The sequence below is a fragment of the Staurois parvus genome, unplaced genomic scaffold (assembly GCF_062004578.1).
Source record: "Staurois parvus isolate SC_StPar_1 unplaced genomic scaffold, SC_StPar_1.0 ptg000221l, whole genome shotgun sequence".
Lineage (NCBI taxonomy): Eukaryota > Metazoa > Chordata > Amphibia > Anura > Ranidae > Staurois > Staurois parvus.
This window is the reverse complement of record NW_028318017.1, coordinates 3,849,752-3,981,440: the sequence shown is the minus strand read 5'-3', so window position 1 is coordinate 3,981,440 and position 131,689 is coordinate 3,849,752. Positions and strand designations below refer to the sequence as shown.

The 131,689-nt window shown below is 45.5% G+C and overlaps 3 protein-coding genes across 6 annotated transcripts; 2 read left to right on the top strand and 1 right to left on the bottom strand.

Moving 5' to 3' along the window:
- The first annotated feature begins 17,487 nt into the window (after positions 1 to 17,487).
- Positions 17,488 to 124,706, top strand: LOC149460819 (uncharacterized). Its single transcript, XM_089679255.1, has 11 exons — positions 17,488 to 17,567; positions 37,864 to 37,950; positions 45,351 to 45,452; positions 45,796 to 45,930; positions 46,017 to 46,133; positions 46,262 to 46,354; positions 46,443 to 46,676; positions 46,760 to 46,966; positions 47,861 to 47,996; positions 52,431 to 53,442; positions 123,499 to 124,706. Exons 3-11 carry the CDS (start codon positions 45,363 to 45,365, stop codon positions 124,376 to 124,378), a joined length of 2,904 nt encoding a protein of 967 aa, XP_089535381.1. The 5' UTR covers positions 17,488 to 17,567; positions 37,864 to 37,950; positions 45,351 to 45,362; the 3' UTR covers positions 124,379 to 124,706.
- LOC149460821 (NACHT, LRR and PYD domains-containing protein 3-like) lies at positions 67,452 to 93,555 on the bottom strand. 4 transcript variants are annotated; one of them, XM_089679267.1, is made up of 10 exons: positions 93,312 to 93,553; positions 93,062 to 93,133; positions 89,322 to 89,630; positions 84,990 to 85,028; positions 81,150 to 82,887; positions 79,050 to 79,220; positions 71,413 to 71,583; positions 69,107 to 69,272; positions 68,322 to 68,401; positions 67,452 to 68,215 (listed from the first exon to the last, which is right to left on the bottom strand). In XM_089679267.1, the coding sequence occupies exons 2-9, from the start codon at positions 93,102 to 93,104 to the stop codon at positions 68,351 to 68,353; spliced, it is 2,688 nt and encodes an 895-aa protein (XP_089535393.1). In that variant the 5' UTR covers positions 93,105 to 93,133; positions 93,312 to 93,553; the 3' UTR covers positions 67,452 to 68,215; positions 68,322 to 68,350. The 4 variants fall into 4 exon arrangements, with proteins under 4 accessions (XP_089535393.1, XP_089535391.1, XP_089535394.1 ...); XM_089679265.1 differs by having other exon boundaries at positions 69,093 to 69,272; positions 93,312 to 93,550; XM_089679268.1 differs by lacking the exon at positions 71,413 to 71,583 and having other exon boundaries at positions 69,093 to 69,272; positions 93,312 to 93,555.
- LOC149460820 (uncharacterized) lies at positions 104,076 to 110,920 on the top strand. Its single transcript, XM_089679213.1, has 5 exons — positions 104,076 to 104,458; positions 105,161 to 105,206; positions 109,611 to 109,817; positions 109,907 to 110,110; positions 110,233 to 110,920. The coding sequence occupies exons 1-5, from the start codon at positions 104,076 to 104,078 to the stop codon at positions 110,383 to 110,385; spliced, it is 993 nt and encodes a 330-aa protein (XP_089535339.1). The 3' UTR covers positions 110,386 to 110,920.
- Positions 124,707 to 131,689: the final 6,983 nt, after the last annotated feature.

Here is a 131,689-nt window from a genome sequence, read left to right as displayed (position 1 = left end):
TAGAGACTAGCTGTGTGCTAGTGGCCAGCGGTGTGCAAGAGCCGTGTCTAGAAGAAGTCTGCAGGAGGCAGACATCAAGCTGAGTATAAGCCAGGAGGCTGAATTTTGTTTTGTGTGATGGTGGATACCCCTGCGTGTGTTATTGAACTGTTTAATTTAAATAAAAGTGGGCTAAAAAGGCCCTGAAAAAGAAAGCGAGTAGCTGTGTGCGTTAACAAAGCTCTACCACGTTGAAGCGAGTTCCCACAATATACACACATACATATATATATATATATATATATATATATATATATACACACACACATACATATACATATATATATATATATACACACATACATATATATATATACACACATACATATATATACACACATACATATACATATATATACAGTATATATACACATACTTATACATATATATATATATATATATATATATATATATATATACACATACTGTACATATATATATATACATATATATATATATATATATACACATATATATATACACACAGTTAGGTCCATACATATTTGGACACAGGCACAATTTTAGATTTTTCATGTATTTACCAAAACATTCAAGCTCTAGTTCTATAATGGATATGGGCTGAAAGTGCACACTCTCAGGTGTAATTTGAGGGTATGTACATCCAAATTGGAGGAAGGGTTTAGGAATTACAGCTCTTAAGAGTAGCCATCCCCCTTTTTCAGGAAACCAAAAGTAATTGGACAATTGAACCAAAAAGCTGTTTCATGGCCGGGTGTGGGCTACTCCTTCGTTATTTCTTCATCAATTAAGCAGGTAAAAGGTCTGGAGTTGATTCTAAGTGCGGTATTTGCATTTGGAATCTATTGCTGTGAACTTACATCATGCGTTCAAAAGGAGCTGTCCATGCTAGTGAAACCGGCCATTGTAAGGCTTCAAAAACAAAACAAATCCATCAGAGAGATCGCAGCAACATTAGGACTGACCAAATCATTGTCAAAGTCTACAATCAAGAGAAGACTTCACGAGAGCAGATACAGAGGGTTCACCACAAGGTGCAAACCAGTCATAAGCCTGAAGAATAGAAAAACCAGATTAGACTTTGCCAAAAAACACCTAAAACAGCCAGACCAGTTCTGGAAAAGCATTCTTTGGACGGTTGAAACTAAGATGAAGCTGTACCAGAATGACGGGAAGAGAAAAGTGTGGAGAAGGCTTGGAACAGCTCATGATCCAAAGCACACAATGTCATCTGTAAAACATGGTGGAGGCAGTGTGATGGCATGGGCATGCATGGCTTCCAGTGGCACTGGGTCATTGGTGGTTATTGATGATGTGACAGAAGCAGCCGGATGAATTCTGCAGTGTTTACAGATATACTGTCAGCCAAATGCAGCAAAGTTGATTGGATGGTGCTTCACAGTACAGATGGACAATGATCCAAAACCAGGGGCAGACTGACAACTCATGGGGCCCCCGGGCAATTGGGGATCATGGGGCCAACTGTGTCCTTGCCCACACTCAAAACACACCCAAAAAAGCCTATAAAAGGTACCAGGGGCATTTAATGGGGCCCCCTACTGACCCCGGGCCCTTGGGCAGTGCCCGAGTGCTCGAATGGTAAGTCCACCCCTGTCCAAAACACACTGCAAAAGCAACCCAGGAGCTTTTGAAGGAAAAGAAGTGGAATATTCTGCAATGGCCGAGTCAGTCACCTGATCTCAACCCAATTGAGCATTTCACTTACTGAAGGCAAAACTAAAGGCAGAAAGACCCACAAACAAAGAACAACTGAAGACAGCTGCAGTTAGAGTCTGACAAAGCATCAGAGAAGAGGAAACTCAGTCTTTGGTCATGTCCATGGGTTCCAGACTTCAGGCAACGCATCAGAAAGGAGGAAACCCAGTCTTTGGTCATGTCCATGGGTTCCAGACTTCAGGCAAAGCATCAGAAAGGAAGAACCTCAGTCTTTGGTCATGTCCATGGGTTCCAGACTTCAGGCAAAGCATCAGAAAGGAAGAACCTCAGTCTTTGGTCATGTCCATGGGTTCCAGACTTCAGGCAAAGCATCAGAAAGGAGGAAACTCAGTCTTTGGTCATGTCCATGGGTTCCAGACTTCAGGCAACACATCAGAAAGGAGGAAACCCAGTCTTTGGTCATGTCCATGGGTTCCAGACTTCAGGCAAAGCATCAGAAAGGAGGAAACTCAGTCTTTGGTCATGTCCATGGGTTCCAGACTTCAGGCAAAGCATCAGAAAGGAGGAAACCCAGTCTTTGGTCATGTCCATGGGTTCCAGACTTCAGGCAAAGCATCAGAAAGGAGGAAACCCAGTCTTTGGTCATGTCCATGGGTTCCGGACTTCAGGCAAAGCATCAGAAAGGAGGAAACCCAGTCTTTGCTCATGTCCATGGGTTCCAGACTTCAGGAAGTCATTGCCAGTAAAGGATTCTCAACAAAAGATTACAAATTAACATTTTATTTATGTATATATTCAATTGTCCAATTACATTTGAGCCCCTGAAAATGGAGGGACTGTGTATAAAAATGGCTGCAGTTCCTAAAATCTGTACTTGATATTTATGTTCATCCCCTTGAATTAAAGCTGAGTCTGACAAAGCATCAGAGAAGAGGAAACTCAGTCTTTGGTCATGTCCATGGGTTCCAGACTTCAGGCAACGCATCAGAAAGGAGGAAACCCAGTCTTTGGTCATGTCCATGGGTTCCAAACTTCAGGCAAAGCATCAGAAAGGAAGAACCTCAGTCTTTGGTCATGTCCATGGGTTCCAGACTTCAGGCAAAGCATCAGAAAGGAGGAAACTCAGTCTTTGGTCATGTCCATGGGTTCCAGACTTCAGGCAAAGCATCAGAAAGGAAGAACCTCAGTCTTTGGTCATGTCCATGGGTTCCAGACTTCAGGCAAAGCATCAGAAAGGAGGAAACTCAGTCTTTGGTCATGTCCATGGGTTCCAGACTTCAGGCAAAGCATCAGAAAGGAGGAAACCCAGTCTTTGGTCATGTCCATGGGTTCCAGACTTCAGGCAAAGCATCAGAAAGGAGGAAACCCAGTCTTTGGTCATGTCCATGGGTTCCAGACTTCAGGCAAAGCATCAGAAAGGAGGAAACCCAGTCTTTGCTCATGTCCATGGGTTCCCGACTTCAGGAAGTCATTGCCAGTAAAGGATTCTCAACAAAAGATTACAAATTAACATTTTATTTATGATTATATTCAATTGTCCAATTACATTTGAGCCCCTGAAAATGGAGGGACTGTGTATAAAAATGGCTGCAGTTCCTAAAATCTGTACTTGATATTTATGTTCATCCCCTTGAATTAAAGCTGAAAGTCTGCACTTCAAATTCATTTGGATTGTTTTGTTTTAAATTTATTCTGGTGGCATACAGGGCCAAAAGTATGAAAATTGTGCCATGTCCAAATATATATGGACCTAAGTGTGTGTGTGTGTGTTGAAATATTTTGAATACGGCCATAATTGTAGTACTGTATTTCAAATATATGTCAATATATTTGGGAAGAATATTTTTAAAACATATATTTCAAATATATTTTTCTTCCATGTGGGGTGCTAATAAAAAGCAATGAGTAATGGTGGCGATCAGCGGGACTGCGGCGGGCATTCTGCCACTGGGTGGGAACTGACTAACTGCCACTGACATCCCCAGTGACACCAATACAGTGATCAATCCCACATGGAAGAAAAATATATTTTAAAAATATTCTTCTCAAATATATTGACACATATTTGAAATACTACAATTTTGGCTGTATTCAATATATTTCATTTTTAAAAACACATTTTCAAATATACTGTATGTCTTTAAAAATACTTTTAATCTACATTTTTGGAATGCATTCACAAATATATGGGAATATATATGTTAAAATAACTTTTTTTTATATGTTAAAAGAAATCTGAAGAATATATTTTAAAAAATATATTTTTCATATATTTTGTAATATATTAAAAACGTATTTCAACATACAGTATGTGTGTATATTATTATTATATTATTATACAGGATTTATCAAATCAAAATGGGGACAAGGTGCTTTGGGAGGGGAGCCCCCCTTCCCCAGGGCACCCTTCCATGTTGAAGGCATGTGGCTTGGTATGGTTCATGGGGGCGGCACTTGCTCGCCCTTCCCCCTTTCCTGACCTGTTGGGCTGCATGCTCAGTTAAGGGTCTAGTATGGATTTTGGGGGGATCCCCATGTCATTTTTAAAACATTTTGGCCTGGGGGTTTCCCTCAAAACCCATACCAGACCCGAAGGGCTTGGTATGAATGGGAGGGGGACCCCACGCCATTTTTTTTTTTTTTAATTTTAGTTGTCGGGCAATGCCAACAATTTCTTTTTCCATCCTGCTGTCAGTGGGGAACCCTACATATGGACAACATTTGTGTACATCGTGAAGCAGGAAAGAACTCACAGAAAGACTTTACTGTGTGAAAAGACCCTGATCACGAACCTGAGCCTCATCTCAGCAGTGTATGTACCATGACCAAAAAAAAATACTGGCCGATATACTTTTGCATCATGGCTTGGAGAACAATAAGTGATCTTTACGGCCTTATATGATCGACATGCCATTACAGAAATGCCAACCAAAGATGGACCTATTTTCCTCTTCCAAGAATGGTAGCACCTTAACTAGTTCACAAAGTCTATGCATTTCCTCCTGGCCATTTGATTCACAAGCTCCTGAACAGGTTAGCCCAGCAGTCACTGGCGGCATTTTGGTGGCTTTGATTCTTCCTCTTGTGCCAGATCAGCATCTATGGTCCCTTTTGTCTGCCACAGAGGCATCTAACTTGAATCCAGAAAAGCTACACAACGTACTAGCCTTTCTTCTGAAACTAAGTGAAAGCTTTCGGTGCTGCTCCAAACCAAAGTCTTGTCAGAAGGAAGGTGGACACCGCTCGCTCCTATCCCTGGAGTCCTGTGTTAATTGAATGGCCTCAGCTTTCGATCCCAGCCATACCCTCTAATGCATTTCACCCCACCCTTCAGGGGCTTGGTCATAGAGATCAAGCCCCCAGTGGGCGGGGTGAAATACATCAGAGGGCATGGCTGGGAGCGACGGCTGAGGCCATTCCATCAACACAGAATGCAAGGGATAGGGTCGAGCGGTGTCCACCTTCCTTCTGACAGGACCTAATTTAGAATTGCAGAGAAAAAATAGAAAAGAACAGGAATACAGATTCCCAAGCAGCTACCACTATACACTATATAGACAAAAGTATTGGGCCGCCTGCCTTTCCACGCACATGGACTTTAATGGCCTCCCAGTCTTAGTCCGTAGGGATCAATATGAAGTTGGCCCCGCCCTTTGCAGCTATAACAGCTTCAACTCTTCTGGGAAGGCCGTCCACAAGGTTTAGGAGGGTGTCTATGGGAAGGTTGGACCATTCTTCCAGAAGCACATTTGTCAGGTCAGGCACTGATGTCGGGGGAGGAGGCCTGGCTCACAGTCTGTGCTCTAATTCATCCCAAAGGTTGAGGGGTTGAGGTCAGGACTCTGTGCAGGACAGTCATGTTTCTCCACCCCAAACTGGCTCCTCCATGTCTTTATGGACCTTGCTTTGTGCACTGGTGCGCAGTCATGTTGGAACAGGAAGGGGCTATCCCCAAACTGATGCCACAAAGTTGGGAGCATGAAATTGTCCAAAATGTCTTGGTATGCTGATGCCTTAAGAGTTCCCTTTACTGGAACTAGGGGGCCAGCCCAACCCCTGATAAACAACCCCACACCATAATCCCCCCTCCACCAATCCTTTACACTTGGCACAATAAAGTCAGGCAAGTACCATTCTCCTGGCAACTGCCAAACCCAGACAGAAAAGCGTGATTCATCACTCCAGAGAACACGTCTCCACTGCTCTAGAGTTCAGTGGCAGCATGCTTTACACCATTGCATCAGACTCTTTCAGAGGCTTGGTTGCAGCTGCTCGGCCATGGAAACCCATTCCATGAAGCTCTCTACAAACTGTTGTTGGGCTCATCTGAAGGCCACACCAAATTTGGAGGTCTTTAGCTATTGACTCTGCAGACAGTTGGCGACTTCTACGCACTGTGCGCTTCATCATGCGCAGACACCACTCTGTCATTTTACGTGGCTTACCACTTGGTGGCTGAGTTGCTGTTGTTCCCAGTTGCTTCCACTTTGTTATAATCCCACTAACAGTTGAGCGTGGAATATTTAGTAGCCAGGAAATGTCACGGATGGACTTATTGCACAGATGGCCACCTATCACGGGACCACGCTTGGAGTCACTGAGCTCCTGAGAGCAACCCATTCTTTCACCAATGTTTGTAGAAGCAGTCTGCATGCCTAGGGGCTTGATTTTATACACTTATACACCCAATACTTTTGGTAATATAGTGTAGTTTATTGTATAAAAATCACAAAAAGTAAGCATTGCAAGTTCCACGTCTACCCCCTGCCAATACCAACCCTCTGATACAACCGTCAGCCAGTACCCCAGCGCCACCCCACACATTCAATCCCACAATCATGATGACTGCCACCCTATGGGAGCTGGAGCCCCCCTTCCCCCCACACCAAAATCCCTGACAGAGCTCCCCCCTGCTCCCTACACCCCTCCCATGTTCCACCTGAGCTACAAAAATCTACAGGAGTAGGTACAATGGGCACCCAGATAGTCAGTGTAAATAAACACAATAGGTGATTGTCAACCCCTCATGGACATGTTTCACTCCGGCCACCGGAGCTTCTTCTGAACATATTTGTAATAAATTAGAACTGGTTCTCAGTTCACTAAAAGGTCTCTACCATACAGGCTTCCACAAATACAGCCTGGGCAGTGGATAGATGCAATTCTTCAGAGTGGTTATATGGTTGGGAAAACATCTCTATCCTAAATGGAGCTGCAGATGGTGATGGACTACCTTGTTAAGTTTCCAGTCTGACCCACCTTCCTCCCTTGTCCTGTCTAATCTACCAACCTTCTCCCAGGAAGAAGAGGCACCTTAAAAGGGACCTGCTCTACCACCTACCTACGAGCCCCCTGAAGCTCACTGATCCATTCCTTCAAACAGAGAATTTAAAAAATCCCTCCAAGGCTCCAGACTATTTAACAGCATTCCAGCCACTAACCAGTGTTCACCAAAGCTCCTGATGGTGGCGATGGGTTTGCTGCATGTTGGTACCAAGTCACAGTCCTCACGATTGCCCCACAAGGAAGTGAGAAAGCCAGGGCCCAGTAGTAGATATAGGAGGTTGGGATCAAACAGAAGCATAGTCAGCAAACAAGCCAAAGGTTGGTAAAACATGGTTGCAGTTTAGGATTAGGCAGATGCGTAAATGAGGAACAAGCCAAAGGTCAATAACAAGTGTTAACAGATACTGATGGCAGGAGTGACAAGAGCGAGATATTGACTGGAGAGAGAACAATAATTTGGCAAACAGGAAGTGCCGAGACATGGCTTAAATTAGGAAGTTCATGGGAGTTCAAGGTTCACCACAAAAAAAAAGGCAATGCAAGAAAGTCCAAGCAAACAACAGGTAGCTGTCCAGCATCTCAGGAGGCTCAGCAAGAAGAGACATCACCACATAATGCAGAGGTCATGGGTTCAGACCCGGTGTAACGTAGCTGTGGGATTCAAGTGATTGGACTGAGATGTGATCTGTAGAAATATGTAATTGGAAATTTAGTTATATTCCTTGTCATTAAAGAAATATTCAGTCATAGGTATTCAGAGACATGTGCTCACCCATTAGCATCTGAAAAAACAGAGCAGCTTCCAGGCTCTAAGTGACACCTGGGTGCCAATAAGATTTGTCTATATATTTATATAATCAGACTCTGCCATCTTCCTGAAGTTTAAAAGAGGAACTCAGACATTTCGGCTTCATGACACCAGGGGGGGCTCCGATCTGTCTGGGGAGCTTTAATGTATATACATAGATCAAAGGAATAGGTTTCATCTCTCATAAAAGCTAAAATATTAGTTTCAGAGAGATGAAAATACTTCCTTCTGATTGGGCACTCTTTGGGCTACATCGGCATGTAAAAACCGTATTTGTGGCCTATGTAGAATGCAAGAAAAACACAGGAAATGGTTATGTGGCGCCAGATTGTGACAGCTGTACAGTGATTGGTACTGTTGCGATCGGACTGATGCTCTGGTGTCAGAAATTCAATCCCTGACTTGGTGATTCAAACCGTTCCTGGTCCAATTGACTTTGGGCATTTCAGGACCCAGAGTGTCCTGTGGGCTGGTACAGGAACACCCCCCAGAGTCAATTGGCCAAGGACTAATGTCCAGCCCACGTCCATATTCCCATAAATTGAGGACCCTGAGGTATGGATGTGATGATTAGTATGAAGCCCATTCTATTTGACTGATGGATTGCGGACTTTCTCTGACTATCTCCAGTCGCAGGATAAATCTTGGTAAAAGTTTTATTTCTATTTTATTTCCCTTTTCTTGTCAATAGCCAATTGTGTGTCTTCTTGTATTTCTTAATATTAAATCATAAAATGAATAAGTGACTTTTGGGTACTTAAGCTCGGGCTCATATCTCCGGAGAGATTAGATTGTATTGTTTTGCAGTGTCTTTATACGCTCGGTTAAGCTCATTGCCAATCTGTGTGCAATTGCACTGCGTGTTGGCAGATTGTGTGCAGATTGTAAGGGTGACAGGTCTGCCAGATGGAGATCTGTGTGTGTGTGGTGGCCCAGCAGACCGTTCTGCTGATAAACTGTTGGGTGGTGGCAGGCTACCGTTTGTGATGTGTCTGGTGTGGGGGGGGGGTGTGGACAGTGGAAGAGTGGTTAACACCAGGGTTCTAGCTTGTAGGACCGCTGGAGGAATCCTAGAAGGGTGTGTTGATCGCTAGGCTGCTCCTCAACCCTAATTAGTGCACCAGATTGTATGTAAGATTTGTGTCTACCCATGTGTGGTCAGCCAGCTGGATTGGAGTGGAGTCTCCCTCTAGTGGTGGCCAGAGCTAGTGCGGGCTGTGAAAGTGTATTATGGCCGGTCTTATATAATTAGATATATTCAGATTAAGTCCCCCTTCTTCCCTCCTACCCCAAGTCATGGCCGCACGTGTGCACCTCGGTTAGCTAGTTGCTGTGGGCGTGTGCGTGTGGGTGAACCGTGACACCCGGGTCCTGATACCTGAGTTTAAAAGCTGAATGGGCTATCTTGGCATGGGCTTGATAACTGAGTGGGATAGCAGGGTCTGCGCTTGATAATTGAGTGGGATAAGGGTCTGGGCTTGATAACCGAGTGGGCTAACTGGGTCTGGGCTTGACAATTGAGTGTGCTGAGTCTTCACATGATTGAAAAATGGGCTAGTTGGGCCTGATCTTGACAGCTGAATACACTAGCTTCCTCTGGACATGAAAGCTGAGTGGGTTAGTTGGATTTGAGCTTGAACTCTGGGGAGAGCTAGCTTGGAATGAGAGCATAGTGGGAGTAACCATAACTGGGCTTGACAGCTGAGTGGGATAGCCTAGGCCTGGGCTTGACAGCTGAGTGGGATAGCCTAGGCCTGGTCTTGACAGCTGAATATGTGCACTGAGTCTGGGCTTGATGGTTGGGTGGGCTAGTTGGCTGGCTGGACAGCTCTGGCTGTAAGGCTTGGACTGTGGACCACTAATAAGTCACAGTTGGCATTCTTTTCTACACACAGCCTTATGCCTTGTCTTGTCTTGTCACGGATCACAAGATCGCTGCCACTAACATGCGACAATCCCATGATCGCGATGTCTATTATGTCACGATCGCGGCGTCAGATCCCAGACCTTCTCACCAAAGCTCGTGACCGAAGGGCTAGGTGACCTAAAACCGCGATGTAACGTGCGTAACAATGCCACACCCAGCTGCACCCTGCACAACGATTTTCCAGCTAATGGATACAGATCGACGTGCCAGCAGCCTGGATCGATTGTTACTGGGTCAAGTTAATTAAGCAATCAACCATTCACACTGCCACCACCTCCTTTTTATTCAGAGAAAGAGGAAACTCGACGTTCAGCTATAATGCTATAATGGTTGATATAATCAACTGCATAACCTGGTCATAATACAGGCCTGTTATACAGAGGTTAAAACAAACAGTAGCGTCTCTTTAAAGGCAGGGATTCATAAATTGCAATTAAGAGCTATAGAAACAGTTCAACACTTTCAGAAAGAGAGATTTATTACTAAAAGGGTCAAACAGGTGCAATAAAAATATTTACAGAAAAAAGATGTAACTAAGATATATATATAAATATACAGAGCATAACAGCACAGCAAAGAGATAACAGAGAGAGGTTAAAGGGTTAAGGTACTTGCCATTAAGCCTTGGGTGTAAGCAGATCACGTTTCTGAGCAGAAGGGTGCTTTTTGATCTCCCTATGTTACGATGGTAAAGATGGGAGAATTCTTCAACTCCTACTCTTAAGCTTGACAGCCTGTTTTCCCAGCAGGGGGTGGTTCTGAAGTAAAAGACCAATCCCCTGTTTAGGGAGGGATCGTCAGGCGGAACCCTGAACTGGAGCCCACATCTTTCATAATTCATATTCTGGTCTATAACTTTCCATCTGCACAAGCGACAGTCCACCCGCGTGTATATTATTATGCAAACAAGTCTGAGGATTATTTAGATATGAATTATGACATTATATATTGCATGGTCCACAAGTTCTATGTTTCGGCTTCCCTGATGGTCTGAGATAAGCGAGTGACCCATCAAACTGTTCGCCTGCTCATTGGCCATCTGACGAGATGTCCGGTTTTTATGTAAGTCTTTCATATTCCAAGATATGAGACATAGGGGAGAAATTGATTTGAGAAGTGTTCATCTAATTCTGGCACCTACGATGAGCTAGGTTATTAGCTCAGAGTCCCTTTCAACTCTTGGGAAGGCTTCCTTATCTTGGTACGAGGTGTGAAATTACACAGGTACTTTGGTCAGTGAGACTCCAATTCTCTTAGGAAAGCTGGCCTTATCTCTTCTGAGGTGAGAAAGGATACAGCTTTCACAGACAGCTCGGCACCTAGCTAGAGATGCCTTGGCCTGCCAGTGACCCATAAACAAGACACACACACACACACATGCCACATGTCTCCTCTCAGTAAGAGGGAGGGGTAGGGGAAGGATAAGGGAGAAATGGATACTCTTAGCAAGATGGAGTCTGCATCAGTCTCTGTTGCGCAATCACAGTCAGAGAGAGAGGGGGAGGGGCAAATCCATGGCTCCGTGTGTGAATGGACACATAGAGCAGCATTTCAGGAACATGCCTGCTTGGGTGTCCCCGTAGAAAGCTGCTTGCTATGGGGGCACCCGACAGAAAGGAGGAGACAGGAGTGCCAACGGGGGACCCAAGAAGAGGAGGATCCAGGCTGCTCTGTGCAAAACCATTACACACAGTAGGCAAATATAACGTTTGTTATTTTACAAAAAAAAAAAATGAAACTTTGGTATCGCTTTATAAAAAGCTCAATCATTTGCATCAGTGGGAGTAAAATAAGCCCCATCACTGGTGTCAGTGGGAGTAAAATAAACCCCATCACTGGTGTCAGTGGGAGTAAAATAAACACCATCACTGGTGTCTGTGGTAGTAAAATAAACCCCATCACTGGTGTCAGTGGGAGTAAAATAAACCCCATCACTGGTGTCAGTGGGAGTAAAATAAACCCTATCACTGGTGTTAGTGGGAGTAAAATAAACCCCATCACTGGTGTCAGTGGGAGTAAAATAAACCCTATCACTGGGGTCAGTGGGAGTAAAATAAGCCCCATCACTGGTGTCGGTGGGAGTAAAATAAACCCCATCACTGGTGTCGGTGGGAGTAAAATAAACCACATCACTGGTGTCGGTGGGAGTAAAATAAACCCCATCACTGGTGTCGGTGGGAGTAAAATAAACCCCATCACTGGTGTCGGTGGGAGTAAAATAAACCCCATCACTGGTGTCGGTGGGAGTAAAATAAACCCCATCACTGGTGTCGGTGGGAGTAAAATAAACCCCATCACTGGTGTCAGTGGGAGTAAAATAAACCCCATCACTGGTGTCAGTGGGGGTAAAATAAACCCCATCACTGGTGTCAGTGAGAGAAAAATAAACCCCATCACTGGTGTCTCAGAGTAAACTAAATCCCATCACTGGTGTCGGTGGGAGTAAAATAAGCCCCATCACTGGTGTCGGTGGGAGTAAAATAAACCCCATCACTGGTGTCGGTGGGAGTAAAATAAACCCCATCACTGGTGTCGGTGGGAGTAAAATAAACCCCATCACTGGTGTCGGTGGGAGTAAAATAAACCCCATCACTGGTGTCGGTGGGAGTAAAATAAACCCCATCACTGGTGTCGGTGGGAGTAAAATAAACCCCATCACTGGTGTCGGTGGGAGTAAAATAAACCCCATCACTGGTGTCGGTGGGAGTAAAATAAGCCCCATCACTGGTGTCGGTGGGAGTAAAATAAACCCCATCACTGGTGTCGGTGGGAGTAAAATAAACCACATCACTGGTGTCGGTGGGAGTAAAATAAACCCCATCACTGGTGTCGGTGGGAGTAAAATAAACCCCATCACTGGTGTCGGTGGGAGTAAAATAAACCCCATCACTGGTGTCGGTGGGAGTAAAATAAACCCCATCACTGGTGTCGGTGGGAGTAAAATAAACCCCATCACTGGTGTCGGTGGGAGTAAAATAAACCCCATCACTGGTGTCGGTGGGAGTAAAATAAACCCCATCACTGGTGTCGGTGGGAGTAAAATAAACCCCATCACTGGTGTCGGTGGGAGTAAAATAAACCCCATCACTGGTGTCGGTGGGAGTAAAATAAGCCCCATCACTGGTGTCGGTGGGAGTAAAATAAACCCCATCACTGGTGTCGGTGGGAGTAAAATAAACCACATCACTGGTGTCGGTGGGAGTAAAATAAACCCCATCACTGGTGTCGGTGGGAGTAAAATAAACCCCATCACTGGTGTCGGTGGGAGTAAAATAAACCCCATCACTGGTGTCGGTGGGAGTAAAATAAACCCCATCACTGGTGTCGGTGGGAGTAAAATAAACCCCATCACTGGTGTCAGTGGGAGTAAAATAAGCCCCATCACTGGTGTCAGTGGGAGTAAAATAAACCCCATCACTGGTGTCAGTGAGAGTAAAATAAACCCCATCACTGGTGTCTCAGAGTAAACTAAATCCCATCACTGGTGTCAGTGGGAGTAAAATAAACCCCATCACTGGTGTCAGTGGGAGTAAAATAAACCCCATCACTGGTGTCGGTGTGAGTAAAATAAACCCCATCACTGGTGTCGGTGGGAGTAAAATAAACCCCATCACTGGTGTCAGTGGGAGTAAAATAAACCCCATCACTGGTGTCGGTGTGAGTAAAATAAACCCCATCACTGGTGTCGGTGGGAGTAAAATAAACCCCATCACTGGTGTCGGTGGGAGTAAAATAAACCCCATCACTGGTGTCAGTGTAAGTAAATTAAACCCCATCACTGGTGTCAGTGGGAGTAAAATAAACCCCATCACTGGTGTTAGTGGGAGTAAAATAAACCTCATCACTGGTGTCAGTGGAAGTAAAATAAACCTCATCACTGGTGTCAGTGGAAGTAAAATAAACCCCATCACTGGTGTCAGTGGAAGTAAAATAAACCTCATCACTGGTGTCAGTGGAAGTAAAATAAACCCCATCACTGGTGTCAGTGGAAGTAAAATAAACCCCATCACTGGTGGCAACTGCTGCTCACTGGATATTTTCTCTTTTTTGGACCATTCTCTGTAGAACCTAGAGATGGTTATGTGTTAAAATCCCAGTAGATCAGCAGTTTTGGAACTACTCAGATCAGCCCGTCTGGCACTAACAACCATACCACGTTCAAAGTCACTTAAATCCCCTTTCTTCCCCATTCCGATGCTCAGTTTGAACTTCAGCAAGTCTTCTTCACCATGTCTAGATGCCTAAATGCATTGAGTTGCTGCCATGTGATTGGCTGATTAGCAATTAGTGTCACCAAGCAATCTAACAGGTGGACCTAATAAAGTGGCGGGTGAGTGCATATTATACAGGAGATAATTTGACACAATACCACCGGCGTAGTGTTGACTGATAATGTATATTAAGCCAGTAATTTTAATATATTAGGGATTTCCCACCTCTTATATCTTTACAGGAATGGCTTGTAAGTCAGCATTTCATTGATCCCTGATGGTTGCACTGATGTCAGTGGGACAAAATAAGTCCCATTGTTGGTATCAGTGATAACAAAGTGTAACCCCAGCCCGGCATTGGTGGTCAGTGGTGGTACTTACCTGATCCCACCCTCCGCTGCCTCTCCACTGATGTCGGAGTTCTACTTTCACTGTCAGGAGATCACGGCTCCCAACAGTCTGGTATCATTGCAGTGCCTGGTGATGGAACCCGGAGGGTGTTTCAGCAGTCATCATAGGGTTGCCACCTCATCCCTTTAAACCTGAACACATATTAACCACTTGCCCTCCAGAGGATTTACCCCCCTTAATGACCACGCCTCTTTTTGCTACTCGGCGCTGCACTAATTCAACTGATAATTGCGCAGTCATGCAATGCTGCACCCAAACGAAATTTACGTCCTTTTTTTCACACAAATAGAGTTTTCTTTCGGTGGTATTTGATCATCTGTGCGCTTTTTATTTTTCACGCTATAAACATAAAAAGGCCAAACATTTTGAAGAAAAACAATATTTTTTACTTTCAGCTATAAAAAATATATAGTAAACTCAAAGTTGGTTATAAATTTAGGCCAAAATGTATTCTGCTCCATGTTTGTGGTAAAAAAAATCCCAATAAGTGTATATTGATTGCTTTGTGTGAAGTTATAGCGTCTACAATCTTTGGTATAGATACTGCAACTTACGCCATTTTTCTGCTATACAGCGCTGCGCTAGTTTAACGGACAATTGCACGGTCATGCAATACAGTACATAAATGAAATTTACATCTTTTTTTTCCCCACAAATTGAGCTTTCTTTCGGTGGTATTTGATCACCTGTGCGGTTTTTATTTTTTGCGCTATAAAAAAAAAGGCTGACAATTCTGAGGATAAAAAAAACAATATTTTGGACTTTTTGCTATAAAACATGTCCAGTAAAAAAAAAATGCAAAGATCAAATTTAGTCATAAATTTCTGCCAAAATGCATTCTGTGACATGTCTTTGCTAAGAAAAAAAACAATACGTGTAAAATAATTGGTTTATGTGAAAGTTATAGCGTTTACAAATGGCGGGAAAGATACTGGGATTTTTAGTTTTTTTTCATACTAATAATGGCGGCGATCAGCGACTTATGGCGGCGATCAGGGACTTATGGCAGCGACCAGCGACTTATGGCGGGACTGCGGCGGACATTCTGACATTGGGTGGTACTGACTTGGGGTCACTGACATCCCCAAAAACACTAATACAGTGATCAGTGCAAACAAAAAAAAAAAACTGACACTGTACTAATGGCAATGGGGAGGAAGGGGTTAACTTTATTTTGCAGGGAAGGGTTATAGGAGTGAGGGGAGTGTTTTACTAGGGGGCAGGGGGGTGTACTGGGCGGGACAAGGCTGATCCAGAAAGAGAAACTCTTCTTTCTCGATCAGTTCATCCTTGAGCTGACAGGGAAGTGACAGACAGCACAGCTACTGCAGCTGTGCTGTCTGTTACTGTTTGCCGCCGATCGCCGGAACATAGCCACTAACGAGCGGCTGTGACCCGGCGACTGACATCTGCGGCGGTGATCCGCGGGACAAATAGGGCGGCGGCGCGCCTCGTGCATGCCCCCTATTTGTTTACAAAACACACTTCTTAAAACGTGGTTTTGCCTGTGAGTGCCGCCCTGCCGCCGTATTTCTACAGTGGCTGGGTGGCATGCGGTTAATGACACGGGTTCTGAGGCTGATTTAATGCAGATAAGGCATTAAGTGAGTTTAATGACCACCTCAGTCAGCCACAGAACCCGTGTCATTAGTATGTGTTCAGGTTTAAAGGGATGAGGTGGCAATAGGGTTGTCCTCAGGAATGCCTTGCCTCCAACCCTGGTCCCCTATGTCCACCCTCCAGACATTCATGCCACTAACTTACCTCCTCCATGTAAGCTCAGCCTCATCCTATGCATGTATACTTTGTGGATCTTATATACATTTGTATGTTTGTACATTTGCTTAGTATTTGCTTTATATATGCAGTAGCACTACTCTCCCTCACATTCAGGCTACGGTCCTGAAGAAGCCAAATGCACAGGTGAAACGCGTTGACCGTATTTTGATATATGTATGTTGTCATTATGTGCTTAGTGGTCATTCTGTATTACACATGAGGGGGGCTTTGTGCTTTATTTGATTTGTTTTGTTCATATTCTCTCTTTTGAGAAGTATTTTTGTAACATGGTTCCTATCATGGACATATGACTCTTTTATGTCAATAAATGGCTAGATTTATGTTTCTGTGTGGTCTCTTACTGTGCCCAAAGAATCCAATGCCTTGCCGTACCGAGCAGTTCGCTCCGTTTTTTCTTTAGGTTTGCAGACAAGACACTAATTGAGTTTATTTACCACCATAATCAGCCATAGAACCTGTGTAATTAATATGTGTTCGGGTTTAAAGGGATGAGGCGGCAACCCTAAGTTATCACCTCACTTCCATTCTTTTTTTGCATGTCTTCCGCCATCCTCGGTGGTTGAGGCAACTTCGCAACAAAGTGTCTTAACTGATAATATCTCGTTCATCTATTAACACAAATAACTCTTTTTTGCTCATTAAGTCTTGAAAAGTACCCAACATCCCTACAACCTCTATATCCCCCAAATGTGCATCTACAGCTTTACACCATTTCCCTGAAATATTGTCCTTCCTCGGTGGGAAAAACTTAGTACCCACCAGGGGGATCAACAGTGAATTGTACTTCCAATCCATTTGATTGTGCATTCTATTCCATACTCTTAATACCTCCTGTGTCAATGTACTACTAGCCTCATCCATAGGGCGACACTCTCGTGGTATCCAGATAATCTTCTCTAATCGTGTATTACTCAGGGGCGGACTGACCATTTGGAAACTCGGGCACTGCCCGAGGGCCCGGGGTCAGTAGGGGGCCCCATGAGATTCCCCTGGTACCTTTTTCATAGGCTTTTTTGAGTTTGTCAAGGACACAGGGGCCCCATGATCCCCTATTGCCCGGGGGCCCCATGAGTTGTCAGTTTGCCCCCGGTATTACTTAATATACTTTCTATTTTATCCCAACTCTTCCCCTGTGAATTATATGTCCAATCTCCAATTCACATCACTTCCATTCTGCATCGCATCCTGGAACCTGCAGGATGAAGACGTGATGGAAGAGTAGCCAAAATCCCGGGACTGTCCTGCAAAACCTTCTTGGGGCTGCAGTTCCTCTGAGCTCCTCAAGATGGTGATCTCACATATTCAGAGACTGCAGGACTCTATGATATACAGACAGGAAGTGATGTCAGGTGCAGACAGGAAGTTCTGGGTGAGAGGTGAGCGGGGAGGAAGTAGAGAGGAGACATTGCTGGAAGTGGCAGCAGAGGAGGTAATAAGATGTTATTTCCTATTTACACCCAGTAACCCCCCGTCATGTCCATCCTCTTCCTCCATAGTCATGTCCATCCTCTTCCTCCATAGTCACTGTGACATCTTTTATCTGCAGCAGATGATGACACACACATATATAGTGTGGGGACCCAGATTAACCCCTTCGGGCTTGTGGCAGGAGGAGCCACCAGCAGATGTAGCAGAAGGAAGATTGTTGAGATGGTTCGGCTCTTCCTTTGTTCTCGGGAGGAGGATTGGCAGTGATAAAGAATGGAGGAGAGCGAGTAGATCAGATTGGGGGAGGGTGGACAGCGTTAGAAATACAAATTTCAGGTTAATACCAGGTCTAGGGGTGTCCTGACCCTGCAGGTGAAGTGACTCTTCTGTATGATGTGTACAACCTGCTGCAGCAACACTGACATCTACAGAGGTCAAAGTGGGTTTAAGTTGCCACTAAATGACATTCCTTGGCCTGTTATTTCTGTTTGTAAACAGCTGAGGATTCCCTTAATCTATACTAGAACCTTATCCTAGATCTGATAATAAGGGACCCCATACACATGAAAAATCACATAAGATTCTCCCATACTTTGCAGCAGGTTCTTAAAGGTCTGGTATGGCTTGTGGTTCCTCTATAATTTATATTGGGTCATTCAGGTCTGGTATGGCTTGCGGTTCCTCCATAATTTATATTGGGTCATTCAGGTCTGGTATGGCTTGCGGTTCCTCTATAATTTATATTGGGTCATTCAGGTCTGGTATGGCTTGCGGTTCCTCTATAATTTATATTGGGTCATTCAGGTCTGGTATGACTTGTGGTTCCTCTATAATTTATATTGGGTCATTCAGGTCTGGTATGGCTTGCGGTTCCTCTATAATTTATATTGGGTCATTCAGGTCTGGTATGGCTTGCGGTTCCTCTATAATTTATATTGGGTCATTCAGGTCTGGAATGACTTGCGGTTCCTCTATAATTTATATTGGGTCATTCAGGTCTGGAATGGCTTGCGGTTCCTCTATAATTTATATTGGGTCATTCAGGTCTGGAATGACTTGTGGTTCCTCTATAATTTATATTGGGTCATTCAGGTCTGGAATGGCTTGTGGTTCCTCTATAATTTATATTGGGTCATTCAGGTCTGGTATGGCTTGTGGTTCCTCTATAATTTATATTGGGTCATTCAGGTCTGGTATGGCTTGCGGTTCCTCTATAATTTATATTGGGTCATTCAGGTCTGGTATGGCTTGCGGTTCCTCTATAATTTATATTGGGTCATTCAGGTCTGGTATGACTCGTGGTTCCTCCATAATTTATATTGGGTCATTCAGGTCTGGTATGACTTGTGGTTCCTCTATAATTTATATTGGGTCATTCAGGTCTGGTATGACTTGCGGTTCCTCTATAATTTATATTGGGCCATTCAGGTCTGGTATGGCTTGTGTTTCCTCTATAATTTATATTGGCCATTCAGGTCTGGTATGACTTGTGGTTCCTCTATAATTTATATTGGGTCATTCAGGTCTGGAATGACTTGTGGTTCCTCTATAATTTATATTGGGTCATTCAGGTCTGGTATGGCTTGTGGTTCCTCTATAATTTATATTGGCCATTCAGGTCTGGTATGACTTGTGGTTCCTCTATAATTTATATTGGGTCATTGGTATGGCTTGTGGTTCCTCTATAATTTATATTGGGTCATTCAGGTCTGGTATGGCTTGTGGTTCCTCTATAATTTATATTGGGTCATTCAGGTCTGGTATGGCTTGCGGTTCCTCTATAATTTATATTGGGTCATTCAGGTCTGGTATGGCTTGTGGTTCCTCTATAATTTATATTGGGTCATTCAGGTCTGGTATGGCTTGCGGTTCCTCTATAATTTATATTGGGTCATTCAGGTCTGGTATGGCTTGTGGTTCCTCTATAATTTATATTGGGTCATTCAGGTCTGGTATGGCTTGCGGTTCCTCTATAATTTATATTGGGTCATTCAGGTCTGGTATGGCTTGCGGTTCCTCTATAATTTATATTGGGTCATTCAGGTCTGGAATGACTTGTGGTTCCTCTATAATTTATATTGGGTCATTCAGGTCTGGTATGGCTTGTGGTTCCTCTATAATTTATATTGGGTCATTCAGGTCTGGTATGGCTTGCGGTTCCTCTATAATTTATATTGGGTCATTCAGGTCTGGTATGACTCGTGGTTCCTCCATAATTTATATTGGGTCATTCAGGTCTGGTATGGCTTGCGGTTCCTCTATAATTTATATTGGGCCATTCAGGTCTGGAATGACTTGTGGTTCCTCTATAATTTATATTGGGTCATTCAGGTCTGGTATGACTTGTGGTTCCTCTATAATTTATATTGGGTCATTCAGGTCTGGTATGGCTTGCGGTTCCTCTATAATTTATATTGGGCCATTCAGGTCTGGAATGACTTGTGGTTCCTCTATAATTTATATTGGGTCATTCAGGTCTGGTATGGCTTGTGGTTCCTCTATAATTTATATTGGGTCATTCAGGTCTGGTATGGCTTGCGGTTCCTCTATAATTTATATTGGGCCATTCAGGTCTGGTATGGCTTGTGGTTCCTCTATAATTTATATTGGCCTTTCAGCTCTGGTATGACTTGTGGTTCCTCTATAATTTATATTGGGTCATTCAGGTCTGGTATGGCTTGCGGTTCCTCTATAATTTATATTGGGTCATTCAGGTCTGGTATGACTCGTGGTTCCTCCATAATTTATATTGGGTCATTCAGGTCTGGTATGACTCGTGGTTCCTCCATAATTTATATTGGGTCATTCAGGTCTGGTATGGCTTGCGGTTCCTCTATAATTTATATTGGGCCATTCAGGTCTGGAATGACTTGTGGTTCCTCTATAATTTATATTGGGTCATTCAGGTCTGGTATGACTTGTGGTTCCTCTATAATTTATATTGGGTCATTCAGGTCTGGTATGGCTTGTGGTTCCTCTATAATTTATATTGGGTCATTCAGGTCTGGTATGGCTTGCGGTTCTTCTATAATTTATATTGGGTCATTCAGGTCTGGTATGGCTTGCGGTTCCTCTATAATTTATATTGGGTCATTCAGGTCTGGTATGGCTTGTGGTTCCTCTATAATTTATATTGGGTCATTCAGGTCTGGTATGGCTTGCGGTTCCTCTATAATTTATATTGGGTCATTCAGGTCTGGTATGACTCGTGGTTCCTCCATAATTTATATTGGGTCATTCAGGTCTGGTATGACTCGTGGTTCCTCCATAATTTATATTGGGTCATTCAGGTCTGGTATGGCTTGTGGTTCCTCTATAATTTATATTGGGCCATTCAGGTCTGGAATGACTTGTGGTTCCTCTATAATTTATATTGGGTCATTCAGGTCTGGTATGACTTGTGGTTCCTCTATAATTTATATTGGGTCATTCAGGTCTGGTATGGCTTGTGGTTCCTCTATAATTTATATTGGGTCATTCAGGTCTGGTATGGCTTGCGGTTCCTCTATAATTTATATTGGGTCATTCAGGTCTGGTATGGCTTGTGGTTCCTCTATAATTTATATTGGGTCATTCAGGTCTGGTATGACTCGTGGTTCCTCCATAATTTATATTGGGTCATTCAGGTCTGGTATGGCTTGTGGTTCCTCTATAATTTATATTGGGTCATTCAGGTCTGGTATGGCTTGTGGTTCCTCTATAATTTATATTGGGCCATTCAGGTCTGGAATGGCTTGTGGTTCCTCTATAATTTATATTGGGTCATTCAGGTCTGGTATGACTTGTGGTTCCTTCTATAATTTATATTGGGTCATTCAGGTCTGGTATGGCTTGTGTTTCCTCTATAATTTATATTGGCCATTCAGGTCTGGTATGACTTGTGGTTCCTCTATAATTTATATTGGGTCATTCAGGTCTGGTATGACTTGCGGTTCCTCTATTATTTATATTGGGCCATTCAGGTCTGGAATGACTTGTGGTTCCTCTATAATTTATATTGGGCCATTCAGGTCTGGTATGGCTTGCGGTTGCTCTATAATTTATATTGGGTCATTCAGGTCTGGTATGGCTTGCGGTTCCTCTATTATTTATATTGGGTCATTCAGGTCTGGTATGACTTGCGGTTCCTCTATAATTTATATTGGGCCATTCAGGTCTGGTATGGCTTGTGTTTCCTCTATAATTTATATTGGCCATTCAGGTCTGGTATGGCTTGCGGTTCCTCTATAATTTATATTGGGTCATTCAGGTCTGGAATGACTTGTGGTTCCTCTATAATTTATATTGGGTCATTCAGGTCTGGTATGGCTTGTGGTTCCTCTATAATTTATTTTGGGTCATTCAGGTCTGGTATGGCTTGCGGTTCCTCTATAATTTATATTGGGTCATTCAGGTCTGGTATGACTCGTGGTTCCTCCATAATTTATATTGGGTCATTCAGGTCTGGTATGACTCGTGGTTCCTCCATAATTTATATTGGGTCATTCAGGTCTGGTATGGCTTGCGGTTCCTCTATAATTTATATTGGGCCATTCAGGTCTGGAATGACTTGTGGTTCCTCTATAATTTATATTGGGTCATTCAGGTCTGGTATGACTTGTGGTTCCTCTATAATTTATATTGGGTCATTCAGGTCTGGTATGGCTTGTGGTTCCTCTATAATTTATATTGGGTCATTCAGGTCTGGTATGGCTTGTGGTTCCTCTATAATTTATATTGGGTCATTCAGGTCTGGTATGGCTTGCGGTTCCTCTATTATTTATATTGGGTCATTCAGGTCTGGTATGACTTGCGGTTCCTCTATAATTTATATTGGGCCATTCAGGTCTGGTATGGCTTGTGGTTCCTCTATTATTTATATTGGGTCATTCAGGTCTGGTATGACTTGCGGTTCCTCTATAATTTATATTGGCCATTCAGGTCTGGTATGACTTGTGGTTCCTCTATAATTTATATTGGGTCATTCAGGTCTGGTATGACTTGTGGTTCCTCTATTATTTATATTGGGCCATTCAGGTCTGGAATGACTTGTGGTTCCTCTATAATTCATATTGGGTCATTCAGGTCTGGTATGACTTGCGGTTCCTCTATAATTTATATTGGGCCATTCAGGTCTGGTATGGCTTGCGGTTGCTCTATAATTTATATTGGGTCATTCAGGTCTGGTATGGCTTGCGGTTCCTCTATAATTTATATTGGCCATTCAGGTCTGGTATGGCTTGCGGTTCCTCTATAATTTATATTGGGTCATTCAGGTCTGGTATGGCTTGCGGTTCCTCTATAATTTATATTGGCCATTCAGGTCTGGTATGGCTTGCGGTTCCTCTATAATTTATATTGGGTCATTCAGGTCTGGTATGGCTTGCGGTTCCTCTATAATTTATATTGGTCATTCAGGTCTGGTATGGCTTGCGGTTCCTCTATTATTTATATTGGGCCATTCAGGTCTGGCATGGCTTGTGGTTCCTCTATAATTTATATTGGATCATTCAGGTCTGGTATGACTTGCGGTTCCTCTATAATTTATATTGGGCCATTCAGGTCTGGAATGACTTGCGGTTCCTCTATAATTTATATTGGTCATTCAGGTCTGGTATGACTTGCGGTTCCTCCATATTTTATATTAGGTTAACCAAGTCTGGTATGACATGAGGTTCCCTCATAATTTTATATTGGTTCCTTCATTTCAGGTATAAAATGAGGTTCCCCATAATTTAGATGGGGCCCTTCAGTTCTGATATTACTTGGGGCTCCCCCAAAGTTTATATCAAGCTCTTCAGGTTTGGTATGACATGGGGTTTCCCCATAATTTATATTGAGTTCTTCACGTCAGCTATGACATGAGCTTCCCCCTTAGGTTTTTCACGTCTGGTATGACATGAGCTTCTCCCTTAGGTTTTTCACGTCTGGTATGACATGAGGTTCCCCTTAGGTTTTTCACGTCTGGTATGACGTCTGGTATGGGTCCTTCAAGTTTGGTATGCCATGAGGTTCTCCCATAAAATATTTTGGGTCCTTCAGGTCTGATGTGACATTTAGGTTCCCCCATAATATATATCAGGCTCTTTAGGTCTGTTATGACATGGGGTTCCCTCATAATTTATATCAGGTCTGGTGTGATATGGGACTCCCCCATAATTTTATTGGGTTTTTCAGGTCTGGTTTGACATGCAGTTCCCCCCATAATTTATTTATCTGGTTGTTCAGGTCTGCTATGGCATGGGGTTCTCCTATAATTTATATTAGGCTTTTCAGGTCTGGAATGACATGAGGTTCCCCAGTAATTTATATTGGGTCATTCAGGTCTGGTATGACATGGAGTTCTCCCATAATTTATACTGGGTTCTTTAGGTCTGGTATGACATGGAGTTCCCCCACAATTTATATTGGGTTCTTCAGTTGTGGTATGACAAAGGGTTCCCCCATAATTTATATCAAGCCCTTCAGGTCTCGTATGATATGAGGTTCCCCCATCATTTATATTAGGTTCTCCATGCCTGGTATTACATGGGGTTCCCCATAATTTTATATCAGGTTCTTCAGGTCTTGTATGACATGAGATTCCCCCCATAATTTATATATGGTCCTTTAGGTCTAGTATGACATGAGGTTCATATATTGGGCCCTTCAAGTTTGATATGACATGGGGTTCCCCCGTCATTTATATTGGGCCCTTCGAGTTTGGGCACCATGCAAATAAAAGTAAAAACCGCATAAGGTCATTTCAAACTCTATAGCAGACTCTTTGGGATTTTAAGGAGGAACCCCCCCATAAAAAAAAAAAAAAAAAAAAAAAAAGGCTCCCAAAAATCCATACTAGATCCTTATCTGAGCATGCAGTCTATCAGACAGGGATAAGTGGAAGGGCAAGCCTGCATCTCCCAGTTCCTGAACCATGCCCTCAACAAGGGGGGCACATTGCTGGGAAGGATGTGATGTAGATCCACATTATTCATGAAGGCCGCTGACCTGCCAAAAGGAATAAACACCATCATAATGGGACAAGGTGTTTTTCCAAGGGTCCTATGTTCAAGGCCTGTGGCCTGGTATGGTTTAGAAGGTGGGAAAGCTTGTCCCCTTTTGCTGGCATTCCAGGTTGCATGCTCAGAGACAAATCTGGTATGTAATTTTGGGGTCCTCACACTCTTGTGTTTTGTTCTTTTCTTCTTGATATTTTTAAGTTGGGCTCTCCCCTATACAGTAAATTGATACCACACCCGAAGAGTCTGCTATAAGAACGGGGGGGGGGACCCACACCATTTTTTCTTTTTTTTTTTTGCTCAAGGACAACTTTAAAGGTGGTGGAGGTGATCAGGACGCTGGTATGGAGGTGATCAGGACGCTGGTATGGGGTATGGTGGTGATCAGAACACTGGTATGGGTTATGGCAGTGATCAGGATGCTGGTATGGGGTATGGAGGTGATCAGACCGCTGGTATGGGGCATGGCGGTGATCAGAACACTGGTATGGGGTATGGCAGTGATCAGGATGCTGGTGTGGGGTATAGCAGTGATCAGAACGCTGGTATGGTGATGATCAGGACGCTGGTATGGGGTATAGCAGTGATCAAAACGCTGGTATGGGGTATGGTGGTGATCAGGACGCTGGTATGGGGTATAGCAGTGATCAAAACGCTGGTATGGGGTATAGCAGTGATCAGAACGCTGGTAAGGGGTATGGCAGTGATCAGAACGCTGGTATGGTGGTGATCAGGACGCTGGTATGGGGTATGGCAGTGATCAGGATGCTGGTATGGGGTATGGAGGTGATCAGGACGCTGGTATGGGGTATGGAGGTGATCAGACCGCTGGTATGGGGTATGGTGGTGATCAGGATGCTGGTATGGGGTATAGCAGTGATCAGAACGCTGGTATGGTGATGATCAGGACGCTGGTATGGGGTATAGCAGTGATCAAAATGCTGGTATGGGGTATAGCAGTGATCAGAACGCTGGTATGGGGTATAGTGGTGATCAGGACGCTGGTAAGGGGTATGGCAGTGATCAGGATGCTGGTATGGGGTATGGCAGTGATCAGGATGCTGGTATGGGGTGTGGCAGTGATCAAGATGCTGGTAAGGGGTATACCAGTGATCAGAACGCTGGTATGGTGGTGATCAGGACGCTGGTATGGGGTATGGAGGTGATCAGGATGCTGGTATGGGGTATGGAGGTGATCAGGATGCTGGTATGGAGGTGATCAGGACGCTGGTATGGGGTATAGCAGTGATCAGAATGCTGGTATGGGGTATGGTGGTGATCAGGATGCTGGTATGGGGTATGGTGGTGATCAGGATGCTGGTATGGGGTATGGTGGTGATCAGGACGCTGCTATGGGGTATGAAGATGATCAGGACGCTGGTATGGTGTATGGAGGTGATCAGGACGCTGGTATGGTGTATGGAGGTGATCAGGATGCTGGTATGGTGTATGACGGTGATCAGGATGCTGGTATAGGGTATGGCGGTGATCAGGACTCTGGTATGGGGTATGGCGGTGATCAGGATGCTGGTATGAGGTATGGCGGTGATCAGGATGCTGGTATGGGGTATGGCGGTGATCAGGGCTCTGGTATGGGGTATGGCGGTGATCAGGACACTGGTATGGGGTATGGAGGTGATCAGGATGCTGGTATGGGGTATGGCGGTGATCAGGACACTGGTATGGGGTATGGCGGTGATCAGGACGCTGGTATGGGGTATGGCGGTGATCAGGACACTGGTATGGGGTATGGAGGTGATCAGGACGCTGGTATGGTGTATGGAGGTGATCAGGATGCTGGTATGGTGTATGACGGTGATCAGGATGCTGGTATGGGGTGTGGAGGAGATCAGGATGCTGGTATGGGGTATGGAGGTGATCAGGATGCTGGTATGGGGTATGGCGGTGATCAGGGCTCTGGTATGGGGTATGGCGGTGATCAGGACACTGGTATGGGGTATGGAGGTGATCAGGATGCTGGTATGGGGTATGGCGGTGATCAGGACACTGGTATGGGGTATGGCGGTGATCAGGACACTGGTATGGGGTATGGAGGTGATCAGGATGCTGGTATGGTGTATGGAGGTGATCAGGATGCTGGTATGGTGTATGACGGTGATCAGGATGCTGGTATGGTGTATGACTGTGATCAGGATGCTGGTATGGGGTATGGCGGTGATCAGGATGCTGGTATAGGGTATGGCAGTGATCAGGACACTGTTAAGGGGTTTGGCGGTGATCAGGATGCTGGTATGGGGTATGGCGGTGATCAGGACTCTGGTATGGGGTATGGCGGTGATCAGGACTCTGGTATGGGGTATGGCGGTGATCAGGACGCTGGTATGAGGTATGGCGGTGATCAGGGCTCTGGTATGGGGTATGGCGGTGATCAGGACGCTGGTATGGGGTATGGAGGTGATCAGGACGCTGGTATGGGGTATGGCGGTGATCAGGGCTCTGGTATGGGGTATGGCGGTGATCAGGACGCTGGTATGGGGTATGGAGGTGATCAGGACGCTGGTATGGGGTATGGCGGTGATCAGGACGCTGGTATGGGGTATGGCGGTGATCAAGACGCTGGTATGGGGTATGGCGGTGATCAGGACGCTGGTATGGGGTATGGCGGTGATCAGGACACTGGTATGGGGTATGGAGGTGATCAGGATGCTGGTATGGGGTATGGAGGTGATCAGGATGCTGGTATGGGGTATGGAGGTGATCAGGATGCTGGTATGGGGTATGGCGGTGATCAGGACGCTGGTATGGGGTATGGAGGTGATCAGGACGCTGGTATGGTGTATGGAGGTGATCAGGATGCTGGTATGGTGTATGACGGTGATCAGGATGCTGGTATGGGGTATGGAGGTGATCAGGATGCTGGTATGGGGTGTGGAGGAGATCAGGATGCTGGTATGGGGTATGGAGGTGATCAGGATGCTGGTATGGGGTATGGCGGTGATCAGGGCTCTGGTATGGGGTATGGCGGTGATCAGGACACTGGTATGGGGTATGGAGGTGATCAGGATGCTGGTATGGGGTATGGCGGTGATCAGGACGCTGGTATGGGGTATGGAGGTGATCAGGACGCTGGTATGGGGTATGGAGGTGATCAGGACGCTGGTATGGGGTATGGCGGTGATCAGGACGCTGGTATGGGGTATGGCGGTGATCAGGACGCTGGTATGGGGTATGGCGGTGATCAGGGCTCTGGTATGGGGTATGGCGGTGATCAGGACACTGGTATGGGGTATGGAGGTGATCAGGATGCTGGTATGGGGTATGGAGGTGATCAGGATGCTGGTATGGGGTATGGCGGTGATCAGGACACTGGTATGGGGTATGGCGGTGATCAGGACGCTGGTATGGGGTATGGCGGTGATCAGGACACTGGTATGGGGTATGGAGGTGATCAGGACGCTGGTATGGTGTATGGAGGTGATCAGGATGCTGGTATGGTGTATGACGGTGATCAGGATGCTGGTATGGGGTATGGAGGTGATCAGGATGCTGGTATGGGGTGTGGAGGAGATCAGGATGCTGGTATGGGGTATGGCGGTGATCAGGATGCTGGTATGGGGTATGGCGGTGATCAAGACGCTGGTATGGGGTATGGCGGTGATCAGGACACTGGTATGGGGTATGGCGGTGATCAGGACGCTGGTATGGGGGTGATCAGGACGCTGGTATGTGGTATGGAGGTGATCAGGACGCTGGTATGGGGTATGGAGGTGATCAGGACGCTGGTATGGGGTATGGCGGTGATCAGGACGCTGGTATGGGGTATGGCGGTGATCAGGACGCTGGTATGGGGTATGGCGGTGATCAGGGCTCTGGTATGGGGTATGGCGGTGATCAGGACACTGGTATGGGGTATGGAGGTGATCAGGATGCTGGTATGGGGTATGGAGGTGATCAGGATGCTGGTATGGGGTATGGCGGTGATCAGGACACTGGTATGGGGTATGGCGGTGATCAGGACGCTGGTATGGGGTATGGCGGTGATCAGGACACTGGTATGGGGTATGGAGGTGATCAGGACGCTGGTATGGTGTATGGAGGTGATCAGGATGCTGGTATGGTGTATGACGGTGATCAGGATGCTGGTATGGGGTATGGCGGTGATCAGGACGCTGGTATGGGGTATGGAGGTGATCAGGATGCTGGTATGGGGTGTGGAGGAGATCAGGATGCTGGTATGGTGTATGACGGTGATCAGGATGCTGGTATGGGGTATGGAGGTGATCAGGATGCTGGTATGGTGTATGACGGTGATCAGGATGCTGGTATGGGGTATGGAGGTGATCAGGATGCTGGTATGGGGTGTGGAGGAGATCAGGATGCTGGTATGGGGTATGGCGGTGATCAGGGCTCTGGTATGGGGTATGGCGGTGATCAGGACACTGGTATGGGGTATGGAGGTGATCAGGATGCTGGTATGGGGTATGGCGGTGATCAGGACACTGGTATGGGGTATGGCGGTGATCAGGACGCTGGTATGGGGTATGGCGGTGATCAGGACACTGGTATGGGGTATGGAGGTGATCAGGATGCTGGTATGGTGTATGGAGGTGATCAGGATGCTGGTATGGTGTATGACGGTGATCAGGATGCTGGTATGGTGTATGACGGTGATCAGGATGCTGGTATGGGGTATGGCGGTGATCAGGATGCTGGTATAGGGTATGGCAGTGATCAGGACACTGTTAAGGGGTTTGGCGGTGATCAGGATGCTGGTATGAGGTATGGCGGTGATCAGGATGCTGGTATGGGGTATGGCGGTGATCAGGGCTCTGGTATGGGGTATGGCGGTGATCAGGACGCTGGTATGGGGTATGGAGGTGATCAGGATGCTGGTATGGGGTATGGCGGTGATCAGGACACTGGTATGGGGTATGGCGGTGATCAAGACGCTGGTATGGGGTATGGCGGTGATCAGGACGCTGGTATGGGGTATGGCGGTGATCAGGACGCTGGTATGGGGTATGGCGGTGATCAGGACGCTGGTATGGGGTATGGCGGTGATCAGGACGCTGGTATGGGGTATGGAGGTGATCAGGACGCTGGTATGGGGTATGGAGGTGATCAGGACGCTGGTATGGGGTATGGCGGTGATCAGGACGCTGGTATGGGGTATGGCGGTGATCAGGACGCTGGTATGGGGTATGGCGGTGATCAGGACGCTGGTATGGGGTATGGCGGTGATCAGGACGCTGGTATGGGGTATGGCGGTGATCAGGACGCTGGTATGGGGTATGGCGGTGATCAGGACGCTGGTATGGGGTATGGCGGTGATCAGGACGCTGGTATGGGGTATGGCGGTGATCAGGACGCTGGTATGGGGTATGGCGGTGATCAGGACGCTGGTATGGGGTATGGCGGTGATCAGGACGCCGGTATGGGGTATGGCGGTGATCAGGACGCTGGTATGGGGTATGGAGGTGATCAGGACGCTGGTATGGGGTATGGCGGTGATCAGGACGCTGGTTTGGGGTATGGCGGTGATCAGGGCGCTGTTATGGTGTATGGTGGTGATCAGGGCACTGTTATGGTGTATGGTGGTGAATTTTTTTCTAAATTCCATCTCCCCTGTTTACCAATATACCATTAACCGCTTTCCCGCCACCCTATAGCAGATATACTGCTACAGGGCGGCAGGAGTGTGCAATTTTGCACATTTCTGGGTAGAGGGCACGTGCAAGCCCTACCCAGGCCGCCATTCGCGGCCACGGCTGTCAATCACCGGGTCATGGCCAGTGATTACCCGCTGGTGCCCGGTGATTACCGAGCATCTCCGACGGGGAAGAAGACTGTTTTGTTTACTAATAGTCCTCCTCCCTGTCAGCTCGGGCACACTGCACTGCACAGTCATCCAGAGCAGTGTGATTACAGTGGGGCACACAGACACATAGTAAAACACTCCCAGCACACAGGTTACCCTTCGATCGCTCCTCATGTGAACCCCTTTCTGCCCAGTGCCATTAGTAGTGTCTGCTTTTTTTTTTTTTTTTTTTTTAAGCACTGATCACTGTATTGGTGTCACTGGGGATGTCATTGACACCAAGTCAGTTCCCCCCAGTGTCAGAATGTCCGCCGCAGTCCCACTGTAAGTCGCTGATCACCGCCATTACTAGTAAAAAAAAAAATCCAGTATCTTTCCCGCCATTTGTAAATGCTATAACCTTCACGTAAACCAATTGATTTACACGTAATGGGATTTTTTATAGCAATGGAGCAGAATACATTTTGGCCTAAATTTATGATAAAATTTGATTTTTACAATTTTTTTACTGGACATTTTTAATAGCAAAACGTCAAAAATATTGTGGGTTTTTTTTTTCTCAAAATTATTGGTCTTTTTTTTTTATAGCGCAAAAAATTAAAAAAGCGCACAATCAAATACCACCGAAAGAAAGCTCAATTCATGGGAAAAAAAGGATGTAAATTCCATTGGGTGCAGCGTTTGCATGACTGCGCAGTTGTCAATTAAAGTAACGCAGTGCCGTAACGCAAAAAAATCGCCTGGTCAGGAAGGGCGGGAAATCCTTGGGAGGGAAAGGGATTAATGTACCGCTGCTGCAGAAAAATAAGCTTTCTTTGATTTTTAGAACGAAGACTCGCCTTAGCCCTGCTGTGTTCCATAGAAAGTTCATGGCTTCCTGGTATGTAGATTTGGGACGTGAAAACCAGTAAGACACAGGAAGCAGTTCACTAGCTGACCTCATTAGCACACACCCTGCACTCATCAACTGTTTGCATGGCATCCCTCCAGGCATGCAATTTTTTGGCTTGTTAATGTAGGCTGCCACAGCTCCGATGTTTGCATGTCATCCCCAGTGTCCCTCCCTCTAGATGACCTGAGCCGCGTGTCAAACTCTCGGGGGCTGTGGGTTGACACCCCTGATGTAGTGCAAGGACCTGCCTGATTGGATACAGAGTGAATGGATAGGTGGGTCTTCCTATTCCATAGCTTTGGTACATCTAAAGGAAATTGTACAGAGATTGTACAATCAGATTCTAAAGTGTATGGCTACCTCTATCCAACCTGTGGTCCTTGGGACTCGTGCTGCCCCAGAGAGTTTAGCATGCGGCCCAGGCCTGCCTGGATGGCCGCTGGGGATGATGTGCAAATATAGCAGCTATGGCAGCCTACATTGAAAAGCCAGGCAAATGCATCCCTGGAGGGATAACGGGGATGCTGTGAAAACATAGTTGAAAGATGCAGGGTGTGTGCTAATGAGGTCAGCTGGTGAACTGCTTCCTGTGTCTTACTGGTTCTCACATCCCAAATCTACATACATACCAGGAAGTCAACCTAAGGCAAGTCCTCATGCTAAAAATCAAAGGAGGCTTTTATTTTTCTGCAGTAGAGGTATATTGGTAAATAGGGGAGCTGGAATTTAGAAAAAAAAAGGTAACCCTTTTTGTTCCCCAATAAGTGCCCCCCCCCCCCATACCATTTATCTGCCAATCCCTGGCCTATTAGCCTGGAAAATGTCCAGAACTGATTGTTGGCCTTCAGTTTCACTGACTTCAGTGGGGTTTGGATTCAGCACCCAGACTTCTGTAATTTTTGCTGAACCTGCCTCAAACTCCGGCATGCTCGTCTTGTCACTATCCTCAACCCTGCCCTGGGTGTATAGAGTCACCATAGGCCTGCATCCTTCTCTTCTGGTGGCATCCATGGGGTATGACAGAGTGTGCTGTTTCATGTTTCATACTTGTCTCCAGACGGGGGAAGTTTGGGTTCTAGTGATAATCTGCCAGTGTGCTGGTTGATTTCTATGGACATGCAATGGATGGCAATACCTCACATAACAGCCTCCCTTACCCCTGTACCCTTGTTCACGACACCCCCCTACATTACCCTGGTATAGAATAAAGGACCTCCACTGCATTCATTAAGAGGAAACGTGAGCTCTGTCCTTTTCTACCTCCAGCAGAGAAGAGGAATTTGGAGAATGTGGGGTCATAGTGTGAAGACTACCTCCCATCTGTCCCTCCATTTGTAAACAAATTCCTCTGTCTCTTGTCTCTCCTCTATTGTCATTCTTTTAGTCTGCTGTACAGACCGTTGTCAACCTGAACCTAGCATCAGCATTATGGTTGCCCTCAAAGGGCCAGTTGTATCTGTAAGACTAGATATCCAAAGCACCCCACCCTCGCTCACATCTTAAGTCAAGGATCCCCCATCCTCCCTTACGTCACAGAGTACTACCTTACCCTGAGTTGCTGCCATTAAGAAGCTGAGGGAGGAGCTGGAAAATAGAAGGTGCAGGGTCTAGAGGAGAACCAGAGGAGGGTTGGAGTCTACTGAATGCTAAGACCAGGGGAGGTAGAGGTGGAGGTGAGGGAGTTCTGCAGATGCACACAGAGGTGCAGCATCTGTAGGAGTTCTGTTCTTTTCTATGCTGCCAATTGCTGAGGCAGAGAGGGGGGCAGAGAAGAACCTCTCCACAGCTGCATGGAGAAGCTCCGGATCTTCTGAAGGAGTTCTGTCCTCCTCTCTTCTGTTAACTGCTTAGACAGGGAAGGAGCGGAAAAGAGCCTCTTTATGGCTGCACCGAGAAGCACAGGATCTGGTGGAGAAGTTCTGTCTTCCTGTCTCGGAAAGGGGGGCAGAGAAGAAGCCTCTCCACTGCTGCATGGAGAAGCTCCGGATATTCTGAAGGAGTTCTGTCCTCCTCTCTTCTGTTAACTGCTTAGACAGGGAAGGAGCAGAAAAGAGCCTCTTTATGGCTTCACCGAGAAGCACAGGATCTGGTGGAGAAGATCTGTCTTCCTGTCTCAGGAGGAGGGGGGGGGGGGGGGCGGAGAAGAAGCATCTCCACAGCTGTATTGAGAAACTCTGGATCTTGTGAAGGAGTTCTGTCCTCTCTGCTGTCAACTGCTGAGACGGAAAGAGCAGAGAAGAGCCTCTCCATGGCTTCACCGAGAAGCACAGGATCTGGTGGAGAAGTTCTGTCTTCCTGTCTCGGGGGGGGGGCAGAGAAGAAGCCTCTCCACAGCTGCATGGAGAAACTCTGGATCTTGTGAAGGAGTTCTGTCCTCTCTGCTGTCAACTGCTGAGACAGGGAAAGAGCAGAGAAGAGCCTCACCGTGGCTTCACCGAGAAGCACAGGATCTGGTGGAGACGTTCTGTCTTCCTCTCTGCTGTCAACTGCTGAGACAGGGAAGGAGCAGAGAAGAGCATCTCCATGGCTTCACCGAGAAGCACAGGATCTGGTGGAGACGTTCTGTCTTCCTCTCTGCTTTCAACTGCTGAGACGGGATGGGGGAGCAGAGACTACCTTCTCAGCTGTACGGAGAAGCATACGATCTGGTGGAAATGTTCTGTCCTCCGATACGGAATGGGGGAGGGTGAGATGTGCTTCTCCTCAGCTGCATGGAGAAATGCAGGATCTGGTGGAGGAGTTCTGACCTACGGTATCTGCTGCTAACTGCTAAAACGGGATGGGGGGGGGCAGAGACATGCTTCTCTGTGGATGCACAGCAAAGCACAAGATCTGGTGCAGGAGCTTCATCCTCTCTGCTGCTGAGACAAGGTGTGGGTGGAGATGAAGGGGGGTGCAACAGCTGCAGGACAGGTGTGAGGATCACATGAAATGGCCCGCAGGGCTGGATTCTTCCCACAGGACTTGTGTTTCACACGCGTGCTCTAAATGATTGCCTGTAGTATGTTCCTTCATAGGCATGTCGGGAGATTAGGTAGGAACAGCTCAGTTTGTTTTATTTATTGAAAATGGCTTTACAGTTTGGCTGATGCACATTTGTAGATCTGGTCAGTCTTGGGGCTGGGCTGGAAGACTGTAGAAAAAGAAGAACATGGAATCTTGTAGAAGGCACGATACCCTGTTTAGCCCCAGTTAGCGACATTCTGCAGCCATCGCTGTCTGGACCGGGCAGTGACACTGCAAAGTAAAACAAAAAGCGCACCAACCTTGCGCATTACCTCAATAAACTGTGATTTTATTAAAATGAGATATATACCGTATTTTTCGCTCCATAAGACGCACTTTTTTCCCCCCAAAAAAGGGGGGAAAATGTCAGTGCGTCTTATGGAGTGAATATGGAGTGGCCGGTCCGATATTTCCACCGCCGCCGTGTCAGAATACAGGGCCGGCCGCTCAGCTCTGCAGTGGGACTTTACCTGTTCCTCTATCCAGCGCCGCGCGGTCTTCCCGGCTTCTGTAGTGTGGGCATGACAGCCGGGTGCCAAGTGCGCATGCGCAAGAAGCGGTGCTCTTTGTGAATGGTAAGGTGGTACCTGGGACACATGACAGATCCCAGATGCCGCCAGACCAATCACAAAGCGCAGTGCTTCTCGCTCATGCGTACTGGGCATCCGGCTGTCCGCCGAGCGCCATTACAGAAGCCGGGTAGACAGTGCGCCGCTGGATAGAGGAACAGGTAAGATCAAAGGACAACTCCACGGAAGTAAGAGCGGGAGAGGTACCCGCTCCCCACCTCCCCAAAGGTCAGCAGTCATCTCCTGTACTGTCCGCAGTCTCTGGTCATCTCCTGTACTGTGTCCGCAGTCTCTGGTCATCTCCTGTACTATGTCTGCAGTCTCTGGTCATCTCCTGTACTATGTCCGCAGTCTCTGGTCATCTCCTGTACTATGTCTGCAGTCTCTGGTCATCTCCTGTACTGTCCGCAGTCTCTGGTCATCTCCTGTACTGTGTCCGCAGTCTCTGGTCATCTCCTGTACTATGTCTGCAGTCTCTGGTCATCTCCTGTACTATGTCCGCAGTCTCTGGTCATCTCCTGTACTATGTCTGCAGTCTCTGGTCATCTCCTGTACTGTGTCCGCAGTCTCTGGTCATCTCCTGTACTGTGTCCGCAGTCTCTGGTCATCTCCTGTACTGTGTCCGCAGTCTCTGGTCATCTCCTGTACTGTGTCCGCAGTCTCTGGTCATCTCCTGTACTGTGTCCGCAGTCTCTGGTCATCTCCTGTACTATGTCCGCAGTCTCTGGTCATCTCCTGTACTTTGTCCGCAGTCTCTGGTCATCTCCTGTACTGTGTCCGCAGTCTCTGGTCATCTCCTGTACTGTCCGCAGTCTCTGGTCATCTCCTGTACTGTCCGCAGTCTCTGATCATCTCCTGTACTGTCCGCAGTCTCTCTTCATCTCCTGTACTATGTCCACAGTCTCTGATCATCTCCTGTACTGTGTCCGCAGTCTCTGATCATCTCCTGTACTGTCCGCAGTCTCTGATCATCTCCTGTACTGTCCGCAGTCTCTGATCATCTCCTGTACTGTCCGCAGTCTCTCTTCATCTCCTGTACTATGTCCGCAGTCTCTCTTCATCTCCTGTACTATGTCCACAGTCTCTGGTCATCTCCTGTACTATGTCCGCAGTCTCTGGTCATCTCCTGTACTGTGTCCGCAGTCTCTGGTCATCTCCTGTACTGTGTCCGCAGTCTCTGGTCATCTCCTGTACTGTGTCCGCAGTCTCTGGTCATCTCCTGTACTGTGTCCGCAGTCTCTGGTCATCTCCTGTACTATGTCTGCAGTCTCTGGTCATCTCCTGTACTGTGTCTGCAGTCTCTGGTCATCTCCTGTACTATGTCTGCAGTCTCTGGTCATCTCCTGTACTATGTCTGCAGTCTCTGGTCATCTCCTGTACTATGTCTGCAGTCTCTGGTCATCTCCTGTACTATGTCTGCAGTCTCTGGTCATCTCCTGTACTATGTCTGCAGTCTCTGGTCATCTCCTGTACTGTGTCTGCAGTCTCTGGTCATCTCCTGTACTGTGTCTGCAGTCTCTGGTCATCTCCTGTACTATGTCTGCAGTCTCTGGTCATCTCCTGTACTATGTCTGCAGTCTCTGGTCATCTCCTGTACTGTGTCTGCAGTCTCTGGTCATCTCCTGTACTGTGTCCGCAGTCTCTGGTCATCTCCTGTACTGTGTCCGCAGTCTCTGGTCATCTCCTGTACTATGTCCACAGTCTCTGGTCATCTCCTGTACTATGTCTGCAGTCCATTAGTTCAGAATTTTTTTTTTTTCCTGTTTTCTGCCGCTAAAAAGTAGGTGCGTCTTATGGTCAGGTGCGTCTTATGGAGCGAAAAATACGGTACTCACAAAGAAGTAAAACAAGCATATACGATCCTCAAAGGAACATTGAAGTGCAAAACCAGTGTGAGTCACATCAAGAGGGGAGACTCTCAAAGTTCTGCTGACACGTTTCGAAGGGGGTCCGTTCTTCCTTGCTTTTACTTTGCAGTACTGGTCAGGTTTCCCCAGCCTTGTTAAGAGCTGCACAACCTTTGATCTATTGGTAGAGGAACGTCCACAAGTGGTCTTCCCACCCATCCACCCTTGATCTGGGTCCCTGAGCACAGTAGGTGTTTCTGTTTCTCCGGGCAGTGACACTTCACAAAGCGGCTGTCATCTCTTGCTGATCTCCAGTGAAGGGAGAGAAGGGAAGTAGACTCCAGCCTGACCGCTGTACAGGGATACCCTGGTGCTAACGGGGAAGAGACTGTTTTTAGATGTGAGGGAGACAAACAAGACAGAGCTGGCCTGAGGACACAGGCACTGTGCTAGCCACAGTCACTGGAGGAGAACCGTGCCCAGTATACAAAATAAACTGATTGGCTGCAGGACATGACAGCTGGGAGCCTCTTTGAACTGGTGGAGATGTCCTTCCCAGAAGACAGCCTTTATTAAGTAGAGAAATGTATGGGACTACAAATCCCAGAAGGACAGTGCACTGCAGAAAGGAGGAAAAAGGAAGGCTCTGGACAGTCCCATGGGGAGTGAGAAGTGACTGTTGGAGGGTGTCGCTGAGTTGGAGACACTGCTATTGGCAGAGTTCACCACAGTGAGGCCACAGTCATCGCCAAAATCCAGTGGGTTGGAGGAAAGGGATGTCACTGGTTTGGCGAGAGATTGCCGCTACAGTGCCCAGTCAACGCCAAAGCATCCTGTCATCCGAGAGCAGGAGGAGGCTTCTTAACAGACTGCATTGAGGTGAACAGTCGCTGGCTTCAATCGCCCTAATCTTTTCCTAAAGGGACAGTGCCATCCTACCTTTTCTGTTGGTTACAAATAGATCTAAGTGCTCCAGCGCAGCAGCATGGGCCCCAACAATTAATAACACACTGACCAGTTAGAGGGGTTTTGCAGAGACTTGAGGACCTTATAGCTTCAAGCACCAAATGTAGTCAGGCCCCACCTAGATATAGGGCTCAGGTACAGAAATATTTACTCCTCTCATTGTTTGTTGCATTGTACAGATTTGTTTAATTTATTGCTATTTTCTTAACGTTCTCTTGTTGGCTGTGTTGCTGAAATAAATAAATCCTTCTTTTCCAGCCTTGGTGTGTCAGAGGGCACGGCATTGCCAGAACAGACATTGACAACTGGAATCAGGGGACCCATATATCAGTGTTTCCTTCAGAGGTAAGCAATATATGGGACTGTTAAGGGGTTTGGCCATCGTGTGAGCAGAGAAGAAAGGAAATGTTGGGCATGCTGTAAAGCGTGTGTTAGGGATCCGGGTGTGACCAGAAATGTGTGGACTGACACAGGGAAGTAGCAGGCTTCAAGAACACAGGTGTAGTCAGGGCTGGAGAGGTGGAATGGTCAGGCAGGCCGTTTGGTACTGTTAAGCCGCCTGGCAGAGTCTCTAGCAGCCCACCGCACGGACGCCCTCAGGGCGCGGGGGCCAAGTCCCAGCCTGCTGTTCACCAGGGCCCCTGATGGTGGGGATGGACTTGGTGCAGACTGGAACCAGGTCGCGACCCCCGAGTGCGACCTGCGGTGGTAGAGAGTACTGACAGGGGAGTGCAGGAACGGAATCTAATTTGGAAGAGGCAGACAGATACACTGGTCTGATCCGAGCCGGATGGATGGATGGAAGGTCGGGTACAGTATGCGTGGTCAGACAGGCCGGGTCGGTATTATGCGGGCAGCGAGGTACAAGAGGAGAGAGCTAAGAATGGTCAGGTCACAAGCCAGGTTCAGCAGGGTGCTAGCAAATACAGTACCAGGGATCAGACGGAAGAGTAGTCAGGCAAGCCAGGGGTTAAACAGGAGAAGAGCAGGATCAGTAACAAGCAGAGGTCGGCAACGGAGTATACAGCAACACAGGATACAAGGGCTCATGGGAAACATTTACACCAAGGCACAGATCACAGGCCTGGTCATTCCTTAAATACACCTCCTGCAATCAGCCCCAGGTGTTGGCTGACTGCAGAAGTGAGCTTCTGGCTGCTGAGAGCACCCGCTGGTCAGCCCTGGTACTGCAGCCCACACGGCAGGTGAGTCCCACCACCAGTGCTGAGTCCATTCCTGACAGCGTGCTGAGAAATAAGCTGCTGGAGGCCTGGAGATTGCAGGCAGAGAAAGGACAAAGAGAGTGAGCAGAGAAAAATGGGACCTTGAGTGCATTTTTCAGGCTTGAATGTTTTACATTAGCCAGTGGAATAATACATTCATAGGAGAAGGAGATGAGGAATTAACTAAGTTCATTGGAGATACTGCGCTACCGTTGAACCCAATGGGGTGAAAAATGCACAACTCTGCCCAAGAAGCTGTATTGTAGCCATCACACCTCATGGTTTGTGCAGGGTGTTGTAGTGAATTGGTGGATGATGCCACCATACCATCATAGCGAAATAAGGAACTTCACCAGCACACATTGGTATAGTGGTAGTCTTGTCCTTTGTTCACATAAGGCAAACGACATTTTAATATGGGGTTCCCCCTTAAAATAGACTCTGGGGAACCCCATGGCTTTTTGTAATCATCCTTGTGCTTTCTGTGATTAAAGGACAAGATTATCACTACACCAAGGTGTTGTGGTGAAGATCCATATTTTATTCCCTCAAGAAGTTCATGTACTTTATCGAGCATCGAACAACAATAATCAAGCAATTCAAAGCTAATGTCAGAACAGGCACCATACGATACAGTAGGAATCTTCTTGTTGAGCATTGAAGGGCTCCTAGAAGAATGTTTAGAATTTTTTAGGTGCAAACTAAGCCTAACAGAACATCTACTGGATGGAAGGTGTTGGAACTTCAGGCTGAGAGTTGAAGGGACGTTATCAGACAGACTGAACCTAAGTTCTTATCTTCTCACCTTTTAAGTGTCTGATGTGTTTGTATGTGATAAGGCTGGACCAACAGAGGCAGGACTTGGTTCTGTTGGATACTCAATGGAGTGTGTCCTCCTTCAAAGGAGCTGGTACTCAATGAAGGTACAGTGTAGAAGGACCATGTTTCAGTCCCAGGCTGGTACCTCACTGATAACGATAAAAAGAGCGCTCAGCAGATGACAAACTCTGGGGTGAATGTTGAGGAGCACCCAGTACAAAAGTTCATAACACTCAGGGGTCTATTTGAAATGTTTGTTAAGAGCATTTGGTAAATCCAATATATTTTGAGGAAAAGTCCTTCCTCTTGCTCAGGGCTTCTCTCTTGGTGGGAACTGTGTCTGAGAAGTCTATCTCAGAAAACAATAGCCTGTGTCCGGGAAGTCTCTCTTGGGGAACAGTGGCCTGTGCCCAGAAGTCTCTTGGGGAAAAGTGGCTTGTTTCTTGGAAGTATCTCCCGGGGAACAGCTACCTGTGTTTGGGAAGTTTCTCTTGGGGAACAGTGGCCCGTGTCTGGGAAGTCTCTCTTGGGGAACAGCGACCTGTCTTTTGGAAGTTTCTCTTGGGGAACAGTGGCCCGTGTCTGGGAAGTTTCTCTCGGGGAACAGTGGCCCGTGTCTGGGAAGTTTCTCTTGGGGAACAGCAGCTTGTGTCTGGGAAGTCTCCTTTCGGGGAACAGCGGACCGTGTCCGGGAAGTCTCTCTTGGGGAACAGTGGCCTGTGTCCTGAAGTCTTTTGGGGAAAGCGGCCTGTTTCTTGGAAGTCTCTCGGAGAACAGCGGCCTGTGTCCAGGATGTCTCTCTTGGGGAACAGCGGCCTGTGTCCAGGATGTCTCTCTTGGGGAACAGTGGCCTGTGTCCAGGATGTCTCTCTTGGGGAACAGCGGCCTGTGTCTGGGTATTTTTTCTCAAGGAACAGTGGCCTGTGTCTGGGATGTTTCTCTTGAGGAACAGCGGCCCGTGTCTGGGATGTCTCTCTTGGGGAACAGCGGCCCGTGTCTGGGATGTCTCTCTTGGGGAACAGCTACTTGTGTTCGGGAAGCTTCTTTCGGGGAACAGTGGCCTGTGTCGGGGGAAGTCTCTCACAGGGAACAGCGGCCTGTATCCGGGAAGTTTCTCTTGGGGAACAGCAGCCTGTTCCCGGAACATTTCTCTTTAGGAACAGCGGCCCATGTCTGGGAAGTTTTTCTCGGGGAACAGTGGCCTGTTTCCAGGAAGTCTCTTGAGGAACAGTGGTCTGTGTCTGGGAAGTCTCTCTTGGGGAACAGCAACCCGTGTCTGGGAAGTTTCTCAGGGAAAAGCGACCTGTGTTTGGGAAGTTTCTCTCGGGGAACAGCGGCCCATGTCTGGGAAGTCTCTCTCAGGGAACAGCGACCGGTGTTTGGGAAGTTTCTCTCGGGGAACAGCGGCCCGTGTCTGGGAAGTCTCTCTTGGGGAACAGCGACCTGTGTTCGGAAAGTTCCTCTCAGGGAACAGCGGCCCATATCTGGGAAGTTTCTCTCGGGGAACAGCAGCTCGTGTCTGGGGAGTCTCCTCTTGGGGAACATCAGCCCATGTCCAGGAAGTTTCTCTCGGGGAACAGCAGCCCATGTTCGGGAAGTTTCTCTTGGGTAACAGCGACCCGTGTCCGCAAAGTTTCTCTTGGGGAACAATGGCCCGTGTCTGGTAATTCTCAGCTCCTCTCTTGTCAGAGCTGCTACAACCTGCAGAAGGCACAGACTTTCCAGGCACAGGCCACTGTTTCCACCAGAAGAGAGGCCCCGAGGAGGAAGGAGGCCTTTCCCCACAATGTGTTGGCTTTACTTGATGCTCCTAACTAATAAATATTTCAAACAGACCCATAAGTGTTTTGAACTTTTGGATGCATTTTGTTTATATTTAGGCTTGTTGGCTTGGAAAATGTCATCTCTGATCAGGAAGGACAGAATATACCAGGTTTGCAGGGTGAAAGAAATGCAGCAAACCCTAAGGCCCCATTAATATAGAAAAAAAAAAAAAGACCTAGAATCTTCTGATAGGCAGAAACTCCTGTATAAGGGGCATGGCCCCAGTCTATGGAATTCTCTAGCCACAACCACCTGGATCAGGCTGTGACACTTCACACCTCAGCTGTCACATCTCCTTCACCATCAATGAAGGGAGGAGCAGCCATTTGGAGGAAAGGGGTGGGGGAGATTCCAGCCTGACAGCTGTATAAAGATATCTTCAAGCAATGAGTTGTTAAGAGGGAAGAGATGGGTTATACAGTTGTGCTCAAAAGTTTGCACCCCCTGGCAGAAATTGTGAAATGTTGGCATTGATATTGAAAATATGTCTGATCATGCCAAAAAATACTCTTTTATTGAAGGATGATGATCATATGAAGCCATTTATTATCAAATAGTTGTTTGGCTCTTTTTTAAATCAGATTGATAACAGAAATCTCCCAAATGGCCCGGATCAGAAGTCTCCGCCCCCTAGAATGTTTGGCCTTGGTACGGACACACAAGGTGACACACACGGGTTAAAATGCCAATTAGAGGTTAATTTCCCACATCTGTGGCTTTTTAAATTGCAATTAGTGTCAGTGTATAAATAGTCAATGAGTTTGTTAGCTCTTACATGGAAGCACTGACTAGGCTAGATACTGAGCCATGGGGAGCAGAAAATAACTGTCAAAAGTCCTGCGTAACAAGGTAATGGAACTTTATAAAGATGGAAAAGGACATAAAAAGATGTCCAAAGCCTTGAATATGGGTTTCCCTTTGTATCCTGGACAATTGTTCTGTCAGTTATGGCTGCAATCTTTCTTGGTCTACTTGACCTTGGCTTGGTATCAAGAGATCCCCAAACTTTCCACTTCTTAATAGGTGATTGAACAGTGCTGATTGGCACATTCAAGGCTTTGGACATCTTTTTATGTCCTTTTCCATCTTTATAAAGTTCCATTACCTTGTTACGCAGGACTTTTGACAGTTCTTTTCTGATCCCCATGGCTCAGTATCTAGCCTAGTCCGTGCATCCATGTGAGAGCTAATAAACTCATTGACTATTTATGCACAGACACTAGTTGCAAATTTAAAAAGCCACAGATGTGGAAATTAGCCTCTAATTGGCATTGTAACCTATGTGTCAACTTGTGTGTCTGTACCAAGGCCAAACATTTCAGGGGGCGGAGACTTCTGATCTGGGCCATTTGGGTGATATCTGTTGTCATCATGATTTAAAAAGGAGCCAAACAACTATGTGATAATAAATGGCTTCATATGATCATCATCCTTCAATAAAAGAGCATTTTTTGGCATGATCAGTCAGATTTTCAATATCAATGCCAAAATTTCACAATTTCTGCCAGGGGATGTAAAATTGTGAGCTCAACTGTATGTGAGGGTGACAGGAACAAACAAGGGAAAGCTGTAGACACTGATTATGTGGTAGGGCTGCAATTGCAACCCTACTGAGGAGAGCCTACCTACCTCCCAGTATACAGAAAAAGACTGCTAGGAGCCTCCTGGAACTGTGGAGGATGTAGTGCCCAGGAGACGGCATCTTCTAAGTGGAGAACTGTATGGTGTAACAAACTTGCTCATCAGACTTGGACGCGGAGTTCCCCTTTTTTATTAGAAGTATGCCTCAATCCTTTATTCTCCTTCCCCCTCCCTTCCTGAGAGGCACAGGGACAGATGTGTAAGTGTTAAAAGTTGCTGGCAGGCTGGAGCAGCAGAGCTACAAAGCCCCCCGATGGAGGCAGAGCCTCTCAGTCTAAGAACCCGTGTAGGCTCACACATCCAAAAACAGATAAGGCAGCTTCTCCCAGGAATTGAAAGAGATTGTAACCTCATAAAACCTAACAGTTAAAGGTGACAGAATGAAATGAACATTCCTCAAGTCAGGTTTTTCCCCTATGTTTCATGTCATGGATTATGACAGATGTTGGTTCTAATTCAGAGTTTGCCCGACTGACCCCTCCCAAAACAACGTATTGGCCAGTATTCAGAGCCACCCCCCCCCCCCTGCAGGGGGACTTTAAAAGACAGGCTGGCAAGCCTAAAGAGTTAAGCTAAAGAGATCTCCTAATTTTAACATCGTAACAGCAAGAGATCAAAGACCCTTTCCGCTCTGCAACTTGGATCTGCTTACCTTAAGGCTGAACATGGCAAGTAACTTAACCTTTTAACTTCTCCCTGTTATCTCTGTGCTGAGCTGTTTTCTATGCATATATATATATATATATATATATATATCTAGTTACATTTTCTTTGTACATATTTTATTGCACCTGTTTGACTTTTTTAGTAATAAATCTTTCTTTCTGAAAGTGTTAAACTGTTTCTAAGCGCTTACTTGCAATTCACGAATTCCTGCCTTTTGAAGAGACGCTACTGTGTTTGTTTAATCCTCTGCCCAATCGGCCTGCAGTGACCGTATTGGACAGGCGACTTTTCAACCATTACAGTGTATATTTGATAAAGAGAGTTTCCCCTTTCTCTGTACAAAAAGGGGTGGTGGCAGTGAAGGGTTAGTTGCGTAATTAACCTGACCCAGTAACAAGCGCATTCAGGCTGCCGGTGCGTCGATTGCATTCCATTAGCTGGACAATCGTCATGCAGGTCGCAGCTGAGTGTGGCATTGTTACGCACGTCACATTGCGGTTTTAGATCGGCCGGTCCTTTGGTCACGAGTTTGGTGAGAAGGTCTGGGGTCTGATGCCGCGGGCATGACGTATTATTGTTGGTCGCGGTCGTGCGATTGTCGCATGTTGAGGGTGGCGATTGAGCGACCGTGACATATGGGACTACAAGTCCCGGGAGGAAGGTGTGCTGCAGAAAGTAGGAAAAGGAAGAAGCACGGGCTTGGGGCAGTCTCATGTGCAGAGTGAGTGGTGACTGTTGGAGGGTGCCAGGAAGTCAGAGATGCTTCTTTTGTCAGAGTGAGACTGTGCTGCTGCATTCACATAGAGACCACAGCTGTTGGAGAGATCCTGCAGGCTGGATGAAAGGGACATCATTGGTGTCATGAGAGATCGCCGCTACAGAGTCCAAAGTCGCTACCAATACTATAGGTTCTGATCAACAGAAAGCAGGAGGAGGATTCTCAAAAGACTGCATGGTGGTGAGAGACCACTGGTCTCAACCTCCCTAATCTCTTAAAGGAATAGCGCCACCCTTAGGACAGAGTGAGCACTAACACCCTTTACCATGAGATGCAAATAGAGTGCAACAACATAGCACTGTGGGCCCTGTTCTAAGATCAAAGTTCCAATCCAATCAATAACCAAAATGTCTTGCCTTTAAACTGTGCCTGTTCCCATATGAACGCTCAGGTGCCTGTAGCTCGATGGTTGCAGCTCTAAGTACATGAGCTACTTTTGAAGCAGAAAAGGGTGTTTTTGGCCCCATAGGCTTCAATGGAAATGCCTAAAAATGCTTGAAATAAGCTTTTTGCAACCCTAAAATAGATAGCTTCCTCCTTGAAATGTACTTTCTATTAAATAAAACCAACACGTTTAAACTTAAATACACCTGAATATGCCTTCAGGGAAAAAAAAAAAAAAAGATCCAAAATTGCCTGCAAAATATCACACTCAGGTATAACTGCAGCAGTCATAACCCAACTTACCTGTGCCAATTCCCACTGGGAGCAGCCTGCCTACTAATCTCTTATATTCCAATCCTAATATTATGAAACCAGTATAGTCCAGATAATTCTCCACTATCTGTCTACAGAAAAACCTGACCATGTCTATGAGGATGGAGGAGGACCAAAGTCACATGACTGAGCAGATACTAAACCTCACTCTGGAGATTATCTACTTGCTGATTGGAGAGGTGAGGATTCTGGGAGGTCACATGACATCACTCTTATCGCTATTAATAAAACACAGACCTGACTGGAGAGGTGAGGAGGATTCTGGGAGGTCACATGACATCACTCTCATCTCTCTTAATAAAACACAGACCTGACCGGAGAGGTGAGGAGGATTCTGGGAGGTCACATGACATCACTCTTATCTCTATTAATAAAACACAGATCTGACCGGAGAGGTGAGGAGGATTCTGGGAGATCACATGACATCGCTCTTATCTCTATTAATAAAACACAGACCTGACCGGAGAGGTGAGGAGGATTCTGGGAGTCTATCATGATATTCTTATTGGTTCCTCAATACAGAGATTTCCTCTTCTGAAGTCAGGTGATCATATGACCATCACAGTGCCTCCATGTGACTCCCTAAAACCTGAGAGACAGAACATGCAGAAGATTCTAGAAGTCACCAAGAAGATGATGGAGCTGCTGACAGGAGAGGTAAGCGGTGCCGGGAATTCTGGGACATTCTCCAGTAACAGACAAGGGATGTGTCTGGATGGTGACTGTATCATTGTGTGTGTCAGGTTCCTATAAGGTGTCAGGGTGTCACTGTCTATTTCTCCATGGAGGAGTGGGAGTATTTAGAAGGACACAAGGATCTCTACAAGGACGTCATGATGGACAATCAGCCGCCCCTCACATCACCGGGTAAGAGGAGACTTTATTGTAAAGGAGAGAGCAGTACGGAGGATCCACCTAGATCCCCCATCATCTGATAAACACATAGAAACAATGGATTCAGTCAGTGTGTGTGTTTCCTACAGATGGATCCAGTCATGGGAACCCACCAGAGAGATGTCCCCGTCCTCTGTATTCCCGGGATTCCACACAGGAAGGTCACACCATCCCTCATCATCATCAGGTAGATGAGGAACAATCACTGATAGTATCATTAGGATCTGTACATTATCTGCATTGTTACAATTGATGTCATTTTATTATATATTCAGAGTGGAAACCTGAGAGATCCTAAAGTTGATGTTGAAGAAGAGATAAAAGAGGAGGATGATGAGGATGATGGGGTGATAGAGGTGTCAAAATTTCCAAAAGAACACAAAGATCTGTACCCAAACAACAACATGGTGGAGTCATCCAGCTACAGGAACCCACCAGAGAGCTGTCCTCGTCCTCTGTATTCCCGGGATTCCAAACAGGAAGAACACACCATCCCTCACCATCATCAGGTAAATAAATAATGATTGACTATTGGTAGTTATACTTTATACACAGTATGTTTGTCACAATAAATGTGTGATTATTTATCCAGAATGTAAACAGTGGAGATAATCATATTGGTATTAAAGAGGAGTATAAAGAGGAGGATGAGGAGTATGGTGTGTTGGAGGAGTGTTCAGAAGGACACAAGGATATGATGGAGCCACCCAATGCCAGGAACCCACCAGAAAGATGTCCCCGTCCTCTGTGTTCCAGGGATTCCACACAAGAAGATCACACTATCCCTCCTAATGATCAGGTAGGTGGAGTTGAGGGTCTGGAACATAAAGTCATTGAACACTCTGACATGTGGAGACAATGTGTGGACTCTACTAGGTATGATCTTTGGGTTCAGGTTGACCATGAGTTTGACCCAAACCCAAGTTATTTGCAACTTGCAAATTTGGCCAGTTTGCCTGCCTGTCTAATTTCCAACTGCTGAAGTCCAAAGTAATTCAATTAATGGTGTTATAGCTGTCAACAATAAATGTTCACTTCCCTCTCAGGGTTATGGTTGCCAGGATTCTAGCAGCCTCTGGCGTCCTCAATGATGCCGTGCAAACCAGCCTCCGACATCTCAGTAATCGATGCTGCGTGAACCACACAGACTCTTTGGTTGCTAAGACACAGTCGCCTAACATCATTGGTTATGGTGAATGCGCTGTCCAGGATTCTAGCAACTAATAATGGGGTAACCCATTTGTTATGGAGTAGCAACAGAAGATCACATGTCAAAAGGAGAAGAGGAACACACACCAGGAGAAAGCCGGATCTAGTGTATGATGAATAGGCTTCAGTTTGTCTTCTCCTAAGCAATGCCCCTCTAACATGTTTCGCCCTCTCAAAGGCTTAATCATTGGGCTCTCAGCCCTTTAGAACCTAGCACCTGGCAGTGTCTGGAGTCATCAGATAGATACACTGGGGCTTAGATCTGCGTTTTTTTTATGTGGGTCACAAGGAGAAGTCCACTGTTGCGTGAGTTGAGATGTTTATCACAGCAAATCATCGGGGTGTCATTCATTGTGATTGACTTGGATCTTCTTCATTAGATGATATTATTAGAGTTAGATTTACTTTGTGGGACTTTTTTGGGGTGATGGGGTGCTATGTACAATAATCAGAGATGTTATTTTCTGCCATTCTGTTGGTTTAGGGTGAAGATCTGATAAAGATGAAAGTTGAGGGTGAAGTTCAAGAGATGTATGTGAGGGATGATCAGCAATATACGGAGGAGGCTTGGATGACCAGGATATTTAAAGAGGAGGACACTCCTACAGAGATCAGCACAGGTGAGCCACAATATATTCTTCTGTTATCTCTGTCCTTTAATGGGCCAGTAAGAGGTCCTGCTGGTTGTAGCTCCACCCCAGGTTGATGCCCAGTTTGTGGGCTTTCCTTTAGCACTGAAACCACCTCCCTTCCATTCTGCAGCCCTGTACCTGCTCAATCTTTCCTCTGCTGCCTTATTTGTATTGATCAGGAGAGAAGAGAGGAAGAGGAGGCGCTTCCAGTTCCTCTCTTCTCCCCTGATCTATTCACACAGAGCTGGTCCTGCTCCTAAGGATGGCTGTCACCACCATCATGCCTACCCCAGAGACCTTGTTATCAGACTTTGATTCCATTTATACTATATGATATATGTATTAATCATGTGCTGTTGCCATATGCACCCGAGCCATTATCCATCATAGACTTGTATATTTGTGAAATTTATACTCCATTAACTATTCCCCCCCCCCCCCCTTTTTTGAATTGGAGTTTATATACCCCTGTATAGGGAGAGAGTATCAGTGAGTGCTACCTTAAAATGCAATAGACTGAAGGTATATATATGTATATATATACATATATATAGCCAATTATACTATAAAGCTGCTGATACACCAGAAAAGGTAACCAAGAAAAACCTCCAGCAATACATGTATATCAGGAAAAAAATTGGTGCAGCGCTAAATCATAGCACACGTTAATACACACAATATCGTACTGCTTCAAACATATGTGGATACGTGATATACCCTAAAAGGTGATTATTAGTGATAGGATTAGTTCAATATGGTTGTGTGGATCATAGAAAGATCACAATTCCAAGTGAGTGGACGTTCTGATCCGGGAGTGACAGCTGGTGCAAATCAAACAAATGGGTGAAAAACGCACTCACCAGAAGTGCGTTTAAAAAACACAATATTTAATCCTGCGTCACCAGGCCATAGATAGGTCATCAGATCTCGGTTCAGGTACACTCACGAATCACCATCCAAGCTCCACAGAAAAAGGTCACCAGGGTCTGCTACCAGGTATCCTCATCAGGGTCATCTTTTCTCCAGATGGGCACTGCGAATGATAGCACTCACACGGAGTGCCCAATAAGAGACCACATGGCATGATACTGCTTAAGGTACCTTTATTCAAGGACAGTGGGTACCATAGCGAATTTTCAAAAAATTCCAAAAAAGTTACTGACCATGTACAGCTGTATAGCCCTTATCCCTATGACTACGTGCATCGCACGAAACGCGTCAGGGGGGGGGGGCTGCAGCAACTGGACATCCAATCACCGCTGGTGACTATCCTGAATACATGGTCAGTAACTTTTTGGGAATTTTTTGAAAATTCGCTATTGTACCCACTGTCCTTGAATAAAGGTACCTTAAGCAGTATCACGCTATGTGGTCTCTTATTGGGCACTCCATGTGAGTGCTATCATTCGCAGTGCCCATCCGGAGAAAAGATGACCCTGATGGTGATACCTGGTAGCAGACCCTGGTGACCTTTTTCTGTGGAGCTTGGATGGTGATTCGTGAGTGTACCTGACCCGAGATCTGATGACCTATCTATGGCCTGGTGACGCAGGATTAATTAATGCATATTTTAAACGCACTTCTGGTGAGTGCGTTTTTCACCCATTTGTTTGATTTGCACCAGCTGTCACTCCCGGATCAGAACGTCCACTCACTTGGAATTGTGATCTTTCTATGATCCACACAACCATATTGAACTAATCCTATCACTAATAATCACCTTTTAGGTGATATCACGTATCCACATATGTTTGAAGCAGTACGATATTGTGTGTATTAACGCGTGTTATGATTTAGCGCTGCACCAATTTTTTTCCTTATATACCCGTGAACCAGAACTTCTCTCCCATGCCTTCTTTGTATTGCAAAACCTTTCCAGTAGAAGAACTGTAATAGGATTGAGACCAGACCCAGCCGCCAGCTATTCCAGGGAGAGAAACTAGTCTAGCAGCTGTCGACTTATGTTGTTTTGAATGTTGACATATGGAGACTATTAGTCTTCACAAAATCACAAGCCAGCGACTACACTAGTCTCCCTTGGAAAACTGAGCCCAGACCTGACTACCAGCTCTATCTGTTAGAGAGACTAGTGTAGTAGCTGGCATGTGTTTTGTCAGCTTGTGTTTTTTGTAAATGACAGCGATCTTGGCCAGCTGCTGTCATTTTACAACAATACAAGCTGACAGTTGCTACTCCGCTCCACCTTCCATGAAGCAGTAGGATGAGTCTTGGCTTATTCTCAGGTCTTAAATAGGAAATAGTTGAGGATGAACTGGAACAGTGAAAAATACCTTGTGCTTTGTGTCTCTTGGGGAATTTAACCACTTGACCTCCAGAGGATTTACCCCCCTTAATGACCAGGCCTAGTTTTGCTACTCGGCGCTGCACTAATTCAACTGATAATTGCGCGGTCATGCAATGCTGCACCCAAACAAAATTTACGTCCTTTTTTTAACACAAATAGAGCTTTCTTTCGGTGGTATTTGATCACCTGTGCGCTTTTTATTTTTCACGCTATAAACAAAAAAAGGCCAAAAATTTTGAGGAAAAACAATATTTTTTACTTTCAGCTATAAAAAATATATAGTAAACTCAAAGTTGGTTATAAATTTAGGCCAAAATGTATTCTGCTCCATGTTTTTGGTAAAAAAAATCCCAATAAGTGTATATTGATTGCTTTGTGTGAAAGTTATAGCGTCTACAAACTATGGGATAGATACTGCAATTTACAAAAAAATTTTTGCTATAGAGCGCTGCGCTAGTTTAACGGACAATTGCGCGGTCATGCAATACGGTACATAAATGGAATTTGCATCCTTTTTTTACCACAAATTGAGCTTTCTTTCGATGGTATTTGATCGCTGTGCGGTTTTTATTTTTTGCGCTATAAAAAAAAAGGCTGACAATTTTGAGGAAAAAAACAATATTTTGGACTCGCCGCCGATCGCCGGGACATAGCCAGTAAGGACCGGCTGTGACCCGGCGACTGACATCCGTGGCTGTGATCAGCGGGACAGGTAGGGCGGCGGCGCGCCCCCTACCTGTTTTCAAAACACACGTTTTAAAACGTGCTTTTGCCCAGCCGTGCCGCCCTGCCGCCGTATTTCTACAGTGGCTGGGCGGCATGTGGTTAACAAGCTTTAATATCTCTGATAACACTGTTCAACAAATTTTTATTTTTTGCCAGTTTTGGAAACAAAAGGATCCATTTCTTAATGAATTTCACATTCTGAGTTCAAATATAACAATGAAATTTGTCAATTGGCTCTAGTTTTTCTGTAAACGGAAAGTTTTCTACTATAGGCGTAATGACTACATAATGCACAATAATTATATAGATAGATGTCTTTCCACAAATATAAAGCAAGTGATATTGACTACATAACAAAGCCTAAATGGCATAATATATTGCATAGGATTACCAAGAAAAATTATAGCCATAAACTAAGTTGAATCATTTTAATACTTAGGATTCTCACTAGTTTTGTCTTCAGTTTGTGTTGGTTTTGCTTCTCTTGGCTTTTCTCTTGTATTCGAGGAAAGGGCTATCTCTTACAACTGTCCAGCAATAGTCAGCAAGCATTGATGGGCTCCATTTACCTTGATATCTTCTTTCCATAGCTGCAATGTCTTGATGGAAGCGCTCTCCGTGTTCATCACTCACTGCTCCACAGTTTGGTGGGAAAAAATCCAGATGCGAATGTAGAAAATGAATTTTTAGAGACATGTTTTTAGAGAATTTTTAGAGACATTTTTAGAGACTCTCCAAATCATTGGCACAGCGAAAGGCATAGATGCCTTTTTTCCATTCAACCATTGCTCCAGTGCCGTCCCACAAGAATTGCAGCATATATGTGGTGCCCAGCTCTTGTCCTGGTCTCCTATCTTGCAGCCAAAATACAAGTTGTAGGCTTTCTTAATCATTCCTGTTATCCTCCTTTTTTCTGAGATAAAAGTTATGTCACCGCAGATATAGCAGAAATTATCTGCTTTATTCACACAAGTTCGAGGCATTACTGAGTAGCCTATATAAGCATAAAACGAAATGTAAAGACGCTGTCGAACTACAAACAGCTACAGATACTGCAGCTTCTATGCAGTGAAGTGATGCAATTAAAGGCTAATATTGCATCATCTCAGTATACATGCAATTTTCTATTGGTCACCAGTATCAATTGTACAATATGCAGCTGAAGTTGCATCATAATTTTGAATGGCTTACGTCATTAGATGGGTGAATATATCATGGAAACTAGAGCCAATCAACATTTTTTAGGGTCATTTTTGTTTTCAGCACCCCAAAATTATGTAAGATTAGCTAATTTTATGCCCAAAACTTTTTACCTGTTGAACAGTGTAATACTTCTTTTAGGTGAACTCACCCTCTCATGTTGATTGTTTATGGTTTTGTATTTTTTCCAGGATCTGCCATCGAGATACTCTCCAAGGATCATCTCCCTTTATCTCCAGGGTGTAAAATGGAAGAGGAGGACATCACCCCAGATTGTCTTTTCTCCTACCCAATGACTTCAAAGATCAATGATGGCTTTCACAGTGCGGATAGACCATTGAACCCCTCTGACTCCGAGCAGCTTAATCTCATGAGGGATGGTGCCAGAATCAAGAGCGAAAATAATTTTTCTTATCCTGAATATGAGGAAAGTGTTAGTTCTGAATTAAGTCGCCAGCAAAGCTCAGACGAGCTCTATACCTGTTCTGAGTGTGGGCATTGTTCACAGAAATCAGGACTCGCTCTTCATTACAATTCTCTTACAAAGGAGAGGTCCTATTCCTGCCCCGAGTGTGGGAAAGATTTTTCAGAGACCTCCCATTTTCACACAGAGAGGTTTCAAATAGGTGACAAGCCGTTTTCCTGCCCTGAGTGTGGGAAATGTTTTTCAGGGAAGGCCTACCTTATGGTACATCTGAGGTCTCACACAGGGGAGAGGCCTTTTTCCTGCCCTGAGTGTGGGAAAGGGTTTTCACGGAAGTCCATTCTCAACATGCATCGCAGGTCTCACACGGGGGACAGGCCTTACGCCTGCCCTGAGTGCGGGAAATGTTTTTTACAGAAAAAACATCTTAACACACATCAGAAGTCTCACACGGGTGAAAAGCCACATTCCTGCCTTGAGTGCGGGAAATGTTTTTCAGAGAAGTCACCTCTCCGTAGACATCAGAGGATTCACACAGGGGAGAGGCCATATTCCTGCCCTGAGTGCTGGAAATGTTTTGCACAGAAATCAGACCTTGATAGACATCAAAGATCTCACCGAGGGGAGAAGCCGTATTCCTGCTCTGAGTGCGGGAAATGTTTTTCAGAGAAGTCCAGCCTTAACAAACATCAGAGAACACACTTGGGTGAGAAGCCCTATTCCTGCCCCGAGTGCGGGAAATGTTTTGCACAGAAATCAGATGTGGGTAGACATCAAAGGTCTCACAGAGGGGAGAAGCCGTTTTCCTGCCCTGTGTGCTGGAAATGTTTTTCACAGAAGGCCAATCTTTACAAACATCAGCGATCTCACATAGCGGCGAAGTTGTAGTTCAGTTGTGCGGGAAATGTTTTAAACAGAAGTTTTACTGTCCCTTTCCGAATATCAGAGATTTTTACACAGGGAAAAATCCACATTCCTGCCCTGTGTGCAGGAAATTTCTTTCCCACAAACTCCATCCTTTTTTAGTTATTAAAAATCCCGTACAAGTCATGAGGTTTCCTGAGTGCGGGAAATGTTTTCTTTATGAGTCCTATTTTGCTGTACATCAGAGATCTCACACTGGGAGGGAGCACAGCTTCGTATACACCTCAGAAAACTCTGATCTTTCTATTGTAAGCAGCGCTTCATAGGCTCACCGGCAAAGTTCTGTCTTGCATATTCTGCGAGGAATGTGGAACAGGGGAAATGTTACTACTAGATAAGTTCCTCCTGCAGTGTATTCTGATCTCCCCTGCTCTTCATTAGAACCATCAAAGGCTAAGATATTGCTTCTGGATGAAGAGGAAGGGAGACCATGCCAAACAACAGAATGGACAATTTCAGTGCTGGAGTTGTGCTAATAGTCTGTATATACTTGGAGTGCCACCTGCTGGCTGAAAATGGGTTATATGACATTTTCAGATGTAACTCTTCCTATTTACATACAATTAAAAAATAATGATTAAAGTCCTTCAGGGTGCAACACAAACTTACTGAATTGCAATAATCAGAATTCCATGTCTAGGTTTGTCTTTTTCCTGGCCATTGCTACCTACGAAGGAATATTGCTGCATTGTACCAGTACTTCATTCACAAAGACCCGATTCGCACTAATGCGGTGCGGGAAATGCAGCGAATCCTGTGTGTTTCCTGCACCACAATGCGATCTGGTACAGGTGTCATTGTTAAACTAACGACACCCCGAAACATCGCAACACGTAGTGCGATTACCAGAATTCGCATCGCATGGATGTGAATGCCCATGCGAAGCGAAGCAGGTGCGGGGAAAAAAAGGGTCCTGCACCTTTTTTGGTGTGGATGCAATGCGATTTGAGACATACAAAATGTATGCCTCAAATCGCACCGCACAAACATCGCATGCGATGCGATTCCTGTGTGAATTACATGCGTTGTTTTACAAGTGTGAACTTAGGCTACGGGTCACCAGCTTACAATCTGATATCCCATATCCATAAAATGAGTCTGTAGATGCAGTAAAGCATGCATGTTATACTCCCTTTTGGAACCTAAGGGGTTAATCCTCCACACTGTGTAAAATGGCTGTTTGATCCTGTCTTCTCTGATTCTCCCCTTCTTCCAGTGCCCCCTCTTATCTCCTGATGAGATATAGCATGTGAAGTCACTCTGCACATGCTACGTTTGGTGTGTATTGCTAGAGACATTTTTTGTTTTCTTAGGAGAGTGCATGTGATCAGCACAGGGCCAACTAGCACTGTCCAGACAGAGGTCAGGGGTTCTGTATCTTCCTAGAGCAGAATGAAAACTCCTCTTACAAGCTTTAACCAGTGCTCTGCTGGACACTGATATTGCATTTCCATGTTCTGTGTACTGTGGGAGACCAGATGTGTATACTGCAAATGGGAATTCTTGGCTTTCTCCAACAATGGCTTTCTTCTTGCCACTCTTCCATACAGGCAGATTTCTGCAGCGCACGACTAATAGCTGTCCTGTGGACAGATTCTCCCCCCTGAGCTGTGGATCTCTGCAGCTCCTCCAGAGTTCCCATGGGCCTCTTGGCTGCTTCTCTGATGAATGCTCTCCTTGCCCAGCCTGTCAGTATAGGTGGTCGGCCATGTCTTGGTAGGTTTGCAGTTGTGCCGTACTCTTTCCATTTTCAGATGATGGATTGAACAGTCCTCTGTGAGATGGTCAAAGCTTGGGAGAGGTTTTTTTTATAACCTAACCCTGCTTTAACCACTTGCCTACCGGGCACTTCTACCCCCTTCCTGCCTACCGGGCACTTCTACCCCCTTCCTGCCTACAGGACACTTCTACCCCCTTCCTGCCTACAGGGCGCTTCTACACCCTTCCTGCCTACCGGGCGCTTCTACCCCCTTCCTGCCTACAGGGCACTTCTACCCCCTTCCTGCCTACCGGACACTTCTACCCCCTTCCTGCCTACCGGGCGCTTCTACCCCCTTCCTGCCTACAGGGCACTTCTACCCCCTACCTGCCTACCGGGCACTTCTACCCCCTTCCTGCCTACCGGACACTTCTACCCCCTTCCTGCCTACAGGACACTTCTACCCCCTACCTGCCTACAGGCACTTCTACCCCCTTCCTGCCTACAGGGCACTTCTACCCCCTTCCTGCCTACCGGGCACTTCTACCCCCTTCCTGCCTACCGGGCACTTCTACCCCCTTCCTGCCTACAGGACACTTCTACCCCCTTCCTGCCTACAGGGCACTTCTACACCCTTCCTGCCTACCGGGCACTTCTACCCCCTTCCTGCCTACAGGGCACTTCTACCCCCTTCCTGCCTACCAGGCACTTCTACACCCTTCCTGCCTACAGGACACTTATACCCCCTTCCTGCCTACAGGACACTTCTACCCCCTTCCTGCCTACAGGGCACTTCTACCCCCTTCCTGCCTACCAGGCACTTCTACCCCCTTCCTGCCTACAGGACACTTCTACCCCCTTCCTGCCTACAGGACACTTCTACCCCCTTCCTGCCTACAGGACACTTCTACCCCCTTCCCGCCTACAGGGCGCTTCTACCCCCTTCCCGCCTACCGGACACTTCTACCCCCTTCCCGCCTACCGGACACTTCTACCCCCTTCCCGCCTACCGGACACTTCTACCCCCTTCCCGCCTACAGGGCACTTCTACCCCCTTCCTGCCTACAGGACACTTCTACCCCCTTCCTGCCTACAGGACACTTCTACCCCCTTCCTGCCTACAGGGCACCTCTACCCCCTTCCTGCCTACAGGACACTTCTACCCCCTTCCTGCCTACAGGGCACTTCTACCCCCTTCCTGCCTACAGGGCACTTCTACCCCCTTCCTGCCTACAGGGCACTTCTACCCCCTTCCCGCCTACAGGGCACTTGTACCCCCTTCCTGCCCAGGCCAATTTTCAGCTTTTAGCGCTGTTGCACTTTGAATGACAATTGCGCGGTCATGCAACACTATATATAAAAAAAAAGTTTTTGGACAAAATGTGATTGATTATACTCGTGAGCCAAAATGTGATACTCCCCTTAACGTGATGAGTAAATAACTAGAATCATATATAACTAATGGTGCATCAGCACTTTACACACTACTCATTATCTGTGCCAAAACATAAGCATAAAACATGATATGTATCTACTTATACATATACGTGCCGCGCTCCATAATAAACTGAACAACTCATATACTAGTGATAATACAAACAATAACGTGAACAAAATAAATGTGCTTCAAGCAAGTGCAACATATAGTGCATATCAAAAAATAATGTTCATCCAATCTTTAAACCGGTTTTATAAACAGTCCTCTTTATACTTCTATAATATTTCAGTGACAAGTGAGGTGTATTGTGCCACACTCCCCGTGCTCTGTGGATAGGTGTGCGCTCACCTCCTTGTTAGCCAGACAAGCTGGCTAAACACACTTTTTTGTCCTCACAGGACAAGGTGGGGGTCTTTACTTTATATGCGTGTCTCCATCCATATTATGGGTTGCCTTATTTCTGCCACCAGAGGTCTCCTTCCTTCCACACTTTAGCCTCAATAGGTTTCTTTAGGGGTGGTTAAGATGATCTTTCCTCCTCCAGCACTAGTCCTCGCACGCCCGTCCTATAACGGGCTATAAGCGGGAGAGGGAGCAACCAGAGGCCGGAGGACATGAGTGGTTCGGGCCGTACCAGGACTTCGCTTACCTAGTCAGAAGACAGCTGAGGACGGGCGTGCGAGGACTAGTGCTGGAGGAGGAAAGATCATCTTGTCTGGCTAACAAGGAGGTGAGCGCACACCTATCCACAGAGCACGGGGAGTGTGGCACAATACACCTCACTTGTCACTGAAATATTATAGAAGTATAAAGAGGACTGTTTATAAAACCGGTTTAAAGATTGGATGAACATTATTTTTTGATATGCACTATATGTTGCACTTGCTTGAAGCACATTTATTTTGTTCACGTTATTGTTTGTATTATCACTAGTATATGAGTTGTTCAGTTCATTATGGAGCGCAGCACGTATATGTATAAGTAGATACATATCATGTTTTAAAAAAAAGTTTTTATTGTTTTTGTGAGACAGTTTTCTTTTGGTGGTATTTAATCACCACTGGGGGGGGGGGGGGTTATTTTTGCTACAACTAAAAAAGACAGAAAATTTTGAAAAAAAAAGGTTTTTCTTAGTTTCTCTTATAAAATGTTGTAAATAAGTATTTTTTCTCTTTCACTGATGTGCGCTAATGAGCCTACACTGATAGGTGGCACTGAGGAGGAGGCACTGATGGGCATTGACAGGTATCACTGAAAGGCAGCATTCATATATGGCACTGATAGGCAGCACTGAATGGTACTGTTAGGGCACTGATAGGTGGTACTAATTGGAACTGTTACTGCACTGATAGGCAGCACTCACTGGCACTGATAGGCAGCACTGACGGCATTGATAGTTGGCACTGAAAGGCAGCTCTAATGGGCACTGGTATGTGCCAATTATGGGCACTGACAGGTGACACTGATGGGGCTACACTGATGATCAGTGCCCTTGACGATCAGCGTACATGTCTTCTCTGAGGAAAGAAGCTTACTGGCTCTATTCTCCCCACGCGCTGTCAGCATGAGGAGAGGACTGCTGATAACCAGCATTTGACGTCATATGACGTCCTCCTAAAACAAGAGAACCGCCACCCTTCCGTCATTTCCTTATATGGCAGATGGGAGGTAGTTAAACTTCTCCACAACTTTATCCCTGACCTGTCTGATGTGTTCCTTGGCCATCATGATGCTGCTTGTTCTCTAACAAACCTCTGAGGGCTTCCCAGAACAGCTGGATTTATACTGCGATTACATGACACACAGGTGCACTCTATTTACTAATTAGGTAACTTCTGAAGGCAGTTGGTTCCACTAGATTTTAGTTAGGGGTATCAGAGTAAAGGGGGCTGAATACAAATGCACGCCACACTTTTCACAGATTTACTTGTAAAAAATGTGGAAAACTATTTCTCATTTTCCTTCCACCTCACAATTATGTGCCGCTTTGTGTTGGTCTTTCACATCAAAACCCCGTAAAAAAAACATTGAGGGTTTTGGTTGTCACATGACAACATGGGGGACATTTCAAGGTGGAGGAAGACTTTTTCAAGGCACTGTAGATGTAAGCGTTCACTACAACTACCACTTGAAGACAAGCATTACAAATTAATCTCTGCTACAAAATGGCGTGAAGAATCCTGTCATTTCACATGTGATGGATGATTCCTGCAGACCTATTGCGGTTTATTAGGGCTCTTTCACACTGACAGCTGGAAAGCAGTAAAAACAGGTGGCTTAGCTATGGTTTTACTGCCTACCAGATTCCTAGCATTACAGCCTGATGGGGCTGTACACGTGCTGCAATGCTATTGCTGAAACAATTTGAACTGGGGTTGTAGAATTCGACAGATGGCACCACCTGTCAAACTCACCCATTGAGGTCAATGGGGCCATACAGCAACCATGAGCCAAATGTTTGGTGAACAGTTATGCTACAGTCCCACAAATAAAAAAAAGTTGAAAGAAAACCTAATAAACAGGCAGAAATAACACATCGTGAATGCCTGCCGGCTACTGCTAAACCACCCTCTGAAAGGTGATCTGCCTCAGATCACTCTTCAGAAGGCCTTAAAGTGGTGATAAGCCTCAGACATTAAATCTGAACAAAACAGGATTTTTCTTTTTTACTCAACCTAAAATCCCTTTCTCCGAGTTCCTTGATGGACACAGTCGCTCTTCTTTATTCATGGCCAAACAGGGTTTTACAGTACCACCTACAGGAGTAGGACACTAGACAGAAAACAACTGGGCACCTCCTATGGGTAGTCCTCTCTGGGCAATACACCCCCCTCTCTGCTATAGGCAAGCCAGTTAGTCACAAGGAAAAAAACTTCCAACAGAGGGGTGGGTGCTGTGTCCATCAATGAACTCGGAGAAAGGGATTTTACGGAGATTAACAAAAAATCCCGTTTTCTCTTGCGTTCATTGATGAACACAGCCTCTCTTCTTTATTTATGACCAAACAAGGACGTCCCCAAGCAGTGCCCCAATAAGGGGTGGGCAAACCAACCAAATGAGAAAACCCAGAGCAACATACCAACTCTCCAAACCACCATAAAGGAGCGCCCGAGAGTCCTAAACAGCTGCCTGCAAAACCTTGGCCAAAACTAGCATCTGAAGGCACCAACACATCGACTATAAAATGTAGTAAACGTGTGCACAGACAACCAGTCACCACCTTGAAACCTGAGAAGCAGACGCTTGATGTTGGAGGTGCTGACCACCCTGATGGAGTGCACCAAGGTGGTTAGCACCTCCTTATGCACTCTACCAGGGTGGTTAGCACCTCCTGTTGCACTCTACCAGGGTGGTTAGCACCTCCTGTTGCACTCTACCAGGGTGGTTAGCACCTCCTGTTGCACTCTACCAGGGTGGTTAGCACCTCCTGTTGCACTCTACCAGGGTGGTTAGCACCTCCTGTTGCACTCTACCAGGTTGGTTAGCACCCTGATGGAGTGCACCTTAACAAGGAAGGGAGGTTCCCACCCCTTAATGGCATAAGCCTGTACTATCATCTGCCAAATCCGACAGGATATTTTGGCAGAAGAGGCCACCATGCCTTTCCTCAGACCATCTGTGAGCACAAAGAGAGAATCGGACCAATGGAAGGTGGCTGCCGCAGAGAGGTACACTCAAATGACCCATATCCAGAGAGTGCAGAGCCACCGCCTTCGGGTGTGACAGCCAGACATTCAGGTGCAGGTCAGACACCACCTTCAGAAGAAAAGAAGGGGACAGCCGAAGCACCACCTTATCCCTGTGCAAAATCAAATAAGAAGCCTTACAAGACAAAGCTACCGATTCTGACACCTGCCAAGCAGAAGTAATTGAGGCTAGGAAGGCAACTTTCTGGGAGAGCGTAAACAAGGGAGTATCCCAAATGCTCTTGAAAGGAGGTTTCTGAAGAACCGACAACACTAGATTCAATTCCCATGGTAGCAATGGAGAGCGCATGGGGGGCACCATGTGACAAACCCCTGGATAAAGGTGTGAGTCAAGGAATGCATGGCCAAGGGAAACAGACTTGAAAGCATGGTTTGCCGACCAACACTTGGACCCTCTGAAGCACCACAGCTGAGATGGGAATTTTTGGAGAAAAGTGGAGCTGCATCAAGGGACACATCACAAATGTACTTTAATCCCTGGACCAACTTGTCCCCAAGTTCCACATGCACCTGGGGCACCTAACTAGAAGTCAAGGCTTATCCCAGACCCTTGGCCCATTCCGTCAGTGTCTAGGACACCAAGGCTGTTGCCTACACAGACCGAAGTGCAGGCCCTGCAATGGTGAATATAGAACGGGCCACTGCCTTAGCCCTGTGGTTCACAGGATCTTTAAAAGAGGGAGATTACTCCACCAGGATAATCATGACCTTGTTAGTTCTGGAAATGTGGGTTCCACCGCAGGAGGAGCAGAAGAAAACCCATTCAAAGGGGTAACGTACAGTGAAGCATTTAGGAAGTACAAACAGTTGCTTTGGATGACCCCAGTCCTTGTAGACAAATTTGTCAAAATATGTGGAGTAAGGGAAAACCTTAGTGGCCTGACTTCAGGTGGAGGTCTGACATCACCTTCAGAAGAAAAGAAGGGGACAGCCGAAACACCACCTTATCCCTGTGCAAAATCAAATAAGAAGCCTTACAAGACAAAGCTACCGATTCTGACACCAGCCAAGCAGAAGTAATTGAGGCTAGGAATGCAACTTTCTGAGAGAGCTTAAACAAGGGAGTATCCCAAATGCTCTTGAAAGGAGGCTTCTGAAGAACCAACAACACTAGATTCAATTCCCATGGTAGCAATGGAGAGCGCATGGGAGGCACCATGTGACAAACCCCTGGATAAAGGTGTGAGTCAAGGAATGCATGGCCAAGGGAAACAGACTTGAAAGTCTGGTTCGCTGACCAACACTTGGACCCACTGAAGCACCACAGCTGAGATGGGAATTTTTGGAGAGAAGTGGAGCTGCATCAAGGGACACATCACAAATGTACTGTAATCCCTAGACCAACTGGTCCCCAAGTTCCACATACACCTTGGGCACCTAACTAGAAGTCAAGGCTTGTCCCAGAACCTTGGCCCATTCCATCAGTCTCTGGGACACCAAGGGCATTGACAACACAGACCGAAGCACTGGCCCGCAATGATGAATATAGAACAGGCCACTGCCTTAGCCCTGTGGTTCACAGGATCCTTAAAAGAGGAGATTACTCCACCAGGATCACCATGACCTTGTTAGTTCTGGAAATGGGACTTCCATCACAGGAGGAGCAGAAGAAAACCCATTCAAAGGGGTAATGTACAGTGAAGCATTTAGGAAGTACAAACAATTGCTTTGGATGACCCCAGTCCTTGTAGACAAATTTGTCAAAATATGTGGAGTAAGGGAAAACTTTAGTGGCCTGAGCCGGTTTATAAATACTAAAAGGGACGGGGACCTCAGATGTCCCAGCAGGGTGCTCAATTTTAGGGTTTCATGTACATAATAAATAAGCACAGCAGCTAACGCTTTTTGCTGTGCAACTACAGAGGCAGAGGACCCGTCTTCTTCATCCCAGGAATTAGGAGACGCATCATCAGGATCCACAGCAAACGCAGAGCCTGCAGAAGCAGAGTTTGACCTAGGCTCAGAACAGTTAGAGGATAAGGGTGATGGCAGGGGGGCTCTTCTTGCTTGCTTTGTGCCTGACCACCACCTCCATTCAAGAGACGAATGACTCCAGGACAGCTGTCAGTGCATCTACAGGAACTGAGGTGCCCGCTACCTGCAGGAGGGGCTCTGGAGGGGCAACATGCTCTTTAGACTCCATATGGACCAGTGCAACCAGGTGGGCACTGCTGCAAAAGGATCCCCTAAAAAGGGTATCATGCCAGAAGAGACCACCCCAAGCTACCCTAATAGGGATATAGAAAGAGAACCCCCAGGAAGCACTTGCCACCAGAATATCAAGCTGCAGAGGTTGCGTGCATGTCGCTGCCCACCATGTCCCTGCACAGAGCCATGCCAGGAGTTCCTGAGACCATCCTCACACCCTCAGATCCTGAGGGAAGTAATATGGCCACCGTCATTGGCTAAAGCGGCAGATCTCCCCTAAGCAGCACTACAATGTCCCTTAGCCCAGGAGTCCCCCAGATGCCCAAAGGCCAAACCGGGATGAAGGAAGGGGGGACAAGCTCAGAGGAAACAACAGGAAGGGGATCAGACACTACCAAGCCCTTACCTGCATACATGCAGAACACCGCCCTGAGCCTTCGACCCCCAACTGTGGCTGGCAGTGTCCTCACCACCGAGCCACCTGTGATGCTGCTATGAGGGGTAGGTTGGGGTGGAGGGTGGGTGAGAAGGGACCCCACAGGACCGACTACCCCAGGGATCAACCATGCCCCACACTGTGTCTGGGGAAGGAAGGGGGATGTAGCTATTTACTGATCCAGTGGTGCATGCAGGTTAGGCTCCCATGATAGATCCTCCCCTCCACTGAAGTGGGGGGCTCTCAGCCAGGGTAACATTGTGACTGGGACTATAGGCACCCAGTCATATGTGTCCATGAGATGTTTAACTCCCTGGTCCAGGATGGGGCTGTGCTGCGGCTGACCCAGTGTTGAGCTTGTTGGCCAGACTGGGGTGACCACTAGATCTAGATTATCCAACCCACTGCTCAGCCCAGGAAAAAAGAAAAGCTATGGAGCCACAGGTTCCGGCAGGGGACTAGGTCCATACTCCTGATGACACTAGGCAGAAAAACTGGCCTATAGCAGAAAGGGGGTTTTATGCCCAGAAAAGTCTATCCAAAGAAGATGCCAAGTTTTTTTTCTTCCTAGTGTCCTCCACCTGTAGATGGCACTATAAAGCCATTTGGTCATGAATAAGAAGAGAGGTGGTGTCTGTCAATGAACGCAAGAGTGAGAACATATTTCTGTAGTGTTTACTTGCCTCTCCTGAAAGCGCTTAGGGGTTGATTCATTAAAACTGGAGCACTCAGAACCTGCTGCAGCTGTGTAGCCAATCAGCTTCTAACTTCAGCTTTTTCAATTAGGCTTTGACAATAAAACCTGGAAGCTGATTGGTTTCTATGCGGAGTTATACCAGATTTTGCACACTCCAGCATTAGTAAATAAGCCCCTAAGTGTCATCTCTCTCTCTGCTGTCTAGTTCCTCTGTTATCAGCATGAGTCACTTCTGACAAGTTTTCCTGACACCAAGAGAAATAAGGTGACGGGATTGAGCTGCAGCACACAGCCTGTAACTGACAGTCTCAGCCTGTTGCTTTTTTAAAGTGTATGTATGTGGGGGAGGGTCTTATGTACATCACTAATATCTCCATGTGTCATCACAGAGCACTATGTATACCACTAATATCCCCACGTGTCATGACAGAGCACTATGTACACCACCGATATCTCCATGTGTCACCACAGAGCACTATGTACACCACCAATATCTCCATGTGTCACCACAGAGCACTATGTACACCACCAATATCTCCATGTGTCACCAGAGCACTATGTACACCAACAATATCACCATGTGTCACCACAGAGCACTATGTACACCACTTATATCACCATGTGTCATCACAGAGCACTATGTACACCACTTATATCACCATGTGTCACCACAGAGCACTATGTACACCACTTGTATCACCATGTGTCATCACAGAGCACTATGTACACCACTTATATCACCATGTGTCACCACAGAGCACTATGTACACCACTTATATCACCATGTGTCATCACAGAGCACTATGTACACCTCTTATATCACCATGTGTCATTACAGAGCACTATGTACACCACTTGTATCACCATGTGTCACCACAGAGCACTATGTACACCACTTGTGTCACCACAGAGCACTATGTACACCACCAATATCTCCATGTGTCACCACAGAGCACTATGTACACCACCAATATCACCATGTGTCACCACAGAGCACTATGTACACCACTTATATCACCATGTGTCATCACAGAGCACTATGTACACCAACATTATCACCATGTGTCATCACAGAGCACTATGTACACCACTAATATCACCATGTGTCACCACAGAGCACTATGTACACCACCAATATCACCATGTGTCCTCACAGAGCCTTATGTCCACCACTAATATCACCATGTGTCATCACAGAGCACTATGTACACCACTAATATCACCATGTGTCATCACAGAGCACTATGTACACCACTAATATCACCATGTGTCATCACAGAGCACTATGTACACCACTTATATCAGCATGTGTCATCACAGAGCACTATGTACACCACCGATATCGCCATGTGTCACCACAGAGCACTATGTACACCACCGATATCTACATGTGTCACCACAGAGCATTATGTACACCACCGATATCTCCATGTGTCACCACAGAGCACTATGTACACCACCGATATCACCATGTGTCATCACAGAGCACTATGTACACCAACAATATCACCATGTGTCATCACAGAGCACTATGTACACCACCAATATCTCCATGTGTCACCACAGAGCACTATGTACACCACCAATATCTCCATGTGTCACCACAGCGCACTGTGTACACCACCAATATCACCATGTGTCATCACAGAGCACTATGTACACCACTTATATCCTAACATGTCATCACAGAGCACTATGTACAACACTAATATCCCAATGTGACATCACAGAGCACTATGTACACCACTATTAAACCCATAAGTTTTTTTTCACTGCCATACTTATGTATACCCTACCCCTAGGGACATTGCCAATGCTCAGACTTCCACCCCACCTAGCCTCCCTCCCATGATAACCCCCTCAACACTCCCCTCCTCTGACCTCACAACTGCCCAGACCCCCACCCCACTCAACATCCCGCACACTAAAACCCCCCAACACTCCACTCCTTCGACCTTGCTACCACTGAAGAGGTCACTAAGGTCTTCTCCGAAGCCCGCCTCACCACCTGCCCCCTTGACCCTGTCCCCACACAACTATTACGGTCACCCTCCTCCTCCATCCTACGCTCCCTCACCCACATCTTCAATCTCTCCCTCTCTACTGGTGCATTCCCCTCCCCCCTAAAGCACACGCACATCACCCCCATACTCAAAAAACCCTCCCTGGACCCCACCAACCTGAACCTTAGACCCATCTCCTTGCTGCCATTTACATCCAAACCCCTCGAGCGCTTAGTCTATAATCGCCTAAACTCCCACCTCAACGATAACAACCTCCTTGATCCACTACAGTCTGCCTTCCGTTCCCTACACTCCACCGAAACCGCCCTACTCAAACTCACCAACGACCTGCTAACCACCAAAGCGAATGGCCACTACTCAGTCCTCCTACTCCTCGACCTCTCCACGGCCTTCGACACAGTTGACCACCCCCTCCTCCTTAAAAAACTACACTCCCTCGGCATCAGAGACTCCGCTCTCTCCTGGCTCTCCTCCTATCTATCCCAACGCTCCTTCAGCATTACCTATAACGCTGCCACCTCCCCCTCTCTCCCCCTTTCTGTTGGGGTCCCCCAAGGCTCTGTTCTCAGGTCCCTTCTCTTCTCCATCTACACCTCCTCCCTTGGCCAACTGATACACTCCCACGGCTTCAACTACCACCTCTACGCCGATGACACACAAATCTACCTCTCTACCCCTCGCCTCACCCCTTTAGTCTCCACCCGAATCACCTGCCTACTGAACGACATATCAGACTGGATGTCACTCCACTTCCTCAAATTAAACCTTTCCAAAACTGAGCTCCTAGTTTTCCCCCCAGCCCGTGCCCCCCCAACCTCTCCATCACGACCAACAACGCCTCCATCAGTCCCACCCCACAAGCCAAAGTTCTAGGTGTCACTCTAGACTTCAATCTATCCTTCCAGCCCCAGGTCCAATCACTGACAAACTCATGCAGGCTCCACCTCCGCAACATCTCCAAAATACGTTCGTTCCTAACCCCAGACACTACTAAACAACTTGTTCACTCCCTTATTATCTCACTACTCGACTACTGCAATTCCCTCCTCACCGGCCTACCTCACCACAGACTATCCCCGCTTCAGTCTATCCTGAACTCAGCAGCCAGACTCATCCACCTTACCAACCGCTCCGTATCCTCCACCCCCCTCTGTCATTCCCTCCATTGGCTCCCGATTGCCCAACACAAAAAATTCAAACTACTAACATTGATGTACAAAGCTATTCATAATACTGCCCCAAACTACCTCACCAACCTGATATCCATCTACCACCCAACACGTACTCTTCGCTCTTCACAAGACCTCCTACTCTCCAGTTCCCTGGTCTCCTCCTCCCATGCCCGACTCCAGGACTTCTCCAGGTCTTCCCCCAACCTCTGGAACTCACTAACCCAATCCATCAGACTGTCATCTACCCTCCTCACCTTTAGGCGCACCCTGAAAACCCACCTCTTCAGGGCAGCCTATTCCGCCCTCACCTAACAGCTGATCTCCTCCTACCACTCCATCCCCCACAGCCATTTCCTCCTGTACCACTACCCCCTCCCTCCTAGATTGTAAGCTCCAAGGAGCAGGGCCCTCAAACCCCTCGTGTATTGTATTGTTACTGTATTGTCTCATGTACTGTCCCCCACTATAATGTACAGCTCTGAGCAAACTTTTTGGCGCTAAATAAATACTGTATAATAATACACAATATTTTGCTAAGAAACATTTTCACTATCTCCATTTTCCATTTATTTTCTGACCATTTTTAGCATTTTTTTTATTTCACACTTATTACTGAACACCATTTTGGTGTATAGAGGTGAGAGGAGTTGATAAAAAAAATAATCATTACAATCCAAGTATAAACTTCCAGTATAATTCTATGTATGGAGGAGATATCCAAAACAAGAACAAGTTTGTGAAAGGTACATGAAATATGCCATGGGGATGATTTACTAAAACTGGAGAGTTCAAAAATCTGGTGCAGCTCTGCATAGAAACCAATCAGCTTCCAGGTTTTTTGTCAAAGCTTAATTGAAGAAGATGAAGTTAGAAGCTGATTGGCTACCATGCACAGCTGCATCATATGTTGCACTCTCTGTTTTTAGAAAATCATCCTCCATATGTCACATGGTACAAAGCTTGTAAAAATCCAGAGACGGATGGTCAGAGCTCCATCGGATCCAAGGATAGAGTCTGGTGTGTCCTCATTCGTCCACAGAAGAGATTTGGGATGAAGGATGGAGAGCGTCCCCCACTGTCCTCACCGCACAGTCACTGTGTATTTAGTGTCTTCTACTTGCGTAGGAGGAATCTTCATGACATGAATAGGAATTTCCCAGCATGCTGGTCTCATTGGTGGTGGCAGTTTTGTGTGAAAATCCAAAAATCATAACAATACAATATAAAATGGTGGAATTGGAAGGACAGATCACCGCTCAGATCATTTCAGAAGATCTGTAGATCTCAGAGAATAGAACACCTTGCATCTGAATGTGAAGAAAAGGAAAATGATGAATAGTCAGTTTCAAGAACAGGTTAATCTGATATATTTCCATTCTGGACATTCTCCTGATATCAGGATCCGTGTATTACCTGAAGCGGAATTGACATATTCCCAAGGACTATTTATTAAACGTCTTTTGCATGCAAATACTGTCCAGCCTCCTCCATCCCTTCATAGAAAAATAAAATGAGAGTGTTAGAGCAGGAAACGTTCCTGTGATGATGGAAATGGGGGAGCTGGTACTGTACTCTGTGGGAAATGATGGTCATTTTTATACACGCTAATGGGAAGTATTTTCTGTCTTCCTGGAAATGTGTGCGATGTGTAATGTATAAATCTGCAGCCGTACAATGTACGTCAGTGGTCTCCTATGCTGGGAGGAGATCTGATGTAGATTGTACGTAGATGGTGGAATGTGTGATCCCATTTCTTCATAACTGACCCCAGTATGCAAATACACCAAACCATCCCCACTGTCCTCACACTTTAGGGGTTTGAGAAGTGTCCCTCATTTATAGGGCCTCCACCACCTTGTGAATCACCTACCTAATACTTAAGGCCCATCACCAAGTTTGGAGCCCCCACACTCATGGCCATCCAACCATTGGGAAACCACGGGAAATCCTAATGATCTCTCTCATTATCTGTATAACTACAGAGATCTCCAATGGGTTCTACAGCAATTTCATAGAATTTTTGTCACTCCGTTCTTTTTTCATTACAGTGCAGCCCAGGTGTCAGAAGACCTCCCAATAAAGTCCCCCCTTCTGTCATCTCATCACCATCCAATGTTGTCTACATTTTCCTATTCACATTCCAAGGCTTAGTATGTGTGATACCCCAAATAGATCAATTCTTACTGTGCTCTATTCACCATGAAGCTCGCATTCTGGAGGACCTCAGAAAAATGTTCCACTTCTGAGACTGACATTTTCTCATCGTCATCCAATGTTGCCCACAGTATGGTCAGAGTTCGGTTTGTGGTGATAACTGAGCAAAGATCATCACAGCACGATAATGTCAGTTGACAGTCACATAAACTAGAGGGAGAAACAGGAGAAGAGAGGTGAAATGTTCTTCCAGTAACTGACAGAAGTAGACACATTCCAATGAATAATCAGTGGGCAGGGTCTTAGAGAATGAAATGTTGGGACATTTGGATGGATGATTTCATGGAATATTGGTTGGACCTCACCTGTGAAATGGAGGTGAATTGTCACCCACCTGAAAAGTCTTAGTCTGGATTTACACTGGTGCTGGTGCAGCGTACGTGGTGATGTACACATTGGAGGGGTGAATGGCTCCATATAGATTCCCCTTCACACTAAACTGCGGCACATAGATGGGAACTGGCCACACAGGAAATAATGGGATTTCTACTTGACATGTGACTCCATGAAAACAAACAAGTGTGACTAGGACCTTAAGGCTGATATCACATGTATAAAGGAGACTCATCCAACCAACACTGAACTCCTTACCGTAGCCCCTTGCCCTCCTAAGGTCCCCCCCCCCCCCCCCCACTTCCTGATCAGGCCATTTTTTTTTCGTTACCGCACTACATTACTTTAACTGACAATTGTGCGGTCATGCAACGCTGCACCCAAATTAAGTTTACATCCTTTGTTTCCCATGATTAGAGCTTTCTTTTGGTGGTATTTGAGCATTTTTTTTATTTTTTGTGCTATCAAAAAAACAAAACACAATTTTGAGATAAAAACAATATTTTTGACTTTTTGCTATTAAACATGTCCAGTAAAAAATCAAATTCCATCATAAATTTAGGCCAAAATGTATTCTGCTCCATGTCTTCACTAAAAAAAATCCCAATACGTGTAAATTAATTGGTTTACATGAAAGTTATAATGTTTACAAATGGCGGTAAAGATTTTTTAAATTTTGTTCAATTTTTACTAGTGATGGCGGAGATAATCGACTTATAGCTGGACTGCAGCAGATATTCTAACACTGGGGGGAACTGACTTGGTGTCACTGACATCCCCAGTGACACCAATACAGTGATCAAAACTAATAAAAAGCACTAACACTATACTAATGGCACTGGGCAGGAAGGGGTTAACATAAGGGGTGATCAAAGGGTTAACTGTGTGCTGTTTTACTTTGGCCTGTGTGTCTGTGCTTCACTGTAATCACACTGCTTTGCATGGCCGTGCACAGCCATCCCAAGTAGTGTGCAGGAGCTGACAAAGAGGAGAACTGTATTGTTTACATACAGTTATCCTCCCCTCCGGAGATCCTCGGCAATCACCAGGCGCTGGTGAGTAATCACCAGCCGGGACCGGGTGATACAGCTGCGGCCGCAAATGGCGGCGTGGGTAGGACACCCCATATATACTGTATATACATGATTTTGCGCACCCGTGCCGCCTTGTAGCAGTATATCTGCTATAGGGAGGACGGGAAGCGGTTAAACACTGATTGGGTAAGCCCACTGTTATCATTCTCTTAACTGAATGAAACCCTCCTGTCCTTTACAGCGATGGAAAGTGCCATCTTACCCTCTGATTAGATCTGCAGTTGCTATGCACGTGCATATATGATCATCTATGGGAGCAGCTGTTTGAGGGCTCGAAAGTTTGGTTTAGAGGTAACAACCACAATGGTCAAGTATGACAGTTTTCTCTAGCAATTAATCGAACATATATGGGTTCTATTCAGAGTAGGTTTGGAGAGCATTACTAAAGTTATGGTGGTGAATCCAAGCTCCATCAAAGTCACAAAAAAAAAGTATTGAACATTAACTAAGGCTAGGCCACTGGTCTCCAAACCTTTGCTTGCCTTTCTCCGGCCCTTGGGGCACTATTCCTTCCACTGACATCATCAACGGGGAGTAATTTCTGTCACTGATACCAACAATGGGGCAATATCCCTCCACTAATACCTATGATGGGGCACTATCATCACTTAATAAAAATAAATCATGTGTTGCTATGAAAATACCTGTAGGATTTTTTTTATTTACTTGAAATAAATCAAATTGGAATGTTTCAACTGTATGACAGCCAAGCTAAATGTGAAAGAATAAAAAAAAAAACGCCACAGCCAAATATGCTGTGCCGATGTATGTAGCCATTGGCCTGTCCATGAAATCAAAATCCTATGTACATTGGTAAATCATCCCCAAAGTCTGCTTTTTAAAGGATTTTTGTTTTTGCTAACCTCAACTTCTGCAGTGTACATCTCGGGTGTTTAAGTCCTTCGCACAAAAGTTTTATTCCAGAGTCTTGAAGATTATTATTTGATAAATGCAGTGTGGTGAGAAATCGATTAGTGATAAGAATGGAACGGAGATCGGCACAGCATGAGGACGTCACGCCACACTGATCCAAACTGCAGTGACAAATACAGACAGATGATATTAAATTTCAAGATGAAGAGAAGGACTTATTTCCATTTACAGAGAAGAAAAATAACAATGCTTTGTATCTACTGAATGGTTAATGCAATCAAATGGCTACTGCTGAGACTCCCCTGTGGACAATGCGACTTAAGTATAAAGGGTCTTAACAACTGGAGATGGTAGTTCTGGCCACCATGTGTACATATTGCCAATAGAAAGACTTTATGGTAATGTTACCTGGGAAAAATATACAACTAAACCTCTACAAATGGGGAAGAGACTGCTGGGTAATATCATGTTCTACATAACAGACCTGTAAATTAATGTGGCGGTTGGGTCACTTGGACTTTGTCGAGCCAGAACACATAATAAACATGGACAGTCACTTTTCATAAACAAATTATATTTTTTTATATCACCCAAAAAATCCAAAAATTTTAAATAGGCATTAGAAGTAGATGAGGGGAGTCCGGGGAGATCCTATTCTGAAGACATGCGGTACATTAATAGACAGTATTAGTAGGCGAGGAGAGTCCGGGGAGATCCTATTCTGAAGACACGCGGTACATTAATAGACGGTAATAGTAGGTGAGGAGAGTCCGGGGAGATCCTATTCTGAAGACATGCGGTACATTAATAGACAGTATTAGTAGGCGAGGAGAGTCCGGTGAGATCCTATTCTGAAGACATGCGGTACATTAATAGACAGTATTAGTAGGCGAGGAGAGTCCGGGGAGATCCTATTCTGAAGATACGCGGTACATTAATAGACGGTAATAGTAGGTGAGGAGAGTCCGGGGAGATCCTATTCTGAACACACGCGGTACATTAATAGTAATAGTAGGTGAGGAGAGTCCGGTGAGATTCTATTCTGAAGACACGCGGTACATTAATAGACGGTAATAGTAGGCGAGGAGAGTCCGGTGAGATCCTATTCTGAAGACACGCGGTACATTAATAGACGGTAATAGTAGGCGAGGGGAGTCCGGGGAGATCCTATTCTGAAGACATGCGGTACATTAATAGACAGTATTAGTAGGCGAGGAGAGTCCGGGGAGATCCTATTCTGAAGACACGCGGTACATTAATAGACGGTAATAGTAGGCGAGGGGAGTCCGGGGAGATCCTATTCTGAACACACGCGGTACATTAATAGTAATAGTAGGTGAGGAGAGTCCGGTGAGATCCTATTCTGAACACACGCGGTACATTAATAGACAGTAATAGTAGGCGAGGAGAGTCCGGTGAGATCCTATTCTGAAGACACGCGGTACATTAATAGACAGTAATAGTAGGCGAGGAGAGTCCGGTGAGATCCTATTCTGAACACACGCGGTACATTAATAGACAGTAATAGTAGGCGAGGAGAGTCCGGGGAGATCCTATTCTGAAGACACGCGGTACATTAATAGACGGTAATAGTAGGTGAGGAGAGTCCGGGGAGATCTTATTCTGAAGACGCGCGGTACATTAATAGACGGTAATAGTAGGTGAGGAGAGTCCGGGGAGATCCTATTCTGAAGACGCGCGGTACATTTATAGACGGTAATAGTAGGCGAGGAGAGTCCGGGGAGATCCTATTCTGAAGACACGCGGTACATTAATAGTAATAGTAGGTGAGGAGAGTCCGGTGAGATCCTATTCTGAAGACACGCGGTACATTAATAGACGGTAATAGTAGGCGAGGAGAGTCCGGGGAGATCCTATTCTGAAGACACGCGGTACATTAATAGACGGTAATAGTAGGCGAGGAGAGTCCGGGGAGATCCTATTCTGAAGACACGCGGTACATTAATATTAATAGTAGGCGAGGAGAGTCCAGTGAGATCCTATTCTGAAGACACGCGGTACATTAATAGACAGTAATAGTAGGTGAGGAGAGTCCGGGGAGATCCTAATCTGAAGACATGTGGTACATTAATAGTAATAGTAGGCGAGGAGAGTCCGGTGAGATCCTATTCTGAACACACGCGGTACATTAATAGACAGTAATAGTAGGCGAGGAGAGTCCGGTGAGATCCTATTCTGAAGACACGCGGTACATTAATAGACAGTAATAGCAGGTGAGGAGAGTCCGGGGAGATCCTTTTCTGAAGACACGCGGTACATTAATAGACGGTAATAGTAGGCGAGGAGAGTCCGGGGAGATCCTATTCTGAAGACACGCGGTACATTAATAGACGGTAATAGTAGGCGAGGAGAGTCCGGTGAGATCCTATTCTGAAGACACGCGGTACATTAATAGACAGTAATAGTAGGCGAGGAGAGTCCGGTGAGATCCTATTCTGAACACACGCGGTACATTAATAGACAGTAATAGTAGGCGAGGAGAGTCCGGGGAGATCCTATTCTGAAGACACGCGGTACATTAATAGACAGTAATAGTAGGCGAGGAGAGTCCGGGGAGATCCTATTCTGAAGACACGCGGTACATTAATAGTAATAGTAGGTGAGGAGAGTCCGGTGAGATCCTATTCTGAAGACACGCGGTACATTAATAGACGGTAATAGTAGGCGAGGAGAGTCCGGGGAGATCCTATTCTGAAGACACGCGGTACATTAATAGACAGTAATAGTAGGCGAGGAGAGTCCGGGGAGATCCTATTCTGAAGACACGCGGTACATTAATATTAATAGTAGGCGAGGAGAGTCCGGTGAGATCCTATTCTGAAGACACGCGGTACATTAATAGACAGTAATAGTAGGTGAGGAGAGTCCGGGGAGATCCTAATCTGAAGACATGTGGTACATTAATAGTAATAGTAGGCGAGGAGAGTCCGGTGAGATCCTATTCTGAACACACGCGGTACATTAATAGACAGTAATAGTAGGCGAGGAGAGTCCGGTGAGATCCTATTCTGAAGACACGCGGTACATTAATAGACAGTAATAGCAGGTGAGGAGAGTCCGGGGAGATCCTTTTCTGAAGACACGCGGTACATTAATAGACGGTAATAGTAGGCGAGGAGAGTCCGGGGAGATCCTATTCTGAAGACACGCGGTACATTAATAGACGGTAATAGTAGGCGAGGAGAGTCCGGTGAGATCCTATTCTGAACACACGCGGTACATTAATAGACAGTAATAGTAGGCGAGGAGAGTCCGGGGAGATCCTATTCTGAAGACACGCGGTACATTAATAGACAGTAATAGTAGGCGAGGAGAGTCCGGGGAGATCCTATTCTGAAGACACGCGGTACATTAATAGTAATAGTAGGTGAGGAGAGTCCGGTGAGATCCTATTCTGAAGACACGCGGTACATTAATAGACGGTAATAGTAGGCGAGGAGAGTCCGGGGAGATCCTATTCTGAAGACACGCGGTACATTAATAGACAGTAATAGTAGGCGAGGAGAGTCCGGGGAGATCCTATTCTGAAGACACGCGGTACATTAATATTAATAGTAGGCGAGGAGAGTCCGGTGAGATCCTATTCTGAAGACACGCGGTACATTAATAGACAGTAATAGTAGGTGAGGAGAGTCCGGGGAGATCCTAATCTGAAGACATGCGGTACATTAATAGTAATAGTAGGCGAGGAGAGTCCGGTGAGATCCTATTCTGAACACACGCGGTACATTAATAGACAGTAATAGTAGGCGAGGAGAGTCCGGTGAGATCCTATTCTGAAGACACGCGGTACATTAATAGACAGTAATAGCAGGTGAGGAGAGTTCGGGGAGATCCTATTCTGAAGACACGCGGTACATTAATAGACCGTAAGAGTAGGCGAGGAGAGTCCGGGGAGATCCTTTTCTGAAGACACGCGGTACATTAATAGACGGTAATAGTAGGCGAGGAGAGTCCGGGGAGATCCTATTCTGAAGACACGCGGTACATTAATAGACGGTAATAGTAGGCGAGGAGAGTCCGTGGAGATCCTATTGTGAAGACACGCGGTACATTAATAGACAGTAATAGTAGGCGAGGAGAGTCCGGGGAGATCCTATTCTGAAGACACACGGTACATTAATAGACAGTAATAGTAGGTGAGGAGAGTCCGGTGGCCAATGACCACTACTCTGTACTCTTACTACTTGACCTCTCTGTGGCTTTTGATACTGTTGGCCATCCCCTCCTCCTCAAAAAACTCCACTCTCTTGGCCTCCAAGACTCTGCTCTTGCCTGGTTCTCCTCCTACCTATCGCAGCGCTCCTTCAGTGTTACCTATAACACTGCCTCCTCCTCTACACCCCCTCTTTCTGTAGGGGTCCCTCAAGGTTCTGTCCTTGGACCCCTTCTCTTCTCCATCTACACCTCCTCTCTTGGTCACTTGATAAACTCCCACGGCTTCAACTACCATCTCTATGCTGATGACACACAAATCTCTCTTTCTACACCTCACCCCTTCAGTCTCCTCTCGCATTACTAACCTACTAAGCGACATATCGGCATGGATGTCACTCCACTTCCTCAAACTCAATCTTTCCAAAACTGAGCTCTTAGTATTCCCCCCAGCCCGTGCCCCCTCCCCTGATGTCTCCATCAAGATCAATAACACAACCATCAGTCCCTCCCCTCATGCCAGGGTACTAGGTGTAACCCTAGACTCCCATCTGTCCTTTCACCCCCAAATCCAATCACTGTCCAAATCTTGTAGACTTCACCTCCGCAACATCTCCAAGATACAAGATGGGGTGGGGGTTGTGGATTGTTTGGTGTTATGTGATTGCATCCCATTGTTCTATTGTGTGTCTTGCTTGGGAGCAAACTATTATGGGATGTATGTGTTTGTGTATTGGCTTGGTGGGGGGTGCCTGCTGATGTGTTTCTTGTTGCTAGACTTGGTTTGACCCACCCTGTGACCTTATGCAGGGAGGAGAGATTTGTTCCCTTGAATGTGTATATCTTGTGTCTGTAGTAAAATAAAGCAGTCTATTTCCTGGTTTCCTTCAAGTCTGGTTGTCTAGTCTTGTATGGCCAGCGGTGGGGTCCGTGGTGGGTGTTTGGACAGGGAAGCGGGAGTCTAACGGAAATACCCTAGTGCAGTCGGGGTCCAGTTCCGTTACAATGGTGGTAAGCGGTGGGATTGTGCTTCCAAGCTGTGAACACGTCCAAACCACCACCGGGATTCAAGATAAGGAAAGAAGACGTCAGTCACACCAGTGGAGATATAGACCTGGCATCAGAGTTCCGAGGGCTGCTGCGGATCGCTCTTGCAGCATACCCTAGGACTGTGTCTGTGGACGAGTACCTGGAGTTCAGGCAGTGGATTCAGGTGTTGCTGTGGAGTGGATCCCTCTAGGTTGCTGGTATATACAAGGGCAAGTGCTATCCAACCCCAGGGGAATGGGCCAGGGACCATCGGATGTTACGGATGCCATTCCTGCGAGAGAGACCCAAGGAGCAATGGGTGACTGAGTTGGACAGGCTGGTCCAGCAGGAGATAGAGCTGGACAACAGATATCGGGCTCTGCAATGGTATGCAGAGCAGAAATATTTAGGGGTGACAACAGAATGCTCTCCAGAGGGATATGACTTTGGTGGCCCTGGATTGCTGTGTTTTTTGTGTTTAGTGATGAAGAAGAACCTACCCTTGAGGACCTGTGAGAAAACAGAGAGGCTATGTTCGGTCTCACAGGGGTCTCAGAGCTTGAACCAGATATGGAATACCTGCTGATGAAAGAACAGCATCTGGAAAGGGCATACAGGCAACTGCTAAAACATGTTCAGCAGTATGCCCAAGAATCAGCAGTGGAAACTCCAGCAGAAGAGCTGGCATCAGGGCATGGTGTTGTTGACCTCTGCCCACAACAATCAGCACCGCAGGAGCTACAGGAAGAGGATGCAATCGGCACCTCACAATGGCAGCTTGAGCTGATGTCTGTGGATGGGACTTCGATCTCCACTGACACAACCCCAGAAAAGGGTCTGGCATTGGGACAAGAAAATGTCAGCCTTACTTTGCAAACACTGGGGGATGTCCATCAGGTCAAAGTGGATGAGATTACAGTCACCACCTGGATACCCCAGGGATGCTGGGCAGTCGGCCCAGATCCCCAACAGCATGATGGAGTCGGCCCAGCCACCCTGTCTTCTCTCCAGCAGCTGAGAGGACTTCAGGGAGAAGGACCAGTCCGTACTTCTCCCCAGTGGTGGGTATGTTCTACGGGAGAGGCAGAGGTTGGCTGGGTGAGTAATGCTTTGTGTGGGACAATTTGTTTGGGGTACTGTGTGGGTGCTGGCATTGGGGGACTGAAAGTACAGACTAACTTTGGAGTCCACCCATCTGGGGTTTACTCCTGCGTTAGTCTCCTGCCGAAAGGGGAGATATGTGACGGGAGTGACTTTGGGTGGGGGGCCCATGGAACACAGCTCACGTTGGAGGGGTGGGGAGACCCCTGTCTCAGCTCCCCATATCCTTCTTATGTGTAAGTTACCCTGTGCCTTTTAGGGGTGCAGGGTGAATGTCCTGATATTGTGTAGACATGTCTAGGAGATAGGTGGGGGTTGTGGATTGTTTGGTGTTATGTGATTGCATCCCATTGTTCTATTGTGTGTCTTGCTTGGGAGCAAACTATTATGGGATGTATGTGTTTGTGTATTGGCTTGGTGGGGGGTGTCTGCTGATGTGTTTCTTGTTGCTAGATTTGGTTTGCCCCACCCTGTGTCCTTATGCAGGGAGGGGAGAATTGTTCCCTTGAATGTGTATATCTTGTGTCTGTGTTAAAATAAAGCAGTCTATTTCCTGGTTTCCTTCAAGTCTGGTTGTCTAGTCTTGTATGGCCAGCGGTGGGGTCCGTGGACGGTGTTTGGACAGGTAAGTGGGAGTCTAACGGAAATACCGTAGTGCGATCGGGGTCCGGTTCCCTTACAACGCGGTACATTAATAGACAGTAATAGTAGGCAAGGAGAGTCTGGTGAGATCCAATTCTGAAGACACATGGTACATTGATAGACAGTAATAGGTGCAGAGACATCCTCGCTCAATGGGGTAACACCCACGAGAAAGAGAATATAAGGAGGACGATCCTCACCAGAGGGGTGCTCCACTCATTTTAAGGATAAATAGTTTGTAATGAGAAAATCAAACAGAAAGGATCAAAATAGAATAAGATGAACCTGATGGCACAACTCTACATAGTATAATATGTGGTTGTGGAAGGACTCCAGAGGGGGTTATGTCCATAGGATATGACCTTCATACCTGTACAGAACACCCGCCAGAGCAGAGAGGGGGAGATAAGCACTCACTGCCCAGAGCCAGGACAGAGGAAGCCTGGGGACTTTTTATGGCAGACAAAAGAGAATGTGAGTTAGGGATGTTCAACCTTTATTTTAGTGATGAGGGATGGGTAAATTTTCAATATTTAACAGCTACTCTCCTGCAGAAGTGAGTCAATGACAGATACAATTTCTGGGGTATGAGTTGTATTGGTTATGGTATGGCCTCCCATGGATGAGATTAAAAAAGGGGGGGGGGGGATTTCTGTAGAGAATCACAGATTTCTCTTACTCTATTTTCCGAATTTTACTCTCTGGGTTAATCAGCCAGGAAAGATTAGCAGACTCCATTTTATCTTCTGAAGCGGACTCATCTTCATCTTCTGCAGAGGAGGACTCATCTGCATCTTCTGCTCTGTCCTCTTTTGAACAATCTTTACTGGAAATATTACAAGTCTGAAAACTAAAACACAGTAATGAGATAATAACCACCAAGAATGTATTACCACTGACAACAAGAACAAAAATGTAACAACCAACAGTTTCCATTGGTGGCTATGAGCAGTCTTTGAAGTCACACTCCAGACAAAACTTAAAGGAAGCCCCTGATGTATGTACAGGGTCTCCAGTCTACTCACAATGGGGTTTACATTCATCAACAGTTTCTGGAAGATCCTGGAACACCAAATATTAAATGCAGTCCCAACATTCTTATCTCTACCCACTTTTGCAGACTAATGGCCCTTTCCAATGATGAGAAGATGATATCACATCCCTAGTATTATTTCCATCCCCAGATCTCTGAACACTAAGCTTTCCCTCCATTGGCAGGACACACCCATTCCTTCTTGCCAGTGAATGACTGGCAGATGGTGGGTGAATGGGTGTTGGTGATGGGGTGCTGCTGGTGGGGGGGTGCCCAATTCTTGTATTGCCTGGACAACACAAGAAATGAATACACCACTGGTCCCACTTCTTTATTTGCCAGAATCTAAGTGTACAATTATGTATTTTAGCTATGTCATTACATTGTGGTACCTTTCTTGTTTACTCATTGTTTTATCTCTGTATTGTTAAACTTTAATAAATAGATTGGAAAAGAAAAATGTCCAAAAAAAAGCATGAGATCCCCCAAAAGATCTATACCTGACCTTAATTTGAGTATGTGTCCTGGTTGGCAAGAACATTGGGGCTGTCCCTCTCCTGAACCATACCAGGCTTTGTTTGGCAAAGCACCTTGTCCCCATGTTGATGGGGACACCTCTTCCCCAGAAACCTTGGCCTTTGATTTTGGGGCTCTGCCTATGGGGGGGCTTAACAATATCTAGAAGCCTCTAGTGATAAGGGGCCCCCAGACACTATCCCCGAAATGTGAATGAGTGTGGGGTATTAATTAAAATCCCCCCAAAAAGTGTCTCATTGTAAATCCATCATCAAACACATTGCCCATCACCCAATGACTTGCCAAAAAAAAGATGAATCAGCACACACAACTGATTGCTGATGATGGCATGTTTTTAAAAGGTTAAAAAAAATCTGAAGAATATATTTAAAAAAAATATATATTTTGAAAAATATATTTTTTAAATATATTTTTCAGATTTTTTTAAACGTATAAAAAAGTCATTTTAACATATATGTTTACCTATATTTGTAAATGCATTCCAAAAATGTAGATTTGTATTTTTAAAGATATACAGTATATTTGAAATGTATTTTTAAAAATATTTTTCAGATATTTTGCAATAAAAACACATTTCAACATGCAGTGTGTATATATTTTTAAATATATTGAATATGGCCAAAATTGGAGCATTTCAAATATATGGCAATATATTTGGGAAGAATATTTGTTAAATATATTTAAAATATATTTTCTTCCATATAGGAACATAAAAATGCAAAGACCATCTTTTCATTTTCCAGATCCTGTGCTTCAAGAAAATGCTTTAGGGGGGTTTTAGTAAATTTTGATCAGATTTTAGAAGTTGTGTGATAAATGGTACAATTGGTCAGCAGCAGGGGCGGACTGACAACTCATGGGGCCCCCGGGCAATAGGGGATCATGGGGCCCCTCAGTCCTTGCCCAAACTCAAAAAAGCCTATGAAAAAGGTTCCAAGGGCATCTCATGGGGTCCCCTACTGACCCCGGGCCCTCGGGCAGTGCCCGAGTTTCCAAATGGTCAGTCCGCCCCTGGTCAGCAGTGAAAGAGTTAGTATATTGATGTGATTTTTTACCAGACATTGTGTATAAAGTGAAATGTTGGGAACCACCATTTAGGGTTGAGGAAAGCATGAGTCCCCAGGAGATCATATCTGATAATTACCGTTTTGCTGTATGCAGGTTCCTGCCCATTCTCTGAATCAGCTGTATATCCTCACACTCACTTACCTGACCTTCTGACACCTGTGTATGAATGGAGAGAGATCCTTCTGGCACTCTGGACCCATAGTAAGGCTAAAAAAATATAAAGACTGAAAACTTTCATTCTTCAATGTCTTCAAGCAATAGCTCAGCTGCTTGGAATAATTATTATTTTTATTTAGCAAGCGACCAGTTTGTAGATCGTACAGCTTCAATCTTGAAAGACGAGACATGACACTCCTAATGAGGTCCTCATCCTGAGTCTCATACAGATAGAAGATGCCAAGCATATGGAAACTCTGGCCAATGTTCTTCATAGCAGAACTTTTAACTGCAGATAGGACTTGGGGTGAAATGTTGATGCCTGTGATCTCTGAGAATGTCCTAACCAACTTTTCATTAAAGAAACCAAACAGGAATTGTATAGCTAATGCTAAATGGAAGTAATCTGATTCAGGGTCATCCTGCAGGAGCCCTTTACAAATCTTTGAGAGTAAACTACGTTTCATAAATCCAGCACCGTCATCCAGCACATAATGCAGGGCAGCAAGGAACTCCTGTACACTCAGGTGGATGAAGCTGTAGCAGGCCTGGGTGCGGACATCCCAGTGAAAGATGTTCTTATTCAGAAATACAGACTCCACCTCATCCAGAGAAAGTCCATGTCTGTCTAGATCTTTCTTCTCAAATAGGATTTGTAGTTTCAAAGCTCCCTCGTTGGCTAGAGCACACAGCTTCTTCAGACAGGTTTGCTTCCTGTGTACAGACTGGTCCTTCTTGCTGTGATGGGTTATTAGAACCTCCAGATAGAGAAGGTAAATTGAAGTCATCGTATTACACCGGATTAAACCCAAATCTTTTTTTATTTCTTGTTTCATTACAGTGCAGACAATCCAGCATGTGATGGGGATGGCACACATGGTGTACAGATTTACATTGTCTTTTATTATACTGAGAACCTTGGTTGCATCTTCTTTATTTCCAAAGAATTTATGGACATATTCTTCTCGATTGTCCCCTGTGAATCCATGGATTTTAACATTACGAGAATCCTCAATGAATGTGTTAAGTTTCTCCATGGCCAGTGACCTCGTGGTGATGATCAGAGAAGATTGTGGGAGAACCTGTTTCCTGAGCAATCTTTGGAGAATTATTTCTTTGTGGGTTTCCTTAGAAATGTCAAGACAGACCTCAGATTCCTCCTCCAGAGTCCACCTGAGTTCATCAAACCCATCAACTAGAAAGAGAAGTTTTCTATGACTTTCAGGATCCTTCAAAATAGACACCAGGTCACCTGAACTTTGCAGTCTGCAGGCTCTGGATAAAAGTCCCACAAGACTTATGTCTCCAGGGATGGTGTAGATTTCTCTACAGCTCAGATAAAAAACAAAGTCAAATTTGTCTTCGTAGAGATTCCCAGAGGCCCAGTCCAGCATGATCTTCATGGAGGTCATTGTTTTTCCAATCCCAGCAGGTCCTTGTAAAACCACAATTTTAGGGGTAAAACCATCTTCATCAGGGTCAAAGAGAGCCTGGATTGTGATTGGGGAGTATTGATCAGAAGGTCTTTTCTCCATGCTCTGTAGATGTCTTCTGCCTGAACTCCTTATTTCTTGTTCTTTTTCTTCTTTATTCTGGTGTCCTTGTTTCATGAATAACTTTGTGAATCTTTTCTGTAGATTAACAGCCTCCCCAATACGGGAGTTATATTCTTTAATCCTCTGGAACCTCTCTTTCGAAGCATCTTTGTATTCCTTTCCAAATTCTTTACAAGAGAAATAAAAATATTTTATACCTCATAAACACATGAAATAATATTTATAAGATATAGGGGTTGATTTACTAAAGGCAAATAGAGTGTGCACTTTGCAAGTGCAGTTTCTCCAAAGCTTAGTAAATTGAGGGGAAGGTGTGGTACAGCAGCAGTAAAGACACAGTGTCTGGCTGCAGATACCTCAAAACTTGTATTGTAGTAAATGCTTGACTACAAACAACCCCAGCAGGAGAGTGCTGCTCTGGGTTACGCTCAGAGTTCTGTGTAATTCAGAGATGCAGCGGGGAAAGATGAGATCTGGCTAGTCTGATCCCAATGGGGGGGCCTTTCCATAGCAGTATGGCATATCCCTAGCCTGTCACTGCTCATCCAGAACCTTTCCCTGACACTAATCACTTTCCCTAACAGACAGGTGCTCTTTCCCTATTGTAGCCACTTTGAAAATGTGCACCTAAACCTGATGACAGGGACTTATAAAGACTCTGCTGACCCAAGATGGCCGCCAGGGGTCTCCTCGAGGTGGCACAGTCAGCCAGGATGCTACCTCCAGGGACCACTCTGAACCAGCAGGGGTCCAGTTGACCAGGTATCAGTCAGGCATGGGACATCTTGGCAACCATAATCTCTGGCTTGCTGGGACTTTGGATTGCAGGTCCCAGGGGTTGTTCCTTTGCCCCAGGAGCCACTAGTTGAATGACAGCCTGGAGGAGTTTTTGTATTCAGACCACCCACAGTTATTGGATAAAAGTCCATATTGGCCACACTGCCAGCATTTCCAGTCCTCTTCAGGGTTCCTGTGTAATGGATTCTCACCCTTATGAGGTTGGGGAGAGTCCTATTTCAAGGAGGCCACATGCTGAGCAAACTGTCTCAGTGCAGTTTGCAGGGCTGACAGTGGTGAAGGTTGCAAGGCCTTCTCCTTCAGATACACAGGTTCATACTTTTTGGTCAGTTACTCTTGCTTCTGCCGATTCTTGCTCTCATGCAATCACATTCACAATTGCATAATGGAAGGGAAGCTCTTCGAAGTGGGCCATCTTTCATGCTAGCTATCAATTGGTCCCTCAGCATGTGGCCTGATTCGAGGATCTCAGCACAGCTGCACACATCTCTCTTTTCCAGGTGCCTCCAAAGCTCCTGTACGTTTAATGCGTTATGAGTGAGGCTGCTGTTGTTTCCTGACAAAGAATCTTTGCCTCAGCTCTGGAACCGGTACCTTTTCTCCAAACAGGCCCTCTAGATGCAATACAGTCTGCTCTAAAGTAGTCTATGGTAGTGCCATCACCACTCAGCGGGTGCCATCTTCTAGGGCATTAATTGCCAGCTCTACTACCAGCCAGGCGAGACGTGGCACTATACATTCTCTCCTCTCATACAGCCAAGGGGATGTTTGAGCCATTACATTTAGGTACCAGAGCTATGGCCAATCCTAGCAAAGCCATGGAGGAGCCCAATCCATCTTCCATACCTGCTGCAAGGGACATATCCTGCCAACTGTGGCCAAGCATGGGTAGGTGCAGTGTGGTTCAGTGACAGTAAAGACACAGAGTCTGATTGCAGATAACTCAAAACTTGTACTACACAGAATGCTCAACTACAAACAACCCCAGTGGGAGAGAGCCCCTCCGGGTAACACTTGTAGTTATGTTCAATGCACAGATGAAGCTGGTAAAGATGCACCAACAGCATCTGTCTTCAGAGGGGAAAATGCAGCCTGGTCAGATTGGTCTCAATGGAAGGCTTTTGGTAGCAGGATGGAGTACCCCTAGCCTGTTCCTACTTGTCTGGAACCTTTCCCTTCCGCTAATCCCTAATAGACAGGTGCTCTTTCCCTACTCTAGCCACTTCGCAAATGCGCAAAAGTGAAGCTTCACCTCATTTGCAAATTTGCCTTTAGTAGCTCAACCCCAAAGTTGGAAATATTGTATTCTAATCATAAACTCTAATTATGTAACCCTAAAAGAAAATATCCCATTAACTACAGAACGATTGTGGAAGCATTCTGTATGTTCACATCATCCAGACTACAACAGAACAAACTGTTCCAACTGTTCCAGAAGAAATTTCATATCAGCCGTCGATGTCCTACTGACCTGATAATCTGCTGCTGTGTGCCATCTTCTTCAGTTTTGCTGAAAAATAAAAAGAATTGAATTATTGTGGAAGAAGTAGGGCGTCACAATGGCTTAGTGGTTAGCACGTCTGCCTTGCAGTAAATGGGTCATGGGTTCGATTCCTGACCATGGCGCCTCCTGCATGGAGTTTGCATGTTCTCCCTGTGCCTGTGTGTTTTCCTCTGTTTACTCCAGTTTCCTCCCACACTCCAAAGACATGCTGGTAGGTGAATTGGCTCCTGTCTAAATTGGACCTAGTATTTATATGTATGAATGTGAGTTAGGGACCTTAGATTGTACGCCCCTTGAGGGTTAGGGACTGATGTGAATGTACAATATATATGTAAAAGTGCTGCATAAATGGGCGGCGCTATATAAGTACCTGAAATAAATAAGTAGGCTGTGTGCAGGAAAATATCTTCAACTTAAAATCTGATCTTTGGTATCTCTTTAGTCTTGACAAATCTCTGAAATTTCTAAATTCATCTCTAAGAATGTTATTAGTGTAGCATATACTCCCGGGCATCATAAAATCACCAACCCTCTGCAGATTACAGTCTTTTGTGCCAATGTAGGTGGGGCCTATGGATAGTTGCCCACTCAGGAGGGAGAACATACCACAGCTCACACAGTAGTTCTCAATGGCTGCAAGAATGCAGCTAGAGAGGAGAAATGATTGCTTTTACAGCCTTTATGGGTGTAAAAAAAAAAAAAAAATCGTCATCACCCCCCACAAGTAGTACAGTGTCACCATGGTGACACTGTACTGCTAGGGTGACAGTATGTAAAAAAAAAAATAATAATAATATATTAATATAAAAAAAGAAAAAAAAAAGTTTAAAAATGATAATTTTTGGTTATAAACTAATTTGTTTTTGTTTTGTTTTTTTACTAAAAAGATAATGGAATAAATTTTGGCCAAGATTTATGATGAAATACTATTTATTTGCGAAATTTTCATTTCTATAGCAAAAAAATAAAAATCCCAGTGGTAAATAAATACCACCAAAATAAAGCTTTATCTGTCTCAAAAAAATTCATATGGGTACAGTGTTGCATGACCGCGCAATTGTCAAAGTGTGATAGCGCTGAAAGCTGAAAATTGGCCTGGGCAGGAAGGGGGTAAAAGTGTCCGGACTGGAAGTGGTTAAAGACACAATTTGGAACTCAGGTAGAACACAAATACAGAGTTTGAAGCACTCAGGAGATCAGTATAGTTTTATCACAGCCCACAGCAGTATAATTGATAAAGATGTTACCAAAGGATGGTCTCTGCTGGACGGGTGGTGAAAGCATAAATCATGCTTCACTGGCCCACTGTAACAGGAGTCCCAGAAGGTCCTATGGTCCTATGCCCTACCAACCAGGGATATTCCTCTGATCTAGGGATCTTGAGGAGGACCAGAAGTTCTGCAAATTTAGGCATGTAGACAAGATCTGTGGTTGGCATGAATTCAAAAGCTCCTACAGGCCGCCATTAAACTAGTGGCTCCTAGGGCAGAGTGGCAACCCCCGAGACAAGGAACCCAAGGTCGGAAAACTGGAGTCTATGGTTGTGCCAAGTCCAGTAGTGTCTGTTCCCATCAATGACCAAGAGGTCCCATGCTTAAAATGGTAGTAAACCCTCTACATTAGTTTTTAAAAATGTAAAATGAATATCTCCTAAGCGTGCACCGTCTAGGAAATATTCCAACTAGCAGCAGCCAATGATGTCACCAGCGCATGCGCTCTGAAGACACAGCATACCTGTTCCTTTAGAGCTCTGTTACATGCCCAGCGCTGCCACGTGCATACGCTGTAGTGACATCATCGTGGCTCGGCTAGTCAGATGACCGGAGCCCATGAACCCAGAAGGAAGACCGGGTGAAAATGGAAGTCCTGTGAGCAGTGACAGCATGCCACTGGAGGGCGTCATTTTAAGGTAAGCACATTATGATATCACCTTGCAGGGGGAAACTTTTTTTTTTTTAAAGGTTTACTACCACTTTACTTGACACAAGCTCAGTTGTCACTGTCATGGAATATGACTTCTACACTTCTATGGTTCAGGATGCGAGAACAACCGGACCCCTTGTGGATTATCATCCACATGGTATTGGGGCTTGGAAACGGTTCAACTGCACCTTCCTGGGCAAGCTACAGACTCTCAAACAAAGCCACTGAGTTAGATGGCATGAACATGTGGGGGCTGTGGTGTGGGCCTAAAAAACACAGTCTATTGGGCTACTGGTCACACACCCTTCTTTCTGATGCTTGGGTGCTATGGCTGGATGCTGGTGGACTTCCTACTGGGGACCACAGAAAACTGCCCTTGACACCTAGCAGAAACACTCAGAATGAATGCAGAAAGCTAAGCAGGTAGTGCTAGATAGACACAAGGAACTGGCTCCTTACTCTGTCCTGGAGGATCCGCCATTGCAACTAGGGGGATAGGTGTTGGTGAAAAATACAAAACATTACAGGGGCAGTAAGTTGGAGCCCAAATAGGAATGTATCCCTTATTGGGTTGAGAGACAGCCATTTCTGCCAACTTCAGTATACTATGTGATCTCAGGGGGACCCAACCCCTTCAAGAGGCGTCTTCACTTCAATCTATTGAGACCCTGTGTGTTAAGTAGCGACTGCTCCCCCCAGGCCAGTTTGAGACCGAGAGGTACTTGATCCTGTGGATATTCCACCTATGCAGGAGGCCCCTGCTGAATGGTTCTTGCCTCCTCTCTTGCTCGAGCTGGTGATTACTGTGGGCTGGGAGACAGAAAACTGGTACAGTAACTCTGGATGATCCAACAACCCCTACAAGCTAAACAGACTGTTCTGACTTGCTTGAAGAAACAGTTCTGGGCCCGGGTGAAGGAGGTATGGTGGGTTCAAGTGACCCTCATCTGCCCGTGGTCCCAGAAGTCATCATCATAACAAGATGATCACCTGCTATGTGACTTCCCAGAAGATACTGTTGTTCACCACCCCCTGAGGTCCAAAAGCGGGCAGCTTCCTGCAAAGTATTCTGATTATGTTGTTTTAACTTGTGTCTTTTCATGTTGTGCTCTAACCATGTCTTTTGTAGTTTTCATGTTGCTCTTATTTGTTGGTTATGTGTTAGAGAAGACACTGGTAGCTTGTGATGAGGCAGAACACTGTTTTACTTGTGTGGCTTAAGTTGCAAACATACAGAACACATTTCAGCAGACATCTTGGTTTTGAAGAGAGGAAGAGAGGAATAGGAAGAGAGAGAACCAACAAGTTTTACACATATGCACAACTGGTAACCTTATTGTACAGTGCCATCTACTGGTCAAGTGATATTAACACACAATACTATATAGTACATGCTGTTGTATCTCCAACATTATTGTGTTGTGATGCCAAGGGTAGCATCTGTCAAAGATGGAGGAAGTGTAGGCAGGTGTAGTCTACCTTCTCCAATGGCGCTCAACTGCAGTGGCATGGCACTAGGAGGGGGAGAGGAAGTCAAAAGGAAAAATGCTCCTCTATGGTTTCTTGGATCAATGGGGAACCTATCAGATTGGATGCTTCTGCCCCTTGTGACTCTGGTGGCCATCTTGGGTCAGACAGAGTCTATTTAAGACTCTGGCTCCTGGGTTTGGTACACATTTTGCAAGTGGGCAGCATAGGGACAGGTCACCCGTCTATCACGGAAAATTAATAGTGGTAGGGAAAGTTTCCAGAGTAGGGACACGCGATTCGCTCTGGAGTCCTCCCATTTTGGTGCAGACCAGCCAGGCTGCATTCTGCCCTCTGAGACTGATGCTGTCGGCATGTTGGAGACCTGCTCTGTTGTACATTGCCGTTAAAACCTGCGAGTGTTCCCAACTGGGTGCCATCCTGCCAGGCTCTTTGTAAAGTTGAACTTTGACAGTAATACAAGTTCTGTTTGTGCAATTGGACTTCGTGTATTTACTGCCACTGCACCTCTCAACACATGGGACGAGGGGCGGACTGACCATTTGGAAACTCAGGCACTGCCCGAGGGCCCAGGGTCAGTAGGGGGCCCCATGAGATGCCGCTGGTACCTTTTTCATAGACTTTTTTGAGCAAGGACACAAGGGCCCCATGATCCCCTATTGCCCGGGGGCCCCATGAGTTGTCAGTCCACCCCTGCATGGGACACAAGGTTTAGAACACCAAGCAACAAGAGGAGTGTTACTCTGCTTCTTTTTTTCCTTTTAGCTTGTTCCTGATCTCTGTAATCTCTGTAATGTTTTCCCCAATCCATAAATACGGTATTGCTCTTCCTCACACAGATATTGACCAGGAATTTTTAGGAAATGGACATTATAGACGTGAACTCACCATTTTGTGCTCTCCTCTCCTGGAGGTCATTTGCGGGTCCCATCAGACCAATCAGTGTAAAGATTTTAATCGTGACATCCAGAGCCTCTTCTTCTCCAAATGTGTCTATCAGGATGTCCTTGGTGGTGATCCAGTCTGCATTTTCTAGTCTTCCTCGGGGAAGGGGAAGGGGAAGTTTATCTCCATAGGAGAAATCAGACAATTTGTTCCTAAATCTCTTGAAGTCACATCCTATCAGATCCTCCAGAGAATATATGATAAGATCCCCAGGGGTTTGTGGGTCCTTTCCCAGGACACCAGGAGCCAACCCTGTAGAGAAGACAATTGGCAACCATAAACATTAGGATGATGAAGATGATGAGATAAAAGTGACTGGCTGGAAATGTGATAAAACAAAGGCAGTAAAGTGAAGAGAAGATTAACTATAGGTACTGTGAAAATGTGAGACTACAGAAAAAATGTGGATGACGGATCTGAAACTTTGCTGAAAATGAATATAATAGCTTGGATATTGATTAATACTGTGTCCACTGGATGACTGTTCACTACACCGGTCCGCTGTCAGTGTTATGTGATTGCTGTAACCAACCACAGTAGATCACATGACAATTGTAAACAATGGATGGCTTCCTTTCATGCCATCCATTGTATACAGTTGTGTTGTTAGCTGTGATTGGTCACAGAGATCACATGGTACAGACAGGGCCAATCATAGCCCATCTGTACCATGTGATTATCTTTGGCTGGCCAATCACAGCTAATCACAACAAAAGAGTCTAAATGAGTCAGTTTCATTCAGTAAAAATGGTTGCTTATATCAATGAAATTCATTAGTAAAAGCAATCATAATGTGTAAAAAAAAAAAATGCTGATCATTTCTCCGGAGAAATACAGTTATTATGGTAACACTGTATTGCTCTGGTCACAGTTTGTTGAAAACAAGTCTTAAAAAAAGAAAAGAAATGTAATTAAAGAAAAAATTTAAAAAAATATTCAAATTTTTTTTTTTAACATACTGTCACCAGTCAGTGTCCCTAATCACCAGCACACTAGTTATATGATAACGCTGTACTGAACTGGTGACAATACGTAAAAAAAATTGCGAAATTTACTTCATTTTCAAAAAATTGTGACAAAAAATAACAACTTCAAAACACTTGCCACGCCTCTTACTAAATACCTTGGACTGTCTATTTTCGAAAAATGGGTAATTTGGGGCATATTTGTAGTGCCCTGACATTTGGGGGGATTTGAAGTGCCCTGACATTTGGGGGGATTTGTACTGTCCTGACATTTGGGGGGATTTGTACTGTCCTGGCATTTAGGGTGATATTTGTACTGCTCTGACATTTAGGGGGATTTGTACTATCCTGACATTTGGGGGGATTTGTACTGTCCTGACATTTTGGGGGATTTGTACTGTCCTGACATTTTGGGGGATTTGTACTGTTCTGACATTTTGGGGGATTTGTACTGTTCTGACATTTGGGGGGGATTTGTACTGTTCTGAAATTTGGGGGGATTTGTACTGTCCTGACATTTGGGGGATTTGTACTGTTCTTATATTTGGAGGGGATTTGTACTGTCCTGACATTTGGGGGGGATTTGTTCGGTTCTGACATTAGGGGGGATTTGTATTGTCCTGACATTTGGGGGATATCTGTACTGTCCTGTCATTTGGGGGGATTTGTACTGCCCTGACATTTTGGGGGATTTGTACTGTTCTGACATTTGGGGGGATTTGTATTGTCCTGACATTTGGGGGGATTCGTATTATCCTGACATTTGGGGGATTTGTATTGTCCTGACATTTGGGGGGATTTGTACTGCCCTGACATTTGGGGGGATTTGTACCCTCCTGACAATTGGGGGGACTTGTATTGTCCTGACATTTGGGGGGGATTTGTACTGTCCTGACATTTGGGGGTGTTTGTACTGTTCTGACATTTGGGGGATTTGTACTGTCCTGACATTTGGGGGGGGGATTTGTACTCTCCTGACATTTGGGGGGATTTGTACTGTCCTGACATTTGGGGGACTTGTATTGTTCTGACATTTGGGGGGGGGTGATTTGTACTGTCCCGACATTTGGGGGGATTTGTACTGTCCTGACATCTGGGGAGTATTTGTACTGTTCTTACATTTGGCGGATTTGTACTGTCCTAACAGTTGGGGGGTATTTGTACTATGCTGACATTTGGGGGAGATTTGTACTGTCCTGACATTTGGGGGGATTTGTACTGTTCTGATATTTGGGGGGATTTGTACTGTTCTGACATTTGGGGGGATTTGTACTGCCCCAACATTTGGGGGGAGATTTGTACTGCCCTGACATTTGGGGGAGGATTTGTACTGTCCTGAAATTTGGGGGTATTTGTACTGTCCTGACATTTGGGGGATTTGTATTGTTCTTATATTTGGAGGGGATTTGTACTGTACTGACATTTGGGGGGATTTGTATTGTCTTGACATTTGGGGGATATTTGTACTGTCCTGTCATTTGGGGGGATTTGTACTGCCCTGACATTTTGGGGGATTTGTACTGCCCTGACAATTGGGGGGACTTGTATTGTCCTGACATTTGAGGGGGGATTTGTACTCTCCTGACATTTGGAGGGTATTTGTACTGCCCTGACATTTTGGGGGGATTTGTATTGTCCTGACATTTGGGGGGGATTTGTACTGTCCTGACATTTGGAGGGTATTTGTACTGCCCTGACATTTTTGGGGTATTTGTACTGTTCTGACATTTGGGTGGATTTGTACTGCCCTGACATTTGGGGGATTTGTATTGTCCTGACATTTGGGGGGGGGGGGGGATTTGTACTCTCCTGACATTTGGGGGGATTTGTACTGTCCTGACATTTGGGGGACTTGTATTGTTCTGACATTTGGGGGGATTTGTACTGTCCTGACATCTGGGGAGTATTTGTACTGTTCTGACATTTGGGGGATTTGTACTGTGCTAACAGTTGGGGGGGTATTTGTACTGTTCTGACATTTGGGGGGATTTGTACTGTCCTGACATTTGGGGGAGATTTGTACTGTCCTGACATTTGGGAGGATTTGTACTATCCTGACATTTGGGGGGATTTGTACTGTCCTGACATTTGGAGGTATATGTATTGTCCTGACATTTGGGGGGATTTGTACTGTCCTGACATTTGGGGGTATATGTATTGTCCTGGTGTTTTCAGGTATCAAGTAATGAGATTGGTCATCAGTATATCAGGACTGATCGATTTCCAGATATACTATATATCCCATAGTTTGTGAACTCTATAACTTTCACAGAGATTAAATAATATACACTGATTTGAGTTATTTTCACCATAGAAATGTAGCAGAATACATGTTGGCCTACATTTATGAAGAAAGGTTATTTATTTGCAAAATTTTATAACAGAAGAAACGAAGATAAACACTTTTTTTAAATTTTCCGTCTTTTTTAGTTTATTTAGCAAAAAGTAACAAAAAACTCAGTGGCAATTAAATACCACCAAAAGAAAGCTCTATTCTTGTGGAAAAAAATAATAAAAGTTTGTTATGGATACAGTGTTGCATGACCACACAATTGCTAAAAATTGGCCTAGGTAGGAAGGCGGTGAAAGTGCCCATTATTGAAGTGGCTATAGGAAATGTCTAGACTACAGAGATTGAAGACGTCTTGTCATCTAATTCCAACCTCTGGAGATGTGAGATGAAGGAAAACATCGAAAAGGAATGATAGGCAGTCATACCTTGTGAGGAGGAGGAGGAGGATAAGGAGGAAGAGGCCGCCATGACATCAGAAGATGATCTGGGATCATCACCTAAAAGAGGCAAAATAAAAATCAACTCATTTGTAGTGCGATGAATATACAGACTTCGGGTCTATGTGGAATTAGAGTGCTGTGAGCAGTGAGCGGAGTTCCCATTGCCTACCAGCTCAAAGAATATAGAACTCCGCTTTGTTTAGAGCAGTTAGAAGAATGATTGGTGGGGTCTCACCTTGTTAGATCTGCCCAAACATCCTCCAATCAGATTGTTAGTACTTCCTGACAATGAAGAGACCTGAAAATATTTCTAGAAAGGTGAAGAATCCAATCACAGGAGATTCTAGAAGATAAAACCTGGAAACATGGCCCTGGGAGCATCCATCATCTTCTCATGGCCTGAAGACCAGAAGTGAGCAAAGTTGTTTTTCTGTCCTTCTTGATTCCAGCAGGAGAGGGAGGAGGAGGAAGGGGAAGGGGAGGACTTTCTGGAACGTAAAGTGTACACAGAAAGTTCTCCGTAAATAGTCACTTCTATCTCTGGCACTACTTTGGGTGGGTCCAACTTCCTCTTCCTGTATAAAGATCTGAACACGTCTAACCCTAATTCCTGTATAAAGATCTGAACACGTCTAACCCTAATTCCTGTATAAAGATTTGAACACGTCTAACCCTAAGTCCTTATATAAAGATCTGAACACGTCTAACCCTAAGTCCTTATATAAAGATCTGAACACGTCTAACCCTAAGTCCTTATATAAAGATCTGAACACGTCTAACCCTAAGTCCTTATATAAAGATCTGAACACGTCTAACCCTAAGTCCTTATATAAAGATCTGAACACGTCTAACCCCAAGTCCTTATATAAAGATCTGAACACGTCTAACCATAAATCCTGTATAAAGATCTGAACACGTCTAACCTTAAGTCCTGTATAAAGATCTGAACATGTCTAACCCTAAGTCCTGTATGAAGATCTGAACATGTCTAACCCTAATTCCTGTATAAAGATCTGAACACGTCTAACCCTAAGTCCTTATATAAAGATCTGAACACGTCTAACCCTAAGTCCTTATATAAAGATCTGAACACGTCTAACCCCAAGTCCTTATATAAAGATCTGAACACGTCTAACCATAAATCCTGTATAAAGATCTGAACACGTCTAACCTTAAGTCCTGTATAAAGATCTGAACATGTCTAACCCTAAGTCCTGTATGAAGATCTGAACATGTCTAACCCTAATTCCTGTATAAAGATCTGAACACGTCTAACCCTAAGTCCTGTATAAAGATCTGAACACGTCTAACCCTAAGTCCTGTATAAAGATCTGAACACGTCTAACCCTAAGTCCTGTATAAAGATCTGAACACGTCTAACCCTAAGTCCTGTATAAAGATCTGAACACCTCTAACCCCAAGTCCTTATATAAAGATCTGAACACGTCTAACCCTAAGTCCTGTATAAAGATCTGAACACCTCTAACCCCAAGTCCTGTATAAATATCTGAACACGTCTAACCCTAAGTCCTCTATAAAGATCTGAACACGTCTAACCCTAATTCCTGTATAAAGATCTGAACACGTCTAACCCTAATTCCTGTATAAAGATTTGAACACGTCTAACCCTAAGTCCTTATATAAAGATCTGAACACGTCTAACCCTAAGTCCTTATATAAAGATCTGAACACGTCTAACCCCAAGTCCTTATATAAAGATCTGAACACGTCTAACCCTAAGTCCTGTATAAAGATCTGAACACGTCTAACCCTAAGTCCTTATATAAAGATCTGAACACGTCTAACCCCAAGTCCTGTATAAAGATCTGAACACGTCTAACCATAAATCCTGTATAAAGATCTGAACACGTCTAACCCTAAGTCCTTATATAAAGATCTGAACACGTCTAACCCCAAGTCCTGTATAAAGATCTGAACACGTCTAACCATAAATCCTGTATAAAGATCTGAACACGTCTAACCTTAAGTCCTGTATAAAGATCTGAACATGTCTAACCCTAAGTCCTGTATGAAGATCTGAACATGTCTAACCCTAATTCCTGTATAAAGATCTGAACACGTCTAACCCTAAGTCCTGTATAAAGATCTGAACACGTCTAACCCTAAGTCCTGTATAAAGATCTGAACACGTCTAACCCTAAGTCCTGTATAAAGATCTGAACACCTCTAACCCCAAGTCCTTATATAAAGATCTGAACACGTCTAACCCTAAGTCCTGTATAAAGATCTGAACACCTCTAACCCCAAGTCCTGTATAAATATCTGAACACGTCTAACCCTAAGTCCTCTATAAAGATCTGAACACGTCTAACCCTAAGTCCTCTATAAAGATCTGAACACGTCTAACCCTAAGTCTGCCTGCAGAGGGAAGATGAATAATGTCCTCCCAGTAGAAGAGACCATTCCCGATCTTCCTTCTCAAATGTCAGACGTGAAGAAATTCCACTCTGCTCTGAACTTTTTCAGGAACCTCAGACTTGCATTTTGAGGGACATTTGAAGGGATCTGTGTGCTTTTTTTTTAAGAAGCTGGCAATGAAATGTCATTTGCTGGCATTTTAAATCTTCTTTTCCTATGTTATAGTTAGGCTTACAGATGGGGCTGAGCAAGACTCTTCCATGAGTGATCATAGTTGCCAAGATTTCCAAAAATTTTTATGGACACTTTTTTTTGTATGTCCAGAAAATCAGTGTAGGTGGAGAATTATGATAATTAGAGGTGGGACATTTATTTGTGGGCATTGAGGAACTGGAATTTTATGAAGTGCGGCAAAAAATGGGTGTGGTTTAAATTAAGCTAAATTAAAAAAAGTAACAGATTAAAAAAATAAGGCCCCCATCAGCCATTAGTTCTCATACCACTCACTGCCACTCCCCCACCACAAAAAAAAATGAAAAGACTACAGACCCCCAGCAGCAGCCACAACGCTCCTCCGCAGATCACATGAGCAGCTAAAGGAGGCATTTAAATGACCTGTCTTGGGCTTGGCAACAGATAGAGCTGGCTGAGGCTCTGGCTGGCTTGGTCAGTTGGTTCGCCCGCTCACTCTGCTGGCCTCTCTGCTCCATCCGGTAGGCTGGCTCACCTCTGGACTCCACAGTCCTCTGCTCCAACTCATGACACCCGCTTCAAATAAGCCAGGCCCCTGGTTGCCTCACTCGCTCCAGGTCTCTCTCCTCCAGCTGGGCTCTCAGTGTCCATCCCTGCTCCTCTTGTTCTCGGTTGGGTCTCTGCAGCAGCAGCTGACACTGACAGTCTTAATGGCGTGATGACCCTTGGTTGGCCACGCCCCCTCTCAGCATTGACCAATCCACATTTGGACAGGCAGCACCTGACTTCCTGTAGGTGGAGAGGAGGTCAATTTTCGGGATTCTGCCCAGGACAATGGAAGAGCAGGACATGGGTCAGATATACGGGACTGTCCAAGGCAATTAGAGACTGTTGGCAACAATGGGTGATTGGATGAAAATTAACTGCCTTTTCATTTCCACCCGGCTGCCATCCAATCCAATTGCCTAGACGGATGGGGAATGGGCCGCCTTCCATCTGTTTTTGTGGATTGGATGTAGGTGAGTGTAAACACACAAATATCCATTTACACGTGGCGCTCCATAGAGGACAATTAAGGGTTCGATCTACTTGAAAATATTGACAGGCAGACCCGATTGGTCCACTCGTGTGAAAGGGGCCTAAATGTCAGTGCTGATGCCGCAAACACTTGGGGAGATTTACTAAACTGGTGCACACAGAATCTGGTGCAGCTCTGGGCACTTCTGCTGACTTCATCCTCATTTTTTTCTTAGGTTGAAAGTTCTCTTGTTTACTCCTTCATCCGGAATTCCCCGATGACCATTGAGTGAGACCACCCATTGACTTCAATGAGGAGACAGACACATTCTCCACAAGTCCTCAAATAGGTTGTCTGATCCCTGGATGGGTTCCCCACAACCTCCCAGATGTGAGTACATGCACCGTACTTCTACCCAATTGTCAGGGATCCCGGCCGCTCGGCGATGCGTGCATGCGCAGAGTGCTGACTCATCCTAGCCGGTGAGCACTGAGTACAAGGCAATCGCGGCGGTGGCCGCGCATGCGCACTAGCGATCGCGGCCGCACCAATGAGAGCACAGGGCGCCCTATTTAACCCAGCCCTGTGCATCTCCAAATCGCCTTATGGTCTTGACCCTGTTCCTGGGTCCTGATTACTCCTGTGTTCCTGATACCTTGTTGCTGACCCAGCCTGTTCCTGATACTGCTGTCTTCTCCTGCTCTGACCCCTGGCTAGTCCTTACTATTCTCTGCCTGATCCTGATTGCCTGATCTCCTGTTACTGAACCCGGCTTGTGACCTGTTATTCTTCTGCCTGCCACTCTGTACTGCCTGCTCCGCTGTTACCAACCCGGCCTGTCTGACCACGCATACCTCTTCACATCTGGCTCTCACCTGCTCAACACCATTGGCATCCACCTCTACCACAGCTGGTGTTTCTCGGGGGTCACGACCTGGTCTCAGGCTGCTTCAAGTCCATCCCCACCATCAGGGGCTCTGGTGAACCAGCAGACTGAGGCTTAGACTCCACGCCCTGAGGGATTCCGGCCAGTGGACTGCTAGAGGCTACCGCTAGTCGGCCGCTGACACCAATAATATAGCCAGAGGTCCCCTTTAACCATTTCAATACCGGGCAATTTTACAGCTTCCTGCCCAGGCCATTTCAGCGCTCTCACACTTTGAATGACAATTGCGCAGTCATACAACATTGTACCCAAACTAAAATTTTATCATTTTCTTCACACAACTAGAGCTTTCTTTTGGTGGTATTTAATCACCGCCGGGGTTTTTATTTTTTGCTAAATTAACAAAAAAAGACCAAAAATTTTGAAAAAAAAACAAGTTTTTCTTTGTTTCTGTTATAAAAGTTTACAAATAAATAATTGTTCTTCATAAATTTAGGCCGAGATGTATTCTGCTACATGTCTTTGGGGAAAATAACCCAAATTAGGATGTATTATTTAGTTTGTAGGAAAGTTATAGAGTTCACAAACTATGGTATAGATCTGAATATTGATCAATCCTGAAGTACTGACGGCCAATCTAATTTCTTGAGGTCCAAGAATGTCAGAACAGTACAGATATCCCCAAATGACCCCTTTTTGCAGAGTAGACAGTCCGACGTACTTCATAAGAGGAATGGCGAGTTTTTTGAAGTTGTATTTTTTTTGTCATAATTTTTTGGAAAATTAAAAAATTTTAAAAATTATTTTCACTATTTTTTTTTACATACTGTCACCAGTGCAGTACAGCGTCATCATATAACTGGCATGGTGGTGAACAGGGACACTGACTGGTGACAGTATGAAAAAAAAAAATATATATTTTTTTTAATTTTTTTTAATTTTTTTATTATTTTTAATTTTTAATTACATTTTTTTATTTTTTTTTTAAGATTTTTTTTCATATTTTACTATGACCAAAGTAGTACAATGTTACCATAGTAACATTGTACTACTTTGGGGAAGTGATCAGTATTTTTTTTTTTACTCAATTTGCTTATAGCAAAGAATTACTTTGCTATAAGCAAGCATTTGCCTGAATGACATCGATTCATTCAGGTTTTTTTTTTTTTTTTTTTTTTTTTTTTGTGCTTAGCTGTGATTTGGCCACAGATAATCACATGACATGTGCATGTGATTAGCTGTGACCATTCACAGCTAGGCACTAGTATACAATGGATGGCATGAATGAAGCCATCCATTGTATACAACTGTCATGTGACCTGCTGTGATTGGTCACAGCAGGTCACATGATACCAGCAACGGGGGCCGGTACTCAGATCTGTCACCGGCCGTGTCCGAGGTACACGGCCGGTGACAGTTCGCGCCGCTGCGCGGCTCTTCAGCCGCGCGAACTGCGCATGTGCGGGAGTACGCCAAATGGCGTGCACCCGGAATAGCGAAGCACTTTTGCCGCCGCCAAATGGCCATTGGCCGGGCGGCAAATGGTTAAGGATGGAATGGATGAGATAAGCCAGGTACAAATTCTCCTCCCTCTGGGTGGTATACGGCCCTTCGGATGTCTCCTGGGTGTGCAAGAATTGGATCCAGCCAGAGGACCCCTTAAGGGATGGATGGGTGTTTAACAGCCTGTAGTAGAAAACTCCCTCCCCTGGTTCTGTGGGATACTCAGTCTTTCTCCAGGCACTGCACACTTAGTTTAAAGAAGCTCCTGTGAATCGGGGGTATTACCCTCAGTCTGGGGTCTGTACAGGGTGACGGCAGATTCCTATGTGCACATACTGTAGTTCTCACATCGCATTTGGTGGGTAGATTTATTTCCATATTAGAGATTCTATATGGTTTTAGGCACTTTCAAGGGTGAAAGTTTTTTCTATTATGTGATAAGATATTTTAGGTAAGCGTAGCGTTAGGAGATACCGTATTTACAGTTACATTACAGTACATTGGTTTTGATACAACTGGTTGATTTATGTGATACACAAAATACAATGTCTGGTACATAATCAGTCCAAAAAAGTCTCACACATGGTAACGCCATACTCAGTAGGAGTAGCAGGGTGTGTTTTGGGGAGTAATTCCAAGTAGGGCCATGCTGCGTGTGAGAAATATCTTAATAAATTGACAACTTTGTGTAAAAACATTTTTCATTCTGCATTTTTCAAAAACTTTTGGCAAGAAAAATAGTCTTTTAAAGACTCATTATACCTCTTAGAAAATACCTTGAGTGTTTGCTTTCCAAATGTGGTCACTGTGTGGGTGTTTTCACTGTCCTGATGCTCCAGAGCCTCCAAACATATGATAAACATTCTGGAAATTAGATGTGTAATTTATGCCTAACATACTGTATGTTCCTTGAAAGCCCAAAGGTGCTCCTTGAATTTTGGGCCCCTCTATGTTGCTAGGTTGTTAAAAAGTATCACCCATATGGTATCCCCATACTCAGGAGGAGTAGCAGAATGTGTTTTGGGGTGCAACTGTAAGTATGCCCTTGCTGGCATAACTGGCTAAAATGACAACTATGATATAAAAACAAAACACTGAGCTGGCCAGAACCAACTCTTGAGGAAGTCTATTCCACATTTTTACAGCTCTCACTGTGAAGAAACCTTTAGATTCTCTGACTCTGGATGGGGGGACATCGGGAGGAGCTCAAAAACTGTAGCTGCTGACTTTTAAAATACAGCCACTTACTTGTCCCTCGGTCCAGTGGTGTCCTCACCACTGCTGGTTTTACTGGCCGTCTTCTCTCCCTGGCACCAGCATCTTCAGTGTGGGCCCCCAGCTGTGACAGCTTGCGTCTTCACAGCCGGGTGACCACTGCGCATGCGCAAAAAGCAATGAGCTTTGAGAAAGTCTTCTGGGACCTGTCATGTGTCCCAGAAGACTACAGGGAGGGAGGGGGGAGGACAGCTTCAGCTTCTGATCACCTTAGGTGATTGCAGCAGAAGTGGGAGCGGGTACCTGTCAAATTCAGGTAGACAAAGACTTAAAGCGGAACTTCCCCTTTTGAGTGGAGCTCGCTTTAAGCTACCACCACCACCTTTTGACTGAGAAGGCAAAAACTCACAATATCAGCAATGTGACGGAGGGTAAGGGGGACAGAACACACAAGGCAGATGGCAAACACATAAAGCTTTATTGAGACGAAAGACAGTCACTCAATAGGGAATTGCAGGGCGGGTGACCGCACCAACAAGGGAGTAGTAAGGAGAGGGCCCACAATACTTGTAGTCCAGCCCCAAGGGGCAAAGTTAAAGTCTCTACAGCAGTTTGTAATCCAACAGTGAGGTAGGGGGGCAGTTCAAGAACAGTTCAGGCAAAACAGAGGAAGCATACACTCACAGATCCGACAGGGTGCGGTCTCCCTCTTGGCTGGGGTCTCAGGCAGAGCTGGCATGTGGTCTCCCCTTGGCTGGGGTCTCAGGCAGAGCTGGCGTGCGGTCTCCCTCTTGGCTGGGGTCTCAAGCAGAGCTGGCGTGCGGTCTCCCCTTTGGCTGGGGTCTCAGGCAGAGCTGGCATGCGATCTCCCCCTAGGCTGGGTTCTCAGGCAGAGCTGGCGTGTGGTCTCCCCCTAGGCTGGGGTCTCAGGCAGAGCTGGCATGCGGTCTCCCCCTAGGCTGGGGTCTCAGGCAGAGCTGGCGTTCGGTCTCCCCTTTGGCTAGGGTCTCAGGCAGGGTTTGTGTGCGGTCTCTCCCTTGGCTGGGGTCTCAGGCAGAGCTGGCATGCGGTCTCCCCCTAGGCTGGGGTCTCAGGCAGAGCTGGCATGCGGTCTCCCCCTTGGCTGGGGTCTCAGGCGGGGCTTGTGTGTGGTCTCCCCCTTAGCTGGGGTCTCAGGCAAGGCTTGGCTTCTGGGGTCCCCGTATCCTTGGGGGTCTTGGCAGAGTCTAGCCATGAGGGTCCTGCCGCAGCTGGGATCCCTCGGTGCCTGCGCAGCAGAAGGATGCCCAGGAAGTGCCCAGCACCGGTCTCTTAAAACGGTGCAGGATGCTTCCCGGTCATCCTGCTAACTGGGGCGGGCCATTGCTCAGCAACGAGGCACACCCCCCTGGACACGGGTTGTGCTCTCATGAGCGCGGCCTTTGTCCGGGCGGCATTCGTAAGCGCGCAAACTTTCATGCGCATGATACGAATGTATCATTCATATCGCCGGAGGGGGAGAGATAGTGGCAGGGGCGACAATGGTGAAAGGCATTTAATTGAATTTGGGAACATAAAGCAGGATGACAGTGGAGGAAATACATTGATTGAATTTGGGGACATAAAGCAGGATGACAGTGGGGGAAATACATTTAATTGAATTTGGGAACATTTGGCAGGATGACAGTGGAGGAAATGCATTGATTGAAGTTGGGAACATTTGGCACAAGAAAGTAAGGAATTAATTAAGGATTTACTTCCTTTGGGCACAAGGAATTCAGTAGGGGATTAATGAAGGAATTAATAATTAGGGCTGGCAGAGCACCTATATTGTGACAAGCAATAACAAATTTGAAAAATGAACGTCTTTACACGCACTGTCACCGCAGACAGGTATATTCAGAGATTTATCATGTGCAGTAGCACTTTTCAAGAAACAGGGATTCTTTTAGTTTGCACTAAAAGCCTTAGAGAGAGTTTCAACACTTTTCAAAATAGGGTTCATCAACCACTTCCCGTCTGGCCCATGTAGATAAACGGCCAGACGGAAGCGCTGCCGATGAGGGTGGATGTTTCTAAACGTCCCCCAGCATCCATTGCCTGTGCTCCCTAAGAGCGCGTGGCACAGCGATCAGTGCAAAACACAGATCGCTGTACGGGACCTCTGTGTGAGGTCCTGATCATGTGATCACTGATTGGCCAATCAGTGATCACATGAATAGTAGTAAGCAAGATGTCACTTACTGACATCATTGCTTTATACTAGTGAAATCTGTGAATGATCATAGAGGTCACATGGTACAAGGCTATTCACAACAGCCTTGTACCATGTGACAAGCTGTGACCAATCACAGCTCTCACAGTATTTCTCAATGGCTGCAGGAATGCAGCCAGAGAGGAGAAATTATTGCTTTTACAGCCTTTATGGGTGTAAAAGCAATCAGTGTAAAAAAATAAAAAAAAATCTTCATCACCCCCCACAAGTAGTACAGTGTCACCATGGTGACAGTATGTTTTAAAAAAACATAAATAATAAAATAAAAATGTAAAAAAATGTTTTGAAAAATTATAATTTTTGGTTATAAACTAATTTGGGTTATTTTTTCTTACTAAAAAGATGAATACATTTTGGCCAAGATTTATGAAGAAAGATTATTTATTTGCTACATTTTACAAGAAAAACACTTTTTTCCCCCCAAATATTTGGACTTTTTCATTTATATAGCAAAAAAATAAAAACCCCAGTGGTGAATAAATACCACCAAAATAAAGTTTTATCTGTCTCAAAAAAATGCTAAAAACATTCATATGGGTACAGTGTTGCATGACCGCGCAATTGTCATTCAAAGTGTGATAGAGCGGAAAGCTGAAAATTGGCCTGGACTGGAAGGGGGTGAAAGTGTCCGAACATGAAGTGGTTAATGAAAAAGGTCTCCAAAAAAAGGTCAAAATGGTACTGTGATGGAGGGTAGGCAGGACAGAACACACAAGGCAGATGGCAAACACACAATGCTTTATTGAGACAAATGACAGTCACTCAATGGGGGAATTGCAGGGAGTGGGACAGGGCCCAGTATGGAAATAGCAAGGAGAGGGCCCAAATACTTGTAGTCCAGCCCCAGGGGCAAAGTTAAAGTCTCTACAGCAGTTTGTAATCCAAACAGAGAGGTGGAGGGGGAGTACAAGAACAGTTCAGGGAAAACAGGGGAGCATACACTCACGGATACGACAGGGGCGCCCGGGTCCACAGGGAAACAAGATAGTATGACACAAGTACCTGCCTGGAGTCTGGAGTATGCGTGGCGTAGTCTGTGGTAGTAGTCCTGGGTGCCTGCAAAGGGCAGCTGGTGTAGTTCTCCCCCTTAGCTTGGGGCTGTGCAGAGCGGCAGCGTGCAGAGGCTCCCCCCTATCTTTGGGGGTCTTGGGGCTTGTGTGGCAGCTTGTGGAGGCTCTCCTCCTATCCTTGGGGGTCTCAGGGCTTTTGGGCAGCTTGCGGAGGCTCTCCCCCTATCCTTGGGGATCTCAGGGCTTTGTCAGCTTGTGGAGGCTCTCCCCCTATCCTTGGGGGTCTCAGGGCTTTTGGGCAGCTTGCGGAGGCTCTCCCCCTATCCTTGGGGATCTCAGGGCTTTGTCAGCTTGTGGAGGCTCTCCCCCTATCCTTGGGGGTCTCAGGGCTTTGGCAGCTTGTGGAGGCTCTCCCCCTATCCTTGGGAGTCTCAGGGCTTTGGCAGCTTGCGGAGACTCTCCCCATATCCTTGGGGTCTTTGGACGAGTGGCTGCTTGTGGGGGGCTCCCCCGTATCCTTGAGGGGTCTTGCAGAGTTGGCCATGACGGTCCAGCCGCAGCTGGGATCCCTCAGTGGCTTGGCAGCGGAAGAGGATGACTGGGAAGAGCCCGGCATCAGTCTCTTAAACCAATGCAGGATGCTTCCCGGTCATCCTGGCAATGGGGGGTGGGCCGTGGGCAGCGGGCCTCGTTGCTCGGCAATGAGGCACGCCCCCCTGGACACGGGTTGCGCTCTTGTGAGCGCGGCCTTTGTCCGGGCGGCATCCGCAAGCACACAAACTTTTGTGCGCGCTGCAGATGCTGGGACCATGTGGCGTCAGCCTGACGCCATGGTCTGGAACACCTCTGCAGGAGGTTCGCACCTCTCAGCAGAGAAGTGTGAACCTTGCTATCTTGTCCCCTCCGGCCTCGCTGGTGAGGCGAGGTGAGAAGAGCCGCGCCTCTCACCCTGCGCGGCTCGGCTTCAAAGAGCCTTGGCAGGACAAGAGACAGCAGGGGGGGTGGTCATCCTGACAGGGGGGAAGCGCTGGCTATTTGGAACTACAATGCTAAATGAATGTGGGGGAAATTGTTTAACAAAGTTTGGGACTGAGATGTACTTTATTGGGCTGAAATGTATTATTGTAGAGAGGGTGGACACAGCTAATTTGGGGCACCCTGGCAGCACCTACTGTGACACTTGGGCACCCTGGCAGCCCCTATACTGTGCAAATAAAATATTTACAGAAAAAATGTGTTACAAAGAATTAAAGAGACAATAAAGCAATAAAGAATTAAAAAGGAGTTGAAAATGAAGAATATTTGCAAAGTCCTTGGATTTAGCAGAGTGCAATTGATCAAGCAAAAACGGTACAGAGGCTCTCTCAAGTCCGGTTAGGTGTTCTTTGGTTGATGTTAAAATGAGAGCTATCAAATCTGCTTGCAATTTTTTATCTGACAGCAAGGGGGGTGTTGACAGAGACTATCTGACCAATCATCAGGTTTAACGGGTGATGACTGGGAGGTCACCACCACGACTATATTGTAGCCCTCCCTTACACACAGTTTGATATTAATATCTTCCACTATGTACAGGTTGCATTCTGGAAACTGGTAGATTATTGTTCAGTTTTATATTTTTGTCCAGGGACACCAAAAACAGAGAATTTTGGATGGGCCTGTCAGAACAGGAGGTGGGAGACTGCTATCTAACCTTTTGTATTTGCTAGCTTAGGCATGTATGACCTTGATTTTTATACTATGATATTCCCCATTCAAATATATACAGTGAAGGAAATGCGTATTTGATCCCCTGCTGATGTTGAATGTTTGCCCCTCACAAAGAAATGATCAGTCTAAAAATCGAATGGTAGTTGTATTGTAACACTGAGAGACAGAATAGCAACAGAAAATAAAAAAAAAATGCATGTCTAACAAATGATGCACTGATTTGCATGTTCATGAGGGAAATACTGTATGTATTTGATCCCCTTCACAAAACATGACTCAGTACTTGGTGGCAAATCCCTTGTTGGCAATCACAGCGGTCAGACGTTTCCTGTAGTTGGCCCCCAGGTTTGCACACATCTCAGGAGGGATTTTGGCCCACTCCTCTTGGCAGATCCTCTCCGAGTCATTAAGGTTTGGTGGCTGACGTTTGGCAACTCGAACTTTCAGCTCCTCCACAGATTTTCAATTGGATTAAGGTCTGCAGACTGGCTAGGCCACTCTAGGACCTTAATGTGCTTCTTCTTGAGCCACTCCTTTGTTGCCTTGGCCGTGTGTTTTGGGTCATTGTCATGCTGGAACACCCATCCACGACCCATTTTCAATGCCCTGGGTGAGGGAAGAAGGTTCTCACCCAAGATTTGACGGTACATTGCCCCGTCCATCGTCCCTTTGATGCGGTGCAGTTGTCCTGTCCACTTAGCAGAAAAACACCCCCAAAGCAGAATGTTTCCACCACCATGTTTGACAGTTGGGATGGTGTTCTTGGGGTCATAGGCAGCCTTCCTCCTCCTCCAAACACGGCCAGTTGAGTTGATGCCAAAGAGCTGAATTTTGGTCTCATCTGACCACAACACTTTCAACCAGTCCTCATTCATATGTTCAGTGGCAAACTTCTGATAGTAGAAGTAATGATAATCAGAGCAAATACTGGACCAAAGTCCGAAAAGTCTAGTAGTGTTTAGAAATAGTCCATGTGGCTAGGATAAAGGGGTTCCGTGTGGCACTCAGGGCAAGCTCCATGCAGTACTGTAGCAGTCTCTGTGTATTAGGCGCACCCTGAAAACCCACCTCTTCAGGGAAGCCTACCCCACCCCCTGCTAACTTGCCGACCTCCTCCACTCTTCCTACCACTCCATCCCCCACAGCTATCTCCTCCTGTGCCACCATCCCCTCCCTCCTAGATTGTAAGCTCGAAAGAGCAGGGCCCTCGATCCCCTCATGTTTTGCATTGTATTGTTATTCTGTCACATGTTCTGTCCCCCTCTGTAATGTACAGCGCTGAGCGAACTGTCGGCGCTTTATAAATACTGTATAATAATAATAATAATATTAAGGAAAGAAGAAGAAGCGCCTCTAAGTGCAGCAGACCACTTTAATATATAGTAAGGCAGGCCATAGATGAGGCAAAAACCAGCTGTTTTTTTTTTTTTTTTTTTAAATGAAAAATCGGTCGTTCAATCGGCCGACGTTACCACCATTGGTAAAAAAAAATTGGATGATTTTTGTTCTGTCTACGGCCGGCAAATATTATAGCAGTGTCCCTGCAGAGAGCTCCTCTATTATATTTGACATTTAAAAGTATAGCAAAGTTGCAACATTGTATCTATTTGTATCCATTTTGGATACAGTTGTTTCTATTCAGATACAAATAGATACAATGTTGCAAAGGCAATACTTTTAAATGTCAAATATAATAGCGGAGCTCTCTGCAGGGACACCACTATTATTTTTGACATTTAAAATCCTTCCCTTTGTTACAGCAGCAGTCCGCTAGAAGGTTTTTGTAGGTTTGGAGTTGTTACACATAGCGCGGGTTTTATCCATTTATAGTGATGACATCATTGCCCAAATCTGGGGGTCACCAGCCATTTCCACCCTTTACTCCCAGCTGGGGGGCTTTGTATCCATATACCAGATGTTCTACAGGACTAAATCTGCCATCAATGTTACTGCAAAATCAAAGGGGCCAAAATCCCTCCCCCGAGCAGTCATATATTTCTGTCCCCCTTGGTGGGAGTGGAGGTGACCCCTCTATAAGGATCTACAGTCCATACACACCCAGCACAAGGCCGGGGTCACACTACCAGACGCTTCTCAGGGCTGCAGTTCCTCTGAGCTCCACAAGGTGGGGATCTCACTTCTACCCAGACAGGAAGTCTCTATGGAAGACAGACAGGAAGTGATGTCAGGTACAGACAGGAAGTTACATGTGGAAGGAAGCAGAGAAGAGACTTTGTTGGATCTGGCAGCAGAGGAGGTAATACGTAGATGAATCCCTTCAGGGGGAGGAGTTGATGATAATATATTTGCTCCCAAAGCTGGCCTACATGGTTCAGTTTTATCGTTCAGCCAGCGGGATGAGCATAAAAAACGGAAGTGATTCCCCCATCCACACATTGGAGGTGGATGGGGGAATCCCCCCCCCCCCCCGCTGCACTCTTGTATTCTAACAATGGGGGGACTCCTCCGCTCTCAGAATACACGTATCAGCACTGAAGCTATTGGCTGCAGCCGCTGGGGGAGTGGCTTTTATCCGGCAGTTACCACACATGGATGGAAATGTGAGCGATCCCTGCTGAACCAGCTGAATTTCCATGGATCTATGGTCACCTTCAGTGACTTCCTCCCCTCCCCCTCATCTCCTTCATGATGAGCTTTTACTGATTCTGGACAGATTTCTGGATGGTAAAGGTCAAAGTTCAATTTAGGAGAGGTAGGACGCACCCAGGTACAATGATTTGGTTTACATGGGAGCCTCATATAGAGGACCCCTCAAATATCCCCATCCAAATGTTCATCCAGAGTCTATATGTCCTATGACATCACACTGACCTCACAGGTCCTCCTCCCAATGTACCTCCATCCAGAGTCAGAGAATCCTATGACATCACACTGACCTCACAGCTCCTCCTCCCAATGTACCTCCATCCAGAGTCAGAGAATCCTATGACATCACACTGACCTCACAGCTCCTCCTCCCAATGTTCCTCCATCCAGAGTCAGAGGATCTGCTGACATCACACTGATCTCACAGCTCCTCCTCCTAATGTCCTCCAACCAGAGTCAGAGAATCCTATGACATCACACTGACCTCACAGCTCCTCCTCCCAATGTTCCCACATCAAGAGTTAGAGAATCCTATGACATCACACTGACCTCACAGCTCCTCCTCCCAATGTCCCTCCATCCAGAGTCAGAGAATCAGCTGACATCACACTGACCTCACAGGTCCTCCTCCCAACGTCCTCCAACCAGAGTCAGAGAATCCTATGACATCACACTGACCTCACAGCTCCTCCTCCCAATGTCCTCCAACCAGAGTCAGAGAATCCTGTGACTTCACACTGACCTCACAGCTCCTCCTCCCAATGTCCCTCCATGTGGCTTTTTTTTCTGATGCTCTTAGGGTGTGGGTGGACCCTTGACATCCTCACTTGTAAGGTGGGACTGTTGGTCCTGCGTTGTATGTAATGACATCAGAATGGCTGCAACAAGCTTTTAACCTTTGGATTGTGGGGGGTCCTTTTTGGGTAAAATATACCTTGGCCTGAAGTGGGGCTTTAATAAAATATTGAGGTGAGGAGGATTCTGGGAATATCATTTGATTTGACTATTTGTGTTCAGATGTAGCGTTTTCCTCCTGTGAAGTCTGGAGATCATATGACATCACATTGCCTCCACCTCCCTCCCTGATAGAAGAGAGAAAGAAGAAGAAGATTCTAGAAGTCACCAGAGAGATCACTGAGCTGCTGACAGGAGAGGTGAGCGGTGCCGGGAATTCTGGGACATTCTCCAGTAACAGACAAGGGATGTGTCTGGATGGTGACTGTATCATTGTGTGGTGTCAGGTTCCTATAAGGTGTCAGGGTGTCACTGTCTATTTCTCCATGGAGGAGTGGGAGTATTTAGAAGGACACAAGGATCTCTACAAGGACGTCATGATGGACAATCAGCCGCCCCTCACATCACCGGGTAAGAGGAGACTTTATTGTAAAGGAGAGAGCAGTACGGAGGATCCACCTAGATCCCCCATCATCTGATAAACACATAGAAACAATGGATTCAGTCAGTGTGTGTGTTTCCTACAGATGGATCCAGTCATGGGAACCCACCAGAGAGATGTCCCCGTCCTCTGGATTCCCGGGATTCCACACAGGAAGGTCACACCATCCCTCACCATCATCAGGTAGATGGATCCAGTCATGGGAACCCACCAGAGAGATGTCCCCGTCCTCTGTATTCCCGGGATTCCACACAGGAAGGTCACACCATCCCTCACCATCATCAGGTAGATGATGACAATTATTGGTAGTTGTGATTTATACACAGCATGTTTGTTACAATGAATGTTTTATTATATCTTTCAGAGTGGAATCCTCGGGGATGATAATATTGATGTTAAAGAAGAGTATAAAGAGGAGGATGAGGAGTATGGAGTGATGGAGGAGTTTTCAGAAGGACACAAGGATATGATGGAGCCACCTAATACCAGGAACCCCCCAGAGAGATGTCCCCGTCCTCTGTATTACCGGGATTCCACACAGGAAGGTCACACCATCCCTCACCATCATCAGGTAGATGAGGAACAATCACTGATAGTATCATTAGGATCTGTACATTATCTGCATTGTTACCATTGATGGCATTTTTATTATATATTCAGAGTGGAAACCTCATAAATGATAATATTGTAAAAGAAGAGTATAAAGAGGAGGATGAGGAGTATGGAGTGATGGAGGAGTTCTCAGAAGAACACAAGGATATGATGGAGCCACCTAATACCAGGAACCCACCAGAGAGATGTCCCCGTCCTCTGTATTCCCAGGATTCCAAACAGGAAGATCCCACCATCCCTCACCATTACAAGGTTGGTGGTATGGAGCATCTAGAATAGGGACTTGTGGAGACAATGTGTGGGGTTTTTATGTAATGTCACAATAATAATGTTTTATTTTACAGATGATATTCTCTCTCATTTCCTTGATTTAGAGTGGAGATCCAATCGATATAGAATTTGAGGTGAAAGCAGAAGAAGAAGAGGCGTATGTGAGGGATGATCAGCAGTCTATGGAGGAGGATGGAATAACGGGGACATTTATAGAGGAGGACACTCCTACAGAGATCAGCACAGGTGGGTCATGAACACTAAATCCATTCCTCCACCCATACTGCTCACTGATTGGTCCAGAGTAGGGCGGGGACTGGGTGATATCAGCCTGTAATCCCCTGGTCACTTTCCTGAGCTGTGTTCCCCGTCCTGTATTCCTGGATTTCTCTCGGATAATCTTTCTTCTCTGTGCTGCAGACACAATTTATGTATCTAGACTGGATTTATGGAGATTCTGGGGTTCAGCTGGCAGAAAAATGTGGATTTTCAGCATAGGCTTTGCTAAACCTATGTACCCGCAGCATGTGTTTTGGGTATTCTGCCCCATGTCTGGGTCTAGCAAGATCTCTGACAGAACAATTGTCCCAGGGTTACTTACTCTATTGTCTGCTGGCTGTGCCGGGTGGATTACTGAATACCAATATTATGAGTCCTGACCCCTTACACTGTATAAGTTCTATTGTACATTACATACTCCTGACCCCTGCATTATATACTCTATGTTGTACATTACATACTCCTGACCCCTGCACTATACACTCTATGTTGTACATTACATACTCCTGACCCCTGCACTATATACTCTATGTTGTACATTACATACTCCTGACCCCTGCACTATACACTCTATGTTGTACATTACATACTCCTGACCCCTGCACTATATACTCTATGTTGTACATTACATACTCCTGATCCCTGCACTATATATAGTGCATCCAGAAAGTATTCACAACACTTAACTTTGGCCACATTTTGTTATGTTACAGCCTTATTCCAAAATGGATTCAATTAATTTTTTCCCTCCACATTCTACAAACAATATCCCATAATGACAATGTGAAAGAAGTCTGCTTTGATGTCTTTGCAATTTATTAAAAATTAATAAAAAAAAAAAAAACCCCATGTACATAAGTATTCCCAGCCTTTGCCATGACACTCAGCATTCAGCTCTGGTGCATCCTGTTCCCACTGATCACCCTTGAGATGTTTCCACAACTTGATTGGAGTCCACCTGTGGGAACGTCAGTAGATTGGACATGATTAGGAAAGGCATAAACCTGTCTATAGAAGGTCCCACAGGTAACAGTGCATGTCAGACCACAAACCAAGCCATGAAGTCCAAGGAATTGTCCGTAGACCTCCGAGACAGGATTGTATCAAGGCACAGATCTGGGGAAGGGTACAGAAACATTTCTGCAGCATTGAAGGTCCCAATGAGCACAGTGACCTCCATTATCTGTAAATGGAAGAAGTTTGGAACCACCAGGAATCTTCCTAGAGCGGGCCGCCCGGCCAAAATGAGCGATCGAGGGAGAAGGGCCTTAGCCAGGTAGGTAACCAAGCACCCGATGGTCACTCTGAAAGAGCTCCAGCATTTCTCTGTGGAGAGAGAAGAACCTTCCAGAAGAACAACCATCTCTGCAGCACCAAAAAGGCCTGTATGGTAGAGTGGCCAGATGGAAGCCACTCCTCAGTAAAAGGCAAATGGCAGCCCGCCTGGAGTTTGCCAAAAGGCACCTGAGGGACTCTCAGACCATGAGAAACAAAACTCTCTGGTCTGATGAAACAAAGATCGAACTCTTTGACCTGAATGCCAAGCGTCATGTCTGGAGGAAAGCAGGCACCGCTCACCACCTGGCCAATACCATCCCTACAGTGAAGCATGGTGGTGGCAGCATCATGCTGTGGGGATGTTTTTCAGGGGCAGGAACTGGGAGACTAGTCAGGATCGAAGGAAAGATGAATGCAGCAATGTACAGAGACATCCATGATGAAAATCTGTTCCAGAGCGTTCTGGACCCTAGACTGGGGCGATGGTTCATCTTTAAGCACACAGCCCACATAACAAAGGAGTGGCTACAGGCCAACTCTGTGATCATCCTGGAGTGGCCCAGCCAGAGCCCAGACTTAAACCCGATTGAACATCTCTGGAGAGATCTGAAAATGGCTGTGCACCGATGCTCCCCATCCAACCTGATGGCGCTTGAGAGGTCCTGCAAAGAAAAATGGGAGAAATTGCCCAAAAATAGGTGTGCCAAGCTTGCAGCATCATACCCCAAACAACTTGAGGCTGGAATTGGTGCTAAAGGGGCTTCAACAAAGGATTGAGCAAAGGCTGAGAATACTTTTTTTTTTTCATTTTTTTTTTTTTTTCCTTGTCAAAGATTTTTATTTCAACATGAAACCCATAGAAATCAAACAGACAGGCAGGTGGTTGAAGGCCACGCATAAAGCAAATTACAGTCTAGAGTAGTGGTTCTCAACCGGTGGGTCGCGACCCCTTCGGGGGTCGAACGACCCTTTCACAGGGGTCGCCTAAGACCATCGGAAAACACATATTTCCGATGGGTAAAGAGCAGCTACTGTGTAGAAAGCAGCTACTGTGTTGAAAGCAGCTACTGTGAAGAAAGCAGCTACTGTGTTGGAAGCAGCTACTGTGTTGGAAGCAGCTACTGTGTTGGAAGCAGCTACTGTGTTGAAAGCAGCTACTGTGAAGAAAGCAGCTACTGTGTTAGAAGCAGCTACTGTGTTGGAAGCAGCTACTGTGTAGAAAGCAGCAGTATTGGAGGTAAAACGACACTTCATGAATTATAATTATTGGGTAAATAATTATAGGGTTGGGGGTCACCAAAACATGAGGAACTATATTAAAGGGTCACGGCATTAGGAAGGTTGAGAACCAATGGTCTAGAGCAGCAATGGGCAAACTACGGCCCGCGGGCCGTATACGGCCCGGCGGACCTTTTAATCCGGCCCGCGGAGCTAGGCTCCCGCAAGGCCAGTGGTCGGCAAGCCGCGGCTCTTTACAAATTTAGATGCGGCTCTCCTGTGTGCCGGGTGCCCGCTCCCCTCCCTCCTCTCCTCCTCTCCCCTCCCTCCTCTCCTCCTCTCCCCTCCCCTCCTCTCCTCTCGGATGGCCGCCCCCCCTCTCGGATGGCCGCCCCCCTCCCTCCTCTCGGACGTCAGGACTCTGCAGCTGTCAGGATGTAGGCGGGGCAGCGTGACGAACTCCTCTCACAGTCCTCCCTGAAGACCAGAACGGCGCGGGAATACGAGAGGAACGCGCGGACCAAAGGTAAGTGAATTGACACAGGGGGGGGACTTACTATATGGGGGATGAATTACTATATGGGGGACTTACTATATGGGGAATGAATTACTATATGGGGGACTTACTATATGGGGAATGAATTACTATATGGGGGACTTACTATATGGGGAATGAATTACTATATGGAGGACTTACTATATGGGGGATGAATTACTATATGGAGGACTTACTATATGGGGAATGAATTACTATATGGGGGACTTACTATATGGGGAATGAATTACTATATGGAGGACTTACTATATGGGGAATGAATTACTATATGGGGGACTTACTATATGGGGGATGAATTACTATATGGGGGATGAATTACTATGTGGGGGATGAATTACTATATGGGGGATGAATTACTATGGGGGATGAATTACTATATGGGGGATGAATTACTATGGGGGATGAATTACTATGGGGGACGAATTACTATATGGGGGACGAATTACTATATGGGGGATGAATTACTATGGGGGATGAATTACTATATGGGGGATTAATTACTATGGGGGATTAATTACTATGCTTACTATGGGGGAATATTACTATACTTACTATGGATGACACATACACATCATTCATCTACTCTTGGTCCGGCCCCCGGGTCCAATATATGAACCCATTGCGGCCCTCAAGTCAAAAAGTTTGCCCACCCCTGGTCTAGAGGGTAACACAAACCCAGGACACATAGTCATGGGAAAATGGTACAAATAAGCAGTGTAAGGTGAATATATTGGGTACAGAAAAATTGTAACCGAAGGAGAACCTGGTAACATCCAGCAGGTGTGCTATAACTATGGAAATGACCTTCTTGAAGGTATGCTAAGCCTCAGCAGTTTAATTGCTAGCGACAAGATGCGGTCTGAGGAGACAAACCATAGAAGAGAAACTACAGAGAGACGAAAAGATGTGAAAGATAAGAGCACAGCAGAGCCAGCCATGCAGTCACAGACTCGGCTGTAGCAGGTGGGTGGGAAACAAAAGACACCGTCACAGAGTAGAAGTGCAGAAAAGAGCCAGAGGGGGTAGGAAAGGAGAGTCCCTGAGGGTGGCGCGCCCAAATATAAATGTAGCTGAAACGTTAGTTTACCATGGTAAGAGTACCATCTCATCAAAGTCAGGGGGAGGTAGTGTTTGATCCATGGCTTCCAAGTTCTTTCGAATTTCTCGATCTGATCCTTTTCCAAAGCTTCCGTTTTGGCGTGTATGATGGCACGGTACATTCTATGCTTCGTCTCAGCCAAAGTTAGAGGGGGACCACCATGCCCCAGCTATAGTCTGTTTAGCGTCTGTCAGGAGTTAACAGTGCAGGTCTGAAATTAAGAAGAGCAGTGGTAGGGTCAGGTGGCAGGGTTGTCTCAAAGAGAATAGAGGAGAGTGCAAAGATTTTCCAAAATGAGTGAGCCATTGGACCTTCCCACTAAGGATGCACCGAAATTTCGGTGGCCGAAACGTTTCGGCCGAAAAAAAACTCTCCTTTTGGCCGTTGGCCGAAATGGAAAAAACCTTGCCACTGCCCGCCGCTACCGCCACCGCCACCGGCCGCTGCTTGTTAGTTCAGCCTTACCTGAGAAACCATTGATCGTGGTGCTGGGCATAGAGATGAGTGAAGGAAAGATGGCCGCCACACATCTCTATGCCCTTGGAGAACAGGAGCGATGTCACCTCCCGTTCCGGCCATTTTTTTTTTTTTTTCTATAGCACTAGATCAATGCTTTTTTTTATCCAATGCTTTACATTGCTGAGGAGAGATGTGGGGTCTTATTGAGCCCATATCTCTCCATAAAGAGGACCTGTCACTAATTATGTCTTATTGAGCCCATATCTCTCCATAAAGAGGACCTGTCACTAATTATGTCTTATTGACCCCATATCTCTCCATAAAGAGGACCTGTCACTAATTATGTCTTATTGACCCCATATCTCTCCATAAAGAGGACCTGTCACTAATTATGTCTTATTGACCCCATATCTCTCCATAAAGAGGACCTGTCACTAATTATTTCCTATTGACCCCATATCTCTCCATAAAGAGGACCTGTCACTAATTATGTCTTATTGACCCCATATCTCTCCATAAAGAGGACCTGTCACTAATTATGTCTTATTGACCCCATATCTCTCCATAAAGAGGACCTGTCACTAATTATGTCTTATTGACCCCATATCTCTCCATAAAGAGGACCTGTCACTAATTATGTCTTATTGACCCCATATCTCTCCATAAAGAGGACCTGTCACTAATTATTTCCTATTGACCCCATATCTCTCCATAAAGAGGACCTGTCACTAATTATTTCCTATTGACCCCATATCTCTCCATAAAGAGGACCTGTCACTAATTATTTCCTATTGACCCCATACCTCTCCATAAAGAGGACCTGTCACTAATTATGTCTTATTGACCCCGTATCTCTCCATAAAGAGGACCTGTCACTAATTATGTCTTATCGACCTCATATCTCTCCATAAAGAGGACCTGTCACTAATTATTTCCTATTGACCCCCATAAAGAGGACCTGTCACTAATTATGTCTTATTGACCCCATATCTCTCCATAAAGAGGACCTGTCACTAATTATTTCCTATTGACCCCATATCTCTCCATAAAGAGGACCTGTCACTAATTATTTCCTATTGACCCCATACCTCTCCATAAAGAGGACCTGTCACTAATTATGTCTTATCGACCTCATATCTCTCCATAAAGAGGACCTGTCACTAATTATTTCCTATTGACCCCCATAAAGAGGACCTGTCACTAATTATTTCCTATTGACCCCATATCTCTCCATAAAGAGGACCTGTCACTAATTATTTCCTATTGACCCCATATCTCTCCATAAAGAGGACCTGTCACTAATTATTTCCTATTGACCCCATACCTCTCCATAAAGAGGACCTGTCACTAATTATTTCCTATTGACTCCATACCTCTCCATAAAGAGGACCTGTCACTAATAATTTCCTATTGACCCCACATCTCTCCATAAAGAGGACCTGTCACTAATTATTTCTTATTGACCGCATATCTCTCCATAAAGAGGACCTGTCACTAATTATTTCCTATTGACCCCATACCTCTCCATAAAGAGGACCCGTCACTAATTATGTCGTATTGACCCCATATCTCTCCATAAAGAGGACCTGTCACTAATTATGTCGTATTGACCCCATATCTCTCCATAAAGAGGACCTGTCACTAATTATGTCTTATTGACTCCATATCTCTTCATAAAGAGGACCTGTCACTAATTATTTCTATCACAAGCGATGCATGCATTTCTTGTGATAAGAATAAAAGTGATTACAATTTTTTTTAAAGGAACAGTGCAAAAAAAAAAAAACATACATTTTTTAACAATTTTTAAGTGCCCCGTTCCCCCGTGCTCGCACGTAGTGGTGGACGCATACGTATTCCACGCCCACATATGTAAATGGTGTTCAAACCACACATGTGAGGTATCGCCACGAATGTCGAAGAGCGAGCAATAATTCTGGCACTAGACCTCCTCTGTAACTTTACACTGCTAACCTGTAGAAATTTTTAAAGCATCACCCATGGAGATTTTTAAGTACCGCAGCTTCACGCCATTTCACGAGCGTGCGCAATTTTAAAGCATGACATGTTGGGTATCTATTTACTTGCTGTAACATTCTTTCATATTTTACAAAATAATTGGGGTATATATTGTGTTTTTTTAATCAAAGTGTATTTTTTTCCCCAAAAAATATTCATTTTTTAAAACTGCGCATTTCGGTTTCGGTTTTTCGGCCAAGTGCATTTTGAATTTTCGCTTTTGGCACCAGAATTTTCATTTCGGTGCAGCACTATTTCCCACCAAATGTACCAGAATGTGCACAAATGCAGACACCCATGGAAACAGAGTGCCGAGCTATCCAGAGCAAATTGAGCAATCCTATTAGGTACGAGATACCATCTAGTCAAAACTTTATAGTTCACTTCCAACGCAACGATGTTGGGTGAGGAAGCCTTGGTAGTTTGCCAAATCTCCTTCCAATCAGCTGAGTCCAACGGGCGGCCCACATCTTTTTCCCTTTTCTCAACATAAGATGGAGTGTCATGGTTAGGCTTAAAAATGATCTGTTTATAGAGGGACGAGACTAGGCCTCTGGTGTGTGGGCTCAAACTAGGAGAGATCCGTCAGTACTCCGTGGTCATTGATGTAGGGGGAATAATAGTGCTTTATCTGTAAATAGCAAAATACCTCTGAGCACGGGAGACCGAAGGATTTGCAAAGGGTGGGGAGAGGTAAAAAAGAGGATGCGTTGATCAATGTGCAGAAGCGTAAAAGGCCTGTAGCATTCCATGCGTGAAATGAGGCAGAACTTTCCCAGACCGGATAAAAGGCAGGGTTTTTGAAAAAGGAAAGCAATGGGTTATGAGCGGATTGTAATCCGTACGCGGTCTTGAATTTATCCCAAATGGACAGAAAATGTTTAGTGATAGGCTCGCTCCGCCGGTCGAAGCCACAGCAGGTTAGCCACTGTCAAAGGGTGGCAATCAACTGACTCTATAGACACCCATATGGGAGTTTCGACTACAGAGTGGTACGTGAGCCACAGAGTAGTAGGAGAAACAGGCTAGACCCAGTCCACCGCAAGGCTTAGGAAGATATAATGTGGAGCTGGGTATTCTCGTTTTTTTCACGCCCCAGAGTCAAGTCAAAGTCCTTTGTAGAATTCGACAGAAATAGGCCGGGACAGGGATGGGCAAAATTCTAGAGATAAATAAAATAATTTGGGCAGTATAACCATCTTGAGGACATTAATTCTACCTATCCAAGAGAGTGGAAGAGAGGACCATCGGGTCATTACCGTAGACACGCATGTGAGCACTGAGGGGTAGTTAGCGGCAAAGAGGTCCTTGTGAGCAGCGGTTAACTTTATACCCAGATAGAGAAGGTGGTGAGGGGCCCATGAAAAGGGCAAAGCTGCTTGAGATTGCCGCAACTCCTCCGATAATGATTTGTTAAGGGCAGTTGATTTCTGAGCATTTACAGAGAGGCAAAATGAGTGAGTTTGGCGAGCAAGTTTGGTGCTGAAATGTGTGGAGTGGATGAGAACAGCAAAATGTCATCTGCCGATAGACACAATTTATGGTAGTGGCCGCCAAGTTCGATTCCTTTTGATTTTGGAATCCAACCGGATGTGTTGAGCTAAAAGTTCGATGAGGAGAGTGTAACGGAACCGGAACCCAGAACGCACTGAGTTTTTCCGTTATACCGCAGCTTCCCCTGTCCGAACACCATCCACGGACCACACCCTCGAAATCCCTCAGGAAACAGACAGCACCCAGCTCTTCTTAATACACGAAGCCAACTCCTTTTATTTTAACACAAAACACAGGATATATACAGAGGGCGGGGAAACACAACCAAGAACAGGAAATACATCATCAGCCCTCCCCACCCCACCGACACAGAACAATGGGACGAATCACATGGCAAAGGACATTGACCAACCCCCACACCAATACACAAACAGTACATCCCATAATAGTTGGCTGGACAGGAAGACACAGCACAATGGGGGGTAGCACATGGCAAACAAACAATGGACAGCCATGTGGCCTAGACAAAGGAACACACACTATACACAAGACTTAGACATTCACATACACACCCTGTACCCCTTAACAGGCACAGGGTGCCTTAAACATAATGGGAATTTGGGAAGATGATACAGAGGTTCCCCCACCCCCAAAAGTTACTCCTGTCACAGAGAGCGAATAGCAAAGGAGATAAAGGACAACCTTGATGTCTACCTCTTCCAACGTGAAGAGGGTCAGATTTGTAGCCAACATATTTGACGTACGCTCTTGGAGAATCGTATAAAGCCGTAACAATCAGTGATACTTAACTGTGGGCCATTCTCATAAAGGTTAGGGGCTAACCGTGTAGATTTTGAGAAAGGGAACAGGGGTTATACTTGCATAGTTTACAAACAGGTGAGGATTGTGAGAGTCCTCGATGGTTGTGGGTAGCACCTCGCTGGAAGGAAAAGTGGGAGAGCAGAAGATCCACTGGCTCATAAGAATGGCCATCAATCCATCGAATCTTCCACACCCGGGGCGGGTGAAGCAAAATGGCCACGCTTGTAAGAATTTTGATGATTCCTTCCGACAAGCTGGATTAGATTTGCGTGGAGAGGGAGGCCGAGCGAAGGTGCACACCGTCTGAGTTGTGAGGGTGCTCTGTGAGCTGGAAGTCCTGTAGGATGATTTGCAAATTCCTCTGAAGAGCGGCGTACATGTTTGGAACCCTGGTAGGTAAAACGGATAGAAAATGGAAACTCCTATTGATAGGAAATATGGTATTGCTGAAGGATTTGGAGCTGAGACTTCATGGCTCGCCTCTTAGAGATGGTAAGTGGTGACAGGTCCATAAAAAGTTGGTATTGGTGGCCCTGGAAACAAAGGTTTTCTTCATCAGACGTTGTTCCTTGGTACGGTAGTAATGGAATTTAGCTATGATGTCTCTGGGTGGGCCTTCCGACTTTTGAGGTGTTAATGCTCTGTGGACTCTCAACAGGTATAGCGGGTAGTAATTCCTGAAAGAGGGCCAACATAGTTGCTTGAAGGTCTAAGATTGACTCCGGGAGACCTCGGATGCGCGAGTTAGAACATCTGGCTCTATTTTCATAATCTTCCAGTCTAGTTTGCATCGTGAGGTTTTCCTCCCTGAGATTTTCAAATTCCACCAAGTGGTCTTGTGTTTGGGTTTCAAGCTCATCCACCCTGGTTTCAAGCTCAGCCGTGCGGTGGTCTAGTTCCCTGATTTCCCGGTTGAGGCTGACTGTGATGTGGTCTGAGGTTTGCTTCAAGGCCTGGTGAAGTATGTGCTCAATATGCTTAAGGAGAACTGGGGATACAGTGTCCCCTAACACCTGTTCCCCTTCAGATTCACCCTGGGAGTCCGGTGGGGACGAAGTGTGTTTACCTGGGCGGGCACTCTGCAGAAGTTGCTGAGGGGGTGGGCGCCGGCTCCATCTTAGCTGGGGCTCGAGCCAGAGCATCCTTGATGGACTTTGTCTTAAGCTTCTGTTTTGGGCCTCCCAAAACCATCCTGCTGTTGTCTAGGGTGAATCTGGGGTGCAGCGGTGAGCAGCATTGTGCTCAGATGGGCTCAGGATCCAGGCAGTAGTGTCCTCCGGGAGTGGAGCTCTAAGCAGCCATGTCTGCTTGGCAAGACCCCGCATGTGCCCCCTCATGTTTTATTTTAATTGCAAAGATTTCAAAACTGCTTCTTTCATGTTGTCATTATGGGGTATTTGTAGAATGTTTGAAGAAAAAAATTAATTTCAATCCATTTTGGAATAAGGCTGTAACATAACAAAATGTGGCAAAAGTTAAGGGCTGGGAATACTTTCTGGATGCACTGTACTCTGTTGTACATTACATACTCCTGACCCAAGTCACTGAGTGCAGTCTCAGGAGATGGGAGGCAGCGATGTGGGATCTCTACAACTTGTCTACAGTTAACATTTAAGCTTCCCCTGATTACTGAATACCAATATTATGAGTACTGACCCTTACACTGCATACTCTAAGTTGTACATTACATACTCCTGACCCCTGCACTATATACTCTATGTTGTACATTACATACTCCTGACCCCTGCACTATATACTCTGTTGTACATTACATACTCCTGACCCCTGCACTATATACTCTATGTTGTACATTACATACTCCTGACCCCTGCACTATATACTCTGTTGTACATTACATACTCCTGACCCCTGCACTATATACTCTGTTGTACATTACATACTCCTGAACCCTGCACTATATACTCTATGTTGTACATTACATACTCCTGACCCCTGCACTATATACTCTATGTTGTACATTACATACTCCTGAACCCTGCACTATATACTCTCTGTTGTACATTATATACTCCTGACCCTTGCACTGTATTTTCTATATTGTACATTACATACTCCTGACCCCTGCACTCTATACTCTGTTGTACATTATATACTCCTGACCCTTGCACTGTATTTTCTATATTGTACATTACATACTCCTGACCCTTGCACTGTATACTCTATGTTGTACATTACATCCTCCTGACCCCTGCACTATATACTCTATGTTGTACATTACATCCTCCTGACCCCTGCACTGTATACTCTGTTGTACATTACATACTCCTGACCCCTGCACTCTATACTCTGTTGTACATTATATACTCCTGACCCCTGCACTATATACTCTATGTTGTACATTACATACTCCTGACCCCTGCACTATATACTCTATGTTGTACATTACATACTCCTGACCCCTGCACTATATACTCTATGTTGTACATTACATACTCCTGACCCCTGCACTATATACTCTATGTTGTACATTACATACTCCTGACCCCGGCACTATATACTCTATGTTGTACATTACATACTCCGGAACCCTGCACTATATACTCTATGTTGTACATTACATACTCCTGACCCCTGCAGTATATACTCTATGTTGTACATTACATACTCCTGAACCCTGCACTATATACTCTCTGTTGTACATTATATACTCCTGACCCTTGCACTGTATTTTCTATATTGTACATTACATACTCCTGACCCTTGCACTGTATACTCTATGTTGTACATTACATCCTCCTGACCCCTGCACTATATACTCTATGTTGTACATTACATCCTCCTGACCCCTGCACTGTATACTCTGTTGTACATTACATACTCCTGACCCCTGCACTCTATACTCTATGTTGTACATTACATACTCCTGACCCCTGCACTATATACTCTATGTTGTACATTACATACTCCTGACCCCTGCACTATATACTCTATGTTGTACATTACATACTCCTGACCCCGGCACTATATACTCTATGTTGTACATTACATACTCCTGACCCCTGCACTATATTCTCTGTGTTGTACATTCCATACTCCTGACTTCTGCTCTCCCCCCTCCCCCCACTGCTATATATACACATAATATGGATTCTCTTTTGTTCCCCCCATTTCCTACCAGCTGGACATTTTATATCAGATGATGTGATTGGAGCACAGACTTTTACATGGTGATAATAATGTGATAACATCCTCCAACTTTGGACCCTTAAACAGAAAGTGATAATGAGGGAGGAGTCAATACCCCAATGATGGTGGTCTTCAGGATCAGTCCAGTCTTCATCTTGGTTGTTCTCCCCCATCCTCACTCTCTGACCTCTGGTGGGGCTCAGCCCCGCTGTTCTTCATGACTAAATCATGGACTAAATAAGGAAGTGCAGTACTTCTTGTGTTGGGAAGATGGCGATGAGTGATAGAGGGGGTGGGGACCCTCGTCCTATAATCCCCTCATCACTGTCCCTCCTATAAAAGACAGTTCTGGTTGTTTCCTCACTCTCTGACTAAGGTCCATGAATAAAGAAATGACCTGGTAGGAGATCAGAGGAGCCATTTCTTAGTTCCCTTGAGGGTGGAATTGTAAGCTCCTCAGAGACCAAGCTGCCTGATGTGGGCGGAGTCCTGGTTTGGGGGAACCAATCAGCTCCTGTCTAGTAATCCTCTTTGTCTTTGTATTTTAGTCCATGGCCGGGAGATGAGGAAAACCTCAGAGGATTGTCTCACTTTGTCTCCAGACTGGAAAGTAGAAGATGAGGACATCACACAGTATAGTCCAGGAGAAAACCCGGCTCCCTCCAATGTCCATCCGGCACCACCCAGTGTAGAGGGACCATCAGATTCCTCGTATCTTGAGGAACCTCAGACTGTGGAGGACCGGGCCGGCCTTCCAACAGAGAAGAGGCTCTCCTGTACTGAGTGCGGGAAGAGTTTCCATTTTAAATCTCATCTTAAGGTGCATAAAAGATTTCACACAGGAGAAAAGCCATTTTCCTGTGCTGAGTGCGGGAAATGTTTTTCAGTGAGATCCAGCCTTAACAGACATCAGAGGTCTCACACGGGGGAGAAGCGATATTCTTGTCCTGAGTGCGGGAAATGTTTTGCACAGAAGTCCAGTATTTACACACATCAGAGGCTGCACACGGGGGAAAAGCCATATTCATGTCCTGAGTGCGGGAAATGTTTTTCACTGAAGTCCAATCTTTACACACATCAGAGATTGCACACAGGGGAAAAGCCTTTTTCCTGTCCTGAGTGTGACAGATGTTTTTCAGAGAAGTCTGATTATTACAGACATCAGCGATCTCATACTGGGGAGAAACCGTATTCCTGTCCTGGGTGTGGGAAATGTTTCTCACGAAAGTTTCATCTTTACAGACATCAGCAATCTCACACAGGGGAAAAGCCATATTCCTGTTCTGAGTGTGGAAAACTTTTTTCAGAGAAGTCTGGTCTTTATACACATCAGCAATCTCATACAGGAGAGAAGCTACATTCATGTTCTGAGTGTGGGAAATGTTTTGTACAAAAATCAAACCTTGTTACACATCAGAGATCTCACACAGGAGAGAAGCCGTATGCCTGTCCTGAGTGCGGGAAATGTTTTTCACTGAAGTCCAATCTTTACAAACATCAGAGATCTCACACAGGGGAGAAGCCGCATTCCTGTCCTGAGTGCGGGAAATGTTTCCAAGATAAATCATATTTACACAGACATCAGAGATTGCACATGGGTGAAAATCTGCATTCCTGTTCTGAGTGTGGGAAATGTTTTGTACAAAAATCAGAGCTTGTCACACATCAGAGATCTCATACAGGGGAAAAGCCATATTCCTGTTCTGAGTGTGGGAAATGTTTTTCACAGAAGTCCAATCTGTACAGCCATCAGAGATCTCACACGGGGGAGAAGCCGTATTCCTGTCCTGAGTGTGGGAAATGTTTTTCAGAAAAGTCCACTCTTTCCAGACATCAGAGATCTCACACAGGGGAGAAACCACTTTCCTGTCCTGAGTGAGGGAATTGTTCCTCACTGAAGTCCTGTCTTCCTGTACATCAGGGATCCCACACAACCCTGGAGGTGTATTAGTGCCTTGAGTGCGGGAAATGTCTTCTAGATGAATGTTGCTGGACATCCCAGCTCTCATGTGGGGAAGAAGCACACCCTGATATACACCTCAGATATACTCCATGGCTGATCTTCATCATGGAAGAAACAGTTCATAAGGAGATCAGAGGTCCCCAAAGACATGGATGAAGTGTGGGACATTGATAGCAGAAGAATATAAAGTCCTGACCTTTTTTTTTTTTTTTTTTTAAATTAAACAAATTTTGCTTGCTTTCTACCTCGTGTAACAAATATTGGTCATATTTTATTTCATACAATGATTTCCTATCACCATTGGCTCCATCTGTGGCCATAATGAGGTATTACTCTTTTTTCCTGATTGAAAGTGAAAGGAATTTGTGCTTCTAATCAATCACTGGTAGGTTTCGGTCTCCCCATTAGGCCTAAGAGACCGTGTTCTGGAATGAGAGAACTCAGCATGCACACACACATTTCCAGAAGACGATCTGATCTTTATTCGTAGATTCTTCTTATATTGTAACAAAGAAAATCATACAATAGAATTTGTCAAGGCTGTGAACGTGAGACTTCTCAGACCTTGAAATCAGTTACAAGTAACCAACAGTTACAGTTGCAAGAAAAAGTATGTGAACCCCTTGGGATTACGTGGAGTTTTGCATGAATTGGGCATAAAATGTGCTCTGAACGTCATCTAAGTCACAACAATAGAAGAACACAGTCTGCTGAACATAATACTACACAAACATTAGATGTTGCCATGGTTTAATTGCACATAACATGTAAACATTCACAGTGCAGGGAGGAAAAAGTATGTGAACCTTTGGACTTAATAACTGGTTGACCCTCCTTTGGCAGCAATAACCTCAACCAAACGTTTCCTGTAGTTGCAGATCAGACCTGCACAACGATCTGGAGTCATTTTGGACCACTCCTCTTCACAAAACTGTTTCAGTGTAGCAATATTCTTGGGATGTCTGGTGTGAATCGCTCTCTTAAGGTCATGCCACAGCATTTCAATGGGGTTGAGGTCAGGACTCTGACTGGGCCACTCCAGGAGGCGTATTCTGTGCTGTTGCAGCCATTGTTTTGTTGAATTACTTGTATGCTTTGGGTCATTGTCCTGTTGCATCACCCATCCTCTGCGGAGCTTCAGTTGGTGGACAGATGGTCGTACGTTTTCCTGCAAAATGTCTTGATAAACTCTGGAATTCATTTTCCCATCAATGACAACAATCCGTCCAGGCCCTGAGGCAGCAAAGCAGCCCCAAACCATGATGCTCCCTCCGCCATGTTTCACAGTGGGGATGAGGTTTTGATGTTGGTGTGCTGGGCCTTTTTTTCTCCACACATAGTGTTGTGTGTTCTTCCCAAACAACTCAATCTTGGTTTCATCTGTCCACAGTATATTTTGCCAGTAGTGCTGTGGAACATCCAGGCGCTCTTTTGCAAACTTCAAACGTGCTGCAATATTCTTTTTGGACAGCAATGGCTTCCTCCGTGGTGTCCTCCCATGTACTCCATTCTTGTTTAATGTTTTCCTTATTGTAGATGTGTCAACAAAAATGTCAGCATGTGCCAGAGATTTCTGTAGGTCTTTAGCTGACACTCTGGGATTCTTCTTTACCTCATGCAGCATTCTGCGCTGTGCTCTTGCAGTCATTTTTACAGGACGACCACGCCTAGGGAGAGTAGCAACAGTGCTAAACTTTCTCCATTTGTAGATAGTCTGTCTTACCGTGGACACATGAACATCAAGGCTTTTGGAGATACTTTTGTAACCCCTTCCAGCTTCATGCAAGTCAACAATTCTTGATCGTAGGTCTTCTGAGAGCTCTTTTCTGCGAGGCATGGTTCACATCAGACAGTGCTTCTTGAAACCAGTAAATCCAAAACAGGTGTGTGTTTTTTAAGGGCAGAACAGCTGTCAGCAACACATCCAATATCATCACACTGATTGGAGTCAAGGTTGGCTCACTCCTGGCTCCAATTAGCTCTGGGAGAAGTCATTAAGCTAGGGCCTCACATACTTTTTCCTCCCTGCACTGTGAATGTTTACATGTGATGTGCAATTAAACCATGGCAACATCTAATGTTTGTGTAGTATTATGTTCAGCAGACTGTGTTCTTCTATTGTTGTGACTTAGATGACGTTCAGAGCACATTTTATGCCCAATTCATGCAAAACTCCACGTAATCCCAAGGGGTTCACATACTTTTTCTTGCAACTGTACATATGATTTCTATTCCCCCTTATACAACATAGTTCTTTCTCTGCTTCTCTCTGTATTTGGCTAAATAACTGTGGTACTCCTTAGGTTTTGGGTTCAGTGGGGCAGTTTGTTCTTGGATCTCTTCTTCGTACATAGTCATTTCTATACCTTTGTTCATAAGCCTCTTTATACAGGGAATCACACAGCACACTATCAGGGCTATGAGTATCAGGGTGACTACAATAATCACCCCTATTTGTGCTAGCACCTGCTTCCATCCCTTGAACCATCCAAAATACTGATCCCATGGATCAGTGATCCCGAAATTCCTTTTCAACTCTTCCGACAGATCAGACAGTTTTTTTATAGCCATAGTGACCTTGCCATTTGGCCCAGTGTTGTCTGGGATGTAGGTACAGCAAGTACCTGTTCCTTTTACCATTGCACACACACCACCCTTTTCTGCAAGCACCAACCTCATGTCAAATCACTTACAAATTCATGCAGGCTCCACCTCCGCAACATCGCCAAAATACGCACCTTCCTTACCCCAGACACCGCTAAACTACTCGTACACTCCCTGATTATCTCACGTCTGGACTACTGCAACTCCCTCCTCACCGGCCTACCCCAGTGCAGGCTCTCCCCGCTTCAGACCATTTTAAACTCAGCGGCTAGACTCATCCACCTCACCAACCGCTCCACCTCTGCCTATCCCTCCACTGGCTCCCTATCGCCCAACGCATCAAATTCAAACTACTCACTCTGACCTATAAGGCCATTCACAACACTGCCCCTAACTACCTCACCAACCTGATTCCCAGGTACCACCCTACCCGTACCCTTCGCTCTTCACAGGACCTCCTTCTATCTTGCTCCCTGGTCTCCTCCCACGCACGTTTGCAAGACTTCTCCAGGTCCTCCCCCATCCTCTGGAACTCACTACCCCAATCCATCAGACTGTCACCTTCCCTCCTCATCTTCAGGCGCTCCCTGAAAACCCACCTCTTCAGGGAAGCCTACCCCACCCTCACCTAACAGTTGTTCCCCTTCATTCCTCCTACCACTCCATCCCCCACAGCCATTTCCTCCTGTACCACTACCCCTCCCTCCTAAATTGTAAGCTCAAAAGAGTAGGGCCCTCTAACCCCTCGTGTGCTGTTTGTAGTTGCTGTACTGTTTCATGTACTGTCCCCCCCTCTTGTACAGCGCTGAGCAAACCCTTTGGCGCTATATAAACTCAATGTAATGTAATATCTAAGGCCATACGATTTTGGAAGGTCATGGTGGAGTCAGCCTGCAACTACTCCGCTATCCCCTTCAATGCATCCCTGGTATAGTTGACAAACCTCTGTTGATTGTAATATATATAATTTATCCAATCAATATTTTTGTTGACGGTGATGATTGGAATGATTGACTCAAAACCTGCTTTGACCTGGTCCCTGGCTTTAAACTCATCCGGGACCCCTCTTGGAACCCCTATGGCGTCTATATAAACATGTGGGTCAAAACTACCCATCGGGGCCTCCCTCTTGTACCTCTGAGTACCTCCTGTTACATCTTCAGGGATTTCAGAAGGAATTCCACTAAAGATATGCAGGGGCATAATAGCTTTGGCCAAAGCACACTCACCAGACCACTCCTTCTCCAATCTAGACCTGATCTTACCATCACCACAAATCCAGTAGATATCACCTAAAGATTGTGTCTGATTCTGTAAAAGCCTAGATGAGATGTTGCTGTATGTGTGACAAAAACCTTTTGTAAAATTTCCAAAACTTCTTTTTCTTGCCACTCCTCTATAGCAGGTATAATTCCCTGGGTACATTTTTAAGCCTTCACCTGGTTTTTGGTGACTATGGGATACTTTGCTTTCCAGGTTTCACAGGAAGCATTCTTGTCATGTGTTCCTGTAAAAAGACTTAGGAAACATTCTTCAACATCTTCAGGAAGGTTTAGTGGCACTGTTCCCACATGGGGTCTGGCTGCTCCACAGACATAACAATTAGACTTGTTGGAAAAAAGAGAGGGATCGGTGCAGCGCTAGAATTTATGAAAACATAAAATAAATACTCGATATATATGTCCTAATCGAATAAGCAAAGGCAGAAAAAGAGAAAGAAGAAAAAAATAAAAATGCAATACGCTATTAAGTCAATAATGGCAAAGCACACAATAGTCCAATTCCCATGTAAATTGCTATAAGGGATGTGTTGCGGTTCAGAGGTAGAGGTCCTTAAAACAAATAGATTACGCACTCACCAGAAGTGCGTATAAAATACGCATGTAGAGAGATATAAATCTTCAAAAACATCTCGGTCAATACGGTTCTGGTCAGGTCGCACTCTACATCATCCTCCGTCTCACCGTAATCATCAATTACCAGGGTTCAGTATGGGCGTCAGAAATCCCCTTGGTCCAACCAGGCACTGTGGAAGGTGGTGCTCTCAAAGAGAGCCCAATAAGGGACGCCACATAGTGTAATGTTGTATAAACAGGTTTATTCTCAAATTGAGGTAGAATAAAGGATGCTACTGACCATAAATTAGTTGGCCACATGTAGTGGCTAGCTGTCCATGTGCTGTAGCCTCCCTGACGCGTTTCGTGCGATGCACGTTCTCAAAGGTGCAGGGCTTGTTGTGCTGCAGGGCACTGTACCTCATCCATTCTAACCAAAGATTTATATCTAAAAATCCCGTTTCTGCTGCCACGGTATCTTCAAAAAAAAAAAGAAAAAGGATCAGCGATGGCAATCATATCCCTAAAAGTACTGATATGTGGCTTCCCCTCTCTGGTAATAGCAACCTGTGGTTTCTGTGCTGGTACATTGGTTTCTCTTTTGGTCCTAGTGTGTATTTGGTGTGCGTTTTCTGAGGTATTATTATCACTGTTGTTATGAACCGTATGTGTGTATTTCCTGAAATATTCTGGTTCTCCTTGTGGCCACATATGACCTGAACAGCGCCCAGGTCTTCTGGGGAGTATATGCAGTTAGTCACTATCCATATTGGGGTAAACACTAAAAATTTAATCAGTCCCAGCAGAAGCCATAGTTTGCCAGAGTCTTTGGCCAATAAAATGTTCATCTTGATTATTTTCAAAGACTTTGTTACCGACTTCACTCACTCTTCAAGGATTTATATCACCTGCTTCACCTCCTTTAATAGGCAGCACCTTGTCCTGGTCCTCTCCTGTGCCTGTGTCTTTGGTCGCTTTAACTCTTTTCACTCGACTGGCATGGATCCAGGCTTGCTGACCTTCTACTAGGACAGCGGTCCTAGTCACTGCGATCACTCTGGTCTCTGGTCCGAATGGATATCCGGCCTTCTTGTTCTGGGCTAGCTGCTTGACCACTACGATATCACCAACCTGGAAAGGATGTGTTGGTACTTGTGGAGAAAAAGAGAAAGGTGCGAGCAACATTTCTTTCAACCATATCCAAAGTTTCAATCAATTTACGGACATACTCTTCCCTGATCTGCTCTAGATCTCCTGATTCTAACAATAGTGGTGTTCTAGCCCACGGGGTGGGGAACGGTCTTCCCATCAATACTTCAAACGGAGAATATCCCGTCACTTTATTCAGTGTCATCCTGATTTCTGCTAATACCATTGGAAGTAGCTTTGTCCAGCCAACAAAAGTACCCCCAGTTGCTTTCCTCAGTTTATCCTTTACAGTCCTGTTCATTCTTTCTACAATCCCTGAACTCTGTGGGTGATAGGGAATGTGGAATTTCCACTCGATTTTTAGGGCTCTCACTAGTCCCTGACAAACCTTTGAGGTGAAAGCAGGACCATTGTCTGAATTGATCTGTAGAGGGCACCCCCATCTAGGAATAATTTCCTGTGTGAGGATACGGACAACTGTCTGGGCATCTTCCTTTGTAGTCTTGAAAGCTTCCACCCGCCTAGAAAACACATCTAAAATCACCAAAAGATATTCTTGTTTCTTTCCTATCTTTGGCATGTGTGTGAAATCAACCTGAAGGTGTGTGAAAGGAGTAGTAGGGTATTGTAGATGCTCATGCTTAGGCTTGTTTGGTATGTTTGGATTGTTACGGATACAAACAATGTATCTGGATCCAAATGGATATCCGGCCTTCTTGTTCTGGGCTAGCTGCTTGACCACTACGATATCACCAACCTGGAAAGGATGTGTTGGTACTTGTGGAGAAAAAGAGAAAGGTGCGAGCAACATTTCTTTCAACCATATCCAAAGTTTCAATCAATTTACGGACATACTCTTCCCTGATCTGCTCTAGATCTCCTGATTCTAACAATAGTGGTGTTCTAGCCCACGGGGTGGGGAACGGTCTCCCCATTAATACTTCAAACGGAGAATATCCCGTCACTTTATTTGGTGTCATCCTGATTTCTGCTAATACCATTGGAAGTAGCTTTGTCCAGCCGACAAAAGTACCCCCAGTTGCTTTCCTCAGTTTATCCTTTACAGTCCCATTCATTCTTTCTACAATCCCTGAACTCTGTGGGTGATAGGTAATGTGGAATTTCCACTCGATTTTTAGGGCTCTCACTAGTCCCTGACAAACTTTTGAGGTGAAAGCAGGACCATTGTCTGAATTGATCTGTAGAGGGCACCCCCATCTAGGAATAATTTCCTGTGTGAGGATACGGACAACTGTCTGGGCATCTTCCTTTGTAGTCTTGAAAGCTTCTACCCACCTAGAAAACACATCTAAAATCACAAAAAAATATTCTTGCTTCTTTCCTATCTTTGGCATGTGTGTGAAATCAACTTGAAGGTGTGTAAAAGGAGTAATAGAATATTGTAGATGCTCATGCTTAGGCTTGTTTGGTATGTTTGGATTGTTACGAATGCAAACAATGGATCTGGATACAAAAGCCTTCACTAATTTGGGGAGACCTGCAATGTAAAAATCTTGTAATAAAGCTTTGCAGATGTTTTGCCAGCCCCTGTGACCTACTCCATGGCATTGTTCTATAAACAGGGGAGCGCTAGCTGCAGGGATGCATGGCTTCCCCTCTTTGAGAAAGAGGCCTTTCA

Excerpts from the sequence above, each read along its gene's own strand:
- LOC149460820 (XM_089679213.1), top strand. The coding sequence starts at position 104,076 with ATGACGGTCCAGCCGCAGCTGGGATCCCTCAGTGGCTTGGCAGCGGAA. Across the intron at positions 104,459-105,160 it reads GGCCTCGCTGGTGAGGCGAG|GGACACCAAAAACAGAGAAT; the intron begins GTGAGAAGAGCC and ends ATTTTTGTCCAG. Across the intron at positions 110,111-110,232 it reads CCATCCCTCACCATTACAAG|AGTGGAGATCCAATCGATAT; the intron begins GTTGGTGGTATG and ends TCCTTGATTTAG.
- LOC149460821 (XM_089679265.1), bottom strand. The coding sequence starts at position 93,104 with ATGGCGGCCTCTTCCTCCTTATCCTCCTCCTCCTCCTCACAAG. Across the intron at positions 85,029-89,321 it reads GGAGAGGAGAGCACAAAATG|CAAAACTGAAGAAGATGGCA; the intron begins GTGAGTTCACGT and ends TTTATTTTTCAG. Across the intron at positions 79,221-81,149 it reads CACAGGTGTCAGAAGGTCAG|TTTTCAGACTTGTAATATTT; the intron begins GTAAGTGAGTGT and ends ACTGTGTTTTAG.
- LOC149460819 (XM_089679255.1), top strand. The coding sequence starts at position 45,363 with ATGTCTATGAGGATGGAGGAGGACCAAAGTCACATGACTGAGCAGATA. Across the intron at positions 46,134-46,261 it reads ACAATCAGCCGCCCCTCACA|TCCAGTCATGGGAACCCACC; the intron begins TCACCGGGTAAG and ends CCTACAGATGGA. Across the intron at positions 46,355-46,442 it reads CCATCCCTCATCATCATCAG|AGTGGAAACCTGAGAGATCC; the intron begins GTAGATGAGGAA and ends TTATATATTCAG.